At 46.0% G+C, this 144179-nt stretch overlaps 1 protein-coding gene across 2 annotated transcripts; it reads right to left on the bottom strand.

Annotated features, from left to right (window-relative positions):
- Positions 1-63032: 63032 nt before the first annotated feature.
- On the bottom strand, positions 63033-142865 carry PTPN11 (protein tyrosine phosphatase non-receptor type 11). 2 transcript variants are annotated; one of them, XM_047088022.1, is made up of 16 exons: positions 142678-142865; positions 122657-122779; positions 117917-118111; positions 115478-115670; positions 111543-111659; positions 110750-110863; positions 94165-94261; positions 91050-91129; positions 90768-90926; positions 86158-86289; positions 81690-81856; positions 80240-80307; positions 79598-79749; positions 69903-70015; positions 67981-68082; positions 63033-67082 (listed from the first exon to the last, which is right to left on the bottom strand). In XM_047088022.1, exons 1-15 carry the CDS (start codon positions 142689-142691, stop codon positions 68013-68015), a joined length of 1794 nt encoding a protein of 597 aa, XP_046943978.1. In that variant the 5' UTR covers positions 142692-142865; the 3' UTR covers positions 63033-67082; positions 67981-68012. The 2 variants fall into 2 exon arrangements, with proteins under 2 accessions (XP_046943978.1, XP_046943979.1); XM_047088023.1 differs by having other exon boundaries at positions 81690-81844; positions 142678-142864.
- Between the last annotated feature and the right edge of the window lie 1314 nt (positions 142866-144179).

Genomic DNA, 144179 nt, shown 5'->3' with positions numbered 1-144179 from the left:
CAGGAGGAAGCCAGGTAAAGGGTAAATTAAAACACTGGTGGAGAGGGGTGCCTGGGAGGCTCAGTCGGTTAAGCCTCGACTTCAGCTCAGGTCATGATCTAACGGGTTCGTGAGTTCGAGCCGTGTGTCGAGCCCTGTGCTGACAGCTCTGAGCCTGGAGCCCGCTTCAGATTCTGTGTCTCCCTCTCTCTCTCTCTCTGCCCCTCCCTCATTCACACTCTGTCTCTCTCTCTCTCTCAAAAATAAATAATAAACATTATAAAAAATTAAAAAAAAAAAACACTGCTGGAGAAAGTTGAGCTCCTCTAACATGCAAACTGAGACCCTGGCTGCCTGGAAACCCTGTTTGGAGCCAGGTGGACTGGGGCTTTGTTAGCGAGGCACCCCGAAGAAATGGAGGTGGTTACAGAGAAAGTGCGGGTTCAGGAAGGTTAAAGAACCTGGTTTAGGACAGGAGGTCTCAAGAATACAGAGGGAGCCCCCCGAACCCTCTCCCCATGGCTGGGGTGCAATTTTTTAAATTATTATCACCTACTTGAGGCATATTTTGAAAGGCATAAAGAATAATAAATGCCCTTAGCAGCAGATTAAGAAATAAACATCCCCAGTATATCAGAAGACTCTCAGGTGCCCCTCAGCAACCATACCCGCCACTGCCTCCAGAGAGAAACCCTGCTCTGAACTTGGTGTTTGCCATCCCAGGCACATCTGTGTATTTCTGCTACCTATCTGTGTAATGTGTATCCCTAACCTCATAGAATTGCTTTGCATATTTTTAAACTTTATGCAAATAATATTCCATGTGCATTTTGTGCTTTTGTTTTTTAATTAAAAAAATTTTAATGTTTATTATTTATTATTGAAAGAGAGAGAGAGAGACAGAGACAGAGACAGAGACAGAGAGACAGAGCACAAGCAGCAGAGAGTTACACAGAGAGGGAGAGAAAGAACCCGAAGCAGGCTCCAGGCTCTGAGCTGTCAGCACAGAGCCCGATGCAGGGCTTGAGCTCACGGACCACGAGATCATGACCTGAGTCAAAGTTGGATGCTTAATCGACTGAGCCACCCAGGTGCCCGTGTGCAACTTTCTTCTGTTGCTCTTGACATCATGTTTTTTGGAGGACTCACCCCTGTTGATTCACAGAGTCCTACCCAGCTCATTCTTTTTCAGTGGCATGAATCTAGTGTATATATCCACATTCCTGTTGATAAGGGGCTAGTTTATATCCCCACCCCAAATACACTGTGAAACATATTATAAAGGGAAATGGAATGAAATATTGAAGGTGCCTGTTTTTAGAGCTTTGCCATATGATATGAGCCATATATTTTTCATATCTACCTCAAAGGGTCGCCATAAGGATTAAGGAATATGATGATAATAAACCTAATGTTTATCAAGTGCTTATGGCCTGCCCGGCTTCAGGCTTAGACTTCACATTTATTGTGCACTGAATCTTCAACACAAACCTGTTGAGCAAGCAACTAATCTTGTCCCGCTCCCAGAGAAAAGGGAAGGGACTTGCCTGAAGACACATTGCTTGAAGGAGGCAAGAGTGAGAGACTCAGAGTCCCTGAGAACACCTAACTCTAGATCCTAAGCTAGAAAAGGACTCGGGGCAGAGTCAGGCACAGAAGGCGCACTCAGTAAACGGTAGTCGTTGCCATCAGTCGTTCGCTATCGAGAACCATTCTGAAGCCAGGCAGCATTGTCCAGAGCTGGCATTAAGTGTTCCGCTCGCCTGGGGAGTGAGTCGCACTAGAGTCCGTATTTAAATTAAGAGGAAAAATATAGACGACTGAGCGAATCAACCTTTCCCCAAATCTGACTCTAATTCTAACCCCAGGGAGTGCCTTCAATGCACAAACACTGCAAAATTTGCACTACCGTGATTCAGAATATCCGTTATACAATCTTGTTTCACCAGACTGAGGGTTCGGGGTTAGGAAATAGTGCACTTATCTGAGTATATGTGCCATACCAGTGTTGGGGAGAAAGAATTTTCTCTGCCCTTCAAGGTCCTTCTAGCTAAAGTAAGAATCAAATTGACGTGAGACAGATTAGCAGAAGAAAACCAAAGTTAACAGTGTGCATGTGAAGAATCCACACAGACATGGAAACTCCAAAGTAGGTGAGGCATCGTGAGGCTTCTATGAGCTCAGGAGAGGGGCAGGAATCTGAGGATTCAAAGGGGAGAAGGATCATTGTAAGGAAGGTGAAAGCAGCTATTTGGAAAACAAAGGCTGCCCTGTGATGCAAGCAAGTTTCTTAGGTAAAGAGGAATCTCGGTCAGTAGCTCTCTTCTCGGTTAATCGAAGGCAGTTGAGCAAAGGTAAAGAGATTTCCCCGAATCTGGTGGGTTTTGATTGCTTTTAACTCAAAATAACGTTCATACCAAAGGAGCTCATCTTGGGGCCTCAGACCCTACACCAGGCATGATATATAGTGCTGAATCCTCTATGCATAGTAACTCACTCAGTCCTCACAGCAAAGAAGCAGGGACACACCAGATGCTGATGCTGAGGGGGTTCAAGCTACTTATCTAAAATCACTGGGCTAGTTGGTGACTGTGACATAATAAGAAATAGTTCCTGACGACGAGCTCCTAAAACTCTCGTGATTTCCTGAGTGATGGGATGCTAGGAGCATCTTTTGTAATATTTGGTCTCAGTCCCCTGTTCCAGGAGCTTCTAAGACCCTTTAAATCCTTACAGTGATGAGTGTCTTTTCGTATGCTAATGAGATTGAGGTGAGGGGGGTGACTACCTAGCTTCAGGATGGAGGCTGCTCACCAGAAAGACCACCAACACATGATCAGAAGTTTGGAACTTCCAGTCCCGACCTCATTCCAACCTCCAGGGAGGAGGAGTGCTAAAAACTGAGCTAACTGCAATGGCCAACGATTCCATCAATCATACCTACGTAATGGAATCTCCATAAAACCCCTAAACAGCAAGGTTCAGAGAGCTTATGGGTTGGTGACATACCCATTTGCCAGGAAGGTAGTACCCCCCAACTCCACACGGACAGAAGCTCTGCACTTAGATATCGCACCACAGGTACCTCTTGATGTGGCTCTTCACCCATATCCTTTATAATATCCTTCATAATAAACCAGTAAACATAAGTAAAGCGTTTCCCTGAGTTCTGTGAACCATTGTAGCAAACTATCAAACCCAAAGAGGTTATTTTTTTAATTTACTTTTTTAACGTTTATTTATTTTTGAGAGACAGAGAGAGAGCACGAGCAGGGTAAGGGCAGAGAAAAGGAGACAGAATCCGAAGTAGGCTCCAGGCTCTTGAGCTGTCAGCACAGAGCCCGACACAGGGCTCAAACCCAGGAACCGCGAGATCATGACCTGAGCCGAAGTCAGACACTTAACCGCCTGAGCCACCCAGGTGCCCCTAACCCAAAGAGGTTATTGTGGGAAACCCCAATTTATAGTCAGTTGATCAGAAGTACCGGTCACGACCTGGAATTTGCAATTGGTATCTGGATCGAAGGAAGGGGCAGTCTTGTGGGACTGAGCCCTTAACCTGTGGGGTCTGTCCTAATTAGTGTCAGAACTGAATTGCTGACACCTAGTTGGTGTCCACAGAGTTGGAGAATTGTCTGATGTAAAGGGAAAATCCACACATTTGGTGTCAGAAGTGTGAGTAGAGGGAACAAGTTTTCCCTTTTAGAGGCAGACACAGTATGTCTGACTGGTGATCACTCGGCAGGGGACAAGAGCAAGGCAAGTAAATGCCAAATCTCCCCAACCCCTAGGAAAGTTTGGAAACACTGCATTTAAATTTTTAAAACGTATCAGGAGGGGGAAGGGTGATGGGACACCACTAATAATTTTTCTTTATGCCTGATTGTATTTGTTACGGTATTCCAACAAAAATAAATTCACTTTTGCAATTAAAACATGAAATTCTAAAGAACATCCAAAATATCAGATGAGCAAGTTGCAAAAGGCCATAATATCCCAAACTCTAAATAACCCATTCATTTGTAAATTGAATTCCTACAAATCAAATTCTGATCAGCAAGCTTGAAACCCTGCACAGCTTGACAACAGACACCCTCATCTCAAATATAAAAATGTTTTTAATGTTTATTTATTTTTGAGAGAGACAGAGTGCGAGCAAGGGAAGGGCAGAGAGAGTGGGAGACACAGAATCCAAAGCAGGATCCAGGCTCCCAGCTGTCAGCACAGAGCCCGACGTGGGGCTCGAACCCACGAACCACAAGATCAGAACCGCAAGATTATGACCTGAGCCGAAGTTGGACACTTAACCGACTGAGCCACCCAGGCACCCCTCAAATATAAAAATATTAAAACATAACTATGTAAAATATGTAGAGAACCATAAGTTGAGTTGCATTGACTAATCGACATACATTATGCATACAGTGCTTCGTGAAATGAGACACGTATCAGTCTCAATTGTATGAAATCAAACTCAGAACCAGAGAGTAGAAAGGTGATTGTCAGGGACTCAGGGATGGGGGAAATGAGGAGATATGGGTCAAAGGATATAAATTGTCAGGAAAATCAATTGCTTCTGAAGATGTAATGAACAGCATGGTGGTTATAGTTAATAATACTGTATTGTCTGCTTGAAATCTGCTAAGAGAGTAGATCTTAACTGTTCTCACCACACACACACACACACACACACGAATGGTAACCATATGAGGTCATAGATGTGCTAATTAACTTGATTGTGGTAATCATGTCAAATGTATACACATGTTAAATCATCACATTGTACACATTAAGAAAAATCATGTTGTACAACCTAAATATATACAATTTTCACTTGTCAATCATACCTCAGTAAATCTGGAAAAAAATAAATAAAATTGCAAAATTTTTTAATTGAGGGCACCCAGGTGGCTCATTAAGTGAAGTATCTGACCTCGGCTCAGGTCATAATCTCGCGGTTCACAGGTTCAAGCCCCACGTTGGGCTCTATACCAACAGCTCAGAGACTGGAACCTCCTTCAGATTCTGTGTCTCCCTCTCTCTCTCTCTCTCTCTCTCTCTCTCTCTCTCTCTCTGACCCTACCCTGATCACACTCTGTCTCTCTTTCTCTCAAAAATAAATTAAAAAAATTTTTTTAAATCTTTTTTTAATAAAAATAATAAAAAATAAATTTTTTTATTGTATGGTTTTCTTTTCATATTTCAGAGGCCACACTTCTTTTTAGGGTACACACATTCCCATAGGCCCTTGTGAGACTCGTATGTGCCCAGCACTGGACCTCATGGTCCACTGGACCACTGGATAAAGCAGCTCTCATCCGGGCCACATAAACAGAAAGTTCTCTACGTCTTGCTGAATGGACCCTATGACTCACTTTTGTATTTCTCCACATCAGCCCTGCTAATGTGTCAAAGCCAATACGGCAGGCGACATGGCAAGAGCTGACAGCGGAAGGCCAAGAAGACAAACAACGAATGGCTGCCCCCTGGAACAAAGAGGTTAATTACTGGCACCTAACTTATCTGAGGGAAGATGTCACACACCCAGATTACCAATTAACCTCACCTCTACGAAACCGCCATGGCCGCAATTAATAGAAAGTGACTGTCATCCTAATTACAAGGTCTATACAAGAGGCCAGTGTTAGGCATGGAGACTTCTTTTATAACCTCCTCCTGATGAGTTTCCTAAATTTTCTGGCATCTTTCCCCTAAGTTACACTCAGTTCCGCTTTCTCCTTAAAACCGTCCCTTGAAATAGTTGCTGCTGACTGCTGTCCTGTACGTTACTTTTATTGAGCATTTACTACATGCGAGGCACCATGTAAGCACTTCCTAAGCATGATCCCCCTCCCCCTGCCCACTTCACGCACTCATGGTCCCTGCCTGCTGCAACTTTTCACTTGTCAGCTTCCGAACTTGGTCTTAAGAAATTCAATGTTGCCACGTACCTGCAAAAAGGAGCCGTCTCTCTTGACTCCTACCGGCGGCCTAGCTCACAAGAGAGCAACGCGTAAATCAGACTGCCAATTGATTGACTATTGTTGAGAAGCAGAAGTGCTCGGGGGACACAAACTCATCTCTGCTACCAAGCACGTTTCTTCTGTTACAAACCTGTACAGGAAGCCATTGTGTCCACCGTTAAGTGTCCCCTTCACCGTCCCTTGCTCACCGAGGTGGTAACTTCTATAAACACCTGTGATTCTTTGCCAAGACTTTCTCCGGTTCCCAAAACAGGTCAATCCATCGTGGAGGCTGAAGTGTCACCGAGACAATGCCCCAGGAGAAGCTTCAACTGATGACTGGTGTGAGTTGAGGAATAAGTGTTTCCTCATGCACACAACTTTGTGCACCATGAGCAGCTTGGAAGCATGTGCGTCAGTCTCCCAGGGCCCTGAGCGAGAGGGAGCCCAGCTGGCCCTCAGCGAAACCCCACAGCTGACCGCCCTTCTCTGGCTCACTTCTCTCCCCAGCTAGCACTTTAGAACCATGTGCCAAACGGAATCCTTGTACTCAAACCCGTGTCTCTGGTCTGCAGCTGGGGGGGACCCAGCTGAACAAAGACGTTATAGGCTGTCGTGCAATCACAGAGTCAGTTGGGCGGTCATAATACTGAGCCCCTCCATCCTAGGAATTGATCTGATGCACAGGCAGGTTCTCTCGCTTGTAGGTCTAGCAACTCTCTTTTCTGAACAGGTCTAGACACACACACTGACCAGTCTGGCCTCCTTGGACCCGCTTCTACAGATGCTCAGTCGACTCCGTCTCTGTGCAGAGGACAACCCAGTTGATCAGACTTGTGTGCTTTTAATCACAATTTCCATCCAGGTGCCTTCCTGACATGGGTGGGAGGGAGTCCCCGGGCTCCTCCAATTCATCAATCACACAGGCTCCCAACCAGGCTTGGGCAAGGGGACCGTTTGTTTTTTCTTTTCTTTCAATAGATTTCTAGTTACGCAAGTAACACATTAAAAAATTCTGTTTTATATAAGAATTGAAACATGACAGATAAGGCTAATGTCCCTGTTGAACACCACCTTTCCCTAAGAATCCAAGTCCCTGTCTCCTCCTCGCCCCACAGAAGTTACCTCTGTGGTACAGTTCCGGGCTTTTTCCTACGAATTTACACACAGACTAAGTCACAGAAAAGGTTTGGGTAGGGGGAGGTTAACATAAATGGCATCCTATTGTACACATGCTACATCAGCAACGAAGAATAGAAAAAGGAAATTTAAAATGCAATATCATCCTCACGGTTTGTGGGTTCCAGCCCCACAGCCGGCTCTGTGCTCACAGCTCAGAGCCTGGAACCTGCTTCGGATTCTGTGTCTCCCTGTCTCTCTGCTCACGTTCTGTCTGTCTCTCTCTCTCTCAAAAATAAATAAACATTTAAAAAAATTTTAATGCAATAACATTGGGGCACCTGGCTGACTCAGGCAGTGGAGCACATGACTCTTGATCTCAGGGTCGTGAGTTCAAGCCCCATGTTGCGTGCAGGGCTTACTTACATAAATAAATAATAAAGTGCAATATCATTTACCATAGAATCAAAAAATATTTTAAACCTGGTAACAAATTTAACAAAAGATGAGGAAGATTTCTACATTGAGAACTAGAGATACTGCAGACAGAAATTAAAGAATATTCACATAAATAGAGAAATGTCCCATGTCAATAGACCCTTAAGATTTTAGTTCTCCCCAAAATGATCTATGGATTCAGCGGAATCCCAATCAAAATCTACTAGGCCTTTTAAATTGAAATTTACTAGCTGATTCTAAAATGTATATGGAAATGCAAAGAACCTAGTAAAAATCAAGCAATATAGAAGAAAGACAAGGAGGAAGGAAAAGCTCACACCACCAGATTTCAAGTCTTATTTAAAGCTTTAATTATTAAGGTTTTGCGGTGTTGGCACATGATGGACAAATAGACCCATGCACAAAATAAAGTTCTGAAGCAGAACCACACGTAAACAGTCATCTGAGTTACAATAAAGGCACTGTTATTGTCCAAAAGGATCATTTGAATAGATGGCCCTAGACCAATTGCATATCCATATGGGGGGAAAAAAAAAAAAAACCTTGATTCCCTACCTCACACCATACACAAAACTTAATCTAAAAAGAACACAGACATACTTAACATATTCTTCATCTTGCTTTTCTCACTCAGCGATACGTTCAGAGAATCTACCATTTTCTGTACATCATCACCCTGCTTAATTTTTTTTAATGGCTACAAGTAGCCCATGCCAGGATGTACCATGGTTTATCGAGCTATTCCTCTCACACAGGTGTATGTACATTCTCCAGTAGTGTCCGAGAAGTGGGATTTCTAGGTCGTTTCCTTCAGATCAGTTAGTATCTCCATTATATGTGGTTTCTCCAAGTTCACCCTCAGTTAACATTAGTGTTTTGTGGTTGCCCCATGAAGGTAGAATCAATACCCTACCCAGAGCTGGTTTGGAGTCAAGATTGATGAGGCCACACATGCACCGAGAGAGTACATAAAGATTTGTTACTCATATCATGAAATTTTTCTGGGGAGACTAAGGCAGGCACTCAAGCTGGTCTGGAACATCTTGACCAAAGAGAGGAATGAGGCTCTCATATTATTGTGGTTAGGGAATAGAGCTGGGTGAAGGTTCCCACATATGTGGCGCCACAGGAGACAGCACGTGGGATTCCTTACTGGCTTGCCCAGGTATGAAGCAAAGGGAAAAGGGAAAGGGAGACAGTTTGAGAGCTGTTGGTAGTCAAACATCAAAATGAAATCACACCTTATTATAATTGGTTTATGTCAGCTTGGGTCAGTCAGTACCTTGCTACATGAACCATATACCCTCTAGATCAATGAATAGTCGCTAATCAATTTATCACAGACTCTGGGTTTAGCTGAGCATGTCAAGTTTGGCTAGGTTATGCTCCTGACTCAGTTTCCCTCCCCATCTGAAAAATTATTAAAGAAAACCACCAAGTGCATATATATCTAAGCTGCTCACTAGTCCTTAATTGAACACTTACTATATGCTATGTACTATTCTAAGAGCTTCTGCATTGATTAGCCCTTTGCCATATAACAATCTATGAAGTGACAATTGTTATCCCTATTTCATAGGTGAGGAAATTGAAGCACAGAGAGGTGAAGTGATTTGACAAGATTGCACAGCCGACAGGTGGCAGAAATGGGACTCAAGGCCAGGCTGTCCAGATCCAGAACCCAAGCTCTTAATCATTATGCTAGGCTGTGGACTCCTTTAAGACAGTGACAAATGCACGGTCCCACTATCCTGTACAACTCCAGGATCAAACAGAACACAATGTGAGTGACGCCTTCTAGAGCTATGGAACAAGATGGGTCTTATGTGTACCTAACGCAGTGCCTGGCATATAGTAAGTGCTCAATAAACATTGGTGAGTTAACTAATGTACTTACATATAATAACAATACAGCATTATATTATCCATGAGGATACAAAAATCAATACAATAAAATCAACTGAAGAGCTCCAGCTCACACACTGGGCATTATTTCAATGTCCCATATTAATAGCAGCACAGGAGAAACCTCTCTATACCCATGAGATTGAGACTCCAGGAGGGTAGGAACTGAGTCAGTTTGCTCCTGTTGGACCCCAGTAGCCCGGCACAGGAACTGGAATAGAGTATTCACTCCAAAAGCACTTGTCAAAAAATATATGGGTATTTGGACAGAAGATTACCTGATGAATAAATGGATACATGCATGTGTGCATGGAGGAAAGGATATTTGGGTGGATGTTTGGATAGATAGTAAGATACATGGATGGATGAGTGACCATATGAGTGGATAGATGAATAATGATCAAACAGAAGGACAGGTGGGGGAATCGATGGGTAGAATAAGTAGTTAAAATCATGCACTTTTTTGGGTTTTTTTTAAGATTTTATTTTTAAGTAATCTCTACACCCAACATGGGACTTGAACTCACAACCCTGAGATCAAGAGTCGCACGCTCTACTGACTGAGCCAGCCAAGTGCCCCCGTCATGGTCTGTTTATAGTTAGACTGCCTGGGTTCAAATCCCAGCTCTCTCATTTATTCCAGGAATAGAAATGGAATTAAAAGGATGACAAAGTAACCTAAAACAAGACCCTGAGGAGGCACAAGAGGGTAATTTGTGAATGAAATATTTATGGAACACCAGAGTCAAACACCTTCCTTGTACAAATGGGAGCACTGGAATTCACAGAGGCAAAATCACTCGTCGAAGGTGACACAATTGATTAGTGGTAGTACCAGGAAAAAAAAGTCCAGGTTTTCTGACCCTCTTTTATTCATTCAACAAACATCTATTTAGCACTTCCAATTTTCCAGGCAGTATACTAGGTGCTAGAAATCCAGCACTGGGCAAGACAGACACAGGACCTACCCTCAGAACACCGAAAATCTAATTAGAAATGATATTGTTATATGGGGAAGCTCCAGGAGTTAGGAGAACATATAACAGTGAAAAGTAATCTAGCCTGGTGATCAGGGAAGGCATTAAAGTTAAAACCTAAAGACAACTGAAAAGATGGATTGGAGACATTTAAGCAAAACGATGTATGAAACAGCTCTATGACCCTCAGCAAACTGCCTAATCGGCCTGGGCCTCTTTTTCCTCTTCTTTAAATGTAGATAATAACTGCCAAAATAGATGGTGCTCAATAAATGTGTGTTCTCCTTTTCTGCCCCAGGAGGGTGTCCTTCTAATCTAACTGCCATCCCAGGAGGGAAAAAGAGTTGGGTGTTATGTATAGTCTAAAAACACCACGTGTGTTCGTTTATCCATTCTATAACATTTATTCAACCCTGGCTATCTGCCAAAAGCTTTTGTAGACATGAATGTATAATCGCTACTCATCAATTCTAAGAGGATGTATCAGTCAGCTTAAGCTAGGGTATGCTGCAGTTACAAGCACTTCAAAATCCCAGTGTCTTAACACAACAAAAGTTTACTCTTCTGTCACAGTCTGCCGCGGGTCCAGGTAATTCAGGAATCCAGGCTGAAATGATACTCTGATCTCACATTTTGATCATGAGGCCCTCACATTCCACACGGCAGTAGAGAGACCCAGTGAGAACTCACAGCCTTTCCTATGCTTAGACCAGGAAGTGACCACACCCCTGTGCTCAGAGCTCATTGGCCAGCACTGATCACATGGCTCCAGTTCTCCACAAGGGGGCTAGGAAGGCGGCAGAGCATATGGAATGTCTGATGAGCATTACTATCTCTGCCACAGCGGAGACACATACGAATAAGCTCACAAATAAGGATATAGTTACAATTGCAGCATGTTCCAGGAAGGGTCTGGTTGCAGATGGCCTGGCCAAGGCTCCTAAATTAAGACTTCAGATGGGGCGCCTGGGTGACTCAGTCGGTTAAGCGTCCGACTTCAGCTCAGGTCATGATCTCGCGGTCGGTGAGTTCGAGCCCCGTGTCGGGCTCTGTGCTGACCGTTCAGAGCCTGAAGCCTGTTTCGGATTCTGTGTCTCCCTCTCTCTCTGACCCTCCCCCATTCATGCTCTGTCTCTCTCTGTCTCAAAAATAAATAAAAGTTAAAAAAAAATTTTTTTTTAAAGACTTCAAAATGCAGCCGGCCACACACATAAAACCACAGGTAAAAAGAAATAAATGATGGTCTATCATAGTCCTGAATTCTCAAGACGAGGTTAGGAGTCTTGCCGAGTTGTCCATCCCTGCATTCTGGCAATGATTTCATTTCTAAGCACAAGCCACCAAAAACAATGCAGAGCACAGAAATTCAGCCCCACAATCCCCACAGCACCTGTAAAAACAGCCTGAGTGGCACAGTGCCCAGAATGTATTTACTGGATCCCGTTCGGAGGCTGAAAAGTTCAGCACATCACAGCCTGTGCCTAACTGGTACCAGGCTTCAGCTCATACACAATAAACTCGCCCAGAGGTCTCTAACTCAAATGCCCACAGGGACCACTAAATGAGAGGAGGTGGTCTCAGGGGACAAACAAGGAGACGGTGCCCAGTGAAAGGGACAATTGCCCCTCGACACCACCTGCGTATGGCTACTGGGGCTTATTTTTACATTTCTAAGAGACATTGGAAATCTGGATTTTTGTGTGTGTGATCTTAGTTTGTTTTTGTTTTTTTTTAATGTGGGAATTAAATAAAATTAATTTTTTGATGTTTTATTTCTGTGTTTTTGAGAGAGAGCATGCAAGTGGGGGAGGGACAGAGAGAGAGAGAGAGAGAGAGAGAGAGAGAGAATCAAAGCAGGCTCCAGGCTCCAAGCTGTCAGCGCAGAGCCCAGGGCGGGGCTCGAACTCACGAACTGTGAAATCATGACCTGAGCTGATGCTTAACCGACAGAACCACCCAGGCACCCCTAAATTTAATTAATTATTAAAAACCCTCTTTAGTTTGAACGAAATGTATCTGCCATCCAGATTCGTGCTGGACCCCAGTTGTCTGTTAAAGCTCCAAACAGTGCAGAGGGGCCTTAGACAAATCTGAGTCTCCCCAGCTGACGTAGCCAGAAAAAGAGAAAAGCCGATGTCAACAGGGAATGGTTATGTACATACAGGTGCTGGATGAAATATTATGTACCCATTAAAAATATTCATAAGACAGAAGGACTGGGAGACATGCCCAAGGAGAAAATTCTAACTGAAAAGAAGAGAACACCCAAGAGTTACGCACAATATAAACAACCCACATATTGAAATTACGTATCAAAAAAAAACCTGAAAGGGAATGCATCAAAATGTTCACAGTGCTCCTTGGGTGATAGGAATATAGATAGTTTCCATTTGTTTGTTTTAATTGTTTAATGAATATGTCCTCTTCATAACAAGGGCAAAACTGCAAATTAAAAAAATTAAATATTGGGGAGCCTGGATGGCTCAGTCAGTTAAGCATCTGACTCGATTTGGGCTCAGGTCATGATCTCACGGTTTGTGGGTTTGAGCTCCACATCGGGCTCTGTGCTGACAGTGTGGAGCCTGCTTGGGATTCTCTCTCTTTCCTTCTCTCTCTGCCCCTCCCCTGCTTGCACTCCCTCTCAAAATAAATAAGCAAACATTAAAAAAAATTTTTTTTCAGTAAACATTTGTTGGGGTGTGCTTCAAGGAATTTTAGACCTGAAAAAAATACTAGTGGTCATCTCCCCCAGAAGCTTCTTGCTCAGCACAAGAGGACACTGAAGCCCAGGGAAGCTGAGTAACTTTCCCAAGGTCACACAGCTGGTAAGCAACAAGGCTAGGGTCGAAGCCAGGTGTCTTGAATGTCAGTTCAGTTTCAAGCACCATAGGCTACCGACCCAGGCATCATATAGATGGGAGGAATACTACACAGAAAGGAAAAGAAAAAGGAAAGAAAGGGAGAAGAAACGGAGGAAGAGAAGGAGGGAGGGAGGAAAAATCTTAAAACTCGTCCCAAGCTTTGTATAGGTGGGTTTTTTCTCCCCCAACCATTTTATCTGTGGATCTGCTCATTTCCATAAAAGCTGATAATCTTAATTTTGTCAAGACTCTGCAGAGCATTTCCTCTTGTTCATGCTCTCCGAGGTAAGAAAACTTGCAGGAAGGAACCGAAGAACAATTTTTACACTTCTAATTTAATTACTACTGTTCTCCTCTATTAGGGTGCTCATCAAGAACTTGGATTTGAATGTTCCTCCTCAAAACCAGTGTGTAATGCGGTGGACACAGAATTAAGAAAAAATTAATTTTAAATGTCAGAATTCCTGTGGGAGAACACGCTTCTATAACTTATCTTCCGAATCCATTAGTGCTTTGGCAGTGTAGGAATTTAATATTTTAGTCACATCTTACATCTGGTGGACCAATCCACACGCATTTGCTAATAAAAAGGTTGTCTTGGCTAAACTATATCAAAATCCACAGCAGCTAACTTCCCCCACTGCCCTCAATACAAAATACAAAAATGATGTTGGCCAAGTCCTTGGTTACAAGTGGTCTTGTTGAGGGGGCTGGACTATTTTCATAAAATCATAGAATGTTAGAGCAGGGCTTGAGGGGGCGCCCGGGGGGGCTCAGTCGGTTGAGCGTCCAATTTTGGCTCAGGTCATGATCTCGCGGTTCGTGGGTTCAAGCCCCGTGTCGGGCTCTGTGATGACAGCTCGGAGCCTGGAGCCTGCTTCGGATTCCGTGTCTCCCCCTCTCTCTGCCCCTCCCCCACTCGCGTTCTGTCTCCCTGTCTCTCTCTCAAATATAAAGAATTTTAAAAAATAAAAAAAATTTTAAAAAAGAAGGGCTTGGGAGATGGAAGAGATGCGTGGGGCGGGCAGGGGAGACAGAAAGAGACCAAGAGATAAAGAGAGAGAACTTAATGTTAAGCCTGGAGAAAAATGGAGAGATGAGCAGAGAGAAACACAGACAAAAGACTGAGACCCGGACGGCAAAGAGACAGATAGAAAGACAAAGAGATAACGATAATAATAATGGTAATAATGACGATGATGATGATGGAGACTGAGAGGAAGACAGAGGCAGAGACAGATAGGAAGACAAACTAGCAGAGATAGAGTAAGGGACAGAGAGGGAGAGAGGGACAGAGAGGGAGAGAGGCACAGAGGTAGGGAGAAAGAGAGAGGGAGTGATGGACAAATGCTAGTCTTTCTGCAGCTTTAATGCCCACATCATCATCGTTGTAACAAACCACAGACAACCCGTGACCTGGGTTCAGGGTGCCCACCTGGGTTCAGGGTGCCCACCCACCAGGGTGCCCAATTATCAAGGTCAGGGGCAAGGTCAAAATAAAGTGGGTTTTTGGAATCCCAGACAAGACAGAAAGAGAATGACCGGCACAACTGTCTGGCCAAAAGGCTGGACTCTCAGATTCTGAGCCTTGGACGTGGCACCAGAGTCTTGTGATGCACTCTAGGCATGTCTGACCCCAAAGCATCCATTTTCTGCCTCCTGCCCAGACAGTCCTAACAGGGAGTGAGAGATTCCACACAGCTCTGAAGCACTTCCTATAATCAGGGCTAATGGCTGCAGACCAGGAAAACACCAAGCTCAGGGTGACTTTCAAAATCCATGCACTCTCTCTCTCTCTCTCTTTCTGCCGCGATCTGAAAACATCAGACGTGGTCACCAGCTCAAACCGAAGCTTTGTTTGCCCTCCAGACTCTGCTAGCCCTCAACCTCAGGATTCAGCCTAGATTTGCCCCATCTGCTGACATTTAGAGAACAAAAATGATGTAGTGATAATATCAATGAGTATTTTTTGACCACTTCTCGTATGACAGGCACTGAGCAGAACTTTCCAAGAATTGTATCATTTCATGCTCATCACAGAACCCTCTCCCTTTTAGAAACAGCATTTTAGGTAAGAAAACTGAGACTCAGAATTTAGGTGTCTTGTCTGAGAGCAAACAGCTAATGCGTTGGGGAGACAAGATTTGAAACTGTGACCCACGTCTTAACCACAATGCCTCTCTTCCAAGTGTCCCCTATGAAGGTTCATTTAGTTAGAGACTGCAGTCCCAGGTGGGCAGGAAAATGGTTTCTGATATCCACCATACCCCTTCTCTCCACGGATTTTGCACGCGCTGTTCCCTCTACCTGAAATGCTTTTCCTTTCCCCTCTTCCCTCTCTCCCAGGGCTTTTACAACTGCTCACTTTTTAGATCTCAATTCAGTCAACTTTCTTCAGGGAAGCCTTCACTGATTCCCTTGACCAGACCAAATTCCCCTTTATGATCTCTCATGGTGCAACATACCTTTCCTGGGTTTATTTACAACACTTGCCATCTTACACATAATCGTGTGATTCTTTGATTAATCACAGATCAGCCTCTGGTTTTGCTCATCCCTCTATCCATCACGGTGTGGGCCCCTAGCCCATTGTAGGTGCTTTCTGTATATATGTTTAATTAATTAACTGACTGATTAATGATTAAGTGAATGAAATAACTAGAAATATATGCCAAACTCAAGAACAGAAATATGAACATGGGTAAATTCCCTAAGAAATAGCTAAGGCAGTTGAAAATAGTTGTGTCTAGGAATGGACCAGGACAGAAACAGGAAACTAATATTTTAATATAAATGTTATAATCTTTTTAAATGCGTACTTTCATTACTTTGATAGACTAATTTTTTAACTGAGACTGTGAAAAACTGAAATTAACTACTTTACCAGATTTTTTTTAATATAAAAAGATGAAAGGGCGGAAGGAGGGGGTTTTCCAAACGGAAAGAGAATGGGGGGATGGAGGTGTGTCAGCGAGGAGGCATCCTGGAGAACAAGTCATGAAGTGCAAAGGATCTGGGTGCCCATGTCTGCGTCTGAGAAAAGTAACCCGTGAGATACTTTGTTCTGAACAGCCAGCCCTGCAGCCACTGGCCACACCTGATTGGACGCAGAATCAGTGCCCAAGCTAATGGCAACCAATCACAACATGAGAAGGAGACCATGAATGAAATTCTATCCAATAGAAGTGCTGCACATCTGGGGCGCGTGCAGTGACTCAGTGGATTGAGCATCAGACTTTTTTTTTTTTTACAAGTTCTTTTTTTTTTTTAGACTGCTTTGTTGGAACTTTTTTTTTTTTACATTTATTTATTTTGAGAGACAGAGAGAGACAGAGCACAAGTGGGGGAGGGGCAGAGAGAGAAGGAGACACAGAATCAGAAGCAGGTTCCAGGCTCTGAGCTGTCAGCACAGAGCCTGATGGGGGGCTCAAGCTCACAAGCCGTGAGATCATGACCTGAGCTGAAGTCGGACATTCAACCTGAACCACCCAGGCACCCCAAGCATCAGACTCTTGATTTTGGCTTGGGGCATGATGCCAGGGTTGTTGGACCTAGCCCCACATGGAGCCTGTTTAGGATTCTCTCTCTCTCCCCTCTTCTCCCCCTATTGTACTCTCCATCTCTCTCTGATAGATAGATAGATAGATAGATAGATAAAAACAAGTACTGCACGGTTCATGATGGCAAATCCACCAATCAGATCCTCTCTTGGAAAGTATAAATGGCAGAGGAGGCGTTGGTTCTGACGTACAGACACATAGTGGAATTGAAGGAGGCCCTCTATGAAATTGTGTACAAAACAAATTTCCCGGGCTCTATAGCTTTGATCAGATTATCAAGGGAAACTGTGATGAGCAAAGGTTAAGGACTAGTAGATAAAGCAGGTAATTTTTTCTCTTAATTTTTGGAAGATTTCATGTAAAAATTATTTAGATTTCCATCTTCTGTTCCAAAAAATATGGTAACACTGAGCCTGTAATTTCTCATGGTAATGATTGCCCAGAGCTGAGTTGCAGCCGCTCCCTGTGGACAGGGCACGTGTTCTCCAACTCATCCTATCCCCACCATTCTTGTATTTTCCTGGTTCACTGGTTGACATGTGATGCCTGGACCATGTAAACCGTTGAGTTTACAACTCTTAGCTATCAACAAGTGAGTAGTTCAGACAGACATGTGAGTGGCTGATACATTTGCCTTTTGTTTTTGTTTTTGTTTTTTTACCTAAGAGTTTAACCCATTAAGATCTCTAATGATGGAGAAAACAAAAGGATCTCTAATGATGGAATTCATAGGACAAATAATTTTGAATCCCTCTCAGGTCATGTTTACACTCCCTACTATCTCTCCCATTCAGGATGGACCAAAAGAACAGAAATCCAATTCCAGGCATTGTACCTCTAAAAGACTTCTAATCTTCTGTAGACCTTCCTAGAGTTCTCTGCATTCTATTTGTTTGATTGGTTGGTTGGTTTGGTTGGTTTTTGTTTGATTTGGGGTTGTATTGTTTTGCTTTTGTTTTTGGATATGGGAAAGTTGTTTCTGGTTGGGTTTTTTTGTTGTTTTGAGGGGGGTTGGTGATTTGAGGGGCTTTTTTGTTATGTTTTGTTTTCTTACAGTTTTGCCTCTTAAAAGAATCTTGGCCCCTAACAAAATAGGGAATCAGCACCTCCCTCTGATTGACACATACTATTGAAAGCTTCTGTTTTCCTTCCTGACTCTGAGGTAACAATCATAGACAGGCACTATCGCTGGGGTCACGCTGAGAAAAACCCTGTTACCTTTGCATAACAAAATGCTGCGCAGTATGAAATGGACTCATGCTGGGCCGATTTTCCTAGACAAACTGACTTTGAATTGAGCGGTGGCGGTGAGAGAAACAAAGGCATCCGATGTCAGAGTCTGTGATGTTCTTTATACCACAAGCTTGAGAACAGTGACTTGCTCTGTAACTCAGAGGGGGAGAGAGATTACTTGCCTGAGGCTGGTGTCTCAGAGACTCAATCTACTTGAGTCAATTACATTTGATTCAGTACTTCCTGAGCATCATTATGTGAAATGCACCACATCTGACATGTGGGGATGCAAAGAGGAGGAAGACAGAGCCACGGCTCTCAAGGAACTTGAAATCTACTCGGGGAGATCAGACAAAACCACAAAGAATGATAACAAATATGGTTTCTGACTAAGTAAGGACATCTGATCCTTCCACGCCAACAATTTATTTCCCACTTTTTTTTTTTTTCTTTTTGGAAGCCACCATGCTCCCAATGTCAACCTTTTTGGTCCAGGTGGGCCAGCCCCCATTGTCCAAGTTCCAAGTATCTGAACCTCTGGATCCAGCCGTACCTGTAATCCTCCCTTAGTCTTTTCCAAGTCTTGAAACTATAAAGTCATTTACTTATTTATTTATTTATTTATTTAGTCTAAGCTGGTTTAGGTTATCTCTTTTCACTGAAAGAGTCCTGACTAATAAAAATATATACAAATGCTCTTACTTATATTACCTCCTTTCATCTTCAAAACAATCCTATAAGATTTATAAGAGAGAAGGAGCTCTGGCAGGGCCCTGAAGAAGGTAAGACGAGTGTGAACACCATGAGTTTTACTATGGAATATAACCAGGCTTTCCTAAACAATATTCTCCCCTCCACCGAACTGTCTGGAGATCTGAGCCTCAGGTTATTAAGAACTCCGACTACAATCAATTAAAAGAAGAAAAAAAAAAAAAAGTGTGACCCTGGAGGCAGGAAGACCGATGAGGGAGGAGGATGATAAAATTTGTCCAGGCAAAAAGGCCTAGCGCAGTGCCTCTCAAACCTTAACATGTATACAGATCAACTGGGGATCTCATCGAAATCCAGAGTCTAATTCAGTAGGTCTGGAGTGGGGGTTGAGATTCAGCGTTTCTAACCGTCTCCCAAGCGGTGCTGACGCTGCTGGGGTCCAGGGCCAGATGGCCATTGAACATGTTTTATTTGACTCATACAGTATTTTAAAAATGAAAATTGTTTTACTATACTAGTTTCCCTGTTTTTCTGTATGTTCCAAACTTTTCATTATAAAAAGTGTTTTTAAGTTTAAGTTTAATTGCCAAAACCTATAGGTGATTTTACATAAATGTCTCGCTTTCTGGCTTCCCGAGAATTTGGCGGTTCTGGCCACACCGCGCGCACAATCCTGCCTACAGCAACCTTGAGTCTCCCCGGTGGGGCTCCAGTCGGCCCCGCGGGCCATCCGCTCGGCTCAGCACCGCACAGCGATCGGCAACCCCTGGGACCGCGGGTTAGGCGCACATCCAACACCCTGGGGCTACCCTGGCGAGGTGTTAACCCGCTGCCAGGCTGGGGAAGAGGGAAAGAGGGACACTGCCGCGGTCGGTGCCAGGCCGCTGCGCCCCGAGGGACCGCTCGCACCCGGCGACCACCTGTTTTCCGCGCGCGGATGCAGCCACTCGCAGGGACCCGCCCCCCAAAACCCAGGGGATCCGCGGGTCCGGTGCCTTCGCCTCGCCGTCCAATTCCGTCGTCGCCCCACCCCCACTTCTAGCGCATCCTCCAGCTCCAGCAGTCCCATTCCCGCGGACGGCGTCCTGCGTCCCCTCCCCGCCCCAGGTGGCTCCCCCACGACCCCCTACCCGGCGCAGGCTGCCGCTCCGAGAGGCCAGACCCGCGGCGGCCGGCCCCCTTCCCTTCCCCGCAGCTCCGGCCCTGCCCACCTTACCCGCCCGCAGCGATGGTGGGCCGGCTGTCCGTCCTCCTCTGCCTCCAGCGGTGTCGCCTCTGCGACCGCCGCCACCGCAGCGGCAAAGCCACCTGCGCGTGACCCTCGATCACCAAGTCCCCCCCACACACACACACACACCACGCACACATACACACACATGCGCGCGCGCGCGCGCTCTGCCCTTAGATGTGGGAGCAGTGGCCCCGGGGGGAGTCATAAAGGGTTCACGAGCCAAGCCTAAGGCTCAGGAAGACCACCACCCCCTCGGCCTCCTCCGCCCAGAAAAGTTAGTTGTCTCTGCAGGTGGGTGGCTCAGCGGGCAGAACCCATTCGCACGTTCCTCCAACCCCATTCAGACAGTCATTCACTCCCTTTGCTGCTCCCCAACAGACAGGGACGTGTGCTTGCACACAGGAACCCTCTGCCCTCTCCTAAGGGTCCTCAAAGGAAAATCGAAGGGCGTGGGGTCGGGCCCGCGGAGCCCGCCTTCATCTCTAGTCTCTGAAGGAACATCCGTGACTTAAACGGGGCTGAAAATGGACTTTCCACCAGGTTTTTTAACCCCTTTGTGACCCAAATGAAGTAAGAGTCGTAACTGGAAGCATCACAGGAAATGTTTCAGGTAAAGTCCTTAGAGAGAGTCTGGCACGTAGTAGGCACTCAACAGCGTTAGTGGTTATTCCTGTCGGCTGGAGTTGGGCAGGACGGCCTGTCACCAAAGCCGAAAGGGAACAACACATCTTTCCAGCATGGAAACCATCTCATTCTCTTCCTCTTTAAGGCAAGTGATGCAAAAACCAGAGGACTGGGGCCAAGTCTGCCCTGCAGAATCTGTTCTGTGTGGTTTAGCTGGTGTTTTAGAAACATGTGAATCGATTGCCAAAACTTAAAAACCGGAAGATCACATAAACAAGGGGATTTTCAGTCGTTCTTTGAAAAGATAGAAAGTTTCGGCCAAACCGAGCCTACTTTTCCGGAAGCAGGAGCTCACAAGCAGGGGGCTCTTTAAAGAGGGGTTGCCTCTGATTAGTCCGCTAGGCTCCCTCGCTCCTTTAAAAGATCTTCTTGGCCCCTGCAGACCTTTTGAGGTTGGCCTAAGGCCTAATGCTGAATTTTGTCCAGTTTCCCCAAGAAGTAGCTTTCATTATCCCCATTTTACAGAAAAGGAAACGGAGGCTCAGAAAGGTCGAGTAAATTGCCCAAGGTCACACAGTTAATATACAGCAAAAGTGAAGTTGGAACCCAGTCTTTATGCCCTGAGCGCCTTAGCATGGCAAGGGGTTTACACCAAGCCATCCTTTTGAAAGGAGCATTTTTATTAATAGCACACTTTGAATGCCAATTTGTTGGGATTGGTGAGCAAGAACTTAAATTTTTAGCTTCATCTAAATTGGCAGTGCTCTCTCCCACACTGTCTCCACCTCCTTATTTTTCTCATTTAAGCGCTCTGAAAAATTCTAAAGGTTTAACTAAAATCGAAAATGTTTCTTATTTCATCCATCTCCAGTTACTGGCAAACGTAGGTGTTCTTTCCTTTCCATTTCTTTCTTTTTTTTTTTTTTGTAGCTTCCTTATTTATATTTTACTCTTTGTAGTTTGTAAATTCCCTCTTACCAGCTGCTTGCAAAATCAAAATGTCTTTACTGTTAAGTTTCTGATTAGGGTTGTACCGTCTTGTAACCCAATAAACACACATATGAGGAAAAAATGTGTGCACATACACACCTACATCCACACACACCCAGGGCGCCTGGGTGGCTCAGTCGGTGAAGCATCCGACTTCGGCTCAGGTCATGATCTCGTGGTTCGTGAGTTTGAGACCCACATCGGGCTCTGTGCCGACAGCTCGGAGCCTGGAGCCTGCTTCTGTGTCTCCCTCTCCTTCTCACTCTCTGTCTCTCTAAAATAAATAAACATTAAAAAAAAAAAAAAAAAAAACCTGGGGCGCCTGGGTGGCTCAGTCAGTTAAGCGTCCGACTTCGGCTCAGGTCATGATCTCACGGTCCGTGAGTTCGAGCCCTGCGTCGGGCTCTGTGCTGACCGCTCAGAGCCTGGAGCCTGTTTCAGATTCTGTGTCTCCCTCTCTCTCTGACCCTCCCCCGTTCATGCTCGCGCTCTCTCTCTCTGTCTCAAAAATAAATAAACGTTAAAAAAAAATTAAAAAAAAAAAAAACCTTATACACACCCCCACTTGGAATAGATTCTTGGTGTCTCTCCAGGTCTCAGTGTCCCAAAATGTTTCCATAGATCTTCAACCCAAATGCCAGAATCACTGATGGCATCCTTGTTGTGAAGTTTTAGAACACCTTGGTTGCAACCATTAGCCATAAATAGGATCCTACATTACTGTCGATTTATAAATGTTGACAACTCATTCGAAAGAATTTTGAACACGGTGGCAACAACTCCCCACCACCACCACCACAAAAGAGAGAGAGAGAGAGAGAGAGAGAGAGAGAGAGAGAGACAAATCCAGGAGGCCAGGTGCAACAAGTTCATGACTTCTGTTCTCAACTTTCAGGGTGACTGCTGTGTCTACCCCTTTGAAGTCAGTGGGCAAAGAGCTCTGCCTTGGTGCTCTTCCCTCTCCTCCTTGGTCCCTGGGGCCCCTGGATCCCTTTGAGCCTCTCCATGTTGACAGTGTGGGTTCTCAGCCATTCTATCCCGTAGATAACCACTCTGCAAGCAGGGTGGGTGGGCAGAGGAAGGGAGGGGCTTCAGAGAATACACACTGGAGGAGAAGAAGAGGGAGTAAGAGCTCTTCACTGTGGTCTCACTTAGCCTCAGTCATCTCTCAGGTGCTACTCAACGTGTGGTCCCTAAGCCAGCAGCAACGGCGGCAACTGGGAACTTGTTAGAAACGCGGATTCTCGGGCCCCACCCCAGACCTACCTGTCAGACCTTCTGGGGCAGGACTCCAAGGGAAACTATGCTTTAGTCCTCCAAGTGACCTTCATGGGTACTAAAGTTTGGGGTTAACCTCCCCCTCAGTGCCTTTACAATAATCTCTGTCCCTCCACCTTCAGTTCGATTACCAAAGCCCCACACCCCCTCTGTTATCCTGGCCAGACCCGAGAGAGAGAGAGAGAGAGAGAGAGAGAGAGAGAGAGAGAGAAAGGCTAGGAGCCTCTCCTACCACACTGAGAATTTTGAATAACTTCATTCCTTGCCTTTGGAACATCATCTTACAATTCAACAATCAGCAAATAACCCAATAATATGCGGGCCAAATATCGGAACAGACAGTTCACAAAAGAAGGCACAGAAGTGGCCAATAAGCACCGAAAAGGTGTTCAACAGCATTAATCATCGGGAAAGTGCAAATTAAAACCTCGATGAGACACCACTATGCACCTACCAGAATGGCTGATACTAATAAGACCGACAGTATCAAGGGTTTGTGAAGGGGGTGCAGCAGCTGGAACTCTCATTCGTTCCTGGTGGGAATGCAAAACTGTACAACTTTGGACATGCATTTGGCAATTTCTTATAAAGCTAGATATACCCTGATCACCGCAATTCCATTCCTAGGCATTTACCCAAGAGAAATGAAAACCTATGCCCACACAAAGACTTGCACATAGCGGCTTTATTCACTAAAGCCCAAAACTGGAAGTGACCCAAATGTCCATCGATGTGTGCACAGAGAAATGAATTGTGCATATCCATGGAATGGAATACTAGTTAGCATCAGACGCAGGCAATACCATGGATGAATATCAAAAACACGCGGGGCAAAAGAAGCCAGACAGAAAATATTACACATTGTATCGTTCCATTTATATGGAACTGTAGGGATCTACAATGATAGGAAGCCAATCAGTCAGTGACTGTCCGGGGTTGAGGGGATGGTGATTAATGGCAAAGAGATATGAGGAAAGTTTCTGGGGTAATGGAAATATTCTGTATCTTTACTGGAGTGGCGGTTACACGGGTGTATAAATCTGTCAAAACTCATCCAACTGTCCATTTAAAATGGGTGCATGGCTGCACGTAAATCGTACCGCCATTGAGAGGATTGTTCTTAGCCTTACTGCCCGTAAACGACACTTCAAGAGATGTGATTATTTTTAAGTGCCTGTCCTGGCCTAGCTGTGCCCAGGAGGGAACCACGGACACCAGAAGCGACAGGCGTCTCTGGCATTCGGTCTACCTTGGTGCCGAGCCTGGGCTCTCTGATTCCTGCTGCAGCTTACATGCAGGTGAGCAGTGTAGAGGTTTTTCCCACATCAAATAACTTCAAAAGTCCAGTAATTGGCAAGCGAGCGTCTCCAGCTCAGTGCAATTACCAAACACTCCTCACTCTGCCCCTGGAACCAGCAGACAACTCTGGGATGGAGATCCTGCAGGGAACACAGGGGCCCCTCTCGGGGCCGTCTGGGGACTCTCACCAGCCACCTGCAGGCACCTGCGTCCCAACCTCCAACACTGCTTTCCTGATTGGAGTCTGGACCATCAAGGCCACGTTCCCTGGTTCCTGAGCCTTTCTGAAAAGAGAAGAAAGCCACGGACATTCCAGCAAGGCGGATCCGCGCCTGACGGCGAAAGCAGAGCTGCACGTCCCTCGCCTCTAGGGGGCGCCTCTCGTGGAGAATGAACACTACCGGGATGGAGACCTGGGACCTGAGCAGCGCGGCAGCCCCACGCGAGGCCCAGAACGGCGAGGGTCTCTGGCATTAGCTTGACTAATCCCCACTAGGAACCAATTCTGTTTAGAGGCACTTTTCTTATTGTGGTGAAATTCACAGAGCATAAAATTAACCATTTTAGAGTGTTCGACTCGGGGACGTTAAGCGCGTTCGCAACGTTGTGCAACCGTCACCGCTATCTAGTTCCGGCGCACTTCCACCGCCCCAGAAAAGAGACCTTGTACCCATTAAGCGGTCACTCCCCTTCCTCCCTCCCCTGGGCTCCTGGCAACCACCAATCTCCTCTCTGTCTCTACGGATTTGCCTGTTCTGGATGTTTCATATAAGTGGGTTTATACAATATGTGGTCTTTTGTGACCGGCCTGTTTCACTGAGTGTGGTGTTTTCCCATGGGATCCACACTCTCCTGTAGGGATATATGTCACTTTTCTTTCCTTTTCTTTTTTTGGTAATGTTTGTTTATTTTTGAGAGAGAGAGAGAGAGAGAGAGCATGTGAAGGAGGGGCACAGAGGGAGACACAGAATCCGAAGCAGGCTCCAGGCTCTGAGCTGTCAGCACAGACCCCCATGTGGGGCTTGAACCCAGAACTGCCAGATCGGGACCTGAGCCGAAGTCGGGCTCTCAACTGACTGAGCCACCCAGGCGCCCCTGTATGTCACTTTTCTTGATCAACTCGTAAGGTGATGGGCAATTGTGTGTTTACAGTTCCTCCGACAGCCTCTTATCTCAGTCCTAGGAAGGCAGCAGGCCTGGGAGTTCCTTGGAGGACGGGTCCATGGCTTCCGAACTGTCCACAGATCCCTGATGCTCTAACAGAATACCGTAGCCTAAGCAGCCTCAACAACAAACGTTATTGGTCACAGTTCTGGGGGCTGGAAGTCTGAGATGGGGTGCCCGCGTGGTAGGGTTCCTGATGGGGGCCCTCCTGCTGGTTATGTCTTCACAGGGCCTTTCCCTGCTGCGTGCACACAGAGAGGCCCGGTGTCTCTTCCCCTTTTTACAAGGACCAGGAGGGCCCCCCCTCTCATAAGCTAATCACCTCCAAAAGGCTCCACCTCCAAAGACCATCACATTAGGGTCAGGCTTTCATCACTGGAATTTTAGGAGGACACAACATCCAATCCTTAAATAGCACCTCCTCTGGCCCTCTCTGACACCCACTCATGCTTCCAGCCAGTTTCTCGTGGGGATGTAAAATGGTACAGGAGCTTTGGAAAACAGTTTGCAGGCCCTCATAAAGTTAAAGATACACTTACCATATGACTCAGCAATTCCCCTCTGAGACACGTGCTGAAGAGGAAGTGCTGGGTTTGAATGCAGACCTGTTTCACTTTCCAGATGTGGGCTCTTGAGCCAATGATGCGGCCACCCTGAGAGTCGACTTATCTGTGAAATGGAGGTAACAGTAATACTTTATCCATTCAGTCAGTCAATATTTATCGAGCGCCTCTGTAACCGGGCGGTGGGCATGCAGTGGTGAATGAGACAGATACGGCTGTCCTCAAATACGGTCACAGTTTGGGAAGGAACGTAGACATTAAACAAATAAGCAAATACATGTATCATTACAAATGGCGATACATGCTAGGAAGGAAAAGAGCAGGGAGCTACCAGAGGGGACAACATGGGGTGCTGAATTCACTTACTGTCTTTTATTTTATTTTTATTTTTTATTATTTTATTTTTATTTTTAAGTAATCTCTGTACCCAAGGTGGGACCCAAACCCACAACCCTGAGATCAAGAGTCACCCGCTCCACTGACCGGGCCAGCCAGGCGCCCCAGGGGCATTGAATTTAAACTGAGGAGTGAGTGAAGGCTCTTTTGGGGAAATGACCCATAAATGAAACCAGAAGGGCAGACGAGCCCGTGAAAAGGCCCTGGGGCCACAGAGCCTCAGTGCGCCTGCGGAAAAGACGGAAGGAGGCAGTGGCCTGGCACCAGGTCATAACTCCACTGTAGACCAGATGCGACATTTGGATATTACCTTACAAGCTAGGGGGAGTGTCTGAGTTCCGCTTTCCCCAGAAGCAAATGTTGGTTCCTAACCTGCCCCCGCCTCTGCGCACAGGGGGGCAGGCAGAGACCGAAGAGGCAGACCTTCCAGAGCGCGCGGCGCTGTTCATAAGCAGGGGACTTACCAAGCTTGTCTTGGCAGCCACAGGGGCAGGAGGTCTCCGCACTGCGGCCAGAACCTTAAAGGTTCACCCTGAGCTCTTAACGGGGGTTCAGTCACCCTGGTCTCAAGCGCACCTGACTCCCTCGAGGAGAGCTCCTTGAAAATGGCTCCCACTGCGGGAACGGTGGGCGGAGCTCACATTTCCAGGGCAGGGGAGGGGTGAGGAGCCTCAGATCACGTGGTGGCTCAAGGATCAAGCTGGGGTCGCGTCCCCTCTGTGACCTCCAGCCACACTCCACCCCTCATGACCCCGACCGGCTCTGACCGTCTCCCCCGCCACCCCTTCTGCAGTGAGCAGCGTGTCCGGAGCCGTCAGCATGCACGTGGCTCGTTCCGTGGCTCTCTGGTGGCACTGGAGGCGGAAACCACCGCGACCGATATCCACACGTGGAAGACACAGATCATGATCATGCTTTCCAAAATGAGAAACAATATTTTTTCCATCAAGAGCCCCACGATCTGAACCACTTATGTATTTCCCCGCCCCGAGGCTGGGGGTCAGATCACTCCGGGAATCTACAAGTGTCTTCATGTGAGTTAATAAGGATGATGAGGTCTGAACTCAAAACATTCTGTTTGGATAATAACACACATGCCTCTTTGCAAGGCAGAGCCTATTTCGGGACAGCCTTTTCTTTTTTTCTTTTAAGTTTATTTATTTATTTTGAGAGAGAGACAGAGAGCGAGCACGAGGGAGGGGCAGAGAGAGAGGGAGAGAGAGAATCCCAAGCAGGCTCCACACTGTCAGCTCAGAGTCCGATGCGGGCTCGAACTCACAAACCTTGAGATCATGACTTGAGCTGAAATCAAGAGTCGGATGCTTAACCGACTGAGCCACCCAGGTGCCTTTTTTTTTTTTTTAAGACTGTTTGTAAGTTATCTCTATACCCAACATGGGGCTTGAACTTAATACCCTGAGATCAATTGTTGCATGCCCTATCCAAGCCAGCTGGGTGCCCCAAGACAGCTTTTCTCATTAGAGGCATTTTGGCATTCAGGGGGACAGGATTTGTAGGCTGTGATTTAAGTCTCGTAGGGTGATCTTAGGCACGATGTCCTCCAGGCCAATGGAAGGAACAAAGATAGGCTCAGTCACACAGTGTCCAGACGATCTCAACACCACCTCGCTGTCTCAGGGCTGCGTCCATGAAAATGGATCCCACTGTGATAACAGTGAGCAGAAGGCACGTTCCAAGGACAGCGGAGGTTGGGAGAAGCCTCCAGTTGCCCAGATCCAGCCGGAGGGTCAGCCAGCAGTCACGTCTTGATGACCTCCTCCAACAGGGGACCCCGGGACAGAGATGTGAGTGCAAATAATGTACTTGGGGGAACTGGCCTCAGGAAACACTGATAGAGGAGAGGGCAAGGCAGAGGAAGGAGGCAAATACAGAGCAGAACACTAAGCAGATTACCCCTGGGGCAACAGGGCCCAAATCCCCACTCAACGTAATCCCCAGCCGCGGGGTAAAGGATCTGCAATATTTATCCACCGGCTATCACCTGTCATCATTGAGGCAGGTGGAGGAGGAAGGAAGGAGAGGTGCTCACTCCTGGCACCTGTAGCCTGCCCCATAAACAGGTGCTACTGTTGGAGGCCATCCGCTCTGCATGCCCAGAAATGGGGTTTGCCAGGGGGCTGTAAGCAGGGTGCTCACAACATCTGCTACAGGGAGTCAGAGAAGGGTTTGAAGCCGAGAGATTTTCAAACTCACTCTGGTCTTTGGGTGGAGAACAGGCCGTGGGCAACGGGAGTGGTAGCCCCATGTCCGACTTGGAGCCTGCTGGCAGGGGTTCAGGAGGGGACAGTCATAGTTTGGACCTGGATGGTGGCAGTGGGGGCGGACAGAAGTGGGAAGGTTTGAGATAGGTCTGGAAGTAGGAACTGCAGGGCTTGGCCGTGGAGCGGACATGGGATGGGGGCAAGAGGGCCGGCAAGGGTAGCCGCTGGCTCTGTGAGTGAAGCTGCTGTTGCCTGAGAAGGGGGGTCTGGAGAGGAGGGTGCTGGTAGTATTGAGGAATTCAAGGGAATTAAATGAGTTCTTGTAGGCAACTACCCGAATCCAGGCACGCCGTGTAGTTCTGTTTTTCCTTCCATCCCCATGGTTCTGGAAGACAAGATTAAAGCCTCTGACGAAGCACCTGGGTGGCTCAGTCAGTTAAGCATCTGACTTTGGCTCAGGTCATGATCTCACAGTTTGTGAGTTTGGGCCCCACATTGGGGTCCGTGCTGACACCTCAGAGCCTGGAGTCTGTTCAGATTCTGTGTTTCCCTCTCTCTCTGCCTCTCCAACCGCCCCCCCCACCCCCACCTCACTCATGGGCTCTCTGTCTCGAAAATAAACATTAAAAAGAATTTTTTTAAGCCTCTAGGGCACATGATAAATGAGTTTGCAACATTTAATCTCTGGGAAATAACACACAGTAGTAGAAACAAGCCTTGCCTACCCACCCTGACGGGTTACTGCAACTCGGTGTGGCATCCGAACCCAATGCTAGAGGCAAATCCAGAAATTACCTTTGGTCCTGCTACACCAGGGGCAAAATCTTTTCCTGGCTGGTGGCGACTGTGGCATAAACTGAGCATTAGAGTAGTCCTTTTCAGCTGGTGACATGCTTTTAATTCAGGAAGTTTCAATGGCTCCGAGTCGTTCCCTTAACACATGCTCCCTCCCCCCCCCCACAAAAAAAAAAAACGGGACAGCAAATGCTCAGGATTTGTTCCAGAGCATCTGAATTAGTCACTCACGTATTCAACAAACATTAGCATCTAATGTTTCGAGGTAACTGGTGGAAGAGGGGAGCTTTCTCCTTTTTTTTTAAGTTTATTCATTTATTTTGAGAGACAGACGTGCGTGAAAGTGGGGGAGGGGCAGGGAGAGGGAGAATCCCAAGCAGGCCCCCACTGTCAGCGCTGAGCTGGGTGTGGGGCCACTGTGGGGCTCGAACCCACAAACTGCGAAATCGTGACCTGAGCCGAAGTCAGTCACGTAACCGAATGAGACACCCAGACTCCCTAGAAAGGGAACTTCCTTAAGGAGGTAAATCGCACAGGCAGAGGTGAACGGTTCACTAAGAAAGAAACTGCACTGAGGTATGAGAATGGGATGATTATGTCCACAAGTGGCTTTACAGAGAATACAGGGCCTGGAATGACATAGTAGGTTGGAAGACAGAGATGTGCAAAATCATCTGAACAGCAGTACAAATTGATATTACCGCCTTAGAAAACTGTCTAGCAATGTCTTCTAGAACTAATCATGCATAGACACTATAACCCGGCAATTCTGGACATATCCCAAAGAGAAACGCATTCATCTGTTCACTAAAAGACATGCGCCAGAACGTTCCAGGTGGTCTTATTCATAAGAGCCAAAAAGTCAAAACAAAACAAAGAAACCGAAAATAACCCGAATGCCTACCAACAGTAGAATGGATGGATACATTGTGGTATATTCACATTAGCTATAGATACAGTGTGGTAGATTCACAATATGCCCTGTACAGCAAGGTGAATAAATGGTTTATAACATGGATGATTTCCTGCACAAAATCGCAAGTCTGATAATCATACTTTGCCTTTGGACATGCTGTTAACTAATTCTTTCAGGAAATAACGGAGCGGTTACCACTAGAACAAACACTGTTCTAGATGCCGGAGATGCAGACAGTAAGCAAGACCATTAAAACTCCTTGCCCTGGGGCACCTGGGTGGCTCAGTCGGTTAAGTGTCTGCCTTCGGCTCAGGTCATGATCTCACGGTTCGTGAGTTTAAGCCCCGCATCAGTCTCTAAGCTGACAGCTCAGAGCCTGGAGCCTGCTTCGGATTCTGTGTCTCCATTTCTTTCTGCCCCTCCCTCGCTCGTGTGTGTGTGTGTGTGTGTGTGTGTGTGTGTGTGCACGCCCTCTCACTCTCTCTCTGTCAAAAATAAATATTAAAAAAAAATTTTTTAAGCCCCTGCCCTCACAGAGCTCACATTCTAGTAGGGGAAAAAAAACCAGCAAACAAATAGTACATCCAAAATCCCTGAACATGTTTTAGTTTGGGTTTGGCTTTTTTGAATGGAAGTAGACAACTTAATGACAAAGATTGAAGTAAATGCCTTAAACCCAGAGTCAGTGGGCCTCTGTGGGGGGCCTCGTCCTTGAATGGACATCGAGGGACCAACGAATCTTCTAGAATTACGTGAAAAAGCGTGTATGTCTGGGGATTTTTCTGGGGACGTGGTCCAAGGCACTCTTGGATTCTTAAAAACGTCATTGACCAAAAAAGAGTTCACAGTCTCCCGATTCCCTCTAGTCTCGCTTAAGTTACGTGCAAACCTTTTCAGAGCACATACCTATAAGCACTGGGATCAACTGTATTTTGCTTGATTTGCTTCACATTATTTCTCTGAAGTAGCAAATGCACAGCCATGTCCTCCTTGTCGTTTGTAAACGCTACAGAAGACTGCACCGTGTCACATTCTGTTCACTTCACCCAACCACTGTCTTCACGTCAGCCCCACGGTAGTTTCTCGTTCCTCGCCATTCCATAAAGGTTGCTGTGAAGACCTTTGCACAGATTTGTTCGTTGCTTCTAAAGGGTTTTCCCGGAGTGTGTTTGAAAACTGCAAGAAAGTGGGTCAAATGGCACCCACGTTTTAATACTCTGTGATCGGTGCTCACCACATTCTGAATGCAGCAAGAACAACTATTAAAAATCACCTACAGGATGCGACAAAAGGGATCGTTTTTTGCTCTAATTTGTCATTGATCTTCCTCTCTCTCCCCTGTAATAATAGTCATCTATCCTTGATACAATAGGAGAGTGAAACATAGTACTTATTACAATAATGGAAAAATACCTATTTTCTGGCAAGACATTTCATGCTTCTATGCCCTTGGAAGTTCCCCTCAAATCTTTTCCCATCATTCACCATAACCAATGTGTCAGTTTCAGGGTAAACAGGCAAGATGGGGGCCGGGGAGGGGGGGTGCTGAGGTGGGGGGGGTGGCGAAGGGTAGAATGTTGCCATGGGAACAAAGGATTTCAGTGATGAGTATCCATGGTGATTGTTGCTAAATTTTGAGAGGTTTTAAACGCTTTATTTAAAATACATAACAACTGTGCAGCTGCTGAAGATGTTCTGAGGGGAAGAGAGGAATGAGTTGTTTGCACTTTTATGGATACGCTTGGCGTGGTTTGGCAGGAAGGAGATAAGGCAGCTTAAGGACAGACATGGTCTACGTGTGATACTATTTAGCAGTTATCAAGGACCGCTATCCCTCTCATACTGAACCCTTTCACACCTCCAGGTCCCATTTGTACCTGGATTGCCTACTCAACAGGGTAATACCTGAGATACACTCAGGCAGAAACCAGCCCCTACCCTGCTCCCTCCCTGGGCACCCTGCTCCCACCACTGCCTGGGAATAGAAACACACAGAGCTCTGAGCAGAACTGAGAGTTCCCAAGGGGCGAACCTCACTGCAAGCTTAAAATAGGTGCTGGGGAGTGCCAAGCAAGGACTATTTCTTTCTTCACCCTCAGACTCACATGGATGTGAGTATGAATTGGAGAAATGGGACTAGAACTCGGATCTTCTAATTCCTAATCCAGAGTTCGCTTATTCTCCTTTTGTATTAGAACAAAATTTGACTGTGAACAGCAGAGACCCAATGTAATAGAAACTGTAACGAGATGATGTTTATTTCTCTTTCACAAAAAAAAAAAAATCCAGAGGTTCAGGGAACCAGGCTTCTTCTATCTTGTTGCTCCACGGTATGCAGACCCCATTCTTATGGTCACCTCATTATCCAGCATGGCTGCCTGATTCCAGCCATCGCATCCAAATTCCAATCAACAGGAAAAAGGAAAAGATGAAGAAATAAAAGCAAAGGGCCCAAACAGCTGCCTTTTAAAGAATATTTCTGAAAGCTACCATTTGACACCCCCCCTTATATATTATCTAGTATAAGGCCTCCCTTGGCTGCAAAGGAGGGAGGGGAAAAAAAGAAAGAGAGAAGTTCTCACTGTCCAGATTCATCTAAAGTGAGGACCTGAAGTGGTTCTTGAGAAATAATTTTAGATCATGCATAATCGTCTTGGGAGAAAATGATCCCCTTTCCATTCCCTTCCAATCCTGAAAACGACAAGCACACAGTCTCAGGTCGGTCCTACAGGTACTGAGCACCTGCTATTGCCTCCCTTTAATAAAAGGAGAGCAAGTCTCAGCCCTAAGCTCTAAGTCGTCCTAAATCCCTCTCAATATTAAACCCGATGTGCAAAGCAGACGCTAAATTTTGTTTCACATGAGTTGCTGTCTTCACCAATCACTTTGTTGTAGAGGCCTTGCTAGAACCTACTATCATTGTTCTGTTTGCCTTGTATTAATGTTCATTTACTTTCTATTTCGGTGAGTCATAGGATTTTCCATTTATATCTGTGATTTTTTTTTTCCTCTTAAATAAACATCTTCACGCTTTTTAAGTGAATTGATTTCGAGGAGGAAACCTTTAAGTAAACAAAAGTACAGTGGCACCCGGATATGTTAAAAGCGTGACTGAAATTAGGGACACACAGTTTGGGTGGAAAACACGATGGCTGAGTCTGGAGCAGGCTTATGTTCTAATCCCGGTCCTGCCGCTGACTTGCTGTGTGACCTTAGACAAGTCCTTCACCTCTCTGGGCCTCTGTTTTCAGACCTGTAAAATGAAGAAAACTAGACTCAATAGCGGCCAAGATCTCTGCTCCAAAGGAATGCTGGGGTCTGCAAACGTCTCCAAATAGAACTCCCAAGAACCCCAGACATCACTTCTCCAGAGGCACCAGCTTTGCGTCGGTGACCATTTGAGTATTCGGAAACCACAAACACTTGGCTTAGCAATGGAGATTAATCTGTATTCAGAGCATTGAAAATAAATAAAGGTTTTTTAAGCCAGCGGAGAGCCGTCTCCCAAACATGCAAAATTAGACTTAATTATTTTTAAAACAATACGTCTCTTAATTTGCAAATGAGCAGAACAGAATGCTAAGCAGGGCCTTATTTTGGATGCTAACTACTGTTGCTGTTTCAATTGAAGATTTTCATACTCTCTCTTCACACTTCCCCTTAACTGCTTATTAATAACTCTGCCTTTTCCTTGGCTTTGAATTATCCCTAAATATTAAACCCGGTGTGCAGAGCAGATGCTAACTTTGTTTTACATGAGTTGCTCGTCTTATTATAACCCGAAACAAAAGACCCATTTCCCATTTTCTCAAGCAATGCCAAGGGATGGTCTTCTCGGGAGCTCTGGAGAGGGAGACCACCGTTCTTCAGACGTGACCACACCTGGGTGCCCATGCATATCAAGACACATTTGAAAATCACCATGAGGTACTCTCTTATACCCGCATATTGGAGAAATGGAAATGTCTAACTTTAGCAAGTGTTGGCAAGGATGTGGACTTCTTACAGGCAAGAAGCCAATCCAGCAAGATCGTATCTGTGGTGGACAGAACAATAGCTTTGAAGTCATCCACTCGGCAAATATTTATCGAGCACATACTACGTGCCAGGTACTGTTCTTGATGCTCAAGCCATAGAGCATGGTGGACAAAACACCCTGCTTTCGCGGAGCCGACGTTCTAGTGGAGAAGGGTGGCAAACAAAGGAAGGAAGTAATACGAGATGTTATATAATGAGAAGTGCTCGGGAGAAAATTCTCAAAAAGAGGAGGCGATTAGAGGTAGCAGGAAAGAATTGCGATTAAAAAAAAAAAACTGTCAGAGATGGATCAATGAGGGGACATCTGAGCAAAGACTTGAAACAGGTCTATGTGGATATTGAGGAAGAGTACCCCAGGCAGAGGGAAGAGCCAGCGCAAAGGCCCTGAGGTAGAAGCATGCCTGGTACGATTAAGGAGTAGCAAGGAGGCCCGTGTGACTGAAGTGAAGAGGGCAAAGGGACAAATGACAGGAGATGAGGGAACATAAGGGGCTTGTATGCCAGGCTGAGGATTTGGGCGTTTACAGGGGGTATGATGGGAGCCACGGAAGAGCTTTGAGCAGAGGAAGCACTTAGCATCCCTGGGACTGCTGGGCTGAGAACGGACCGTAGGGTGGAGGGTGGTGGCGAGGACATAATCAGGGAGGCCAGGGAAGAGGCTACTGCAATGGTCCAGGTGAGATGTAACAGGGGCTGGACACAGTGACAGCAGTGGGACTGGGGGAAAAGTGCGAAGGTTTAAATGTATTTTGAAAGCAGAAACTCGTTAGATTAAATCCGGGTGGGGCTGAGTTCAATCCCAGCTCATCCACTTTCTTAAGCGTATCACTTACCCTCTCTGAGCCTCGGATTCCTCATCTGTAAAATGGGGATAATCATTCTACTTAGGGCTGTGCATAGCAAATCAAGGCTATTATTATCATCATCTGCACCAGCCAGTGTCCCTCTTCTTGTGGCTCGGCTGACCACCCAGAGAGCCTCACGGAAGCTCCTGGGGTCACAGAGCCATGTCTCCGATATGGAAAAAGGAAATGGGTCTGACCAGAGTGGAGCCTAGATGCTCAGGTCACCAGCAGCACAGAAGCATGATGGGTCACAGGCACAAGAGGGGACTGACCGGCACATGAGCTGTCCTCAGCCAGAGGCCAGAAGAACTCTCTCCTTCCCTCTCTGTCTGCCTCTGCCCATCCCCTCTCCTCCCTCCATTAACTGCAGCCTCTTGTTCTCGACGGAGAAGGTTCGGGCTGCCTCTGATGGCCTTTCTGCACACAGAAGATGTGGGAAAAACAAAATAATTACGCCCTGCCTTTCCTGGTATCTTTCAGCTGGGGACCCAAAGTGCTTTTCCAACATTAATGAGACCGCTGAGGCTTCCAGCAGCTGAACATTGCAGGAGGTCACAAACAGAGCGGGGGACAGGGCTGGCAGGGTCTCTGTTCCTGCACCCTCGGAGGCCCCCAGGAGGAATATGAGCTAATTCAGAAGAATGTCCATCCTGTTCTAAAACGATGGATGAATCTGCCTGTGGGGTCACTTCTTTTAAAAATGGTAAAATTCAACGCGAAGGAAGTCAGAAAACCTTCAAATGTTTGTGGATGAAATCTTATGTAATTCATACTGATTACCGACAATCAGCTTATCCATGCCTGCCACAATCAAGCTGGGAATCAGTGTAACATCATGAAGTCAATCAACAAACATTCCCTGTCATTTCACATGTCACTCAGACCTGCTTTTCCTGACCTCTCTATCCTAGAATAGCATCCCACTAACCCGCTACCCTCCACCTCCATCACCGTTTGGTCCTTTGTCTATTGCTGTAGAAAATTATGATTATTAATCTATTTTCATATTTACTATTTCCTCCCCAACCTGGAAAGAAACCTCATGTCTTCCCTATTTGTTGTTTTGTCCCAGCGCCTCGTTCAGTGTCTGGCACACAGTAGGCCCTCAATAAATATTGAATGAGTGAATGAATGGATGGATGGATGAGGGAACAGCCCTTTGAGGTAGGCAGCACTGGTGTATCTTTGCCATTTGACAGATGAGTAAACTGAGGCTCGCCCACAGCGAAGCAAATAACTCAAAGAAGGGAAAGAAAGGGACTCATAGGGGTGCCTACGGCATGGCACGGACTGGGCCAGATGTATTGCCTACTAAGCTCTCACCTGAACCCTTTAGCAACCGTGAAGAAGGGACAATTATCCCCATTTTACAGACGGACAGCAAAGTTCAGAAACCGCATCGAGGCAGGCAGAAAAATGCCACCACCACTCTCCCCCCCCCATACAATGTCCTTGTCCTAATCCCTGGCGCCTGTGAATAAACTAGCTTACATGACAGGAGGTTTTTAACGTGGCAGGTGGAATTGAGAGGGCTAAGCAGCCGACCTTAAAATGAAGAGATTGTCCTGGGTCATCGGGCTGGGCCCGGTGTAATCACAGGCCCCTTTACACGTGGAAGAAGAAGGCAGGTCAGTGTCACAGATGCAACATGAGGAAGGGCTCAGCCGGTCGTTGCTGGTTTGGAAAACGGAGGAAGGACCCACGAGCCGAGGAGTGCGGTTGTCCTCCAGGAAGCTGGAAAACGCAAGGAAACGGGTTCTCCCCTTGAGAGCTCCAGAAAGGAATGCGTCCCTACTGGAAACTTCGTTTGGGTCCATTTTGGACTGCAGACCCCCAGCACCGTGAGATAATGAATTTGTGTTTTAAGCCACTAAGAATGTGGTCGTTTGTTACAGCCGCGGTGGGAAACTAAGAGGTGCCTCACGACCAGCCCCCAGGAAGTGCTTGCGATAGGGTCACTGCTGCCCCCCAAGGAGACGAGCACAGCTCGCAGACAGGCCATCCTGTCCCTAGCTCAGTGGGCAGCAGGGGCGTGGCCTCAGTCCCAGCCTGACCCGATTGGACCAGGGAGGGACAACCGAACCCAAATAGGTCAAACAGGGGCTCCCCGCCTGGAGTGTGGAGTGGACACAAAAGCCTCAAACCGGTTTCTTGGTTTTTGTTTTTATTTTATTTTATTATTTTATTTTTTTTTTAACATTTATTTATTTTTGAGACAGAGAGAGACAGAGCATGAACGGGGGAGGGTCAGAGAGAGAGGGAGACACAGAATCTGAAACGGGTTCCAGGCTCCGAGCGGTCAGCACAGAGCCCGACGCGGGGCTCGAACTCACGGACCGCGAGATCGTGACCTGAGCCGAAGTCGGACGCTTAACCGACTGAGCCACCCAGGCGCCCCTTGGTTTTTGTTTTTAATGAATTTTTTTAATGTTTATTTCTGAGAGAGAGAAAGAGAGAACGCGGGGGACGGGCAGAGAGAGGGTGACAGAGGATGGGAAGCAGGCTCTGTGGTGACGGCACGGAGCCTGATGAGGGGAGCTTGATCTCGTGAACCGTGAGATCGTGACCTGAGCCGGAGTCAGACGCTTAGCCAGCTGAGCCACCCAGGCGCCCCTAGTTTGAGAGCAGCCTCAGTACCAAATCTACTTTGTGAATGGGGCTTATTAGACCTGCATTGTGCTCAAGAATCGTTTTGTTTTTTTAATTAGCTGCCCATGTGTTTAAATCTTGAAATTTCGTATTTGCAAAATCTGGGTGACCCACTGCCCTTCAAAACCCAGAGCACCTGGCAACAGCAGCCCGCACCCCTGCACAGCAGGAACTGGCCAGAGCAAGGTTCAGCTTCCGTCTTTAGAAGGAATCTCATGCCCCTCTTTGTCCTACGTTATACTTCTCCCCATTCGCCGCCCAACACTACAAACAGGCACCCACCAGCATCTCCCGTCATGCCTGGGTTGTTGTTTGCCTCACAAGTAGGGAGATGTTCCCCCAGGCCCCATGAGTCTGTTTGTCCCTATTCCCCATCCGGGCCAAACCAGAGTGACCCTGTGGACAGCACCAACGGGTTCCAAGGCTCTCTGGATCTCAGTTGGGTTAGGCCACTGGGAGCTGCCCGTGGGAGATCAGAGGGAAGAGAGTGCTGCTGGATTATTTACGTCACTGGCTCCCTCCCTAGGAGGTCGCTAAGAGCTGACCACAGCCCTCCACTAAACGCCACAACTCCTGCCTGTAACTCTGAGGCACCCGAGATTCTAAACTCCAACCTGGGTTTCCTGGTCCTTCTTCAGGTGTTTGTGCCAAAGCAGGAGGGCAGATCATGTTTGGTTGAAGTTTATTTGCATGACTCATAATTTTCAAATATATAAACAAATGGTATATGGGCCTCCCTTTGCAGTCTTGCCTTGGGGGCCGCAAATGTTAGGAGTGGGTCTGCAAGGTAGCCCCACTCCCCCCGCAAGCTAAAAAGTAGGCATGACCCAAGCTGGGCTGATTGGATGCCCCTTCCCCGCAGGCTGAGACTTCTGGGGATGCCTTTGACTTAAGGGAGCCTGAGCTGGTTTCTGTTGCTTACAACCAAAGAATCCTGACAGATACACAGGTCTGCTCAGCCCCCAGTCCATTGTTTCTCCCGTTAGACAAGGAGGAAAGTACACACCAGACCTGCAACCACAAAGAGAGAGGACTTGGAGAGGAAGGAAGGGCAGGGCAGGAGGGCCTCCTCAGGTACATCTCACAGGAGGAATCCAGACCCAGTTGGACCCACTGCTTCTTGATGTCCTCCTTTGTCCCTCCCTTTGGACCTCACTCTTAGCTCACATCCCCCATCCCCCATCCCCCATCCCCCATCCCCCATCCCCTCTTCCTCCCACCCCAACTCACTCAGGGACATTGTGCATTAAAATCCACTGAGTTGCATAAAAAGGTTGTGCCTTCAGCTCCCGCCTCTACCCTCAAATGTATCAAACGAAACCACAACAAAAAAAATTTGTTTTATTTTCACTAGAAAACCTTCAAAGCCTCCACACTTGACTCTCCATCTTTTGTAAATATTTCTATCTCATCCCCTAAAAGTGATCTCGCTGAATGGATGAATACTAATCCGGAGAGAGGACGGAGGAAATTTACATCATTTAAATGAGAGCCTCTATTATGCCAAATTATTATTCAAATTATGCAAACTTCATCCTCTCAACTGGCTGAACTTGCTCCAGGCTCAGCTTGGGGCAGAGCACTCTTTGTGGGAAGGCAGGAGGTGGGCAGAGAGAGAAGCTGGACACTAAGCTGAGTGGCCAGAGGGTCACTCGAACCTGGGGACGGTCCACTGTGGGAAGGGTCCTCATACACTGCTCGTCTGTGCATCCCTCTCTCACTTAGGGTGTGCAAATGGCTGCGTCATGCCCCTTGAAAATCACAGGAAATGAACCCCCCGGATGTTGTGGCTGTATATCAAGATGACTTGAACGGCAGCCGCAAATATTCCCAAAGCCTGGGAAGGCTGGAATCCCTCTCCCAGCAGGGCGTCACGTAAAGATGAGACAACCTGAAAAACAAGTTAGCTTTCAAGGGAAACAGAGAAAGACTAGAACGTTCGCTACAACAGAGACCAACATCCATTATTACTACTGTGGATGCTGATACCACTGAGAACTCCAGTCCTTTGCCAGTTTTGTTTCTGTTTTTGTTTTTTAAGAAAGTCGGATCGCAATAGGGGCGCCTGGGTGGCGCAGTCGGTTAAGCGTCCGACTTCAGCCAGGTCACGATCTCGAGGTCCGTGAGTTCGAGCCCCGCATTGGGCTCTGGGCTGATGGCTCGGAGCCTGGAGCCTGTTTCCGATTCTGTGTCTCCCTCTCTCTCTGCCCCTCCCCCGTTCATGCTCTGTCTCTCTCTGTCCCAAAATAAATAAAAAACGTTGAAAAAAAATTTTTTTAAAAAGAAAGTCGGATCGCAATGTTTACCTGCTTAAAGACTTTGAGTGGCTTTCGCACACACATCATTCTGAGGCCTATATCCCAGTCATGACTGAACTCCTTTCTCTCCCCCAGGGTCTTCCTAGGCTCCTGGTCTCCTCCCTCCCCTCCGGCAGCCACACTTTTAACTCCTCCGATACACACAACCCCTTCCTACCCCAGGACCTTTGTCTGTGCTGCTTCCTCTGCCAGCGATGCTCTTCACCCGGCTCTCTGACTGGCTGCTTCTTTGTCTTGCTCCAGGCTTTGTCCTAAAGGTACCCCCTTAGAGAGGGCCCCTTCCTGACCTCCACCCAAGGCCCCTTAAACATTCTCTAAACGTTCACTGGTGGACACACCCACCTCCTCTTCCCAGCCTCCACCATTTTGTCTTTCACAAAATACACTTTTATACTTATGTGTCTTTGCTTATTTTTTTGTCTGCCCTACCACCAAGTTAAAAACTCCTACAAGGCAGGGACAGGGCCTTTCTTGCTCACAGCCAAATTTCCAGCACTTTGCACAATACCTGGTGCATAGTAAGCAGGTAATAAACAATGCATTGGCTTGTTTATTAATAATCAATTCGTTGGTAGGGTTTTCTGTGGTTTCCAAATAACTTTTGCCGTTCTCCTGACCCCTGAAACAAAGCTATGAGACCAGCCAGGCAGATATTAATTCCTCCCATTTTGCAGATACATATCTGAGGCCCAGACTCGCCCACACGAACATGAGCAGAGGGGAAAACACAGGTCTTCTGATCGATTCAGAGGCCAGGGTCCCTTCTGCAGGCCACACCCCCGGGTCCCTGACTCCCACTTCATGAGTTCAAGTTCCACTGAGAAAGGTAAACCTTTCCTTCAGCCAGAGGGCAGATTCGTATTTGTAAATAAGATTGGAAATGTTTTAGAGAACGAAGTGTTTTCAAAGGCCCTCAGTACTTAAGAAGCATTCATTCATTCATGCATTCTTTAGTCGAGATCTGATAGATTCTCTGTTCCGTGCTGGCATTGTTCCCTAGGTGGTCCTGAAGTGTAGCCAACTGTGGGAACCACTGATCCAATCCCACCCCTTCGTTTGACAGATTGGGAAACTGAGGCCCAAATAGTTCCAAATAGGAACAGTCACTCGCCCAAGGAGGAGAAGGAGGTTCTGTGTCCCAGGCCCTTCACACACATGATCGCACGTGACCCTCATAGCCACGGTGAGAAGTAGGCATTATTGACCCCAGTTCACACACAGGACAAAGAGAAGAGGCCAAGGTCCCAGGGCCAGTTAGGTGGGAGGAGGTGTGACGACCATGCACTGTCCTAAGTTGGAATCCCCGGAAAACCTACTCGGAGACAGAGTTTAGCATGTCGGCTACTTATTAAAGAGAACCCTTGGGATCAAGCCCTGTGGAAGATCGGGGAAAGCAGCAGGAGTGGGCAGAGGGGAAGCAGAGTATGAGACAGCCCCGGCCACACCCTCAAACCTACCCCACAGGGAGTCGTGATACTAATTCGGTGATGCTCCCGGCGGGCCCAGATGGCCGGGCCTTCGTGCTCCTCCTTGAGGAGTCTTGAGCGGCGGGCTGGCCCGGAAGGGGAAACGAGCCAGGTGACTCTGCAGCTGAGGGATCACTGAAGGGGTGAACAGTGAGCCTGACACACCCCCAGCAGCTGGGGCGCCCTCTGGTGAGGGGAGATCAGGCCCTGAGGCTTGAGGCCAGGAAGCTTGTCCCACGTCTCATAGATGGAAAGGAGCAGAGTCCGGATCTGAACCCAGCTCTGTCTGGTGCCAACATACCCCACCCCCTGCACTTTTGCTTTTAACCACTAGTCTACCCTGCTTGGTAAAAAGCCAAATGCAAGGGAGTCCATAACTACTGGACAGAGGGCATAAAAGAGAGGAGATTCAGAGACGCATCAACCCAAGGTTTGACAGCCTGGGAGCCTGAGTATGTGACGTCATCCCTGACAAATGAGAAAGTTGGGACGCGGAGCCACAGGAGGGAGGAGGGATGGCAGGTTCAGATCTGACCAAGCTGCCTGTGGCAGGGGTGGCTGGAAAGAAAATTTGCATGCAGGGGAAGATGACGAAGCCATCATGTTGTGAGTTCTCGGAGATGGCAGAGGGCCAGGAAGATAACCCAGCATTTGTTTGGAGCATTGCATGACGGGAAGTGCCATTAACACTTGGAAAAGATGAGATGCAGCCGGGGAGATTAAAGAACAACACTGCACTTTCTTCCAGGGACTGTGAGGACTCGGCTTGTCCCCAGAGAGAGGGAGCGATTGAAGACAGTTTCACAGATGATGACAAAAGGGAACAAGTGCACACAGTGAGGAAGCAGGAGGCCTGGGTTCCAGCCCCAGCTCTGCATTGACAAACATGCTGTGTGTCCTTGAGCAAACCAGCTGCCCTCTCTGGGCCTCGGTGAGAGTAAGGAGAGTTACAGTAAGTACAGTGAGTTCTGCCTTACTGAAGCCAAACCTAATATACAGCAAAGTCAGTTTGCTGATTTACAGGAAAACGGGTTTGCGTCCGAACGATGTGTTAGATCGTACTCTCTTGTCCCAGCCACACTAAACCTCTAGAAAGACCATTATTTCCACAAAGAAAAATGTTTATTCTTCATCTGCCTCGGAGACAAAGCCCTCTCGGGTTTGGTTCTTCCTCTTCCGAAGGGGCATTAGGGAAAATACACATTTCGCTTTCCTCTTTGCTGTGACGGCAGGTACGTGCTGATGCAGGGCAGCTGGGGCCATTTGATCGCCATGTTTCAGGGGCGCCTGGGTGGCGCAGTCGGTTAAGCGTCCGACTTCAGCTCAGGTCACGATCTCGCGGTCCGTGAGTTCGAGCCCCGCGTCGGGCTCTGGGCGGATGGCTCAGAGCCTGGAGCCTGTTTCCGAGTCTGGGTCTCCCTCTCTCTCTGCCCCTCCCCCGTTCATGCTCTGTCTCTCTCTGTCCCAAAAATAAATAAACGTTGAAAAAAAAATTTTTTTAAAAAATAAAAAAATAAAAAAAATAAACATTAAAAAGAAAATCAAGATAGTGGTTACCTTTATAGGAGTAGGAAGGCTATGTAAGGAGCTTAAGATACATCATTAATTCGGGGCGCCTGGGTGGCGCAGTCGGTTAAGAGTCCGACTTCAGCCAGGTCACGATCTCGCGGTCCGTGAGTTCGAGCCCCGCGTCGGGCTCTGGGCGGATGGCTCGGAGCCTGGAGCCTGTTTCCGAGTCTGGGTCTCCCTCTCTCTCTGCCCCTCCCCCGTTCATGCTCTGTCTCTCTCTGTCCCAAAAATAAATAAACGTTGATCGCCATGTTTCAGAGGCAATAAGGAGCCATCTAGGAAGAGCCGGGAAGGCAGGAGAGGAAGAGGCCCCTCCCTGCTCTGACAACCACCACATACCTCCTGACCTTATCAGGAGCTCCCAACGGTGGCCCCTCTGCCCCAGGGCCACCCCCCCCCGCCACTCCCCACCTCCATTAGCCCCCGTGGTCCAAACTGGTCCCAGTGGTCCCCAACTCCCCTCCCTTCACCCCAGTGGTGGGAACGGCTCCTTGCTGTTCTACCCCCTCCCTGCCTCGACATACCCCTCAGGTCTCTTCACTGCACCCACATCATTAAAAGCAGCCTTCGTGCTAAACTCTCCCAACTGCCCAGTTAAAGTGTGCCTTCTCTTTCCTGCTGGAACCCTCGCTGACATGATAGATGCTCAATAAATACAGGTGAAAACAGGTAATGAATGAGTGGATGGAAAGGGTAACGTGAGGTGACAGGTATGTTAATCACTGGCTGTGGCCATCATTTCACAGTATGTACGTATGTCGAAGGACCACAATGCACACCTTCAATATGGGCAATTTTTATTTGTCAGGTGTGTGTCAATAAAGCGGAGGAGGGGGGATGAGCAGATGGGCGGGGGGGATTGAGGGGAGAAATAGGGGATTGGGCTGAGGATGAGCGTCAGCGTTAGGTTAGGAGTTGCGGGTAAGGTGAGCTTGGGGCGGGGGGTCAGGGTTAAGGTAGGAGTCCGGGGACGGATCCGAGGCAGGGTTCGTTTGCCAAGCAGAGGGAGGTGGGATGACGTGGGAGGGGAGGGGAGCTGCCCACAGCTGTCTCCGCTGCCGCGTGAAGACTCCCCCGTGTCGTCTGCGCCGCCCAAGGGGACGGGAGGTGACCGTACTGTGCAAAAGGCCCATTAATTACTTTGGCCGAAGGTCGGCCGCCCGCCCCACGCTCCCTCCACAGACGGGGGGTCAGAACCACCTTCAGGAGGCAGCCGGCACCCGGACGAGAGGACAGCCGACCTCAGCCTCGATCAAGGTCGGATCCAAGGAGTTCGGCGTGCCAGGCAGCCTGAAGGGGAGTCACCGGCTCCGTGGCCGTGAGAGGAAGACGTTTCTCGTCCCACATGAGCAGCTCTGTAAGCCACCAGCGCTGCCGCTCAGAATATACTCAGGAGCTCCCATCTGGCTTCCTCCTGTGCCTAAGGCAGGCATGTCCCTCACTACAGAATTCCAGATTTCTTTAATTAATTTTTTTTAACGTTATTTATTTTTGAGACAGAGAGAGACAGAGCATGAACGGGGGAGGGTCAGAGAGAGAGAGGGAGACACAGAATCCGAAACAGGCTCCAGGCTCTGAGCGGTCAGCACAGAGCCCAACGCGGGGCTCGAACTCACGGACCGTAAAATCATGACCTAAGCCGAAGTCGGCCGCTTAACCGACCGAGCCACCCAGGCGCCCCCAGAATTCCAGATTTCTACAGAGTGTTTCCCATGGGGCGGTTGCTCAAAACCATGGTCACGATTTCACCATATCCCCGTCATGCGTGCTTTATTGTTTATTTAATGTTTTCCTTCAACTCGACGCTCACCCAGCACCCCCCCCTTTTTCTTGAATCCTTTTTTTTTTTTAAGTTTATTTTTGAGAGAGAGCGAGGGCAAGTGGGGGAGGGGCGCAGAGAGAGAGAATCCCAAGCGGGCTCTGCGCTGTCCGCACAAAGCTGGATGCAGGGCTAGAACCCACAAACCTTGAGATCATGACCTGAGCCAAAATCAAGAGTCAAATGTTTAACCCACTGAGCCACCCGGGAGTGTCTTGAATACATTTTAATTTTTTTTTAATGTTTATTTTTGAGAGAGACAGAGAGACAGATCATGAGCGGGGGAGGGGCAGAGAGAGAGACACAGAATCTGAAGCAGGTTCCCGGCTCTGAGCTGTCAGCACAGAGCCTGACGTGGGGCTCGAACCCGTGAACGATGAGATCATGACCTGAGCCGAAGTCGGCTGCTCAACCAACTGAGCCCCCCAGGCGCCCCCGAATACATTTTAAAAGGAAACATTATTTCATGCCTCAGTAAAGTAGAATGGTTAAGCCACAGACTCTGGAAGCAGACTTTCTGGGTTCAAATCCTGCCTCTGGCACTTGGTAGCTGTGTGACCTTGGGCACGTGCTTTTGCCTCTCCATGATTTGTTTTTTTTTTTTTTTTCATCTAAAAAGTGGAAATAATCTCTTAAGACATTGATGCAGGGGCACCTGGGTGGCTCCAGTCGATTGAACGTCCGACTTGATTTCGGCTCAGGGCATGATCCCAGTGTTGTGGGATCAAGCAGCCTGCTTGGGATTCTCTTTATTCCTCTGCCCTCTCCCCTGCTCTCTCTCTCTCTCTCTCTCTCTCTCTCTCTCTCTGGTTCTCCAAACCTCTCCTCCCTTTGCCCACCCCCTCACCTCACTTTGTGGCCCCTGGCATGCCTTGTGTGCTCAGGGCTTGTAAGCAATAAACTCTTTTTTCCTTTAAAATTTCCTAATGCTTACTGCTGAAGGGCATCTTACGATCGATCGTAGTAAGACTCATCAGGATGGGTCCAGTCACAACCTTGGTTTGGAAAGGGGAAACGTCTGTGGGAAGCTCCCCGGGGCGCAGATGAGTGCCCCTGGACGTTCCTAGCAATGACACCTCTGTGGATAGGCTGAGACCAGCCCAAAACAAATCCAGATGTCATTCTCAGCACCGCTGGAGATGCCAGGACGGAGGGTTTCCTGGAATCTTATCTTCAGCGTGAATCACCGGGAACCTCAGTCCAGCTCTGTTAAATGGGTTCCTATGTTTAGGCGGCTCTCATAAAAAGCCCTGCCGTGTGAAGGAAGGCTTACATAAAGATTCCATGAAAACTTGAGAAGCAGTCAGTGGCCATTACACAAAATTATTTGCAGGAGCCTCGAATATTTTCATCCTCCCCAAACTGCCTTTTTGAAAAAGAGCCATGAAAGGGAAGACGTCAGCAACGTCCCAGGGGCCACGAACACTGGTCCATCGCAATCAGTGTCGCTCTTAGCTTCAGGAAACTCGCTTTTCTTTGCCTCTAAAAATGCCTGCGATATTCTCCTTTGGTTTTCCAAATTAATTCAAATGCGCCTTCCTCCAGACAAAGAAAAAGTAACAAATGACATAAAATAAATTGAAGCCCCAGGCTGGGGCCCGTGAAGCCAGGAGATAGGGGTTGTCACTGCGAGAGGGTGGGCGGATGACTCTCCCTCTTTCAGGGTCCGGGTTCCTCACGGGAAACAACGGGGACCTGGAGCTGACGGTCTCAGCGCACCTGCCACCTGCATCTCCTACACACACGTGCACACACACACACACACACACACACATGCATTCACGTGTGTGCACGCACACACGCCGCGCACATACAGGCACTCACACGCGTGTGCGCGCACGTGCGCACACGCACAGTGCATTTACGCACGTGTGCACGCGCGCGCGCACGCACACACGAGGTCTAGCGAGACAAACTACCTGCTCCTCCCTCCCACTCGGCCCTCCGCCGCCTAATCGTAGCCCAGGGTAGGCCATCCCCGCAACCCAGACTTGAGACCCCCCAGGCTTCTCATCTCCTTCGTCACACACATCCAAGTATCACGCCAAATCTTGCTGACTCGCATTCTGTTATTTCCTCTTGCTTTTTTTTTTTAATTTTTTTTTAAAGTTTATTCATCTTTGAGAGACAGAGAGAGACAGAGCATGAGCAGGGGAGGGGCAGAGAGAGAGGGAGACACAGAATCGGAAACAGGCTCCGAGCAGTCAGCCCAGAGCCCGACGCCGGCCTCGAACTCACCAACTGTGAGATCATGACCTGAGCCGAAGTCGGACGCTTAACCGACTGAGCCATCCAGGCGCCCCTCCTCTTGCTTTTATTTATACAACGTTTATTATTGTCCAGGGGGGAAAATGGGTTAAGAGTCCTGCAAGCATTATCTCCGTAAATCCTTACAACCTCAGTAATTGGATTTTTTTTTTTTTTTTTTTTTTTTTTGCTGCCCAGCACCCACTCCTCTTCTTATGATAACAGCACCCTGTTTCCTTTGGGGAACCACCCCCCACAACTCTCAGACTCCGAGACTTGGGAAAAGCCAAGGCACACCCCCTCCCAAGGAGCAGTCACATGACCCAGGCCTGCCCAATGAGCCTATTCCGGTCTCCTGGCCAATGAGGATGGGCTCGGCAATGGGCTTGTGACCGACGGTGATCTAATGGAAGCCAATCCCGTAATTTTTATAAGTACTCTCTTTTCATGGAAGTTGCCGGGGGCGGGTAGGAGTTCGGCCTGGAGATACTGGCAGCCATCTTGCTACCATGAATAAAGAAAGAGCCTAAATAAAGACCCCACTGACTCCAGAGAAAAATCCCTTTTTTTGGAGCTTCTGGATGTAGCCGTACCTGAAATTAGCACCGTCTTTAGTGAGCATATTACACAAGTAGTTACCTTAGTAGGAGAATGAAGGAAGAACGTTTCAGGTACAAGAATAGTGGAGCGGCACCTGGGTGGCTCTGTCGCTCCCACGTCCAGCTTCAACTCAGATCATGATCTCACGGTTAGTGAGTTCAAGCCCCACACCGGGCTCTCTGTTGTCAGCACAGAGCCTGCTTTGGATCCTCTGTCCCCCCTCTCTCTGCCCCTACCCGCCTTGTGCTCTCTCTCAAAAATAAACATTAAAAATAAAAGCAAGTGGAGTATATGCAAAGGCCCTGGGGCAGAAGCATTTTTGTCAAACAAAAAGAGCGCCATTGTGGCTGGGATTCAGAGACTTATGACCGGCAAGAGTGGAAGAAAATGAGCTCTAAGACAAGGATAAGGGCCAGACCATCCTCGGTACATATTATTCTAAGGATTTTTTTATCCTAAAAACAATAGGTAAAGTTTCAAGAAGGAGAGGGTTAGTAATCTGATTTGACTTTCTAAAGTGCACTGGGGCTGCTTGAAGGAGAATGGACTGGGGTAAGAAAGCGAGCAGGACAGATGTTGCAGGGACCATTAAGGGACTATTGTAATCGTCCGGTGACAGAAATGGCGTCCGCATTGCTGCCCTTTGAAAGACCATGTGGAGGAGGGGAGGCTGGCCACGTCCTGGCTTTGTAGCTACACGATTTGAAAACTAATGCAACCCCCAAGGAAGCTTTGCCGCCCCCAGCCGCCCGCCTGAACCACCGAATCGTGGAGAGTTAACACAATCAATAAATCTACAGTTGCTGAGTGAGAGCACTGCTCTGCATACATATTGCCACAAAGCAAGGAGCCATGAGCCATTTCACCGCTTGAATTCAGTCACCCTGAAGCTCGGAAGAACCCGGAGGCAGGCAAACTGCATCTGTCAGACAGGCCCCGGGTACCTGTCTGTCTTTTCCTGCTTACACCCTCCGATGGTTTCTTCTCCTGAATGGCATTTCCTCTGAGTTAAAAAATGGCAGATGTTAATGGTGAAGGGAAAAGATTCCTTTACAGGGGAGAGATCAGATACAGCACCTTAACCACATGAACCAGGTGAACATCATCACGAATGGGACAAATGAGGGGCGCCTGGGTGGCTCAGTCAGTTAAGCATCCAACTCTTGATCTCAGCTCAGGTCAACATCTCACGATTCGTGAGATCGAGCCCCATGTTGGGGTTCCTGCTCACAGTGCAGAGCCCTCTTGGGATTCTCTCCCTCCCTCTCTCTGCCCTTCCCCTGCCCTCTCTCTCACTCTCTCTCTCTCAAAAAAAGTAATTAAAAAAAATGGGACGGGGGCGCCTGGGTGGCGCAGTCGGTTAAGCATCCGACTTCAGCCAGGTCACGATCTCGCGGTCCGTGAGTTCGAGCCCCGCGTCAGGCTCTGGGCTGATGGCTCAGAGCCTGGAGCCTGTTTCTGATTCTGTGTCTCCCTCTCTCTCTGCCCCTCCCCCGTTCATGCTCTGTCTCTCTCTGTCCCAAAAAAAATAAATAAACGTTGAAAAAAAAAAAAAAATTAAAAAAAAAAAAAATGGGACAAATGGCACATTGCGCTGCCTGTTGGGACCCACAGGGGACACAGCATCACCGACATGGCATTTTTGCCAAAAATGTTTAACCTGAAACTAATCATAAGAAGCAATCAAACAAATCTGAATTGACGGACTTTGTGCAAATCAAATGGCCTGTGGTTTTCAAATACCAACGCCATGAAAGATAAAAAGAGGCGAAGGAAATGTTCTGAATTCCAAGAGACTGAATAAAAAGGACGACTAAATACCAAGCATGATCTTTGATTGGATCCTGGCTCAAAAAAACACTGTAAATTGGGGACAATTGGGGAAATTAAAATATTGACTGTTTGTTAAACAGTAGTGCCGCATCGATGTTCTATTTCCTGAACGTGAACATTGTATTGTGGACATGAAAAGGGAACGCTCATGCCCTTAGGATTTGCACACGGCAGTATCGAAAGTGAAGTGTCGTGCTGTCTGCTCCTGGTTCTTAGAAAAACAACGATAGGTGATAGGTAGATGATGATGATGATTGATAGATAATAGATAAGAAGAGAGATACACAGTATAATCCTGGCTCCATCAGGGTGAGAAGTATATGGTTATTGTACTAATCTATTATTCTTGCAAGGCTTTTGCAGGTTTCGAATTATTTCAAATCCAAAATTGTGGGTAGGGGCGCCTGGGTGGCTCAGTCAGTGAGGCGTCCGACTCTTGATTTCGGCTCAGGTCATGATCTCGTGGTTCATGAGTTCAAGCCCCACATCGGGCTCCGCGCTGACAGTGCAGAGCCTGCTTGGGATTCTCTCTCCCCCTCTCTCTCTGCCCCTCCCAACTCACACACGCACGCTCTCTCTCTCCTCAAAATAAGTAAATAAACTTTAAAAAAAAACTTGTAGGGAAAAGTCAGTAACTGTTTAATATCCACGCACTCATGTGTGCAAATACAGACAGAGGCCAATAATCTGCTGTCACCATGAAGAAGACTCGTGTCTCCAGTGGGGAACGTTGGGATAACCAGGCATCCTGGGCTGCCTGGACAGACATTGTTAATAGTGTCCCCTAAAAAAGTGCTCACCCGACTTCTGTCAAGGGCGGTTGCCAAAGGTGGAGAGAGAAACGTCATCATCCTCTGACTTCTGCTGTTATGGGCTACTCTTCCTTCATTCATCAGACATGCACTGAGTCGCTAATGGCGTGCCAGCAGCTGAGTGTACGAGGCTGAGTTAAGTCAAGAAGGTTCCTGCCCTCGTGGAACTGACCACCTAAAGTCATGCTTTGCCAACTATAATCCACAGGCCAGATCCAGCCTGTTTTTTCATAACCTGTGAACTAAAAAAAATATATATATATTGTTATCATTATTATGATATTTTTAAATGGTTGGGAACAATCAAAAGGAAAATGTAGTCTTGTGACATGGGAAAAGTAAATGAAATTCAAGCCTCAGTGTCCACCAATAAAGTTTTATTGGCACACCGTGCTATTCGTTCATGCCTCGTCTCTGGCTGCCGTCTTGTTCCAACAGCACAATTGAACAGTTATCTGAGACGTCACATGGTCCACAAAGCACAAGATATTTACTCTCGGGCCCTCTCCAGAAAAAGTTTGCCAACCCTTGGTGGAAAGCTGTGTTTTTGGTGTAGCGCCCGGGGTTCCTGGAGGGTGAAGTAAGATAACGCAAGTGTGGGGCCCGGCACTTAGCAAGTGCTCGGTTGATGTGTGTTGGCCGTCCGCCTCAATTCACTCTTCTGTAAAATGAAAATAATAACGGCACCCCCCTGGTTGTGTGGATGTAACAAGAAAATGCGTGTCGGGGCGCCTGGGTGGGTCAGTCGGTTGAGCGTCCAACTCTTGATTTCGGCTCAGGTCGTGATCCCGGGGTCATGGGATCGAGCCCCGTGTCGGGCTCCACGCCGAACATGGAGGCTGCTTAAGACTCGTTTGCCCCTCTCCCCTGCTCACGTGCTCACCCTCTCTCTCTAAAATAAAATTTAGGCGCACCTGGGTGGCTCAGTTAGTTAAGAGTCCAACTTCGGCTCAGGTCATGATCTCACGGCTCGTGGGTCCGAGCCCCGCGTCGGGCTCTGGGCTGACGGCTCGGAGCCCGGAGCCTGCTTCGGATTCTGTGTCTCCCACTCTCTCTGCCCCTCTCCCGCTCATGCTCTGTCTCGCTCTCAAAAATAAAAACATAAAAAATTTACACATTAAAATGAAATTTAAAAAATTAAAAAAAAAAAAGAAAATGTATGTTGAGCACTTAGCACAGTACCTTGCATATAGTAATCACTCAATAAATGGTAAGGACTGGCTGTTATGCAGCTGACTTCAACAGCACACTTTCTGTGGACAGGGTGATTGTCACATTTATGGTCTCAGTTAATCTGCTTAATGTTTCATATTGACGTATTTCAAACATTCAACAGAATACATGGAACATATAATCTTGTAAACATGTTATCTTCTGCGATAAGTTAAAAAAGTTAATAGCACAGAAACATTTAGCGGAAACGGGCATTCCTGATGCCACTGGCACCCCACTTGGCCCCTCTCTGATCCCAGTATCTTCCTCCCTTGCTCGGGCCAAAGCAACAACTACCCAGAAAATGGGGCTGTCATTCCCACACTTCCTTTACAGTTTTACTACAAATGATTTTTCCCTCCACACCTTGCATTACTGCTTTGCGTGTCGCTGCATATGCAAAATAAATGGTCTCATTCTGTTCATTTTCTTCCAGGACGTGCTTGCTTCTTGCTTCGTAGGGGTTCACCCACCCTGAACCCATTCGTCCTCAGAGGGGGGATTTGGGGCATCTTTCACGGCCTTACTCCTACAAACAAATGGCTGCTCGCTCGCTGATTCCGCACAGTTGCACAGGCAGTACACTGTGACGGTCGGCCCCTTTCTCAGTGAGGCTCTGAAAACTGAAGTCTCTTGCCGAAGTCGCACAGGCCAGACTCGTGACTGGGTCTGTAATCTCAGCCTTCCCCCAATCTCTCTTCTTTCAAGTCACCCCCTTCTCAGACTGAAGCAATTTCCCACTTTTCCAAAGCAGAGGAAATGATCAACCCGTTTCTGTTCCCAAGAGTAGAAGCCATTAGGAAAAAACAAGAGCATGTTGGCACCTCCAAGGTGTGTCTGAATCCAGTTTTGCATTCCATGCCAGGGAAGAAGGCTCGTTGAGGATTTGCAAAACTAACTGACTGTGATAAGAGTTCAAGATTTTTGCTCAGCAATTACCTCTTCGACGGGCTGTGGAAACCCTAATGCAAAGCGTGAATTTTGTTCACATCTTCCCTGCTATGTGCCACCAACTGGTAAATTTGTATAACACAGGAGCAGGTTATGTCGAGGGCCTGCCCTACGGGAAGAACATATAGATGCTTATTGGGCACGCGCTATGCCCTGGAGTGTTTACCCTCGTTAAATTTCTCAATAGTCTACAAAAGGTACCATTATTTCTATTTTCCTAAAGAGGAATCCGGATCAAAGCCTCAACTGACTTGTCCAACATTTACGGCTAGAAAGCCCTGTTTTCCAAGGAGATCAACACACCTAGGACAGAATGTTCCACCTCTGCCTGGACCCTAAAATTCAAATGTATTTAATATCTTTTTTTAAATTTTTTTTTTCAACGTTTATTTATTTTTGGGACAGAGAGAGACAGAGCATGAACGGGGGAGGGGCAGAGAGAGAGGGAGACACAGAATCGGAAACAGGCTCCAGGCTCCGAGCCATCAGCCCAGAGCCCGACGCGGGGCTCGAACTCACGGAACGCGAGATCGTGACCTGGCTGAAGTCGGACACTTAACCGACTGCGCCACCCAGGCGCCCCAAATGTATTTAATATCTTAAACCGAAACATTCATTCTGACTTCCCCTGAGGGTTTATCCTAAAAAATAAAGATAAGAATTATATGGTCCCTGGCAAAGATTCTTGTCTGTTTTCAAAGGCGGAAAAGCTATTAAACACGACAAATCAATTCACAATAGGGCACGGTTAGAGGATCATTTGTGTGGCTGAAGTTCAGGGGTTGCTTCTGTGTCCATAACCGAAACCTTTGTTGGACATTTTCTAAAGACTTCATACAAAGTGACACTTGGAGGAAGCAACCCTTTAGAAAGAAGGAAATTGATTGTAACGTGAGGGGGAAAGATGGTAATATGAAAAGCAACAATCAAACATGTATGAATGAAGACGGGGGAAAAGATTGCTTTTACAAGTCTAGAAATCTATCAGGACCCAGACATCTGTCACCTCCTGAACAGACTTTCATTTTAGAGTTCGCTTCCTTTAAAATGTTTTCCCCTTCTCTCCCCATAGCTAGATGGGTTTCACATATGCTTGGGATTTCACAAACTCAGTCCTGGTAGGTGTGATGTCTAAGAATATCTGAAGCCGTTTTCAAGTCACTGCGGGATGACGCTTGTCTTGTTCTTTGAAATCCAGTCTCTGGATTTTTCTTAGTCTTCGTGGCTACTCTTGTGACGTCAGGGGATTCTCAGATCCATGTCTGCGGACGCGAACTGACCCACGCCGGGGTATCATTTCCGGTGCGGGCTTTATCTCCTTATAGAAATCTTACAGTGCATCACGTTTCAAATCACACATGTGCCTCGACATGCCCTGGTGATCTTGTAAAAAAATGCGGATTCTGACTCAGTAGGGCTGAAGTGGGGCCTGAGGGTCTCCATTGGCCAGCCCCCGGTGATGCTGATGGTTGGTGCTGCCGGCAGACTGCACCTTGGGTGGCAAAGCTCCAGGGGGCTTGTTATTCTCCACTTACCCCCTAACCGCACCCTAGATCCATCCCCTGCCCCGTGGACGACACCCGGACACCTTGGCCCTCCGGCTTGCAGATCGGGGTTGGGCCAATGGGAGGCTGGGTCCACGGTTGGGCCAATGGGGAACAACAGCAGGAGATCAGAGTGCAGGAGGAGAGAATGGTCAGGGGATTTCTTCCTCCCCGGCTGAGCCCTTCTTTGCCTGCAGCAACCTGCCGGGGACTTCTCCACGGCTCCGGTCCCCACCAGGGCCCAGGAACACTGTCCTGCCTCCCTGTGTCCTTGAGACCTAGGGTGTGGTGGACGGCAGAATAAGGGGCCCCCCAGAATGTCTCCCTCCTAATCCCTTCAACCTGTGAATATAGTCCCTCACATGGCAAAGAGGACTTTGTGGGCATGATTAAATCAAGGATCCTGAGATGGGGAGATTATCCTGGATTATCTTGGTGGGCCTGATATAATCAGGGTCCTTATAAGTGAAATTAGAATGCTGTCAGAGGAATGTCACGTCAGACATGACCAGCCGTTCCTGGCTTTGAAGATGGAGGAAGGGGCCAGGAGGCAAACAAAGGGGGAAGCCTCTAGAAGGTAAAAAGGCAAGGGACTGAATTCTCCCCTAAGGTCTCCAGAAGGAATGCGTTCCTCCTAACACCTCGACTATACTCCAGTGAAATCCATTTCGGATTTCTGACCTCCAGAATCATAAGATGTGGGGTTTTTTTTAAGATTTTTTTAATTTTTATTTTTTAATGTTTATTTATTTCTGAGACAGAGACAGCATGAGCGGGGGAGGGGCAGAGAGAGAGGGAGACACAGAATCGGAAACAGGCTCCAGGCTCCGAGCCATCAGCCCAGAGCCCGACGCGGGGCTCGAACTCACGGACCGCGAGATCGTGACCTGGCTGAAGTCAGACGCTCAACCGACTGAGCCACCCAGGCGCCCCTAAGATTTTATTTTTAAATAATCTCTACACCCAACATGGGGCTTGAACTCACAACCCCAAGATCAAGAGTTGCACACTCTACTGACTGAGCCAGCCAGACCCTCCCCCCAACTTTGTGTCGTTTTAAGCCACTATGTTTTTATTAACTTGTAAACGCAACAACAGGGGATTCAGTGAATAACATGACAAAGTCCCTGTTCCCTCGGAGAGGAAAATTCCAGTGGAGAAGACAATCAACCAACAAACAGAGCAGGTATTTTGAAGTATGGCATGTGCTGTGACGAACACAGGATAGGGTGACATAATAGAGAGTGCCTTGGGAGGTCTCCATTTTGCTTAGGGTGGTTCAGAAGGGTATCTTTGGGAAGATGATACTTGAATTGAAATATAAATGACAAGAAGAAGTCAGCCATGTGAGGATCTGGAGGGAGAGCATGTCAGCAAAGAAGATCGGCATGTGCAAACGTCCTGTTGCTGAATCCACTTGGCATATTTGAGGACTGGAAAGGGGTGGGGGAAGGGTGGTGAGGGAGGAAAGCGGTGCCTGGGAAAACGTTTGGCACATGTTGTGAATGAGTGACTGTAGGGGAGGTCCCGGCATGGACAGAGGCCAGAGAATCATGCAGAGCTTCTCAGCCAGGGGAGGTACTAACCCCTTCTAGGGGAATTTGGTAAGGAGTGGGGTGCTTGTGCTTGTCATAGTGACTATGGGCACCATTGACATTTACCAGGTAGGGATCGGAGACACAAAGTACTCTAAAACATGGAGGAGAGGGGCAGCCAGGAGCATCCGACTCTCGATTTCAGCTCAGGTCACAATCTCACGGTTAGTGAGATCGAGCCTGGCATCGGGCTCTGTGCTGACAACACAGAGCCTGCTTGAGATTCTCTCTCTCTCTCTCTCTCTCTCTCTCTCTCTCTCTCTGTCTCTCTGTCTCTCTCCGCCCCTCCCCTCCCCTGCTAGTGCTCATTATTTCTCTCTCTCTCTCTCTCAAAATAAATAAGCATTAAAAAAAATACATTTAAAAAAATAAAATAAGGAGGAGAGTCCCACGCGGCGAGGTTCTGTCCACTCCAGGAGCCCAGTAAGGAATATGGGCTTGACCTTCACAAATAACTGTGGCCAGACTAGGGCGGCGGTAGGAGAGACAGGGAGGAGTGACGGGATATTATATCTTGGAAGGACAGAACTGGCCGACGGGTGGGACAGGCCGAGGGTGGGAGAGAGGCACGGAGAGGAGTGGAGAACGAGCCCCATGTTCCTGGCCTCAGCGGCAGCTGGGTGGGGGTGGTGCCATTTCCTGCAACGGTGAGTGGGGGCCGAGTGCCCGCCCGATGTTGAGGACCCCCGGCACTGGGAGGGACGGCTCACGGCTCACAGCCGCCCAGGGGGTCAGGTTGAAGCTGCCTCCGTCCGACACCATGAACGTCCATCTGTCTGTCCGACCCACGGCACTTAGCTTTCTCCCTGCCCCTTCCTGCTTCTTCCGAGGCCCTTCCTTCTGCGAATCACTTGCACGGGGGTCCCCATCGCAGGCTCCCCTTCCAGAGAACCCGTCCGCCCTGTCATCTTCTGGGCAAAGTCTCTTTATAATCGCAGTATTTAATGAAGCATTTTTACCTAAAAAAATTACAGGTATGTCTATATATATATGTGGTTTCTTTGGGGGCCGATGAGAATGTTCTAAAGTTGACAGTTGAGGATAGTTGTATATGCCTGGGAATATACTGAAAACCACCGCACAATAAATCGGTGAATTGTATGGAACATGAATTACATCTCAATAAAGTTGTTTTTTTTTTAAAAAAGAGTCGTCCAGCTTCCGTCCCAAACGAAAAACGAAAAAGGCCATCCTCCTTGGTCATGGCCCCGCCTCGCTTTTCCAGCCCCGTTTCCTTCCTGCCTTCTGGTTCCCTTTGCACCGGGCACAGCGAACTCCCCCCAGCCCGATCCCCCCAAACCGTCCGCCTTTGTGCCCTCCGGGGACACTCTCCTGGGTCTCCCGCTGGTCCTCACACCCCTGTCCCCAGCCCAGTGTGAGGTCCGCACTGGGGGCTCCTGTCTCTCTCCCAGGGTTCCGCAGGGTTCGGTGCGGTGGAGAGAGGGATGCGGCCCTTGGAGGGAGAGCTACCTGCGCTCACGTCCCAGCTCCTCCATTTGGCAGGTGAGTGGGACCTTCGATAAGTCACTTAGTGTCCCTGAACCTCAGTGTAGTCACCTGTCACATGGAGATCGGCTGCTCATCCTACAAGCCCCGAGCATCAGCCGCGCAGGCAACGTGCACTGGATGCACGGCGGTGAGCAAAAGGCACGGGGCGGGGGCGGGGGGGGGGGTAGCTTCCTTACAGGTAAAAGTCTGCCCAAACCTTCCAGTAGGGTCTGATCTGACGCATCACCGTCACTTGGTGCATGAGGGGTATTGCTGTCATTCCCTTCTACCCCAAGCCTTAGTCTTCCTCCAGGCCTCACCCCCAGCGGTTTCATTTCTCATCTTTTTATTCAGCCTGTGTGTCCCCTTTCCCTACACGGGCCATAGAGCCCTTTAAGGCATGGATTAAGACAGACACCTGTCTTGGGGCGCCTGGGTGGCTCAGTCGGTTAAGCCTCCGACTTCAGCTCAGGTCACGATCTTACGGTCCGTGAGTTCGAGCCCCGCGTCGGGCTCTGGGCTGATGGCCCGGAGCCTGGAGCCTGTTTCCGATTCTGTGTCTCCCTCTCTCTCTGCCCCTCCCCCGTTCATGCTCTGTCTCTCTCTGTCTCAAAAATAAATAAACGTTAAAAAAAAAAAAAAAAAGACAGACACCTGTCTTGTGTTCCCCACAGCGCGTAGCCCGATGCCTGACTCAGCGTATTCATTAATAAGCGACTGGATGGGGGCGCCTGGGTGGCGCAGTCGGTGAAGCGTCCGACTTCAGCCAGGTCACGATCTCGCGGTCCGTGAGTTCGAGCCCCGCGTCGGGCTCTGGGCTGATGGCTCAGAGCCTGGAGCCTGCTTCCGATTCTGTGTCTCCGTCTCTCTCTGCCCCTCCCCTGCTCGTGCTCTGTCTCTTTCAAAAATATTAAAAAAAAAGAGAGAGGGGCGCCTGGGTGGTGCAGTCGGTTAAGCGTCCGACTTCAGCTCAGGTCACGATCTCGCGGTCCGTGAGTTCGAGCCCCGCGTCGGGCTCTGGGCTGATGGCTCAGAGCCTGGAGCCTGTTTCCGATTCTGTGTCTCCCTCTCTCTCTGCCCCTCCCCCGTTCATGCTCTGTCTCTCTCTGTCCCAAAAATAAATAAACGTTGAAAAAAAAAATTTTTTAAAAAAATAAGCGACTGGATGGACGCGTGTGTGCACGCGTACTGTTTGGCACTTTTGAATCCGAAAGAAAATCTGAGGTCATTGTCAACCCAGTTGCCGGGAGCATGAAGACCGGTCTCACGTGGCGGCTGGTGTGGAGCTGCTGGCCCCGAGGACGCATTTCCCAGGCTGCTCTTGCTCCCACCGAGAGTTGTCATCACAGCAAGGCCAGAACCACAACACGGCCCTACATGGTTGTCCATCTTCCGTCCCAACCCTACAGGCACCCACAGACGAATATTTCACAGACACCGATCCTGGGCACTGCGTCATTCCGGTCCCATCAGCCAGTCGCAGGGGATCACATATCTTTCTGCCTAAACCCAAGACGAGACAGATCCAGAGCTCGGCAGAGAAAACAAAACGCGCAACAGTCGAGCGACTTGACGAGTTCACAGAAAGGCACACAAAAGCACTTAAAAACTGCCCAGCCCCACTTTTTAGAGAAAGGCAAACTTAGTCACATCGCATTATCATTTTTCACCTAACGACGGACAAGGGGGCAGGTTTGACTACATGCTGATGTGACGAAAGTGCGGGGAGACAGGCTGCTGGGGACACCGCGGGGTCAGCGGGGTCAGCCTCACCGGGGGGACAGGTCAGCACGACTCATCCTAGGAAGAACTGGAAAACCCTCGGAGCCGGCCCTTGTATGGCGTGACACATGTTCAAAGTTGCTCGTGGTCCTCGGGGTATGATGGGAAACTGTCCGTGGGAGGAAAGGCGTGGAGAGAGTTTTCCCTGGGTGCTCTTCTGAACCTTTTGCATTTTGTTCTGAGTATTTTCAGAAAAAGACACAAAATTCCAAAATTCAGAAGAACTTTAAGCCTAAGGGGGGAGAAGCCTTTCAAAGCAAAGCCACGTTGGTGAATGGGCACCAAGTGTCGGTGGTGATGAAGATGTGGTTCTGGAGATGGACGGTGGTGACGGCCACACAACAACGTCAGCGCACTCAATGCTGCTGTGCCGTCTGCTGGGGGGCTCAGTCGGTGAAGCGTCGACTTCGACTCAGGTCACGATCTCGCAGCTTGTGGGTTCAAGCCCCGCGCCGGGCTCTGTGCTGACAGCTGGGAGCCTGGAGCCTGCTTCGGATTCTGTGTCTCCCTCTCTCTCTGCCCCTCCCCTGCTCATGCTCTGTCTCTCTCTGTCTCAAAAATAAGTGAAAATAAAAAAATAAAAAATAAATTTAAAAAAATAAAATGTGTGGGGCGCCTGGGTGGCTCAGTCGGTTGAGCGTCCGACTTCAGCTCAGGTCATGATCTCGCGGTTCGTGAGTTCGAGCCCCACGTCGGGCTCTGGGCTGACAGCTCAGAGCCTGGAGCCCGCTTCGGATTCTGTGTCTCCCTCTCTCTCTGCCCCTCCCCTGCGCGTGCTGTCTCTCTCAAAAATAAATAAACGTTAAAATAAATTTTTTAAAGTGGTAACAATGGTCGATGTTATGTTTTGTGTGTTTAACTACAATGGAAATAGTTTGAAAACGAAACAAGCACACGAGACTGAATCGCAAGGCCACATTCGAACGCCGTCGTTCAGAAGACTGCCACGCTGCACAAACTCAGGGGCTGAGACCACCTGAATTCTCTCTGGATAGTCCTGATTGTGTATAATGTTATCGTTCTTAATAAATGAACTTTATTCATTGTAAAAGTAAATTGCAATTTAACTTTATGTTGTGAATTTCTACGAAAACACGATGCAGGGAAAAAAAATCCTTTGCCCTGCTACGTGAAATTGATTTTTGCCTTAAAAAAAAAATGTGATCTTGGCGGGGTGCCTCCGTGGCTCAGACCGTAAAGTGTCCAACTCGATTTCCGCTCAGGTCATAAAATCACAGTTTGCAGGACGGAGCCCCGCGTCAGGCTCTGTGCTAACAGCACGGAGCCTGCTTGGGATCCTCTGTCTCCCTCCCTCTCTGTCCCTCCCCTACTCTCTCCTTCTCTCTCTCAATCTCTCTCAAAAACCAACGAACCAACCAACAAACAAACATTTTTAAAAATGTGATCTTGGGGCACCTGGGTGGCTCCGTTGGTTAAGCGTCCGACGCTTGGTTTCAGTTCAGGTCCTGATCTTGTGGCTCAGGAGTTCGAGCCCCACACTGGACTCTGTGCTGACGGTTCAAAGCCTGCTTGGGATTCTCTCTCCCTTTCTCCGCCCCTCCCCCACTCGCTCTGTCTCTCTCGAAACAAATAAACTTTGGGGCGCCTGGGTGGCTCAGTCGGTTAGGCGGCCGACTTCGGCTCAGGTCATGATCTTGCGGTCCGTGAGTTCTAGCCCCGCGTTGGGCTCTGTGCTGACGGCTCAGAGCCTGGAGCCTGCTTCATATTCTGTGCCTCCCTCTCTCTGACCCTCCCCTGTTCATGCTCTGTCTCTCCCTGTCTCAAAAATAAATAAACGTTAAAAAAAATTTTTTTTTAAACAAACAAAAAAAAAACAAATAAACTTTAAAGAATTAAATTAAACATGTGACCTTGGTGAAGATTGCATTCAGAATGAAATGGCTCATCCCAAGGCATAATGTACACTCTAAATTATACTAGGAAGTCCTAAGAAAACTGGCCTAGACTACCCCAAACAGTGAATTTAGTCAATATATTTCAGCAAGAACTCAACAGTCAAAAATGCAATAGATGAATACGCAAAGTGGAAATACTAAAATACACATTCTATTTTGTTGCAAAGGGCATCCAAAAAGTGCTATTAAGGCCATCCAGTATAGATCATGATAAAGAGAATTATTCTCCTATGTTCAGTGATGGAGATGAATTAGTTGAACAGAGAAACAGGTATTTGCCTTACACGTTCATTTTTAGAAACAGATCCAGATACACACACACACACACACACACACACACGTTCCCAACCGGTCAAGAAATAATGAGCTCAAGCGACCCCCACCGCTGAATTCTAACTCCCCTCTGTGTAACTATCACTTTAGACTGAAGACTGTCTACTCCAGTCAGATTGTAACTATCTGCCTCCACGACTACACCACGCTCCTCAAAAGCAAGAACAGTTTTTTGGTTCACCCATTCCTCAGCGCCTAGCCCCTGAAGGAGGATTTCATCTTTGCTGAATGGAAGTGAATTTGAACCCCCAATTCTTTCCAGTCCAGTATAACTACGGTCCCGTCAGCTACCTCACTTCAAATCCGAGTAGAACGAGCAAGCCCTCTGTCCCTGAGCGGCCAACAGGTTCTGCAGGGCAGTGTCACTTTGTTGCAACCCTTATTTTAGTAGCAATATGTTACATCATGATGTCACTTTGGGATTTAGATCGTCTGACCTCAAATGACATGAATATCAGCTCGTTGGTAACGGCTGCTATTGATAAAACGGCGAATCTCTACTTCTGGCTCATTATCATTTGGCCAATTCAGTATTTGGAAGCCTAACTAGTTCCTAAGGAGCAAAAAACAACACCTGCCATAAACCCATTCCCTTGAGCTCACGACCATCCCTTTTGACTGCTTCTCGCGGAGCTAAAGCAAGTGGCTGGATGCAAAGCATACGTGTAATGTGATCCAATAAGTAGGTCCTTTCCTCAGAAGCTTTCCACTGACAAGACGACAGAGTCAAATAAACCCTTAGTTCTCGGTCCACAGTTGATTTGTTGTGGGAACACCTGCTTCACCTTCAATCCACACATTTTCTTGGGGATTCTTCTTGTGAGTAGGAACTGTAGAACTAGAAGGTTCTTTCATGACATGTGAAGGACGAGATCCTGCCACCGCCTCTAATTAAGGTACAAACCAGGATCTCGGGAAGGATGATGGGGAATGGGGAATGTCTGCAGGCCGACAGAGCACTCGGCACCCCCTCCGAGACCCCAGAGGGTAAACACCACCGTAGCACGGAGGTCCTCGGTCCGTGGAAAGCTACCTTCCCGAGGGACAGACACCGGAGCCGCTCTTCAAAATCCTCATCACCCGGAACCGGCTGTCCAGCCTAATCGGGCTTTCCTGCCTCGTCTCGGCAGCCTGCTTGCACCCCAGGTAGAATTACTGCCTCCAGCCCCCTACAAGGCCTGGTTCCCATGAGAACGTCACCACCGGGAGGGTGGCTTCTATGTCCTCGTCTGGCACTGCGGAGGGGCTCCCTATGTTTTGAATGGCTGGCGGACTGGTCTCACTGAGGAAACCGGCCCAGTCGGAAGAGCGTGCGACTCCTGATCTCCCTGGGTCGTGAGTTCGAGCCCCGTGTTGGGTGTAGAGATAAATAAATACACTTAATTTAAAAAAATAAAAAATAAGTCAAGGGAAGAGCTGCTGTCCTGTGGCACATAATTTACTCCCATGAGCCTCCTTTGCCATCTGTACTCCGTAGGTCCACCCAGGATCATTTACATTCAGTTTGTACGTTTCCTAACCATTACCCGTGTATTTTACAGACATACTTTCTATTTGTTACTTGGAAGTTCTTGCAAACAGAATTCCCTGTCTCCCAAAGCCAGAGTGGGCACTCGATAAATGCTTGAGGAACAGACTCATGCACTCTGTTTCCCAAGTTACCCTCTAGGTAAGAGCTGGTAAATGTCGGCATACAGCCAGTGTAAGAGATTGGCCTATAATCTCAGTTTTTCCTGGACATTTCTGATGCAGTAAATGACAAATATACCATAATATAAGAAAATGGTTTTATTCCTAATTTTTAGTTTCCATACAGTTTACAAATACACGTTTACTCTGATAATACAGCTTTGCAACTAGCAACGCAGTTGAACTAACACCCATAAATACAGGTGGGGAGACCATTAACATCCACTAATGTTTCTCTACATAAACTATTCTTTTCATGTCATTTTTTTTTTAAACAATTGCAAATAGACTACATAATACGTGGGCAAAAAGGCAATTAAGTGAATCTCTTGAAACACTAAATGTATAATAAACAGTGCATATTATCAACATTTACATGATTCACATCAAAATGATGACATCCTAAAACGTATTCCTTTTAAAGGATAGATTTATCAATAAAATATTACATATCTTTTAATACTCTGGTACAATACTTCATATACTGCAGGAAAATTAAATGTAGGTCTAGTCATCAGCTTAAAAAAGGATCCTTTTCTATTAGCTTTTATTAATAAAAGAATCACAATTATGTCATAAATAAACAGGCAAATTATTAATTACATGATTTGAGGTTTAGGATGAAAACTTGTAGAAATTAGTTTGATATACAGTAAAGTTATACAACACACTAAAACCAACTGTTTAATATTTCTGCCTTGTGTGAACTGCCCATAGTGAAAAAAAACAAACTTTCTAATGATGGAAGATAGAATAAACTAGGTTTTGGAACTTATTTTTCAAGAGCAGGAGGGAGAAAGATTTCAACAGAATTACGGGCTAATACAGATCCTGATAAAGGCATCTTGAAATCAGGGAGGCCATGTGCTTGCTATATAAACCGTGAATCCCCCAACAACATACAGAAAACAGAAACTGTACCGGGAGCGCACTTAACGTCTACAGTCTAAGTTTCCCTTATGGATTAATAAGCTACAACAAAACACAATTGCATACCTTTCCACCTTCCCCTGAACTAGAAATAACCCAGGATGTTATATTAGTTCTTCAGATCCCCAGTAAAATAACCCCTAAAAAATAATCTTGATAATCTTCTTGGCTGTTGCAAAGCCACTAGGCTCCGTGAAGAACCTACAAACACCAAGAAAGTCATACATTGCTTTTCTCATCCCCATTTAGCCGCATCTGAAGAGGGTAAGAGGGAGAGAGGATCATCATTTTCAGGAGGGCCACACACTGGATATGAGGTGTCTTTTTATTTGCTTAAAAAAAAGCTATTAAGACTCTGAAATTTGGCTTTTTAAAAAAAACCCTAATGCCAAGTGTCAGATAATTTCTTCACCCCAAATATAAAACCCTATCCTATGCTGATAATTTTAAAATCCTCAACCAGCTATGGGATATTGTGCAAATTTAACGTCTACCGGCAACCCAGAAGCAGACTAAACACCTGTATCTATCACACCTACTTTCCGGGTAACCCGGTTCAACCAAGCATGGACTGCTCTGGCCCCGGGCCCTTCAACTTCCTCACACACCACCTCTCTGGAACTTTCACGTCCACTACTTTTTAACAGCTGTACCTCAAGCGCCCCACGTCTTCACAGCTCTCTCTTCCCGATTCCATCTCGTGGAGAGTGATCTCATCTGAGAACCTACCATCACCTCTCACCAAACACGTAACAGACCTCAGCAACCTAGGGACTATCGCAATCTTGTCTTGGCGTAAGTTTACATAACATGATGCTTTGCGGACTTCGTGGAGGGAAATCTAAGTGAAGTCAGTGTCCTGTAACAAACGAAGCCAGCCGAGACCAAGGGTTTCTGTTCCAAGTACAAAACAACTTAATCTTAAGCTACAGGCAGAGACGTTAATGCAGCAGGTATATGTGTACCATCGAACCTTTGTATGCTGGTGAAAGACTTTGCCCCCAAAGTCCAGAGTCTAAGCTACACCACAAAATCAAGGCAAAGGAGAACAATTCAATGTGGCGGTGCAATGGAGAGAACAGGATTCAAGATCCTTGTTGCAAACACTGACCTGGAATCTCTTTCTTTACAGGCTTGACAGGAAGACAGTCGTCACTGACATTCCCCTGATGAGGTAATGACCTCTGAGCCACACCTGTGTTCTAAAGCAATGCTAGGTTCGAGGGACAGGGGACCCCAGGGGGGTGGGGTCGATGCGCGTTCTGTCTGTGAAAGTGGCAGCGGAGGCTCTTCCCAAACTTCCTCAGGGTTTCACGGGAGGTGAAGACCTCAGGGAGGAGGTACTACTGGGGCCAGGCCTAGTCCTTCCTTTCGGGAGCCAGAGCAAGAAAAATCTGAGTTAAGGAGACGGTCACCTAATGGCAAAGCTGCCGTGTCACTTCATCATCTTTACGAGGTCAACCGAAGACACTTTAATTGAAATACACTCACTGGATAATGATTCAACACGAGGCAAAGAGGACGTCTTTGGAGAAGGCACTTCAGGTAGAACGGGAGCAAATCTCACTGCTTGGTTAAAACGAAAATGAGCGACTGCCGATGCGATCTGATCAGCGGCCTCGTTAGGAGGCCCCCGCTTTGCCGCAGCCCGGCCGAAACCACCGGCGTGGAGAGGGCACCACAGTCGCCTCCCTCTGTGGGCGCCACGGTGACAGGGTGGTTCTGACCCCTAAACACACCCATCCTCACGAGACCGGTCTCCCCAAGTGATGGTTCAGAAAATATGCTCAGAGCCAGCAGAAATGGTTCAGGAAGCTTCTAGAAGGCCCTCTGTCCTTCTCTTTGACTTCCAGCTTACACGGGCTATTATACGCAGCTTCCATTTGCCAACGTCACCAGCAGCTTCTACTTTCGCTAACTGCTGCCGTCTTCCCGTGGCAATGACTCTGACATTCGGTTACTCTGGGCCACCCCCCCCCCCCCCCCCCCCGTGAATCACACCTCAGCTTCATGCTCTCGTGCCATCCCCTCCTCCTGACTCTGGGCTGGGCCCGTGACTTGCTCTAATCAACAGGGGGCAGTAGAAGTTCTGGGTTGAAGTCTTAAGAAGGTCTGGCAACTACTGCCTTCTAGCCTGGGGAGCTCTGAGCTGCCACGTAAGCGGTCCAGCTACCCTGCTGGCCAGGCCACTTGGGGCGGCCACATGGAGGAGAGGCCAGAGGACCTGCAGAGAGAGGCCCCGCCACCCCAATGTCTCGGCCAACCTGCTGACCGCACGGGCAACACCAGCGAGAGCACAGGAACAGCTCGACTGAGCCCGGCCCAGGCTAAAGAACAATGAGGAAGGGGGAAAAAAAAGAGAATTGTTTCAAGCCATTTCGTTTCGGGAGGGTTTGTCACCGACAATCCATAAGCACAACACTGCTTGGTTGTCCACAGATGCGGTTTGTTTTTTGTTTTTTTTTTTCCTGAACACAAGACAATCACTCAAATGAAAAGAAAACATGACAAACATTTCCCACCACCTCCTTCTCAGTCAACAGGCTGAATGGTAATTGGTCATCTGCTACGAAGAAAACACACCTTCTATCCTAAGTCTCCATGATTCTTTTTTCCCATGATTTTTTTAATGGCAATGCAAAAGTAGACAGATTGTCGACTTCCGACAGTCTGGGGGCACTGGCTTTAATTATCATTTAGCCAAAAAAAGAGGCCATCAAATGAATTACCCACTGCTGGATAAGCAATGATACCTGAACCTGTTCTCACTCCCACGGGATGCTGTTACCTTTCCCAAAACGTTTTTCCTCTTACAAGCGCTCCGTCATCCCCCACAAAGAGAAAAACGATTGAGTTTTTAAAATTATAAAAAGGGGGAAAAAATGCCAAGAAGTAGAATTTGAATCACCATCATCTGCCAAATACAGAGCACAATTTAACTGCTTCCTCAATTTAAAATAAAATTCTATAAAACAGAACACTGTCTACATTGTAGAGATGATTTCTTCGGATGTGAGGAAATGGGTAACTGGTAATCAGGTTTTGTTGAGTTAGAATACAGTGGTCTTTAAATGGTTTTGAATTTTGTCTGTCCAAAGGTAGTCGGCCACGACACAAGCCTTCCAAGTTCAAATTCATTCTTTACAGAAACTTTCTTGCATCTGTTCTTGATGTTTTTAGGGAGAGGGTGAAAGTCCACATCTGGGGAAGAAATAAGTGAGAATTTTTAAGGAGCATGCATCTAAAAGTCTCTCAAGGCATTAAACCATTTTAAAGTAGATTTAAAGCTTTTAAGTGTACTACCCATTGAAATGGAAATTTCAACATGCAATATGGAAACTGAGCTGCCAACACACATCACACACCTGGGTCGCCATCTACAAAGGTGACCGACAGGGAAGAGACAGACAAGGGAGAGCAGTTCCCAGTGGCAGAGCTGGAAGGGATGTGGAGGTGAGCGGGGCGGGGGCCCGGGGAGGCCAGCGCCCTGTGTCGCACAGCCAATTGGGGGCCAAGGGGGGATGAGAACCCGGGCGTCCTGACTCCAACCATCCGGAGCTGTGTCCCCCCCACTTCCTGGGCCCCCACAGATCATCTCCGGACACAGCTCGGGTAAACCAACTCTAATACAAGTGCAAACAATGGGACACCTGATCACCAACAGCAACCATCCCTGAGTACTGAGTGCCAGCTCTGCTCCTCACAGAATTAACTCTGCATTTGGCTTCAATCCTTAATGAACTCTAAAATAAATCCAGCTGAGAGAAGAGAAGTTTAGGAAGAGAAAAAAGAGGCTGGTTTGTAAAACTCAACGATGGTACATTTTGCTAGAACACTCACAAATTAGCCGCCTGCTTAAAAATGCCACAAGGATAGAAACAACTGGGGAGCACTTCCATTTAAATACCTATTTCTGGGGTGCCTGGGTGGCTCAGTCAGTTAGGTATCCGACTTCAGGTTAGGTCATGATCTTGCAGTTGGTGGGTTCGAGCCCTGCGTCGGATTCTGTGTCTCCCTCTCCCTCTGCCCCTCCCCCACTCATGTCTGTCTCTCTCTCTCTCTCTCAAAAATAAATAAACATTAAAAAAAAGTTAAATACCGATTTCTGTACTGAAGTCTTGGTGGGTCTTCTCATCTGAAACTTTTCTGCTGCTGCATCAGACCTACGTTTTCATAGACTCTGGCATTATCTTCTCTCATTCTGTAAAGAAAAAAAAAGCATCAATAAAAACGCAGACCATGCCCTCCAAGCTTACATGGCATTTACAAAGCACATACCACATTCTTTGGGGACCAGGTATGGTGCAGACACAGCCCCCAGGAGCTAACATTCTAAGACGGGCTGTAAGCCATAAACATACAGCAACATCAAGCTAGAAGTGAAATAAAAGCCTTGAGTCCCTGTGCTCTCTGGGGCTGGAGGAAAACAAGCCGTCTTCCCTGAGGGGAGAGCAAAGGAGGCTTGTATGATGATGAGGCCTTTAAGTAAGACCTTGAAGGACGGAGACATGTGCACATAGAAAGGACAGGTATTAAATTCAAGCAGAGGGATCTCTTGGGCAAGAGACCCAAGAAAGGCAGGAGCAGTGTGGTAGGGACTATCCTTCCATTCAGCCCGGATCCAGCTACGAGATGGGGAACAGTAAGGGTGAGGCTCAGTGGTGGTTTAGGGCCCTGGGATGAAGGGCCAGCACATCAGAGGCCAGACTCCATTCTGCTGAGCAGGGAATGGAAATCAGAGCAGTCCAAGGGGATGGGGGACCAGTCGCTGTGGGTGTCAGCCTGGGCAGGACAAGACGAAATGAGCAGAAGGGGCCCAGGACCCGGGGTATCCTGGGTCTGCGCCCTACAAGGAATACGATGGGAACAGAGAGGCAGAGGACCTGTTGCACAGGAAGGCCAGTGGTAAAGGGATCGTCACAGTTAACGTGTTCTGCCATTACTCAGGGAAAGCTTTCGGGCAAGGACTCAGAGCCCTGATGTGCCAGTGCTGCTGCAAATGACTGCAGGTAGCAATTTAAAATATCAGCCTTCCCCATCAGTCCACTGGGGAAGGAAAAAGCAGGCAGAAGGAAGGGGAGACTTGGTGGAGAGAATGCTTTCGCTGTATAATTTCATTTCGATGTTAACTACAAGCCAAATGTAAATACAAGCCTCATATTTGCTATCTAAAACGTTTATACAGAGTATTAAAGTCAGCAGGGGTTTAAAAATCCACATCAGAAGCAAACAGAGAGAAGACTCTTGGGGGAAAATAAAAAGTAAATGTTATACCAGAGACCGACTTCAGAATATACAGAAGAACAATAACTTACAACTGCCGTTCACATAATCGATTTAACAAACGTTTTCCTAACACGTTTTTAGCTTAAACAAGGGGTGGGCACAGTTTTTCTGTAAAGGATCTGAGGGTAAACAATTTCATTTCTGCAGGCCATACTCAGTCTTGGGCATATGATAGTCTTTGCAATGCTTTTTTGTTGTTGTTGTTTTAAAATAACCTTTTAAAAACCATTCATGAGCTGTGCAAACACAGGCCATGGGCAGAATTTGGCCTGGGGGTTGTAGTTTGCGGACTCCTGGTTTAAAAGCCCAAAGTACATTTCTGTTGTCTGCTGACTGTGGAAAATTAGCAGAACATGGCAGCACTGAAACATTAATAGTCAAGTTTATTCACTTTTACTTAGCAAAGAGTCTCAACGCATCAAAAGGGGCGTTACTTACCTTTGCTGTCGATCATTAACAACAGGTGTTATCTCCACCCCGTCAAAAGAAAGATTCAATGTTCTTAGAGAACACCACCTGCTACACTTACAGCTTCAAATAGTCATAGGCGGTGTACCAATCAGCTTGCAGTTTAGGTAAATTAAAATTTTGTTTAGAAAGCGGATACACTCGCGAATCGGTTGGGCAACAACAATGTGCACCCATGACAAGCGTGTGCTGCAGAGACCTGTTGTTTTTTAAGCTTTTCTGCAGGACTGTATTCAGGCAGAAAGGATTTCCTTCATTCCTACTTACTCTGCGCAGGATGGTGTTGGAGTACAAGGCGGGAGGGGACTCTGATCTCCACTTGTCTGGTCCGTGAGAGAATACTTAATATTTGTATATTCGTGCCCTTTCCTCTTGCTTTTCTGAAAGGTGAAGATTGCATAAATGAGGAACTGGAATGTTTTAAAGGAATAAAGAAGCAAAGGTGGCATTTCACCAGACAGATGGGCAGACAGGTGGAACCCTGCATACTGGTAGGCTGACCAAATGTTAGGGAATTCACCTCCCCGGTGTAAATGCACCATACAAGTGAAAAATACTTTTGAACCTTACAATTCAAAAGCACAGAGTCATGCATTAACACCTCACACTATCAAAACCAACTGTATCTATTTCTGAGCTAAGAGAGAATTCACACTTTCTTTGCCACATTAACATCTAATCATTTCATAGTTCGCTTGCAACATTTTTAATGATTCTCAGAGAAACAGTCGGCAAAAGAGCTCTAGAAATAAATTCACTACAGGTAAAAATGGCACACAGGTACAAAAGGCAGTAGCTCTCTTAATAGAAACAATCACACGCCTTATCGTACCTTTCCTGCCTCCCACCCCCACCCAGGGAAAGACCCTGGCGCTTTAAAACTTTATTTTGGGTTCCAATGATACTCTTGGAAAAAAAAAAAAAAAAAATTGGCAAAGAAAACCAGCAAAATATAATCTCATCTCAGATGCAGAGTGAACTATATTTGGTAGGAGTCCCAGTTAGATGATTTATCACTCTTCGTTCCTAAATTCACCTAGAAACAACCAATTCTGAAAATCTAACTCACCAAGTTGTCATCATTATATAATGTTGCCTTCGTTCGAGGATTATTCAAGAAAAACAGCAAATATCAGAAAGGGTACCCACATCAAATACTGACGTACAGCAGTGACTTTCATTTGCCGCCAGTGAGAGGGTAAACTGGGGCACAATTAGTCGGAACTGGAAGTACTAATCAGTATCTAGTAATAATAAGAATACATCCCTACAGGGCCGCCTGGGTGGCTCAGTCGGTTAAGTGTCCAACTCTTGATTTCAGGCCAAGTCATGATCTCACAGTTTCGTGAGTTCGAGCCCCACGTCAGGCTCTGCGCACTCACAGAGCCTGCTTGGGATTCTCCATCTCCCTCTCTCTCTCTCTGCCCCTCCCCTGTTCACACTCTCTCTGTCAATAAATAAACAAACAAACAAACTATATCCTACAATCTTGAACATCTGAAACCCATACACATAAGCCTAAAAGAGCTATACAAGAATGTCCAGTGACATGTTATTCTTAATAATGTCTACAACAAGAGAACGAATCAACGTGATATACTCATACCATGAAATAATATGCAACAGTGAAGAGGCACAACAGAAAGAAAGACTGTGTGTGTGTGTGTGTGTGTGTGTGTGTGTGTGTGTGTGTGAAAACAGGCTTCATAATCAATGGTAAGTGGAAAAACAAATTACAGAACAATGAAACAGTACGATCCTATGTGATTAAACATTCTAAATATATAAAACAGTGTTATCTATTGTGTATAGACTACTGGTATTTGTATCGTAAAATATAAAAAAAGACTACACGCCCAGCAATTGCCCTGGGGTTCCGAGGCGTGCACTTGGGGCTGACAGCTGTACCTGCCGCATTTGATTGCTGTTATAAAAGAAAAAACAAAACAAAACTTGGAAGAAATAGGATAAAGCAAAACGGATGATTATAGATATACTACTATTGTTTAAATTTTTTGAAGAAAACATAAAACAAGTTTAAATCCACTGGTGAAGTGTCTTCTTGCTCTCCTGACTCAGAACTTACCCCCAAACAACAGCTGATAAAAAGTAGAAAATCTTATTTGACATACAAGAATTGTTACAACTCCAACCTATAGAGTATAAAGCATCTCATCCCGTGTGAACTTGGGACCAACGTACAAAGGAAGCTGGACAGCCTGAAAGATTCACTGACTCTTCACAGAAAAGGCTTGACGTTGGCAGGAAGCTGGCTGCTTGGTGGTCACCACTTCCTCGTGCTGTCTGCAACCGTGTGCAAAAGGAAACGTCCTAAAGGGCGATAGGGTGACAGGATGCAAAGTGCCTGGGCCCTCGGATGACCTCGGATGACCTTGGACGAGCAGAGTTGCCCACTTCCTCCCCAGCTGCCTGCCAACTCGGATTTTCACATTAGAAGAGAAATCAGCTTCTATCTTATTTAAGCCACTATTACTCAGCCTGTTGAAGCAGCCCAACCGATTTATTAACTGATCAAGTAGACATTACACATCTTAGAATCTAGGGAAGACGCTGCAAAAAAGATATCCAAACAGAAAATTTCTCTACATAGTATTTTAATGCTTTGAACAAATGTTTTTAAAAATCTAAAGGCTGGGGCACCTGGGTGCCTCAGCCGGTTGAGAGTCCGACTTTGGCTCAGGTCATGATCTCATGGTTGGTGAGTTCAAGTCCCACATCGGGCTCACAAAAGTCAGCACAGAGCCCTGCATCAGCTCCTCTGTCCTCCTCTCTCTCTGCCCCTCCCCACCTAGCACTCTCTCTCTCTCAAAAATATACCTTTAAAAAAAAATCTAAAGGCCTTGAAAAGCAGTCACAGATTTTTAGCACTGCAATAATGACTTACACAAGAAACAATCTTTTAAAAGATATAATTTAAAATAAAATATTAAGTGGAAGACTTGACAGAGAACGGCTCTTATTTTAAAACTTATTCTGGGGACACCTGGGTGGCTCAGTCGGTTGAGTGTCTGACTCCTGGTTTCGGTTTAGGTCATGACCTCATTCGGCTCAGGTCATGAGTTCAAGTCCCACATTGGGCTCCACACTGACAGTGAGGGGCCTGCTTGGGATTCTCTCTCTCCCTCTCTCTCTGCTCCTCCCCAACTTGTGCTCTTTCAAAATAAACAAATAAAAAATTTAAATATACAATCAATAACCTGAAGCATAAGCTTGCTTTCTACTCAACACATTTTTTTCTAATTGTGGTAAACGAAAAAAAACGTATGATAAGATACATGCTCTTGGGCAAAATTTTGAGTGTACACAGTACTGTCGAGTATATGTTCTTTTTTTTTTTAATGTTTTTATTTATCTTTTTGAGACAGAGTCAGAGCATGAGCGGGGGAGGGGCAGAGAGCGAGGGAGACACAGAATCGAAGCAGGCTCCAGGCTCTGAGCTGTCAGCACAGAGCCCAACACCGGGCTTGAACTCATGAACCAATAAGATCATGACCTGAGCCGAAGTCGGACACTCAACTGACTGAGCCCCCCAGGCGCCCTGAGAATACGCTCTTGACGTGCAGCAGGTCTCTAGAACTTTTTCATCTTATACGACTGAAACTATCTACCCACTGAACAGCAACCCCCATTTCTGCCTCCCTTCTACTATCTTTTTTTCATGTTTTATTTATTTATTTTGAGAGAGAGAGAGAGAGAGAGAATGAGAATGAGAATGAGAATCCCAAGCAGGCTCTGTGCTGTCAGTGCAGAGCCCGACTCAGGGCTCAATCTCATGAACCGTGGGATCATGACCTGAACTGAAATCAAGAGTAGGGCGCTTTACCAACTGAGCCACCCAGGCGCCCCTCCCTACTACTTTCTTGGAAAAAAAAAAAAAAAAAATCAGTATTTCTACATAAAGTGATTACAAAAGAATTTTCTAACAGGGAATAATTAATAGAAATGGGACAGGAATTATTTCAATGAATTAAGTGGCTCAAGGAAAAGCATAAAAATGTTGGAGCTTCTCAGGCTTATTTAGAAAGAACAAGAAATAAAACTGATCCATAAATCAGTTGAGTTTATTTCTTAGTACTGTGACGGCCCAGGCTGTCCTTATAGAACAAGACAAATTCTCAAGGGATTGGGGTAGTTTTGGTTTTGGGGGGTTGGAGAGAGACTTGTTTCAGAGCCTTAAAAGACGATCTGAAATTGATCTATCCTTCACCTAAATTCAATGACACAGCATAGTTATACCAAACCTTCTGTAATATTTATAATAAATCTTACAGCCTTGCCAGCTGACACACAGTCAAGGTTGAGAGGAGGGTTCAACCACAAGTCTCTAAAATCATCTGGCATTAAATATCTTGCCATATGAAGTAAATCCAGTGAATTCTTTAACTTTAAGTTACAAAAAAGCCCCGGGCTCCTGGCTAGATCTTGGTATCAGGGTCGTGAGTTTGAGCCCCACAGTGGGCATAAAAAAAAAAACAAAGAAAAGAAAATTAAAGGGGCACCTGGGTGGCTCAGTCGGTTAAGCATCCGACGTCAGCTCAGGTCATAATCTCACAGTTGGTGAGTTTGGGCCCCACATCAGGCTCTGTGCTATCAGCTCGGAGCCCACTTTGGATCCTCCGTCTCCCTCTCTCTCTCTCTGCCCCTCCCCCACTTGCTCTCTCTCAAAAATAAACATTAAAAAATATTTTTTTAATTAAGAAAAAAAATTAAGACCATGAAATAAAGCATATATCAATTTACCCAAAAAAAGCCCAAAAGCCAGGAGTAGGAAGAAAGGGTTAAATGAAAATGCTCTTGTCTAAGTTACAGACCAACAAGATACTTGTGCAGAATGTTCTGAGCTCAAATGTCAGGATTACAAACACCTTGACTCCTGCCCACATCTCATCACACAATCTTACCGGTTCTGCTTCTCTTTGTGCTGACCATTAGCCCCCACTGTCCTGTCCAAACCGTCATCAGCTCTCACCTACACTGGTCCCCCCTGCAACTGCTTGAGCCCAGAGCCCACAGCCCACACCCACTCCTCACTCTCAAGCCAGGGCCCTATTTTCAAAACGAGGACCTTTTTATGTCACTCCCCTGCTTCAAAATCCTCGGTGACGTCCCATTCCCCTCGGGATAAAGTCTAAAATCTTTAATATGCCCTGCAAGCCCCAAGCTCTCAAAATCAGATCTCTGCTTACGTTCCCAATCCCACCCATGACACCCCTCCAGCCCCCACCCAACTCCCTCTACTCCAACCACACAGTTTTCTTTCCATTTCAGGAACATGACCACTCATAGCCCCAATGTCCAGCACAGAGCCTGGCACGCGGCACAGCCTATTTTAATGGATGGAGGAATGAATGAACGAAGGTGAGAAGGCCTCTTGATTGCACCAAGGAGCTTGAGGAAGATGTGTGAAAAGCACAAGTCCAGGGAAATGAATAAAAAAGACAGGACAAATGTAGACAAGGGCGTCATGGTAACTCAAACTTTCTATCTGGTGAAACTGGAGTTTTATTGAGGCAACAGCCACGTCTATCTTGTTCTGTTATATCCTCAGCATCTAATCAGTGTCTGGAACACAAAAGGCACCCAAATATTTCTTAAAGGAGTAATACCCAACGAAACATTTAATGAAAGAGAAGGCGCCGGATGCTAACTGCCAGCACCGGCCAGCTTCAGTTTTGCTGGCGACAACCGAAATCTAGCACTGCTGCATTTCTATCCTGGCCCATTGGTGATGGCAGAATTCTTTTTTTTTTTTTTTTTTTTTCAACGTTTATTTATTTTTGGGACAGAGAGAGACAGAGCATGAACGGGGGAGGGGCAGAGAGAGAGGGAGACACAGAATCGGAAACAGGCTCCAGGCTCTGAGCCATCAGCCCAGAGCCCGACGCGGGGCTCGAACTCACGGACCGTGAGATCGTGACCTGGCTGAAGTCGGACGCTTAACCGACTGCGCCACCCAGGCGCCCCTCTTTTTTTTTTTTTAATGCTTATTTATTTATTTTTTGAGAGAGAGAGAGCGCATGAGCAGGTGAGGGACAGAGACAGAAGGAGAGAGAGTCCCAAGCAGGATCCACGCTCCGCGCAGAGCCAGATGTGGGGCTCAATCTCATGACCGTGAGCTGAAATCAAGAGTCAGATGCTTAACCGACTAAACCGCCCAGGCGCCCCTGATTACAGAACTCTTAAAGGTATCTTCTGTCCTGTAGTACGATGCACTCAGAGAACGCCACCCAGAGTCTCTACACTGCAGTTAAAGGATGCTCGATGCGGGATGTGGAATTATTTCCTTCAAACAAGAGTTGCCCACATGGTAAATTTGATTCTCATGGGGGTACAGGCAAGCAGCTCTGAAACTATTTCGCATGTATACTAGGGGTGAGCAAATGAGCAAATAAATTGTAGATCATGGGAACCAGGTTTCCCCCAGTTAGAGAAGTTACAAATTAGCAAGGGGAAGGCTAGTCTGAGCCTTGGGGTACTGAATGAGAGCCGGAGACATCAACATGCACTGAGGTTTAGCTTATATATATATATATATACACATAGATACAGTGACAATTATTGGTATTTATGCATATGTGCATTAGTATACAGACGTTATTTCCTAGCACTGTCCACTGAGAGGGCCCAGAAGCAGTAATACCCAGTAGCAACAAGCATACCCAACACCCAAACCTTCATTTTATTTTTGTTTTTATTAAAAATTTTATTTTTAAATAAATTCTCTTTTTTTTTTAACGTTTATTCATTTTTGAGAGACAGAGTGTGAGCAGGGGAGGGGCAGAGAGAGAGGGAGACACAGAATCCAAAGCAGGCTCCAGGCTCTGAGCTGTCAGCACAGAGCCCGATGTGGGGCTCAAACCCACGAACTGTGAGATCATGACCTGGGCTGAAGTCGGATGCCCAACCGACTGAGCCCAACTGACTGAGCCAAAATTTTATTTTCAAATAAGCTCTAACTCACAACCCTTGAAATCGAGAGTTGCATGCTCTACCGACTAAGCCAGCCAGGTGCCCCCCCAAACCTTCAATTTTAAATACCTGTCTTTAATAAACAGAACTGGGGCTCCACAGAAAAATGGCCAATTCAAAGGTTAGGAGAGGGGAAACAGAAGATGAGCCCGGAGCATCTTGCATGCCAGAAAGTGAGCAAGTGCTCAAACACAAAAGGATAGGGACACGTGAAAGGGACACAGGAGCCGATCTGAAAACGTGCCTCACTCGCACCTTCCCCTGGACGACCACCTGTTTTTTGCTTCTCCTCCTCCTAATGCTGTCGCTACTTCCTGCTTCCTTCCCCAGCCCGCCGGTCCCTGACCTACTGTCTTTCTTCATTTACCCTTGTCAGCAAATTCCTTCATTCCCAAAGGTCCTTAACTCTTCAGAATTTTTAAAATGATGGCATTTAAAAGAATAATCAATGATCCCGAATGAGTTTCATCGTTCTGCTCAATTTAAAACTCAGATGGCTTTACTGTTTAAGTCTACCACTTAAGCTTTCTACTAGATGAAGGTACTTCTTACTTTACCATGAAATCAGGTAGTAAGTTCGAGCACAGAACCAAACAGTACAATGCAGAAAACCACATGTTATAGGATCTTATTTTTAGGGGCGCCTAGGTGGCTCAGTCGGCTAGGTGGCTGACTTCAGCTCGGGTCGAGATCTCGCAGTTCATGAGTTTGAACCTGCTTAGGATTCTGTGTCTCCTCACTCTCTGCCCCTTCCCCGCTCATGCTCTGTATCTGTCTCAAAAATGAACATAAAAAAAATTTTTTTTAATGAATCATCTGGGGGCACCCACATGGCTCAGTTGGTTAAGAGTTCAACTTTGGCTCCGGTCACGATCTCACAGTTCGTGAGTTCAAGCCCCATATCGGGCTCACTGCTCTCAGTGCAGAGCCTTCTTTGGATCCTCTGGCCCCCTCTCTATCTGTCCCTCCCCGACTCTCACTCTCTAAAAAATAAATTTTAAAAAATTTATCAGCCTGACAGCTCGGAGCCTGGAACCTGCTTCAGAGTCTGTCTCCCTCTTTCTCTGCCCCTCCCCACCTTGCGCGCTCGCTCTCTCTCTCTCTCTCTCTCTCTCTCTCTCTCAAAAAACAATAAATATTTTTTAAAAATTTTTTAAAAAGTCTCTAAAAATGAATACTCTAAGACACCTAAGTGGCTCAGTCAGTTAAGCGGCCGACTCTTGATTTCGGCTCAGGTCATGATCTCATTCGTGAGACTGAGCCCAGAGGCAGGCTCTGTGCTGACAGTGCGGAGCCTGGAGGCTGCTTAGGATTCTCTCTCTCCACTCTCCCTGCCCCTCCCCCACTTGCATGTGCACTGTCTCTCAAAATAAATACACATAAAAAATTAAAAGTAAGAAAATAAGTAATAATGAATGATCTAAGTCAACACATTTTTTAGACTCTGAAGCCTCTTAGACCAAATAGCAGTTAACGTGCTGAGGACAGTGCTGGCACCTGTCAGTCCCAAAAAATACAGGCTGAATGAATGCATGCATGCAAGCACTCTTGGGGTGGGATCATCAGGGACATTCGGTTTCTAGATTCTGTAATACTTCAATTATTACGGAACATTTTTGTCTACTGCCTCCTGACCCCCCCAAAAAAGGGCAGCAATAAAAGTATTTTTAAAGAGGCTCCTAAATCCAAATTGCAACTCGAGATTCAGGGTCAGAGAGACTGGATGTGGTAAGGAGAAGATCCGAAGTGCTATAGAGGCTGGGAGAGGAAGTAAGTGCCTGAAGTCTCCAGAACAAGGATAAATACCAAACCTTCTGAATGAAATAAAGAGAGCTCCTTCCCCAGCTTTTCCACACAAGATTACATTATATGCTTCAAGACATTCCTGACTATTCTCCAATTTGTACCAACTGTGCTACATTCTCTTTGTATTTAGTACGAGATTCTTCTCTGTGAGCAACTTTATGCTTTAACTATTCCTGGCCCAGATTAAGGATAACTGGAAGACAAGGAGAAAATAGCCTATAGTAACCATCTAAATTTTTCATAACACCAAGTCGGATTTAACACACTAAAGGTCGAAACCAGTTACCTGTTGATTATTTGACCTTACATTTCGATACCTACACTGTTTCTGAAGATGTTTTTTTGTACAATGAAACAATCTAGTGTCTTCACGTGAACTGAGAACGTCCTAGGCCAACTAAGAGGTATCTTACTTGGCTAACCAGGCTCTGATAACGCGGCTACAAGTCTTTCGATTCGCTGGCAGGTGCCATTTTGCGAAGCCGAGTTCTCTGGAAGGCAGTGAACAGGGTAAAGCAGGCCTGTCTGCAGCGGAGCAGCGGGGCTGGTGAGGGGAGGGGAGAAGCACAGATCCCCAAAAGAGCAGTCTCATTTCCCTCCTCTCAGCGGATTTCTAATTAACTCAGCTTTGTGTCTGTTATGAATAGCTTCACATGGAAAGGCTCCAGTTCCACATTCTTCTTCATTATGCATGGCTTATTAAAATTGAAATCTCACTGTTTCCAACTCAACCAAATTGATGGTTCAAACTGCTGTGTGCAATGAAGAGTGAAGCATTTCGTTTAAAAGATGGGATCAGGGTAAAGACGGCCCGGATCAAAACTGGAACAGGCTGGAGACTTCGAGGCCTTCGGTTCCAAACCCGCCATGTGAAAATCCTGGGATTTGCCTGGGAAAGTCCTAACCTTTCCACGTGGCCGCTGCCCCGTCAGCCAGGCCAGGACGATGGCAGGGCGCCCATCCCCACGGTACCCTGTCCTGAGAAGTCAGAGTTGTGAAGTAGGGAATGGTTTGAGAGAGGCCCTTCCTGGCTGGGAACAAGGTTCCCATTCCCAAACAGTGACAGTTGGCTCTCAGGGGCCCATCCCGCTCAAAAGGAGAGCGTAGGAGAGCTGCCCAGAGGAAGAAGACGGAAATCTGCCCGCCAGGCCCTCTGGGTCGCATACCTGCTCTTCTTCAATCCTGCGCTGTAGTGTTTCAATGTAATGCTGAACGGCCATGTAGATGAAGCGGTACTGAGCTTCTGTCTGGACCATCCCTGACCTCTGAGACCGCACCATCTGAATGGTCTTGGGAACATCGATGTCGCAGTCGACACCTGCAAAGCAAACACCATGAAGCACCGGGACAAACTGCAGGGCCCGGATGAAGACGCACAACTTTTGGCAGACGCAGAGATAAAGCAAATGTTCCAACTGGACGTGTTCCGAGGGCTACACTGGCCTTCTGGGCGATACAATGATCCCAGATTAGCTGAGAAGGTGTTGGAGGTCAGGAACCCCCCACTTTCCAAACGGCACCACCCCCACAACATCCGCCAGGACGAGGGGCGTGGGCAAAGACCACCGCTGCATATTCAGCAAAAGACCACAGCACTGGGACCCACAGCTCCAAGGCTCCGTTTTATGTCGAGAGTCAAACAGAATCACGTTTGTTCCCTCGCAAACACACTGGAAGTCAAAGTCCTCAGCCTAGATTTTGTGAAAATGTTTTAACATTCGGATTCCCCCCTAGGCTATTTTCACCAGCATTTTCCTTCCGTAAACTAAAAACAGGAACTATAGCTTCTTGCCCTCCAGACGACCTACCTTTCTCTCTGATGATGTCAATAAGGATATCAATCACAATGAACGTCCCTGTCCGGCCAATTCCAGCACTGTGGGTAGAAGGACAAAGCAATGACAATGGAGTCATTCATGGGGGTTTCAGACTCAAAACCAAGCTAGTAATACTAACAGAAACGATGTCTGCTCTTGGGAGTATTTATAAGATTGTCTATTTGTATTTGAGAATAGATTAGCTAAGAGGGCTTGGGAATTAGTCCAACCCATACTTGGAGCCCGGCTTCTCCTGTACAACGTGCCTGAGGCAAGTCCCATACACGCTGGACCCTCAGTTTCCTCATCTGTGAAATGGGGATGATAGTATATGCCTTACAGGCTTGTTATGTGCATCAAACATTAGTAATGTATGGAAAACACAAAGCACAGAGGCCGGCACACAGCAAGTGCTCAATAAACAGTAGCTTTTTGTGTTTTAATTTTTTACTGTTTCTTTGTTTTTGAGAGAGAGAGAGAGAGAGAGACAGAGCGTGAGCAGGGAAAGGGGCAAAAAGAGAGACAGAGACACAGAATCTGAAGCAGGCTCCAGGCTCTGAGCTGTCAACAGACAGCCCGACGCTTGGCTCGAACTCACAAACCATGAGATCATGACCTGAGCCGAAGCTGGACGCTTCACCGACTGAGCCGCCCAGGCGCCCCACCAGCTTTTTAAAAAGGGAATTAAGTTTCACATGCAGCTACTTGTCCAACACATGGATGAGATCTGGGAAACTAAACTTGCCCCAGCAAAACCAGGAAGCCCGGATGTGGGCGCTAGAGGCTGTAAACTGTGGCGAGAGGCCATGGGCGTGGCCTTCGGAGGCCTGTGTGGGGAGTGGTGCAAAACCTTGAAAGTAAACAGGCATATTCTCGGGAAAACATGCACCTTATTTCTGTGGCAGAAGAGAATACAGCCATAATTAAAGTGATGAACCCTAAGTCACTATATTAAAAAAGGAAACTGGGGGCACCTGGCTGGCTCAGTCGCTTGGGCATCCGATTCTTGATTTCGGCTCAGGTCATGATCTCATGGTTTGTGGGTTCGAGCCCCATGCCATGGCTGTCAGCACAGAGCCTGCTTGGGATTCTCTCTCTCTCTCTCTCTCTCTCAAAATAAACATTAAAAAATATTTTTAATAAATAGAAATAAATAAAATGGAAAAACAAGCCAACATTACGAGACTACATAAGGGCTCCCTGGGAATAAGGATGATGTTCCCCCCTCTGCCCTGCTACCACCAATACCTGGCAGTCCCACAGGACCTAGGAGAAATTCACTCTCGGGGCAAAGTGTCCCTCAGTGCAGTTTATGCGTGCCTCGAACAGAGATTAAATTTTTCTCACAGGTAAAGAGCTGGGGGTGGGTAGGTAAAAACGAGCCCCGGGCATTAAGAGACAGGCCGGGCTGCAGCCTGGAGAGGTGGCAGGGGCCAGTCACCTGCAGTGAACTACCACAGGTCCCGCGTCCATAATGCTCTCTTGCTTATGGTGGACCTCCTCCAGGAAGTCCAGCACGCCCCCGGGGTCACTGGGCACTCCGTGGTCCGGCCAGGTCCGAAAGTGGTATTGCCACACGGTTCTCTCTGTATTCCCCTGGAGTAGAGCCAAGAAAAACCAGAAAAGAATTAAATAAATCAAGGGGTTGAGGAATCCCCCCGTCCGGATCTTTCCCAGAGCCGATGTGAGCCAACTGCTCCATTTAAAGGTCATCTTTGCAAGTTTCCCAGATCATTCCTCCTTTTGGATCTGGCTGAGCAGCCCTGGAGGCAAGTCTCTGCTTCTGACATAAACAAAATGTCCAGTATAGCAACGCGTTCCTCAGGAAGCTACAACCTGCATCACCTCTGAATCCTCAGCGGCAGGCAATGCCTCCTTCCCTCCTCACCCACGCGTAGCTCAACTCCAGAGGCAACTGAGGCCCCTGGGTCCTGGGGCTCTCTTCCCAGCAGATGAGAAAACAGCTATCCCCTCAAGACACATTTGCCTATTTCTCTTTTTATACCCAGCCCTCCTTCCCTCCCCCAAAACGTCCACTTTTATTATAGTATCACGGTATTTTAAGTTTCTGTGTAGTGCAAAGTAGGTAAAAAGACAGGCTTTGCAATCAGAAGGCTGGGTTTTAGGCCCAAATCCCAGCATTCATTATCACTGTGGTCTCCAGACATGTCTAAACATCAGTTTCTTCACTTGCAAATGGGAATAATAAGCTCTCTCACAATAACTACCGTGAGGATTAAACAAGACCGATAAACACACAGCCACTACTTGGCAGCAGCAAAAGACTCAGCCACTGATGCTCGTCTAAGGAGAGGGGCCGTTAATAAAGGTCAAGACTACAGACGACCGGCTGCCTGGGGGGCTCAGTTGGTTAAGCGTCCGACTCTTGATTTCAGCTCAGGTCATGATCTCACCATTCGGGAACCCAAGCCCCGCATCGGGCTCTGCACCAGAGCCTGCTTGAGATTCTCGCTCTTCCTCTCCCCCTCTCTCAAAACAAATAAACATTTAAAAAAAAAAAAAAGAGTACAGAAGACCAAAAGTACCGTGTTCCGGATCTACCCAGATGAGGCCATTGTAGCAGCTCTGTTCACTGCTACATGCTCACTGCTACGTGTTCGCGCTACGGATCTGAAGGCAACCCAAGCTACTGACATTTTAAAGGAGATTTTGAAAAGAGAGAGTAACTAAGCCAGGGTCCACCACCAGTGACTTTCAAGACATCCAAGGAACAGGAACCAGAACTAAGAGCTTTTCTTGAAGTACGTGCATTTAATTTACCGATGCCACGATAAAAATTTTTCTTAATGTTACCAGTTGGCTAGGGCTCAGGGGCCACACGGGTCACAGAACAGTCAGGGAATGAGACCCAGCTGCCCTGCACATCCATGCTCCTCCTCCTTGGTAACCTCTGTCCCAAGAGATCTCCGCCAGGCAGTTAGGAGTTTAAATGAGATCGTGTCATAGCACTTTATTTTTTTATTTTTTAATTTTTTTTTCCAAGGTTTTTTATTTATTTTTGGGACAGAGAGAGACAGAGCATGAACGGGGGAGGGGCAGAGAGAGAGGGAGACACAGAATCGGAAACAGTCTCCAGGCTCTGAGCCATCAGCCCAGAGCCTGACGCGGGGCTCAAACTCACGGACCGCGAGATCGTGACCTGGCTGAAGTTGGACGCTTAACCGACTGCGCCACCCAGGCGCCCCGTGTCATAGCACTTTAAAGAAAAAATGTAACGTGTTATATAAAAAGCAGGTAACACGTGACCAGCAATTCTGGAGAAATAGTCTGTCCCGTGTCAGCACCTGAATCCACGGGTATAAAACACAAACCCAAATGCCAAACTTTCCTGTACCTGTTGTTCAAAAATCTCTGTTAACAAGAATATGGATGGTTTATTACTAAAACTGAAGAAAAATCCACCTGCTACTCAGAAACGCCTGATAACAGAAAGATGGGCGGTTAGCTCTAAAACTGAACACACCTACGTGGAATCTCTGGCTAGCGTCCCCTAAATCTCTTCCATTTCTGTTGCTTCTGCTGTGCTTTTCCAGCTTCTCTCTCCATCTCGGCAGCAGAGTAAACCTCCCCCCACCCCACCATCAGCAGAACCACACCCCCACTGACATCAGAAGTTCGAGCAACTGGCCGGGCTTCCAGTTCGCTTTGGTCCCCTGACCACCTCGTGGAACTCAGCAGACTGCCGGGCCCTCGTCTGCTCTCCACCCGCCTCCCCCTGCCCCCTCGTTGGGCTTGGGCGCCACATACTATGCTGACAATCCCCTCCACTGCATCCCTCCCCTCCCTCCACCCTCACTCCATCCACCCCATCCCCGGGAAAAGCCCCAAGCCTGGGCAAAACCAACCACCCACCTTCTCTGTTTTGTACCTAAGGAACAGGGATTGGTGTCACTAAGTGTTCACGTTCGCCACCTCAACAGGGCGCTCAGCACTGCCCGAAATCGTGCTGGATTCCCCTCATCTCTGCTATTCCTACATTACCAGTCAATACTTTTTCCACCTTCCCACATAGCTCGTCTCTGATTCCCAGTTGATGGCCTGGCCTCATAGAGAACAGAGAGAAAATCCATTTCAGCTCCTCTACCCGCATCTGTGGCCACCTTCTCCTCTTCCCGTTCTGCTGTCACAGAAGGACGAACCCTCCACCCACCACGATGCTCTGGGTCCCACCTCTCTCCTCGCCCAACCTCCGTTCCTGCCTCCCTGCCATCTTCGCTTTGACGTCTCAAAGGCATCTCACAATTTGCATGTCCAGAAGGCTGCTGACCCTCCCTCCCCCCTCAAATCCACGGCCACCAACCCCACGCTCTCGCTAGAAAACTGGCGGTCATCCTTAGCGCCGGCCTCGACCCTTGTCCACACTGTCGCCAAACCCCTTCTACTCAGTTACCTCCAGGAGGTCCCCTTCTGTCCACCGTGCCACCTTTCACCTGGACGATTCAAGCCCTGCCATCCTGCACACCTTCTGCCAGCGTTTCTGGCCTCGTCACAGCACCACCGCCCGCTGCGTTTGGTTCTTCCTCCTCCTCCTCCTCCTCCTCCTCCTCCTCCTCCAACTGCCCAACTGTGCCCCACGTCCCGCAGGCGCCACCTCAAGGCACCCGTCATGTCCGTCACTCCTCTTCCACGTTTGTCCTGGCATATTACATGCTATTCATTTCCAAAGGCGGGAATAAGAAGCAAAACAAGAAAGACCAACTGCCAGAGTCCCTGGGATCTGACCTAGAGGGGAGGTCGTCAGACCCGGACCACCGCAGCGGCCTCCTAACAGGCGTGCTGGCCACTCAGGCCACCCGGCCTGGCCTCCCCACCCGAGGCTGTCAGACACCTTCCTGGCACACGGCTCTGTGTGTGCGTTCGCTTGGCGCGATCACCGTCATGGGCTCCGGGCTAACCACCGCATGGGGTTCGCATTTCTTAACATGAGGGTTAAGACTTCCCAACTTGGTCCCGGCCTCTCTCCAGTCTATCCCCTCCATCCCTCACTTGCCTTCACTCCCCGTAAATCCCGTGCCCCTTCCATCTGCACTGCAGTGCCAGGGCTCACGGGGACACCTCCCTCTGGGAGCCCTCTCTCCACCGTCTTCTCCGGTGGAAACCTCACTCAGAAAAGCCCCGCCTCTTCTGAGACAGTCTCCCTGACGCCCCGGCTGGAAGGACGCTCAGCCTCTGCAATTCCATGCACTTCGGATTTGTTACAGCCCGCGTCCACTCTGCAGCGCGGCTATCTGTTCCTGTGGCTTCTCACGGCTACGCGATTTTAATTCCTTGAGGACAAAGGCTTCATTCGCCTCTGTGTCCCCAAAAGGCCTTGAGAAAGTAAGTCCCCTCTCATCATGAAATTAAAATGAATCCAAATCCAACACCGTTTTGTAAAGTTAGTCACTTCAGCAACAAACTTAAACCACGTGCGGTTAAGATCTGATGCCATGGAATCTGATCACTGAACAGGCCTCAGGGGCTTTACACCTGCTGCTCCCACACCTGGAACACTCCTCTCCAGACGCTCTAGGTGCCTGGCTCCCCCACCTTCAGCTCAAGTGACACAGCCTCAGAGAGGTTACTCTGATACAGCAATCTCCCTGGTTACTCCACCTCTGGTACCCAGTCACTTCTACCGAAACGTCCTGGAGCCCTTGTAGACTGAGCACAATCGGAAAGCTTAGTTGGTTGTTTATTTTTTAACCTTCCATCTCCTTAGGCCCTGAGGGCAGGAACTGCACCCGTCTTGTTGCCACTGTACCAGTATGCATCTGGTACACAGAAAGCACCCGACCAGTGAGCGAACGAGAGCATGGATACATGCAAACGTGGGTAACCCCATGACCCTGGATTGGTGCACACCATAACCAGCTACCAAAGTCTCTAAAATACGACAATATACTTACTTGTCCAACCTTCGAAAGTTTAAGTTCTCTTAACGTGTAGTCATGAGCGGCGCTTTCTTTGACGTTCCTAACACGCATGACCCCATATTCTTTTAGAGCACACTCGTCAGGCCAGTATTTGACACATTTACTCTGGAAGGGATCAGAAAAAAGAGTTAATCTCTGTGAACTCTGAAATGAAAAGCCCAAACCAGCGGAAAATAAATGTTCGAGTCCTGCTTAATAACCAAGCTAAAGAAAATGCCCTGTCTGGCATCTGTTAAAGTTTCAAGGAAAGGGAAAAACAAGTTCGAATAAGAAAAAGCAGGTGCTTGGAAAGCGGGGGAGAAAGGGGGAAGAGAAGTCAGCCTTTGCAGAGTCGTCTGGTCTAAGATGCATGTGAAAAGAGGGTCAAGGATTGTTTATTTACCTCTAAGGAACCAAAGAGGCAGAGTGAGGGCCTAGCCAGTTTGAGGGTTCTGCCTAGCCACCGCTAAATTCTGGATTCCAGGGATCTGCCTGTCACTCCACAGGGGAGCCAAGCAATCACTCTAGAAATGGATGGGCTGCCCAAAGAGCCACACTGTCTGATTCGCTTCCGTACCCGCGTAGGAGGACTCCGTGCCTTATCTAACCCAAGTGTGAACAGCTCCAGCACCGAAAGGCAGCGATGCAGTTTTGAACCAGCTGCTTTTTCTATATCCAGATCCATCTGATACCTACTACACACGTCACCTTCGCTTAACTGGGTGCCTGGGAACGCCAAGCCCGTAATAGCTGCTGGCTTCAGAGCAGACAAACCGAAAAATATGGCACCAAGTAAATCATTCTTGTTGCCAAAGAGGAAGATATGTAGCTCAATGAGAGATGAGTCTGTATGTATTTGGTGATGTGTCCTGGGCAGAGGATGTTTTTGCGTTTTGGTTTTTTCTGGGAGTGGACTTTCCACAACCACCAAGATACCTATTGAAAAACCAAGAGACATCAGCCAGAGAAATTTAGCTTTCATGCTAGGAAGACAAAGAAATTCGGTTATAAAACTATGAATAAGAGAGCAGCTGCAGGCATCCCCAAAGTCAATGATTAATTGAAAGGGGGGGGGGAACATGGCAGAAGGAAGTTGACCAGAAGTATTAACAGACGGTGCAACTTTTTTTGCCTGGCAATGGCTTACATGGTCTTTTATTATTATTCCGAATTCAGCTTTCTCTTCAGTATTCTGTAGATCCAATACCTCTTTGACAGATTTGATACAATTTTTATTATCCCCAAATAAGCACTTTTAATATTAATGGTACTCAGTGCTGTTGCTGGCCAATCAATTCTGTGACTGTTGGCTGCTCAAGAGACTCAACAGAGAACAAAAAATTAAATCATAACCCTGAAAACATTTCAGCTGACTTTGAATTATCAGCAGACTACTGCGGCCCTCCTCCTAGTCTTCCAAACTCTGACACAGACTTTGGCAGACAAATTCTACAATGTGAGAGCTAATGCTTCAGTTTTTAAACTAAAGCCCAGGAATCAAAAGGAATTCAGAGTCTGGGTTTTCTCCTGTGCAATGGTGGGAGGGTGGGAGGGACCTGAGAGAGCAGGTTGTGAGAACCACCTGTGGAGAGAATACGTCCATTATCCTCTCCATCTGGGACTAAAAAGCATATTCGGGAAGCAGGTGCAGACGTGGGGGCGGAGGTGAGGAGAGGGGCAGAGTGATTTAGCCCAGTGTCTGTCTATTCTAGGAGTTTCCGGCAGCTCTTCTTGAAAGGGACGTCAACTAATTCCTCTGAAGTGACACAAGAACCCTTTCTTCATGCCCCCTGGTCCCCTGAGAAGAGGTAGCCTCCTATGAAGCGGACTAAAGGCAGGACAGAGGGCTCAGTTTTCCATTCTATACGTAGGGCAGGTAACAGTCACCTGAAGCAGAAACTAGGAAGACGTTTTACCCTGTCCATTAATTCAAGAACATCTCATGTTACTGCACATAGCTGCTGGAGGAAGCCTTTGTTTCACAGGGACCAGATCTAGCCTCAAAGGTTTTCAGAAGTGCTGAAACTAGTTAGCACAATGATGAAAATCTTACAAAATCACACTGCCCTTCAAAACTGATAGGAAAATTACATTAGAGCACTAAGATCCAAATCACCCATCTGTCTTAGGTTTAACTTGCAGATGACTGCTATATTCCATGAAAATTTTATGCAAACCATTTAAAGTGTAACTACAAAAGAACTTTGACTAGAACACAAAAACACAGAACTTTTCCAACTTAAAAACCCACATGGATGGGCTCGCTTCGGGATAACGCACAGAGCTGTTACTCAGTGAGATCTGTCTGCTTCTCTGTAGGTGTGGGATGTTACAATTTTTAAAAACCGGAAAGGTCACAAAAAGTGTAGGGAGAGGATTACTTGGCATAGACAGCTGGGGAGGGGGGTGTACACGGGGACAAACACTCTGGGGGCAGTTTGGCAGAAGTTATTAGAATTTACAACATGCATACCCTATGACCTAACATTTCTTTTTCTTGACATCTACCCTAGAGAAACATCTGCCACATGCACACATACACAAGCAAGAATAAGATTATTCACTTCAGCACTGCTTGTTAAGAGCAAAAACTGAAACACTTAAATGCTCAACACATAATGGTGAAATAAATTACGGTATATCCTTACCATGGAAAATCATGCAATTACTAAAAAGAAAGAGGCCAATATGTACTAACAGTAGATATTCAACCATTCACTTCGGTGGGGCCCAAAATGCACAACAAAATTCATGTATGAAAATACTTTTACATACGGTATTTTTCAGAAATTAGTACTATAGACTTCATTAGGCACCTACAGGTACATAAATACACGCATATACGTAAATGTTGGTATGTTATGTCTATAGTAATGCCTCCCATACACGTATGTATGTAAATGCCAAGAAGACAGCATGGAAGAATACACATTGCACCGGTCACAGGGATTTCAAATGGGTGGCCAAGGGATGGTGACAAAGGCAACTTTAACCATAACGATAATGTGTTTGGATATTTACATAAATATATGCTTGAATAATTCTAAATAATTTACAAAATTTTTTAATGTTTATTTATTTTGAGAGAGAGAGAGACAGACAGAGTGCGAGTGGAGGAGGGACAGAGAGAGGAAGACACAGAATCCGAAGCAGGCTCTAGGCTCTGAGCTGTCAGCACAGAGACCAACGCAGGGCTCGAACTCACAAACCATGAGACCATGACCTGAGCTACAAAGTTGGACACTTAACCAAATGAGTCACCCAGGCACCCCTTCAAATAATTTTTAGATGTCTACAAGTCATGATAAGTATGATTTATATGACCAGTGAAATCACTACTTGTTAGTACTCCAATCCTTTGAAGGTACTAGATGGGGCTTTTCACATTCCCTTCCGGACTTCTGCTCCTGGATACAATAAAGTAACAGGGATTGGATTTACCCTTCCACCTCAGACAACTAAAAAACAGGAAAAATGAAAAGACATATATAATAGAATTAGTAAGAAGGACATTAAAACAGTTATTACAAATATACTCCATATGTCCAAAAGGTGTAAGTTAAAAAGAGAGATATAGACGGCATTAAAAACGAAAACAGGGGCACCTAGGTGGCTCAGTCAGTTAAGCGTCCGACTTTGGCTTAGGTCATGATCTCACAGCTCATCAGTTCAAGCCCCACGTCGGGCTCTGTGGGCCCATCCACAGAGCTGGACGGGCCACGTCCAGCTCAGAGCCTGGAACCTGCTTCAGATCCTGTGTCTCCCTCTCTCTCTCTGCCCCTTCCTTGCTCGCACTGTCTCTCTCTCTTTCTCAAAATAAACAAACATTAAATCAAAAACAATCTTGAAACGAAAACAAAAACAAATGGGTGGTGGGCACTAAGGAGAGTACTTGTTAGGACGAGAGCACTGGGTGTTATACGTAAGTGATGAATCACTAAATCCTACTCCTGACATCATTATTAAACTGTATGTTAACTAACTTGGATTCAAATGAAATTTAAAAATTAAAATAATAATAAGAGATTTTTACATATAAAAAAAACCCAAAACAATAAAACTTACAGAGATGATAAAGATAATATCTGATGAAAGATGAAAAGAGAACACAACGAATAGTCCTAACAGCAGATGATACACCACAGAAGGAAAAAAATCAACCTGAGGACATACAGCAAAACAAACCGTCCAAAATGAAACCGGGGGGGGGGGGGGGGGCAGGTTTCTTGAAACACCATCTGCCAGAAGTCATTCACCATGTTTTGCAGGGGGTAGACAGCTGAGCAAAATGAGCAAAGTCTCCATGAGCCGCAGGATAACGTCAAGCAACCTAATATACGTGTAACTGGTGTCCCATGTTTGAAGAAATAAGAAACATTTCCAAATTTGAAGAAAACTATAAAGCCCATAGATCCAAGAAGCTCCATGAACCCCAAGCAGAAGGAGCATAAAGAAAATTACACCAAAGCCTGTTGTAATCACATTTCTTCTACTCTCTTTCCTCCAGAGGGTCAGAGTAAGCCTAATTTGTTTATTCAATTGTTAACATGGTCAACCTGACATGTCTGATACTTCACAGTTCATCAGAAGAGCGTGGAGTGTACCTTTCCTCTCTCCACTTCTTTCGTCGTCATGACAATCACTCGCGAGTTTTCTTGAAACACCATCCGCCAGAAGTCATTCACCGTGTTTTGCAGGCAGCCTTGTGTGGCAATGTAACTCTTTTTGGGCTTTGAATTGTTGCATTTGGTTTCAAACTCAGGCTAGAAATTTAGGAAGAAATTCCTTTAATCACTGGAAAGTTGCTTTCAGGTCACAAGAAATACAAAACACAAAAGATGGCTAGCAATGCCTGGTCAGAAAACATGGCAGAAAGCAAAGATTACCATGATAATATTTGCATTGATGTAATCTGAAACAGGCTCATTGGGATCACCATCATGGAGGACAACTCTGGTATGATCGACTGGAAGAAAAAGAGACCACAGTCAAAAAGCACTCATTCCTCTTCAGGACATGTCATTTCAAAATAGTTAATCCTCAACCTCGTCCAAGTTTTACTCACTTAATGATAAAACCACATAAAAAATTAAATCCTAAATGAGCACAACAATGATCCAAACACCACATGATGCCTCATAATGCAGTCTTTAAGAAGAACAAAGTAGCAACAGCAATTCCTTGGTCTTGATTATGTGCTGTGGATATACAGGATATTACCACTGGGAGAAGCTAAAGGGTACGTGGGAGCCCTCCGTATATTTTTGTAACTTCTTGTGTCTAAAAATATTTCAAAACAAAAAGTTTTTTTTAAAACCAAAGGAAGAGTAAGTATAGATAAATGACATGATGTCTGAGATTTGCTTAACATAATATGGGGGGAGAGGAGGAGCGGAGCAGAGTATAAATAAAACAGGACGAGGTATGAGTTGACAACGCTGGGAGCTGGGCAGTGGGTATGTGTGGTTCTTTATACTGTTCTGTCTACTTCTGAATATGTTTGAAACTTTCCATAATAAAATTGGTGGCTTTTTTTTTTTTAATGAAGCACACTGAACTACAACATCTAGCAGATAAGATTTTGATAGTGTCAGCTGACCAAATTCTGTACAAAAGTACATTATTGGGGGGCACCTGGGTGGCTCGGTCGGTTAATCGTCTGACTTCGGCTCAGGTCATGATCTCACGGTTCGTGGGTTCGAGCCCCGCTTCAGGCTCTGTGCTGACAGCTCAGAGCCCGGAGCCTGCTTGGGATTCTGTGTCTCCCTCTCTCTCTGCCCCTCCCCTGCTTGTACTCTGTCTCTCTCTCAAAAATAAAATAAAAAAATAAATAAAAATAAAAAAGTACCTTAGTGGTATAGAAATCTGAGCACTCTACCTAAGCAACTTATCTTATAATGGGAATTAGTGATATAGTTGTATGTCTTACACTCCCCATCTCTAAAGAAATAAGACGTTAATCAAGAGGAAGCATCTGACTGGGACCTTTAAGAGAGGAAAAGGCAACGATACTCTCTTCACATAACTGCAGATGATTGTTCCTGTTGCCTTTTCCTACATCCCTGCATCTCACTAATGAGTTCCATTAGGCCTCCCGAGCAGAAAGGAAAACTTAGACATAAACAGGATGAGGCTGCCCCAAGGTCATCAGGACCATACTGTGGCTCAGACTGATTCTCTGCAAATTCCTATTGCCTTTTCTCACTATTATGAATGGCTGCATTTTCTCCCATCCTCATCTACACACATTTCAAATAACCGTTTGGATGTGATGGACATATGTATCATGTATGCGTCCATATGTACGCAGAGAGAGCAAGACTGTCTCTGTCTCTCTCTCTCTCTCTCTCTCTCACACACACACACACACACACACACACACACACGACAGATTTACGATACCTGACATAATGGCTTGGACCCAATGAGACATGAGAGCAATGTTCACCAAATTGGCTCATGCATCCCAATAAACTTTGTGAAGTTTCTGAACACCGAAATATATACACATATATATACAAACATGCCCTATTTTTAAGTTTGGTAAATACATTATGCATGCACTGCCATCAATCTGTATGTCAGATTTAAATTTTTCTTTCTTTCTTTTTTTAGACACAGGATATAAATCAAGAGAAGTTCTAAATGTTCCTTCCCTTCACCCCAGCGGGCCGCCTTGCACAGCCCGCTCTGGCGATCCCTCCAAGAGCGTGGCGCTCAGAGCAGAGACTGTGAGGGCTCCTGTGCCAGTTCTCCCGTTGGGATCTTGCTAAAATGGTCTAGAAAACCGGGAGAATAAGAACACCCGCTTTGTGCACATGTGGTGTAATTAAGTGACACAGGTGCAGAGTCCGGTACAGAGCAGCCCTCAGGACACGCGAGCTACAACAGCCGTTTAGTGCCATCTCTAGGGTCCTCGCCACAGGCCTCCATCCTTCCTCTCATTCCCTGTGGCTCAACTTTGGCTCTACCAGGCAGCATCTGGGTAATTAAGTGCTTTACGAATCCCTTAGGGTCCTCTTCGGAGCAAAGTAGAATGTACCTGTATCTCCGGTAACTCGAGCTCAGAGGATCAGGGAGCAGAGCAGTTCGGGCCCTTGGGAGGAGGCTGCCTGTTCCCCAGAAGAGGGAACGGAGGCCCAGACAGAGGCGTGTCTTCCCAAGATGCACGGGCTGAGCAGCGCAGTGCAAGGACACAAGTCTGGGACCTCTGAGGGTCATGGTGTGGCCTGCCCCTGGGGGATGGCAAGCCCTGAGATACTCACTTTTATTTTTTTTAATTAAACATTTAAAAAAAAATTTTTTTAATGTTTATTCATTTTTGAGAGATGGAGAGAGACAGACCGTGAGTGGTGGAGGGGCAGAGAGAGAGGGAGACACAGGATCCGAAGCAGGCTCCAGGCTCTGAGCTGTCAGCACGGAGCCCGACGTGGGGCTCGAACCCATGAACCCTGAGATCATGACCTGAGCTGAAGTCAGATGCTTAACTGAGCCACCCAAGCACTCCAATTTAATTTTTTTAAATGTTAATTTTTAAGAGAGAGACAGACCACAAGTGGCGGAGGGCAGACAGAGAGGGAGACACAGAATCCCAAGCAGGCTCCGGGGTCTGAATTGTCAGCACAGAGCCCAATGCAGGGCTTGAACTCACAATCCATGAGATCACGACCTGAGCCGAAGTCGGACAACTTAACCGACTGAGCCACCCAGGCTCCCCTGAGATTCTCATTCTTAGGCAGACAAAATTAATTAACAAAAGGAAATGACACATTCAAGACCGCCTGGTGGCCATTTTACCCAGCACGAGCATCACAGGAACTCAGTGAATGACATCATCCTTTCCCACCGCATTTGATGATTTTGGAAACTGCTCACAATCGAAAAAGACTAAGGCCTCGGCTCTGCTAAGAAGACACGGAGCCCCTGGGAAAAGTTACAGGGACGCCAAGGAATCCAACTCTCCAAGAGTGACTATTACTGGACAGAATATTAAATACTTACAGGGTAGGATGTTTTTATATCTATTTTTGTTCTTATTTTCTTGTCTCTGACCCTCTTTTCTGCTGTAGAGAAGTTTGCACTCCTGTTGCTGTAGTGTCTGGAGAGGAAAAAAAGTAAATATTATTACATGTCGAAAGCTTTAAAAAAAAAAAAAAATCCTGGCTCAGCATTTCTGCTTTAGGAACGTTATCCTTGGAAATGTTCAGAGTTGCATACAACAGCTACAGAAATGCTCATCTTAACGCCATGTCAACAATGTCAAGAACAATTTCCAAGAAGAAAGGACGGCCTGGACAGCACTACCATTAATTCACACAAACGGGTGTTCTGCGACCATTAAAAAAAAACGTTCTTGGGGCGCCTGGGTGGCTCAGTCGGTTAAGAGTCCGACTTCAGCTCAGGTCATGATCTCACGGTTCATGGGTTCGAGCCCCGTGTCGGCCTCTGTGGTTCGAGCCCCATGTTGGCCTCTGTGCTGACAGCTCAGAGCCTGGAGCCTGCTTCAGATTCTGTGTCTCCCTCTCTCTCTGCCCCTCCCCTGCTCGTGCTCGGTCTCTTTCAGTCTCTCAAAAATAAATAAATGTTAAAAAAAAATTTTTTTTTAAATGTTCTTGGAGAATTTTTAATGCCTTGAAAAGATGATCAGAGTAAACATTAAGTGAAAAGAAGGTCAAACTTCCAAAACAGTGTATTACATAAGCCATATGTCTGCATTAGCCTATGTGTATGAGAAATGGCAAAAGAATATATACCAAAAAAGTAATGGGAGTGGTTTTTTTTCAGGGTACTAGAATTATGAAGCCTTTTCTTCATTTTTTTAAACTTTGGTTTTGTTTTGTTTTTTTTTTTTGCCTTAAGTTTTTAGTGGATAAATATTTATTAGGACAGAAACCTTTTAAATTTTTAACTTTTTAAAAAATGCTTATTTATTTTTGAGAGAGAGAGAGAGAGACTGAGCACAAGTGGTGGAGGAGCAGAGCGAGAGGGAGACACAGAATCCAAAGCAAGCTCTAGGCTCTGAGCTGTTAGCATAGAGCCCAATGCAGGGTTCGAACTCACAAGCTGTGAGATCATAACTTAACCCAAAGTCAGATGCTCAACCGAATGAGCCACTCAGGCATGCCAGGAAAGAAACCTTTTATTATTTTTTTTAATGTTTATTTATTTTTGAGAGACAGAGAGAGAGGACATAGGTCGGGGAGAGGCAGAAAGAGAGGGAGACAAAATGTGAAGCAGGCTCCAGGCTCTGAGCTGTCAGTACAGAGCCCGACACAGGGCTTGAACTCATGAGCTGTGAGATCATGACCCAAGCCTAGGTCAGACACTTAACCGACTGAGTCACCCAGGCACCCCTAAGAAACCTTTTAAAATAACAATTATTAGGAACGAAAGTTGGGGCGCCTGGCTGGCTCAATCACAAGAACGTGTGACTCTTGATCTTGGGTTGTGGGTTCGAGCTTCACATTCGATGTAGAGATTACTGAAAAACATAAATAAACTTAAACAAAAAAGACTGAGAGACAATGAGCATTGGTGTAGAGCATATAAATAATGGCTGTGATCATGCTCTTCTTGACTTTATGATCTGCTGCCTACTTTTACCATCGTTTAATTCAGAGCAAGCCACATACTACCTCTCAAATTCGGATACAGTAGGAGTGGTACTGGGTACCACTGGATCACGGGCATGCAAGCTTTGCTCCTCCTATCCCAGAAACCCTATGCCCCAGGCAGGCAGCGTGAGTCTGCTTGTGTCTACACAAACACCCACTCCCTACGTTTTCCCCAGCCAGGGAGTAAGGAAGGGAATGTCAGGCTCTTAGAGCAAGTGGTCAGGAGGGACTCCCCTTCAGGGAAAGGAGGTGGGGAACGCGATCTGAGAGAGCCACAGAGGGGCTAGCCCCAGCAGAAGAGGGCTTGTGGGGAAGCGAGAAGGACCAGCTGCAGAAACAGACATGAAGGTGCACAAGCCAGGCAGAAGCATGTTCAAGGGGTTAAGGTTTTATTTTCAAAATTACAAGAAGTACCTCTTTGAAGGACCATTAGTTTCTAAAAAGTCTAATTTGTAAGCAGAATTCACAAATGGGCAAATCAAGGGGCACCTGGTGGGCTGAGCATCTGACTTTGGCTCAGGTCACGATCTTGCGGTTCATGAGTTTGAGCCCCACGTCGGTCTCTGTGCTGACAGCTCAGAGCCCGGAGCCTGCTTCAGATTCCGTGTCTCCCTCTGTCTCCCTGCCCCTCTCCCCCTCGTGCTCTCTCTCTCTCCCTCTCTCAAAAATAAATAAACATTTAAAAAAATGGCAAATCAAGAAAGTGGAAGGGACACTGAATAAAGAGAAGAAAACACATGTGTGCTATACATGTATATATAAATTCCAAAATGGTTAGCCCATCGAGGTTTCTATAAGGAGCAACAGTCAATATTGCATAGCACAGTGGCCCGCTAGATTTCCATTTCATTTATCTGAATTTCACAGACAGGTATCAAAGTCGAGATTTTAAATTGCTATTTGGCTCTCAGTTTGAAAATGCAGTAATTGGCCTTGACACACAGCTCATAACAAAAGTCGGTCCCCGGCTGAAACCCAGGCAGGACTAAACTACAATGTACACAGACCTCGGATGATGAGACAGTCATTCCAATTCTTAAAAGGAGCTCGGATTAAGTAATTAAGGCCATTTGCCTTCTGCGAGCTGGCATTTCCTCTGAACTGTGAGCCAGTCTTACTGAGCAACACTGCTGTGTTAGGAGAAGAAGGTTCAGTCTTGATTTTCAGACATTAAGGTGAGGTTCAAAAAGAAGCCCAAACTCTACAAGCTGACTCAAGCACTTAAAAGCCAAACAAGTGAAGAGAAACAACATCAACAAAAGCTACAAGGTGGGGGTGGCTAGGAAATAATAAGCTGCTTGATTCAAAACAAACCTGACAGTGACGCGTTCAAGTGCTCACTTACGAAACACACCTCGCGTGATGCTTTGCTGGCGGAGGCACAGGCCTGAGCTGTCTCTATAAAAGGCAAATTTCACCCAGACCCTCCCTTGCTCAAGCTCCAGCGTCTACCCCGGCCTGCAACCAAGTTCCAGCTTTTCAGAACTCACGCTCCTCCTCTTCTCTGCCTCTGACCTCAGCCAGTCTGTCTATGCCTCAGCTTCCTCGAGTGTAAGGTGGGGAAAATCCTAACTACCTACCCCACAGGGTCAGTGTAAGAGTTAAGGGAGATTACTACAAAAGGTGCAAAAACACGGCACATTGGTTGGACCATCTATTCAGGTCAGCCAGGGGCTCCCCCAACCCTGTATCAAGTTACCAATCGCCTCTTTCATGCGGATTTGGGGTCTGAACAGCACGCAGGCTGAGACAGGCCTCTGGGCCCCAGGGTCTTCCAGAACGGACAAGCCCCAGAGCGCCTGCGTCCCCGGCACAGTCGGTGCTAACTGGCAGCGGCTGGCAGTTGTCACAAATTAGTAATGACCAACTGTGTGTCTCTCCCCCCAGCTCCCTCCTTAGTGCCCATTAGCCCATTCTCATCTGCGCCTGGGGCCCAAGTTGTCTGAACACATTTCGTTTTCCACAGTGGAAGGCTGCCCTCCACCCAGAGTGAGGCTGAAAATAAAAAGAAGGGCGACTTTCCCTGCTCTGCCTGCAGAGGCTCCCCAACTGCACCCGAGACAATCAGCTGCCACCTGCTATGGGGTGCTTCCTCCCCAGCGCCAGGCTGATGGCCGGAAGAAGCAGAAGACGATCCAGCGAGCCGGCCCCTGCACGTCACAACCCTTCCATGGTTTATCTTCCACAACCTCCTCCCCAGCAGTCCCGGTGGCACACGAAAAAAGCTGCGAACGACCTGTCAGGCTAAATGTCACAGTGTCTCCAGCCCCATTCTCCGCTGGGCAGTGGCAGGGATGCTAATGATAATGACAGGCAGAAGAAGGGACAACGTAAAGCTGGGATGCAGGCTGCAAGATCCCATTTTCCCAAGTAACACCACAAAGAATTTGTATCAAATGACGAACCCTCAAAATGGGCCAGAGGTTAGTTACCATCGCCTGATTGCATGAGTCAAAACAGATCTAGAGCCAAAGGGATTGTATCAGATTTTAAGTCTTAAAAAGCACCAAGAGAAGCCAATTCCCTGATCCACACTGCATATTTACAAGTGCCCAGGGCTGGTGCACCTGGCTGGCTCAGACAGTGGAACATGCAACTCTTGATCTCAGGGTTGTGAGTTCGAGCTCCACATGGAGTGTAGAGATGACTTAAAAATAAAATCTTAAAAAAAAACAACAACAACAAGGAAGAAGAAGTGCCCAGGAGCATGACCAACTGTGGATGGGACAAGTGCTCACGTGCAGAACCATCCCCTGACATTTATGACCAGGGAACACTCCTGCTTCCCACCCCCGGGGCCCCTCCCAGCCTAAATGCCAGGGGCAGCATCCCCAGTCACTATAATGACCGAATGGGACCCCCACAAGGCTTCAAAAGCCCTGATTGAAAGCCACTGGACCTGGCTCTTGACCAGAATGTCAGGAATCCAAAAAGAGGAGCAGGTTCAAGGAGAGACAGACAGGCAGGAAACACACTGGCAGAACCACGCATCCCCAGGTACCACGACAATGACAAGGGCCCAGTGACCATTCTGCCTGCACTGTTCCGGGCAATGGGGACAAATCACAAAAGTAACACCAGCAACCATCAAGGCCAGAGCAAACCACAATTACCTTGCCTTTAAAAACAGAACTACAAGGGCGTATATAATGCATGGGGTAAGGGAAGGGTGGAGATAGAGAAACAAGACTGGCAAAACGTTTGCAAGTGTCAAGGGTGCGGGTAGGGGAAGAGAAGGTCCATCATACTATCTTCTCTACTTTGGGGTATTCAAAAGCTTCGATAACAGAAGGTTTTTCATGAACAAAATAAAAGCTAGAAGTGTAAAAGCTCCTACTGGCTCTGCCCCCACCCCACTCTTGGCTGCAGCCTCCCGAAGGACAGAGAGGGAGCGGAGCAAGACTGCCAGGCAGGTGGGCTCCTGGCCCTGATGCCGTGAATGATTATTAGGACAGCGGTAACCACCTGGGCAGGATCCGAAACCAGGCCTGCTACCCGGTCTGAATGACCCTCTGTGTTCCTCTGGCATCCGTCCTGTGTGCAGAGGACGCTGCAATTTCTCATCCCGTCCCCCCCGCTGCAAGCTCTGCAGTGTCGCCAGGCGCCACGGGCGGGTGAAAGTCCCCCGCATCCTGATACCACACCGCACAGCCTGTCGCCGTTTCTCTGCTGTGGGATTTGGGCAGCCTGTCCTGAACGAGTCCTCAGCACCACCCAGGCACGAAGGGGCAGCTGCAGACTCTCAGCGCCAGAGAAGGTCCCAACTGACGGATAAGCACTTACGAAGGTGACGGACAAAATCAACCCAAGACCTGGTTCCCCTCCCGGTGCCTGCTGTAAGCCCAGACGCCCCTGTCCTCCCAGAAGGTGGAGAGCAAGTAGGAAAATGAATTAAAAGGCATGGTGCCTCGGGGGAGAACAGGTTCTGACACACAAAACTGCAGCAAGCAGTACAAGACAAATCTATAATTAAGTGTGGAATTAATTATGTGGTGTGCAGTCTAGGGAGTGAGATCCATGAAAACTAACCAAAGCAGGTTTCTGGGAGGAGCTAAGGCCTGAAGCAGGTGAAGGATTTAGACAGGTCCAAGGAGGAAAGGAAGCCATCCCAACAAGTTAGGGAAGGCAAGCAACGGGGCTAAGAGGCGAGAGTTCTTCAGGGTGAAGGAGACCGGTCGATGAGTCTAGAAGCTGTGTGCCAAGAAGTGGAGGCAAATGGGGTTAGATGTGGAGAGTCAGAAAAATGATGGCGGGCCTTGAAAACCAGGCAGAAGAACCTTCAACAGCTGAGTGACAAGGTTCTGACACACGAAGTTCACACCACAGCCAACCATCTGCCTCCTGGGGACAAGTTTCTCACTTCTTTTTGGGCTTTAGTTTCTTGGTCAAAATGAAAATGCTGTGTCTCACCTAGGAAACAGGGAGCCACTGATGGTTTCTGAGCAGAAGAGAGACAGGAGAAATGCTGAGTGCAGATTCACCTGAAGGGTAAACGGAGGGTGAGAGGCAGAGGGAAAAAGAACAGTTCGTGTCTCTTGGGGTAACGAGAGCCTGTACCTCTTGGTGTCAGACGAAACTCCTGTCTCCACGAATGCCTCCCTGGGCGGCCCTGAGCAGGTGCCCCGACTTCTCAGCATGCCCACGGGTTACTCCACCTACCCCACAGGCCTGGGGATGCAATGAGATGACTTCCCTAGCCCCAAATGTGGCACCAAGTAGACAACAGACGCGTTTCCCTCCGCCCTCTAAGAGCAGAAAGACATTAGGAAAGAAGAATCAACAGCACTTGGTGAATGGCAGGGTATGGCAGAAATGGGACAAAGAGGAATTGAGAGAGGCTCTGAGGATTCCAGCCCACGGCGCCCAAGGATAAATAGCATGAGTGCCAGACACGGGGCAGTAAAGGGGGCGGGAGGGGGTATTTGGTTTAAAGGGGAAAATAATAGGCTCCTGTCTTGAATGCTCAAATTTGAAGAGACAGAACTGTGAAGAAATACGGAAGGCATCATTTAAAAGGCAAAACCAGAGCTCAGAAGCAAGATAAACTTAGGGGGAACCAGGATAGGATAAGAACGGATGTGCTCCCCAACGAAGAGCGAACCTCAAGCAAGACGAGCGGAGGGCCCCGACCACGTTGTGGAGAACCGCTGGAGTTAGCCAGTCAGAAGAGGAAAAGAGGAAAAGAGAAGAGAAAAGGCAGCGGCCAGCAAGAGGCACAGGAAGAGGAAGAAGGAATAAACCAGGCGTGTGCTGCTGCAGGCCAGAGAAACCAAGGAAAGAACACTGTGGGAATGAGGAGCTGGACGGTGGTCTCAAAAGCAGCACACGGAAGAAAGAGGCTAGAGCAAAGACTACTCGTGTCACAGTAAGAAAGCCACTGGGGCCTTCCGCCTGTTGGCTCAGTGATGGTGGAAGCAGTCACGGTCGGAGGTTAAAGGAGGCAGGAGCTCAGAAGAAATGGCCACAGTGCAGGCCCACCTGGTGAAGAAGACAGGAGACGACGGCAGACGCAGGGAGAAGCAAGGGTGGTTGGGGGCCAAAGGGAAAGGTGACACAGAGACGCGAAAGTGCCCGAAAGCACCTTCGGCTCTTACTCTCTGTAAAGACGTCAAGCGGCTCTGGCAAACTGAAATGACTCTAAGAAGGAAAACCTGACACTGGAGGGGCAAAGAACAGAACAGAGAGAGATGCTGGAAGAGAAGCAGTCCAAAGGAAACAAAGGAACTTCTCCAGGACGGAACGTTTCGCTTGCCGAATGAAACCTCCAACCGCTGCAAAGCTCTGCCCACGGGAAGGCAGCAGCTCTTCTATTCAAGCAACTGGGAGCTTTGGGACCTACGTGGAAAATCCCGGCTGCGGCGCGGGCCTGCGGCCTGGAGCACTTGCAGCCCAAGGCTGGAGCCCTACTAGGGGGCTGTGGTGAAGCGTGGTGGGGCTTGGCCACCAAGGGGAAGAGTTCTGCTAGAGATCGCCAGCAAGAATTATTATTCTAGACACAGCTTTGGGGTGCTGTTAAAGTCTTGTTTCCATAAAAGCCTAACCGTCTCGAAGCAGAATTTACAGCTCCCCTGAGCAGGATGTAATCACTTGAAAGAAATCGAACCGGCCTGTGGGTTTGAAGGCAGGCATTAGCTCCTCCTGGAGACACGTCAGATGGCCCAGTGGCCGAGGGTCCAGGACATCTGTGTAGCTGTCAAGGAAGTGACCGCGCTGCCCATGCGAATGGAAAACAGCTTCAGACCACGACAGAGAGAGGCTTGCGTAATAGGAGGAGGATGGGCTTTAAAAACAAAAATCAAATTGCTAAGGCAAACAGGCTTTAAAGTGCTGGGAAAAAATAACCCCAGTGAATATGATGTTGCGTGGGGTTTGTATGGGTGTGTGTTGTGGGGTGTGTGTGTGTGTGTGTGTGTGTGTAAGTCAGAAACAGGAGATTCAAAGCTAAAATTTTTCTGAAATTCATCACTGCCACCCTGAATTAGACCCTATTGCGCAAGTGTGTATAGATGGGTCTCGAAGACCGAAATGTGCATTCACAACCCTCAAGCAGGGCCTCCACCTGAAAACTGCAGGGTAGTAAAGAGGAACATCTCCAAGCAAAGCCAGGAACATTCCTCCATACTTTTTAAGCATCAGAAAGCCATTCCCTATTGAATATATGCAAAGCATCTAAACCTAATACCACTTTCTCTCCCTCTCCTTCTTCCCCTCTCTTTCTCACTCTTCCCCCCACCCCGCCCTCGTGTCTCTTCCTTTCTCCCTCCCCCCCTTCCCCCTTCCCTCTGTCTCCCTCTCTCCCTCTCTCTCCTGAAAACAACTTGTATTCAATACTCAGCCCAAATACATCCTTTCTGTCTATGGTGTGCCAGGCTCCCCTGGAGTCTCTACCAGGACTACAGGAAACCAGGCAGGACTACCTGTCTTTGTGGGGCCCACGGACTGCTTTGGGTTCTTCTCTTAGATAATATGCACACAGCACACCTAAAATAGCAGGATCAAAGTGTATCTCTTTATTTGATCACCTTTAGTTGCATCTGAGCAAAACCTCTCTTTATTCTGACAGACCTAGTAACGCCATCTGCTTCTGCGAATTCACAGAACAAGAGACAAACGTGAAAACAACGGCCACACGGAGTGCCCATGAACTCCAAGGAGAGCAGGTAGTATGAAGGAAAGGGCTGCTGCTAGTGCACCTGTAACAAGAACCCATCCAGGCACGGGCACGGGGATCCAGGAAGGTTTCCCTGAGAAAATGATCCTGAGGCTGGGAACTGAGGAGTGTTAGTAAGGTGAAATGAAAAAGGAACGTTCTAGGACAATCCCACCCATAACACCATGTGAATAATCGCACCGCCATCAGATGTCTACCAGTTCAAATTTTAACAAGTCCAGAATGAAAGTTGATCACCTGCCCTCAAACCCATTCCTCCCAGCCTCCCCGTCTAGGTAAACCATGACTCTATCCTGCCAACTGCTCGAGCCAAAAACCTTCACCACATCCTTTCCTCAGCTCTGCCTTAACCACACGATGCGTTGACTCTACTTTCTTTTTTTTTTATTTTTTTTATTTTTTTTTATTTTTTTATTTTTTTTTTTAAATTTTTTTTTTCAACGTTTTTATTTATTTTTGGGACAGAGAGAGACAGAGCATGAACGGGGGAGGGGCAGAGAGAGAGGGAGACACAGAATCGGAAACAGGCTCCGAGCCATCAGCCCAGAGCCGACGCGGGGCTCGAACTCACGGACCGCGAGATCGTGACCTGGCTGAAGTCGGACGCTTAACCGACTGCGCCACCCAGGCGCCCCGACTCTACTTTCAAAATATCTCGAGAACCCAACCACCTCCACGGCTGCTACCCTGAACCAAGATGCTCTGGCTCCTGTGACGTGCCTCTCTGCGGGTCTCCCTGCCTCTATGTCCCCCTTGCAGAAAGCCTCCCATGCGGCAGCCAGCAAGATCACATCCCTCCTGTGCTTAGAACCCTTCTCAGACTCTGTCACCAAGTAAAAGCCAATGCTGCTACACGGACCCGTGGGCCCACGGACCCCGTGTCATCTCGCTCCTCTGTGTCACTCCACCCACATTCCCCTTCGGCCTGCTCCTCTCCGACAGTACTGTTTGCTGATGGTGCAACGTGCACGCACACTCCACGTTCCCACTTCAGGGCCTCTGCGCCGTTGTCCTCTCTGCCTGGAATGCTCTTCCTGAGGTTATCTGTATGGCCCGCTCCCTTATGTCCTTCAACTCTCTGCTCGAGTACCACTGCATCAGAGAGACCTGAGTAAAATGGTAACGACCCCATCAGCACGCCCTTCCTTTCTGGCCCTACTTTATTTTCTCTATAGCACGTATCACCCTCTCCCGCAACAAACATTCACTCGTTTCTTTGTTTTACTGTGTCTCCCCGTTGGCCATAAAGCTCCATAAGGATAATGACTTTTATTTGTTTCCTGCTGCATCCCCAGACCCTAGAACAGAACCCGGCCTGGAGTCTGTGCTTAACAACTACTTGGCGAATGAAGAAAATGAATACATCATGCCACCACCAGCGTCTCCTGTTTGGGGGAAATATTTTCAGGACGTCTGCCCGACTCCCGACAACACTCATCTCTCACAACTGCTTTCCCCTCCAGACACAGTTGTTCCAAGTGATCATGTCCTTGGTACTCTCCTCAGACCAAGATGGATGGCATCTGAGCCCATGAGAATCCTAGACTTTGTACGAAGTTGCTGGTTTCAATGTCTGCAAGGGGCCAGAAGGAAGGTTTGTAAGTCAGGAAGCAGAGGAATCTGCTCAAGGAAAAGAAGGATGGAAGCAGGTGTGTGGAGAGCAGGTAGACTGGACACAGAGAGGCAGCAAGACGGAGGAGGGAGAAAGGAGAGAGTGGAGGCCAAAGGACTGCCAACAGCAAGATTTCCATCCACCACTTGGGTCCCGCAGTCAGATGCAGCGTCAAGGTGCAGCCCAGTGTCCCCTGGGCAGCCCGGGCCTAGCGGACTCCAAAGACAAGAACAGGCTGAGAGAGCGTGCAAATACTCTATCAATGCGGCCGTGCGATACGTACCTCGCCGAGATGTTCAGGGCTGAGCTCAGGTTTCGGGTAACGCACAGCGCAGGCACAAAATCATAAGATCATAACCTGCCTTTTCATTTACGTAGCGAGTGTCTCACTTCAGAACCTTACTTCATCCCAGCAAAGCTAGAACTATCCTCCTCCTCACATTCATAAGGAGAGACACACAAGAGACGTAAGATGTTTGCACAGATCAAGAATGGGAAGCCTCTAGGAAAAAGTCAGACTTGGGGTCACAGTGTCTTCATCCTACAACACACCCTAGAAGAAGACCAACAACCCGAATTCATTTCAGAGGCCAAGGAGAGAAGAATCGAGCAGCTTCCCAAGAGACTTTGTATTTAAGATGCGTCAAACGCGGAAGTAACTCGTAAGTGTCTTCTGGGGGAACGTACCCGAAAGGACACACGGAACTTTACGGGCCGCAACAAGACACAGCTGTCATTCAGAGCTCTGGTTCACCGTAGAGACCATCAGAGTCCTTGGTAAGAAGGAACTGATCCCAAATTATCACCTCCCGGGAAACAACTGAAGTACAAGTGCCAAGAGAATAATGCCTTGCTGTCGGGATCCAACTTCAGTTTCAGAGGGTTTAGATTGTAATGAGTCTCTGCTTCCACGTATCTAGTTGGTTTCTATAATGGTTTGGTTCTGTTCTGAGCTGTATTCCCCAGGCCCCAACCTTAAAGGGCAATTGGGGTGGGGGGGGCCTGGGTAGCTCAGTTGGTTAAACATCTGACTCTTGGTTGCGGCGCAGGTCATGATCTCACGGGTGGTGAGATCAAGCCCTGTGTCGGGCTCTGTGCTGAGAGTTCGAAGCCTGCTTGGGACTCTTTCGCTCCCTCTCTCTGCTTCTCCCCTGCTCATGCTCTCTCTCAAAATAAATGAACTTAAAAAACAACAAAGGGTGTTTTTTAAAATTAACTGGATTTGAGAAGCAGATACCTAAGAGACCCAGAAAGCAGGTCACCAGCTGTTTAGGTCTGGTTTCAGCTGTCATCAGATGAAACGTTAGTCCTGTGCTCTGATTTAGCGAATGACAATTTATGAGATCAGCCTGACCTCTATGGAGAACAGACATGGTATTGTTTTTTTCCATTTTTCCCAAAAGCCGGTTCACCGGCTTTGTTGTTAATAATGTATAAAAGATTACCTGAATCTGAGATGTCACAGCGAAACTATCAGGTCAGCATTTAGAAGCAACCTTCTTTTTCCAAGGCCAGGAAAGTCACGCTAGGAGCTATTCTAAGGTCACATCTTGACCCCACCGACAGGATCGTGAGCAACACCCCTGATGCCACAAGCTTCCCGGGAAGGTCTGACTTTGTTTCCCTAAGCACTGCCTAAGTGACATTAGTGTTCAAGAACTCACCAGGCAATAGACACCCACCTCACTGCTGTCACTTTTTTTAAAGTTCATAGCCACTGTGAAGGAAAAGTGGTGTGGACGAATGATCGCCTCAGCTACCATTTTAAGAGATTGTGTAACGGAGTGCCTGGGTGGCTCGGTCGGTTGAACGTCTGACTCTTGATTTTGGCTCAGGTCATGATCCCAGGATCGCGAGACAAGCCCCATGTCGGGCTCTGCATTGAGTGTGGAGCCTGCATGAGATTCTCTCTCTCCCCCTTTACCCCTCTCCCCAGCTTGCTCTCTGAATGAATGAACGAATGAGTGAATGAATAAAATGTAAAATGAACAAGGATATAGATTAAAAAAACAGCTCACGACCGGGGTGCCTGGCGGCTCAGTCAGTTAAGCGTCCGACTTTGGTTTCAGCTCAAGTCATGATCTCATGGTTTGTGGGTTAGAGCCCCACACTGGCCTCGGCGCTGAGCACAGAGCCTGCTTAAGATTCTCTCTCTCTCTCTCTCTCTCTCTCTCTCTCTCTCTCTCTCCCCCTCCCTCTGCTCCCTTCTCTGCTTGCACACGCGCTCATTCTCTTTCAAATTAAAAAATTAAAAAAAAAAACAAAACCTTAAACCATTTTTAAAGGATCTAAGATTTAAAAAAAAAAAAAAAAGAATTCCATAGAACTACTCTACAATCCAGCAATTGCACGATGAGGTATTTACCCAAAGGACACAAAAATACAGATTCAAAGGGGTACATGCACCCTAATGTTTATAGCAGCATTATCAACAATAGCTAAACTATGGAGACAGCCCCAAATGTCCATCGACTGATGAATGGATAAAGAAGATGTGGGGGGTGTGTGTGTGTAGATATATGTGTACACACAAACACACACACACACACACACACACACACTGGAATATTACTCAGCCATCGAAAAGAATGAAATCTTGCCATCTGCAACAACGTGGATGGAACTAGAGTGTATTATGCTAAGTGAAATAAGTCAGAGAAAGATAGATATCATATGGTTTCACTCATATGCGGAACTTAGGAAACAAAACAGATGAACGTATGGGGGAGGGGAGAGGGAAAAAAACCACAAGAGACTTAACGATAGAGAACAAACTGAGGGTTGATGGAGGGAGGTGGGCAGGAAATGGGCTAGATGGGTGATGGGTACCAAGGAGGGCACTTGTGATGAGTAGTGGGTGTGTTGTATTTAAGTGAAGAATCACTGAATTCTACTGCTGAAACCAATATTGTGCTGTATATTAACTAAAATATAAATTTTAAAAAATTCCATAGATACCAAAGTATTTACAAATAAAATAACACGGTATCAAGGGGCGCCTGGGTGGCTCAGTTGGTTAAGCATCCGACTTCGGCTCAGGTCATGATCTCGTGGTTTGTGAGTTCAAGCCCCGCATAGGGCTCTGTGCTGACAGCTCAGAGCCTGGAGCCTGTTTCAGATTCTGTGTCTCCCTCTCTCTCTCTGACCCTCCCCCGTTCATGCTCTGTCTCTCTCTGTCTCAAAAATAAATAAACGTTTAAAAAATAAAAAAAAATAAAAAAATAACACGGTATCAGGGATAACTGGCAACGTTGATAATGATGCACGGGGGTTCCTTATACACATCTATTTTATATAGTACATTCAAAAAAATATTTTTAAGTTTTATTTATTTAAGTAATCTCTACACCCAATGTGGGTTTCGAACTCACAACCCCGAGATGAAGCGTCACATGCTCTTCGGACTGAGCCAGCCGGGCGCCCCTCAACATTTTTTCTTAATCAAGTAGGAAAAAGCACTTCTCAGTTCAAACAAACTGCATGTGTGTGCACATGTGTACGCATGACGATCAGGAAAACGTGAGCAGTGACTGATATCCACAATGTCAAGGCGTTACTGTTAATAATTTTAAGCGTGAGCATGGTACTCTAGTTATGATCTTTCGAAATGAAATAGTTACAGATGAAAAAACACCTGGGATTTGCTTCAAGATAAGCCAAGGCAGGGGGAGGCAGTGGGGAGGAGTTAAAAAAAAGACCAGGGGCGCCTGGGTGGCGCAGTCGGTTGAGCGTCCGACTTCAGCCAGGTCACGATCTCGCGGTCCGTGAGTTCGAGCCCCGCGTCGGGCTCTGGGCTGATGGCTCGGAGCCTGGAGCCTGTTTCCGATTCTGTGTCTCCCTCTCTCTCTGCCCCTCCCCCGTTCATGCTCTGTCTCTCTCTGTCCCAAAAAAAAAAAAAAAAAAAAAAAAAAAAAAACGTTGAAAAAAAGACTGGCCACAGGGCACCCGGGCAGCTCAGTTGGTTAAGTGTCTGACTCCTGATCTCAGCTCAGGTCTTGGTCTCGGGGTCGTGAATTCAAGCCCCATTGTTGGGCTCCACACCGGGCATGGAGTCTACTTTAAAAAAAAAAAGACTGGCCACATATCAACAACTGTCAATGCTGGGTGACAGACATATTGCTGTGATTACACTCTGCCCTCTGCTCTTGGACAGATCTGAAATTTTGCATAATAAAAACTTTGGAAAAATAGGTTTGCCATTCCAATTTCTGTACTCATCCCGCCTATCTCATGAGGCTTTATAAAGACTACATGAAATGAATGAAAACAAGTGAATGAATGGAATTAAATGACCAGAAATGCTGCTCTTTATTTTCGCCGCTGGTGGGACACAGGGAAGAAAGCAGTGGGCTTGAGATTTAAAAATTCTGACTGATTGGGGCACCTGGGTGGCTCAGTCAGTTAAGTGTCCGACTTGAGCTCAAGTCACAATCTCACAGTTCGTGAGTTCAAGCCCCATGTCGGGCTCTGTGCCGACAGCTTGGAGCCTGAAGCCCGCTTCGGATTCTCTGTCTCCCCCCCTCTCTCTCTCTCTGCTCTGTCCACACTTGTGCTCCCTCTCTCAAAAATAAATAACGAACATTAAAAAAGAATTCTGGGGGCATCTGGGTGGCTCAGTCGGTTAAGCGTCGGACTTTGCCTCAGATCACGACCTCATAGTTCATGATTACAAGCCAAGCGTCAGGCTCTACGCTGACAGCCCAGAGCCTGGAGCCTGTTTCAAATTCTGTGTCTCCCTCTCTCTCTTCCCCTCTCCTGCTTGCTCTCTTTCTCTCAAAAATAAACAAACATTAAAAAACACTGTTTTTTAATCTGACTCATTATGCTGATCATGAGTTTCTCAGTGATGCCCTTCATCACTGTCTCCCCTCTGTTAACTAGAAGCTCCCTTTTCCTTTTTTAACGTTTTTATGTATCTCGGAGAGAACGCTAGTGGGGGAGGGGCAGAGAGAGAGGGAGACAGAGGATCTGAAGCAGGCTCTGTGCCAAGAGCAGCCCGAGGTGAGGCTCGAACTCAAGAGCCACGAGATCATGACCTGAGCCGAAGTCGGATGCTCAACTGACTGAGCCATCCAGGTGCCCCTCAACTAGAAGCTCCTTAAAGACAGAAACCCTGTCCATCTTGTTCGACATAGTGTCCTGGGCAATAAGTCCAATGCCTGGTATGAAAAAAATAAAGCTGAGTTCAAGTTCCTGTTCAGCAATGTGGAGGGGGGAATGTGACTGTTCTATTCTGCACCCAACCTCAGCGCTGCGGTGCAATCGGTATTTGTGGTATGGTGCTGGATGGTTTACTTAACCTCCCCAAGCCTCAGGCTCCTCCTCTGTAAAATGGAAATAAAGTCTATCTCAATAAGCTGATCTGACCTGTAGCCACTTCATGTGGCCATTCATTTGTTCCACATTTATTGATTCTAAAAGTCCTACAGAAAGTAAGTAATAGTCCATCATTCCCATAAACAGAATAGTAATAATAAAGTGACATAAACATTAGATAAATGTAAATACCCATTCAACAATTATTTATGGAGTTTCTACTGTGTTCTAGGCACTGTGCCACATGCTAGGGGTAACTATGAAAGTAAGTATGGTATGATCCTTGTTTTTGAGGAAGTTTTCAATCAAATGGGTGAGAGGAGAGAGAACACGATCACAATGTGAATTGGTAAGTGACATACCAGAGTAAAACAGGAACATAGCACATTCCCTCTGGGGACATTCTCCTACCCAAGTTGGTTTCAGGAAAGAAATCAGTTCACTTCCCAAAGTTATAAACGTCAACTCCCAAATTAAAACCACCATGAGGTATTTCACTTTCACTTATTCACTGCAATAAGGCTATAGATTCTCTCTAAAGAAGCCAGCCAATGCTGGAAATCTTCCAAAGGAATTAGATCCTTTTGTTTTTCTGGGTTTTTGCCAGCAGTCCAAACCAAAAGAGCCAAATGGAGCTATTGGCTCATCCATTTAATATTAACTGCCAACTCCCTTCTCCCAGAACACAATGCCCTTCTATTTCAGAGAAGCCCCCTCAGCAACTTGTTCCCTGTCAATCAATGGCTGAATGAAGAAAGAGCACAGATTCAAGTCTTTCAGATCCAATTCCAAATACAGGGCCAACTTCTCTCTCATTAAAAATAGGATTTAATAACTCATGCAAAAAAAAAAAATTTTTTTTTAATAACTTACCTCAAATTCTTCCCAAAAGCCTTGTTTGACTTTATCTGTGGTCTCAGCTAATTTGCTTAGTTCTCGAACCCGGCTTTCTATTTCAGCAGCATTGATGCGTGTTGTGTTGAGGGGCTAATCAAATTCAGCAGTTGGTGTGAAATGAATAAAGTATTATTAAAAAAAAAAAAGTGTTAATACAAAAAAAAAAAAAAGAGTTCCATCTTGATATTTGTAAGGCAAGGACAGGAAATTCAAAGGATACAGTAATTCACAACAGAAGTTTTCAAATACAGTTTCACTTTTCTGTTTTGTCAGAAAATGTATCTTTCTTCAATCCCCACACACACTTTACTCTGCTGATATAAATTCAAACCTATTTTTCTTCATAAATCGATCCCAACATTATTTGGGGAGATGATATAATTTGCCACTAGGTGCTAAGAGGGAACTCTGAAGTAGCAGTAACTCCAAAGGGAGTAAGTGTAATCACCGTAAGTAAACCAAAGGGAGGCCTAGAACGAACACTTGGTAAAAGCTTGCCTTAGAAACTCCATAAAGCCTTTTAGAGATACACATGGAGATATCATGGAAATGACATAATACCTGGAATTCGTTTCCAAATACCCCCGGGGAAGAGCAGTGGAGTGTGGTAACAATGAAACAAGATTTTTAAGTTGATCACAATTGAAGCTGGGTGATGGGTGTATGGAGGTCATTGATATTATTCTACTTCTGTATATTTAGAATATTCTGTATCAGGATTTTCTAAACTCCGTAAGGAGATGAAGCTTTAGCTTTCTAATATTCTCACCTGCTTGAGTTGTAGCACTGTGCCCAATGTTTCCACCATGGGGTTCTTCTTGTAATGCTCCACGAGATCTGTCAAAGAGTCAAACCGTTCTCCTCCACCAACATCATATTTCAGTTCCTTTCAAGACCAAAAAAAAGAAAAAAATCCTATTACCTTTATGTTAAATTATTATTTTTCCCAGCTGAAGTACAGAGCTGACTCTCCCCCAAAGAAAAAATGGCTGTCGTAGTACAAAGGAGAGAAAGCAAGGATGATGGAACAGGAAAGGCCGACTCAATGGGAAAGGGCTCACCGTGGGGTGTGAGTGAGAGCTAAGTAAGTATCCCTCAGCACCAGGGGCACAAAAGTCTCCCCTTCATACGTTAACTAAGTAGGTTAAAGAAAGCAGCATTATTTACTATTTACTTACACTCTAGGCTAAGCAACCATACGGCAGGCTGCTGAAGAGAGGTAAATAACAATTTCTCTCTGAAATGCAACAAACTCCAAGGCTGGCTAGGCAGCACTGAAGCCCCAACACCCATGTCTCTATTTTCCTCTTCTAATGAAACTTTAAAAGGGAAATTATAAACAGAGACCAGGAAATTTTCTCTGACAAAAAGATCAGAATAGGCGACTTCAGGGAAACAACAGGAAAACAGTTAAACTCAGAAAATGCAAAACCCTAAAAATTAAATATGAAGATGTTTGGGTATGATCTTTTATTTAAAAATAAAACTGCGGTGGGGAGGAGGAGAAGCACTTTCAGAATGACAAAGGACAGACCTCTGAAAATCCATTCTTCCGTAAAAGCAACAAAAATACTGGTAAAAACTGTCACCGACTTCTTCAGAACTCTGAAAATTAACCAAGGACTTGCACCAGTCCAAGGAACATTTATTTGAGAAAAATGATTGAATCTTGGTAAGGAGCAAACCGTGGCATTCTAACTTGCCCTCTCTTCCCATGCACCTCTCTCTTTCAGTCGCCTTGAAAACCAACAGCCTCATAACCACAGTAGTTGCGAGAGCCAGCAACACAGCATAGCCAGAGGGGACAGAATGGATTTGGAACCCTCTCAAGGGACCTATCCCCGGAGAATATTCCCTACAGGCAAACCTTGCTTTATTGCACTTCACTTCATTGTGCTTTGTGCTTTGCGGATATGTTATTTTTTACAAATTAAAGGTTTGTGGCAACGCTGCATCCAGAAAGTCTATCGGCACCATTTTTCCAACAGTATCTGCTCACTTTGTGTCTCTGTGTCGCGTTTTGGTAATTCTTCCGATGTTTCCACTTTTTCATTATTACTATATGTGTCACGGAGTTTCTGTGATCGGTGATTATGACTTCCTGAAAGCTCAGATGATGCTTAGTGTTTTTAGCAACAAAGCATTTTTTAATTAAGGTTTGTTGTCCGTTGTTTTCTAGACATACTGCAACTGTACACTTAATAAGATACAGTATAGAATAAACAGAACTTTTATATGCACTGGGAAACCCAAAAAACTCATTTGACTTGCTTTGTTGCAATACTCACTTTACTGCAGTGGTCTGGAACTGAACCCATAATATCTCTGAGATATACCTGTATTGGGCCTGCTTAGCAGCTGCCTGGAAAAGCCCTGTTTTCAGAGCTTATGTTTACTTGACCTGACTTAGAGTTCACTCAGCCCTGTCTTCAGGGGATCTGCCAAAAACAATCAGCAGCAACTGTTTAATATCAGAGCAGCCTGAGGCAGCAATACCAACCAGTTAAAGCAAATAAGAGACTGACCAAAACGGAAAAAGGAAAATCTAGGTGATGTCCACATAGGGCTTGGAAAACCTCTAACATAGAGAGGCAAACCAAGCAACAAACTCTTAACTGTAGAGAACAAACTGATGGTTACCTGAAGGGAGGTGGGTGGGGAGAAAGGTTAAATAGGTGATGGGGATCAAGGAGTGCACTTGTTGTGATGAGCACCAGGTGTTACACGGAGGTGTCGAATCCCTATACTGTACACCTGAAACTAATTATTACGCTGTATGTTAATTCACTCGAATTTAAATCAAAAGTTAAAAACAACAACAACAACACCTCTAACATATTCTTGAGAATCCAGAGGGCTATGTGACTGTGCAGGGCTGTGTGAAGTGTAGGGAAGATCCAAGAAATCCCTTATCTTTACCTCTAGTTGACCTTGAGGTTATGCACAAACAGAAGGTGAAGGCTAAGGCAGAGTTGGAATCGGCCAGAGCGCTGAAAGTATGCCCCAACACACACCCACACACACAGAGCCCTCCCCGCTCTCCCCCCTGCCCCCGGTAAAGGCTAGGAGACTAACCACGCAAAGACTTCAGTGGCTACACACAGCAAAGAATACAGGAAAATCATGGAACACAGAAAGAGTAACAACTACAGCAACAATAAAAAAATAGCGACAGCAAACAGCAAACCCTGGAAAAGCCGGCGTCTGATTTCCAGAGTCCTCACACTGTATCACTTAAAATGTCTAGTTGCAAACAAAAAAAAAATATGAAACATGCAAAGAAACAGGAAAGTATGGACCAAACATGGGGGAGGGGAGAACACTTAATAATAGAAACTGTCCTTGAAAAAGCCCACATAAAGACTTGAAATCAGCGAGTATAAATATGTCCAAAGAACTAAAGAAAACTTACTTTATAAATTAAAAGAAAATAGGAGGATGTTGTCTCATCAAATAGAGAATATCACAAAAACCTGTACACAAATGTTTACAGCAGCATTATTCACAATAGCTAAAATGCCCATCCATTTTTAATGGATAAACAAAATCTACTCTAGCCACACAATGGAATATTTGACAATAGAGTTTATTGACACACAGGACAATATGGATAAACCTTGAAGACATTATGCAAAGTATAAGAAGCCAGACACAAAAGCCATGTTATATAATTCCACCTATACGAAACATCTAAAATAGGCAAATCCATGAAAATGAAAAGTAGATTAGTGGTTGCCAGGAGCTGGAGAGAGGGGAAATGATGGGGAGTGACTGGGAATGGACACAAGGTTTCTTTTCGGGGTGATGAAAATGTTCTGGAATTAGTGTTGGTGATTGCATCATATGTAACATACCAAAAACCACTAACTGCTTTAAAAGGGCGAAATTACATGGTATGTGAGTTGTACCTCAATAAAGCTGTTTTTTAAAATATTTATGTAATTAAACAAATTTTTTTTGAACGTTTATTTTTTGAAATAGAGAGAGACAGAATATGAGCAGGGTAGGGGCAGATAGAGAGGGAGGCATAGAATCCAAATCAGGCTCCAGGCTCTGAGCTATCAGCACAGAGCCCGACACGGGGCTCGAACCCACGAACCGTGAGATCACAACCCGAGCTGAAGTTGGACGCTCAACCAAATGAGCCACCCAGGCGCCCCTGTATTTATGTAATTTTAAAACTGAAGCAGTAAGTGAACAGTTTCTATTTAAGAAACTATGTCAAAACAAAGTTTGACATAGTTGACCAAGAATCAACCTCCTTAGTCCCATCACCACATTAAAAACAAGAAATAGTGAGTTCAATTCTCCGAGCCTGAATGCAGGAACTCTGTAACATGAAGGCAAATGCAGTCACAGGCCAGACTGTGATAGTCCTAAGGAGGAACCGAGGTCACCACTTTAGAAACATGGAAGAGTGAGGCTGACCGACTCCAGCCACAATCAAGCAGAAACAAATTCGATAGTACAGGGCAGAGGTGATTCACTGAAGCGGGATTTAATCTGCCAGAGATAGACTGGAAGTAAATAACAAAGTCCTGAAATGATGAAACAATTATAATAAATAATATACTAAAAGCATATCAGCCTGTAACTAAACGAGCAAAGAAAATCTGACGTCGCAAGTGATGTCTGTCTTCTTCCGGCAGAAAAATCACCCAAAGACGACATTTTGCCGGACCCGTAGTTCAAGTGCGGCTTTACCTGACAGCGGATCATAACGTGGGTCACTTTAGACTTGCCATCGTTGCTTTCCCCCTTGTCATCACCAGTTCGGACAGAGAGAACAAAATCTCCAGGATGGCTCTGGCTCTCTCGTACCAGAAAGCTGCCGTGTTTTCCTTTCTCCGTTAATAATTTCTCTGCTTCTTTCCCAGAGAGGTGTCCATGAAACCACCTAAATTTTTTTAAATGAAAATCAATTGAGTTCTGTCATGAGTTCACAGCATTCTTTCACAAAACTGCCATACACAGCGAGCTCCTGAACAATTAAAAAACAGACACAGTCCTCTAAGAGATTGGTCAATCCCGCACAAGGCAGAATTTGCAGCCCAAGCAGGAAGGAAAAATGGCAAAGATGTTAAGAATAACCATTCAACTTTTTAAATGAGCCCACAGTCATTGGGAAACAAATGTCCTCAATCTTTCCTATTTTCGTTTCCATCTCCAGCTTTTAAAAATGCATTTTGTCATTTCTCCATGCCCTACCCTAAAAGGATCAACTATTTAAACACAACCATTTAAAGAAATTAAAAGAGAAAATCATGGTAGAAACAGAAAATCATTTGAATGTTTGCCCTTGCTTTGGTATGTGCAAATTACATAAGGAAGGATTTTCATTATAAATGAAGCATTCCAAATGTTTTAATATGTCCAACCAATACTTTCAACAGCCTCCAAGTTTTCTGTCAATACCTTTGGAGCATACACTGGGCTATCATTTCAAACCCTAATGCACATAACTTCTAGAGCAGGGGTGAGGGATTTTGTTAAAAATGTGAATTCCCATGCCTCACAACCAGAGGTAGTGATACATGAAGTCCGAAGGTGGCCCAGTAACCTGCATTTTCACCCAGCACTCCAGAGTCCTGATGTAGGCCATCAGAGGACAGACTCTGAGACAACAGTACTCTCAGATACTATAAAAAACATCTTGGGGCACCTGGGTGGCTCAGTCGGCTGAGCATCCAATTTCAGCTCAGGTCATGATGGTTTCTGAGTTCGAGCTCCGTGTCGGGCTCTGTCCTGACAGCTCAGAGCCTGAAGCTTGCTTCCGATTCTGTGTCTCCCTCCATCTCTCTCTCTGCCCCTCCTCCACTTGAGTTCTCTCTCAAAAATAAACAAACATTAAAAAAAAAATTTTGGGGGTGCCTGGGTGGCTCAGTCGGTTGGGTGTCCGACTTCGGCTCAGGTCACGATCTCGCGGTATAGGAGTTCGAGCCCCGCGTCGGGCTCTGTGCTGACTGCTCAGAGCCTGGAGCATGTTTCAGATTCTGTCTCCCTCTCTCTCTGACCCTCCCCCGTTCATGCTCTCTCTCTGTCTCAAAAATAAATAAACGTTAAAAAAAAAAATTAAAAAAAAAAAAATTTTTTTTTAAACATCTTAATGGGGTGCCTGGATGGCTCAGTTAGAAGAGCATGTGACTCTTGATCTCAGGGTTGTGAGTTCAAACCCCATGTTAGGGGTAGAAATTACTCAAATAAAAAAACAAACTTTAAAAAAATCTGAACCTAGTCATATTAATCATGTGGCTTTTTCCCTCAGAATCTTGGTAAGAAGGCAAGCACTATCATGGCAGAGAGTACTAATGGCTCACACTAGGGGAATATACTTTGAGTTATTTTTCATCCACCCTCAACTGAACAGAGTAAAATTTAGAGATAAACTGAGGTGGCTGACAGCCTTTTGCTTGAAGCTACAGTGGTAGCTGGAGAAACAAACTATCGGCATACAAAGAGGTGCAAACTGAAGAAACCTACCTGAAGATACAAAATATACAAACCTACTTAAGAGACCCTGAATTTGTACTGAGTCAGAGAGGAGACTGGGGCTGTAGAAAACCAATAAAAGCAATAAAAATAGGTCAAGCCCTGGCTTTCATCAGCTTAGTTCCAACACAAGGCAGCAGGGGTGGGGGAAGATCTCTGAAATGACGGAATTTCCTCTAAGCAAGGTCATTCTCCACATTTGTGGATACCAAATAAAAGAACTGATGAAAAATCTGACCCTCTGAGCTCTCTGCTTTTCGGCTTCTGAGCTTAAACTGACATCTGTTGGCGGCATTGCTGAATAGCTGGTCAGGAGCTACTACTGAGAACTGGTGCTGTTTTGGCATCTCCATTATCATTTTTCTCTCCTAACTCTCAAAGATTATCAGCTCAAGTCCAATAATCCTAAAATTACCGCATGTACCAAGAACATACAGGAATAATCTGAGATCCCTGTAAGGAACACTGATGGACACTTTTACAAGAAAAGGGGGATCTGAAAGTAATCTGATCCCATTTCTTCCTTCAGTAAAACTTTACTTGAAAAGGTTACAGCTTGAGCAACAGATCGAGCCAAACCCCCACAAAGCATTCAGAGAACACCTACAGCATGGGAGAGACGCACAGACTCTGGAGTCGCTAAAAGTCACTGACCTTTCAGAGGTAGGGTCTGCACAGTTCAAAGGATATTTGAGCTCAATAACATCTCCATTCTTCTCTTTTAATTGCCCGTGGTGTTCCATGTAATACTGGACCAGCTCAGCCAGAGTGGCAAACTTCTCCCCTCCGTACAGGTCATAGTAATCACCGGTGTTCTGAATCTTGATGTGGGTGACAGCTCCATTTCTTCTAAAATAGTCCATTAGGGGAGAAACGAAAACTAGAAAGAGCCACGCTAGTAAAAATGGATCTCATAATTCAATAGCAGATTTCACCTAAACGTGGAAACACACCCAAGAAACCGGTTTACATTTCTCCTGTAACAAATGCAGTGAGTCAAAGGACCACGTGGTCAACCGTTTCAACACAAAGGGCTCTGTTTATTGGTTCCTTTCCCTTGTACAACTTCCATGTTCAAAGTCTGACCTATCGGGGGCACCTGGCTGGCTCGGTCAGTCAGTGGAGTGTGTGGCTCTTGATCTCTCAGGGTTGGGAGTTCGGGCCCCCCATAGGATGTAGAGATTACTTAAAAATAAAATCTTTGAAAGTCTGGCCTGTCAAACTGCATATATTAAGTGACAGTAATTTTCCTCATCATTAATTAATCAAGACACATATATTAAAGTTAAACATCCATCTATCTTGTAATCTACTAAATCTACTCATTAAGTATTTTGCTCCCCACAAAATGAAACTGTATGGCTATCAAAGACTTGTACAAGAATATTCATTGTAGCCTTATTTGGAATAAAAAAATATTGGAAACTCAAATATTTAGCATCAAAATGGATAAATAGTTGTATACTCATACAATAAAACACAACACAGCAATTAAAAACAAAACAAAACAACACTGATACATACGACACGAACAAATCTCAAAAACATTACATTAAGAGAAGGAAGCCAGGGGATACCTGGCTGGCTCAGCTGGGAGAGCATACACTTGGTCTCAGGGTTGTGAGTTCGAGTCCCATGCTGGGTGTAGAGATTACTTAAAATCTTTGGGGCACCTGGCTGGCTCATTCAGTTAAGCGTCCGACTCTTGGTATAGGCTCAGGTCACGATCTCACAGTTCATGGGTTCATGGATTTGAGCCCCATTGTCAGTTCTGAGTCTGCCTGTGACTCTCTCTCTCTCTCTCTCTCTCCTCTGCCCCCTCCCCTGCTTGCACTCTCTTCTTCTCCCTCTCAAGATAAACATTTTTTTTTAAATCTTTAAAGAAAGAAAAAAAGACAGAAAGACAAAAAGAAAGACAGAAAGAAAGACAGAAAGAAAGAAACAACTATCTCACAGACCACCTATTAATCACAAAAAGAAAGGGGCGCCTGGGTGGCTCAGTCAGTTGAGCGTCCAACTTTAGTTCAGGTCAGGATCTCACAGGTCCTGAGTTCGAGCCCCACGTCGGGCTCTGTGCTGACAGCTCGGAGCCTGGAGCCTGCTTCGGATTCTGTGTCTCCCTCTCTCTCTGCTCCTAACCCACTCACATTCTGTCTCTGTCTCTCTCAAAAAAATAAACAAACATTAAAAAAAAAAATGTACTCATAATCACAAAAAGAAAAAGGTGCCTTTACAATGGGAAAATCTGGCAAACACCTCAATCAAGTGATTAAATTGAACACCCCCAAGGGGCTCCTGAGCAGCTCAGTTAGTGACACATCGTACTCTTGATTTCAGCGCTGGTCATGATATCTCATGGTTCGTGAGTCCAAGCCCTACATCTTGCTTGGGATTCTCTCTCTCTCCCTCTCTCTCTGCTCCTCCCCTGCTCTCTCGTACGTGCTCTCTCTCTCTCTCTGTTTCTCTCTCAAAAATAAATACGATACAATACAATACAATACAATACAATACAATACAATACAATACAATACAATAAAACAACACAACACAACACAACACTGAACAGCCTTGAAAAATGGGACAAGCAGGCCCCATGTGCTTCCCACTGTGAGATAATGGGGCGGGCCGAACACTGCCCCTGTGGTGCACTTGCCAAAGATGTGTCATCTGAATTTAAAAATGAGGAAATGATCAGCAAATTGAGATTGAAGGACAACCTACGAAATGACTGGCCTGACTGGCCAAAAAAGCCAGAAGAGAGAGAAAAAAAAGAAAAGGTCAGGAGAGACTAGAAACATAAAAATTGAACGCAATGAATGATCCTTGACTAGATCCTCCTGAATCTAGTGTGGGGTGGCGGCTGGGGCACGAGATGGGACACAGGGTGGGACTCAGACACTTGCAATCACTTCAAAAGCCATTACTGAAATAGCAAGGGAACTCTGAATATGAATATTAGATGGTATTATAGAAGCAAGGTTAAAATGTATTACCTATAATAATGATTTTTTTCAAGATATGGAGTTTCTTTCCTTAATGTTTATCTTTGAGAGCGAGAGAGAGAGAGAGAGAGAGAGCAGGTGAGCAGAGGAGCAGCAGAGAGAGAGGAGGGCAGAGGATCTGAAGGGCTGAGAGCAAGCACAGAGCCCGATGTGCTACTCCAACTCACGAACCGTGAGATCATGATGTGAGCCGAAGTCAGACACTTAACTGAGCCACCCACGCGCCCCTCATAACCGAGTCTGAAGTTACACAGGAGAATGTTCTTGTTTATCAGACATAGACACTGAAGTTTTTTTGTTTTGTTTTTCCCAAGGAGGACTCTTGCCCAGTGTGGAGCCCAAGACGGGCTCAAACCCATGACCCTGAGATCAAGACCTGAGGATCCGACTCTTGATTTTGGCTCAGATCGTGATCTCATGATTCATGGGTTCAAGCCCTACATCAGGCTCTGCACTAACAGTGCAGTAATAGTGCAGTGCCTGCTGGGAATCTCTCTCTCTCTCTCTCTCTCTCTCTCTCTCTCTGCCCCTCCCCCAATTACACCAACTCAAAATAAGTAAATTTAAAATAATAATAAAATAAAATAAAGGTAAAAATAGGGACACCTGTCTGACTCAGTCAGTGGAGCAAGCAACTCTTGATCTCAAGGTTGTGAGTTCGAGCCCCATGTTGGGTATAGGGATTATTTAACATCACAATCTTTTTAAAAGTTTTAAAACAAAGTAAAAAATATATTGATTATCTGCACTTTGCTTTCAAAAGGTTCAGGGGAAAAAAAGTAGACACACAAACACACACTCAGAAGGGACAAACATGACAACATGCTGGCAGGTGAAGAGAAGGTGGGTGGTCACATATTCATCTTTCAACGTTTCTATAAGCCAGAAATTTTTCAAAATAAAAAGTTGAGGGGCAAGGAAAAAAAAAAAAATCCCACCAATTCTCTAGTCCCGGTCCTGCCACTGAGTAGCTGCGAGACTAGGTTACTAACTTAACCTCTGGGTCTCAGCTTAGTCACCTGTAAAATGAAGATAATTGTGGTACTTATTCATAGGTTGCTGGGAAAATTAAATAGAATGATATGTGTAGAGTGCTTGGCACAAGGGCCTGGTGCATATGTCAAGTCCTCAATCATGTCTGCTGTCACCATCATGATCATCATATACTCTCCAAACAAACTCTTACAGCTCAAATATCACACAACGTTTAAGTTAGAGGTCCGTGCTGATTCAAGCCCTGAGGCCTCACGAAGACCCATTCCTTGTATTAAAACACAAGAAAAAGTTAACTACGGGGGCTCCTCAAAAACTAATCCAAGCCAAAAAGAGGTTTCCCAAGTCCCAAAGGGATCCTAAATAAACCCACCACAGTTTATCCAACCCTCTATTGTGGGAGTGTTTTCAGTTTGTTTTACATTTTTTGAACAGTATGGCCAACATCCTGTTACAGGTCTCTTTGAGCAGGTGGGACGGTTTTTCTAGAAACTGACCTTCTCTTATATACTTATTTCCCTTACTCTTGATTATTCCAGGAGCTGTAACGCTACTGCCTTATGATTTTGCTTTTATTATTACTATTTTCAAATAAGGAAGTAAGATGTGTTGACCATACTGTTCAAAACATTTGAAACAAAAACAACTCAGTGTCCCACAACAGAGGACTGGATAAACTGTGGTAGGTTCACAACATTTGACTATAGCCATCAACATTAAAATTAATAATTAGATCTCTATGTACCAGCACAGACCTCAAAAAGTTTAAACAGGAAGTTGCAGAATAATAGATACATTCTAAGGCCTGTGTATGTGAATTCTAAAAACACACAAACCAACTTTATATTGTTCACAATAGCAGCAAGACAGTGCAAGTATAAAAACACATTCAGGAAGGATACATGCCAACCTCTCGATGGCGGTTTCCTCTGGGGAAAGAGGGAGGGGATGGGACTGGGCAGGGGAACAAACGGGACCACAACTTCCTCAGTGATGTTTTATTTCTTGAAAAAGAAAAGTGATCTGAAGAACCTCTTCAAAAGCATTTTTCCCATTAAGAAATCAACAGAAGGAAAAGGGAAAATGCAGGCAACCAGGTTCAGGATGTGCGGAACCCGGACCAAGCGGTGGTGATGACGGTCTGTTCACCTCACCCGCGGGGGTCTCTCAGGGGAGAAGTGCCCATCATGATGCCCCTTCTGCTGTATTCCCATGCGCCCACTCTCGGGAGGCCTCGCCTGAGGCCCGTGAGCAGGCTCGAGTCGCATCTGACACGTGGGCCAGGCCTTGCCATGGGCCAGCAGGCAGGCCTTCAGACTCCCAGGGAGGGTAGCAAGCGGTCCTGGTGTGATCTTAACGTTTCTCACCCTTTCAGGGTTCTCTTTTTCTTCCAACTTACCTGACAGAAAGGGTGAAGTCTCCAGGGTTACTTTTACTGGGCCTCGCCAAAAAACTGCCATCAACTCCTCTTGTCAACAGCAGGTTTTCTGCCTCCACGCCAGTGATGTTTGGGTGAAACCATCTTGAGCAAGAGAAAAATGGAGAGAGCCATGAAAACCAAGGGACTCTGTCACTTCCCACACCATCACACCGAAAATGCCTAGGGGTAGAGCAGCTAATAGAAATAAAAAACAAGGGGCGCCTGGGTGGCTCAGTCAGTTGAGCGTCCGACTCTTGATTTCAGCTCAGGTCATGATCTCATAGTTTGTGAGACTGAGCCCCACACTGGGCTCTGCGCAGACAGGGAGAGCCTGCTTGGGATTCTCTCCTCCCTCTTTCTCTGCCCTTCCCCACCCCCAAATAAATAAACTTAAAAAAAAAATCTTTACAAAAATACAAAACAAGACCTTCCCTTCCTCTTCCCCCTCCTCTCCTTGGTCACTCCCACCCCCCTTGACTTCCTCTTGGTAGGAGCCTAGCTAGCATCCTGCCAGCACGATGGGTGGGGCTGGGGCATGGTCAGTGGGACCGGGGCTGGGGGTTTGGATATTAAGCCAAGCCCAAAGCCCAAAAAGACAGTCCAGGAGATTGAATACATGGAGTGGAATTACACAAGTAAATAAACAAAGAAACTAATGAATAAACATACTGAGGATAATGAGAGCCAGATTTCTCACTGTTGGAGAGGCAATATACATATAGACAGGGAGAACGCCCAAATAAACTCTGGTGTTAGATTAGAATAGGAGGTAATGTAAACTCTAGCTTTTAACATACATATAGAGATAACTATAGAAATACAGATGTAGGTTTCCATGTAGGTATGTGCATATGTATGATGCATACATATTTTCCTAGCTCTTTCTTCTAAAAGGGCCTGGAAGCAATGACACCCCAGTAGCCATCAGCATAACCAGCCCCCTTATCATGGTTTCTAAATACTTTTCTCCAACAAAAGGAACCGGGTTTCTTGGAGAAAAAGCTGATTCCAGTTCTGGGCACTAAAAGTAAGATGAATTTGGAACACCTTCCTGTATCCAGCTCCAATGAGGACATGTCAAAAGAATACAAGAGCCAGCTTAAAGGGACTCATACCTGCCAAATTAGACAATTTGTACCTCAAAATTAAAAAACGATATTGGGGCATCTTGGTGGCTCAGTTAGTTAAGCATCCAACTTCAGCTCAGGTCACAATCTCACAGTTCGTGAGTTTGAGGGCTACGTCGGGCTCTGTGCTGACAGCTCAGAGCCTGGAGCCTATTTCAGATTCTGTGTCTCCCCCTCTCTCTGCCCTTCCCCTGCTCATGCTCTGTCTCTCTGTCTCAAAAATACACATTAACCATTTTTTTGAAATAAAAAATGATATTAATAGAAAACAGACCATTGAATAAAATAAGAAACCTAACAGTCCATATGGATCTCAGTTTTTTTTAACTAATTACGGTTCTTCCAAAAATTAAGTATGGACTAACCATATATACCGAAATTCCACTTCTGGGTATATACCCAAAAGAACTAAAAGCAGGAACTCAGATATTTGTATACACATGTTCATAGCAGCACTACTCCTAACAGCCAAATGGTGGATGCAACCCAAGTGCCTACCAACGAACGAATGGATCAACAAAATGTGATTATATACATCAACGGAATATAATTCAGCCTTGATAAGTTAGAAATTCTGCCACACGCTACAACACGGATGAAACTCGAAGACATTGTGTTGAGTGAAACACACCAGTCACAAAAGGGCATATACTGTAAGACCCTACCTCTCCATGATGCACCTAGGGTAGGTCAAACCCAAAGAGACAGAAAATAGGATGGTGGTTGTCAGGAACTGGAGGAGGACATGGGAGTGTTAGTGCTTAACAAGCACAGAGATTCAGTTGAGAAGATGAAAATGTTCTGGAGATGGATGGTGCGGGTGGCTGTCCACCAATGTCAATGTGCTTAATGCCACTTAAAAATCATTAAAATGATGCGGCGTCTGGGTAGTTCAGTCGGTTAAGCATCTGACTCTTGATTCAGCTCAGGTCATGATCCCACAGTTCATGAGATCGAACCCCGTGTTGTGCTCTGCACTGACAATGCAGAGCCTGCTCGGGATTCTGTCTCCCTCTCTCTGTCCCTCTCCCACTAGCACACACACACACACTCTGTCAATCAATCAATCAATCAATCAATCAGTATTTTTGAAAGTTTTAGGGGCACCTGGGTAGCTCAGTTGGTTGAGTATCTGACTTCAGCTCAGGTCATGATCTCATAGTCCGTGGGTTTGAGCCCCGCGTCGGGCTCTGTGCAGACAGCTCAGAGCCTGGAGCCTGCTTCGGATTCTGAGTCTCCCTCTCTCTCTGCCCCTCCCCTTCTCACGCTCTGTCTGTCTCTCTCTCTCTCTCAAAAATAAACATTAAAAAAGTTAAAATAAGTTTTAAAAAATGGTTAAAGTGACAAATTTTCTGTTATGTATATTTAACTGCAATCAAATACAGGGGGACAAAGGGAAAGCTCTTTGAAGTAGAAGTACAAAGAATGATATATAATAAATACAGGAGTAACAGAATTAGGAAATCACCTTTTGGTAACTGTCACATTAATAGGTCAGGCAAGAACTGTCACAAGGCACTAAAACTAGTGGGTGAACATTTCAGGAAGTACAGGGTGTTTATAGCAACTCAAAGTACCTCCCCATGAAATGTTTATTAATTACTTATTAATTACCAAATAAAAAATACTCAGGGGCGCCTGAATGGCTCAGTTAGTTAAGTGTCCAACTTCGGCTCGGGTCATGATTTCACAGGTTCTTGAGTTCGAGCCCCACATCAGGCTCCGCAGAGAGCTCAGAGCCTGGAGCCCGCTTCAGATTCTGTGTCTCCCTCTGTCTGCCCCTCTGCTGCTTGCACTCTATCTCTTGCTCTGTCTCAAAAATAAATAAACATTAAAAAAAAAAAAAAAAAGAACTGAGAATCCATACAACATAATATCATTCGGTCATTTAAAAGGAATGAAGCACTGATAAATGCTACAATTTGAATGAACCTTGAAAATATTCTGCTAAATGAAAGAAACCAGACACAAGAGGCCACATGTTGTATGATTCCACTGATGTGAAATGTCCAGAATAAGCAAATTCACAGAGACAGAAAGTAGATTTAGTGCTTGCTTTAAGAAGGGGGATAGCTAGGGGCACCTGGGTGGCTCAGTCGGTTAAGTGTCCAAATCTTAGTTTCAGCTCAGGTCATGATTTCACAATTTATGGGTTCAAGCTCCACACTGGGCTCTGAGCTGACAGTGCAGAGCCTGCCTGGGATTATCTCTCTCTCAAAATAAATAAACAAACTTTTAGAAAGTAGGGGGTGGGAGGGAGGCGGGGGGGGGGGACACCTGGGTGGCCCAGTCACATAAGCGTCTGACTCTTAATTTTGGCTCAGGTCATCATGATCTCAGTTCGTGAGTTTGAGCCCCACATGGAGCTCAGTGCTGACAGCATGGAGCCTGCTTGGGATTCTCTCTCTCCTTTTCTCCCTGCCCCTCCCCGTCTTGTTCTCATTCTCTCTCTAAATAAATAAATAAACATTAAAAAAAAAAGAAGGGGGACAGGTAATAAGTACAGGGTTTCTTTTTGAGTAATGAAAACGTCCTAAAATTGTAATGCAGCATGTGAATATACTAAAAACCAGTGAACAGTATACTTTAAATAGGTGAACTGTTGTGGTATGTGAATTATCCCTTTAAAGTTGAAGAAAGAAAGAAAGAAAGAAAGAAAGAAAGAAAGAAAGAAAGAAAGAAAGAAAGAAACCGGGATAATAAAAGAGAGGGCTTTAAATTCACTCATTCCACAAATACCGAATACACGGGCACTGAGGACACACCGGTTAACAGGGTAACATCCCTCTCCTCAACAGGGTTTCTTTCTTTTTTTTTTTTTTTTTAAATTTTTTTTTTCAACGTTTATTTATTTTTGGGACAGAGAGAGACAGAGCATGAATGGGGGAGGGGCAGAGAGAGAGGGAGACACAGAATTGGAAACAGGCTCCAGGCTCTGAGCCATCAGCCCAGAGCCCGACGCGGGGCTCGAACTCACGGACCGCGAGATCGTGACCTGGCTGAAGTTGGACGCTTAACCGACTGCGCCACCCAGGCGCCCCCAGGGTTTCTTTATAATGGAGAAGATAAAAACCAAAAACTAACAAAATAAAAGTAAATACATAAGATGTCAGACGGTAAAACTGCTACAAGAGGCAGCGAGAGGGGAATAGAGGATGAGGGAGATACTACTTTTTTTAATGTTTATTTTTGAGAGAGAGAAACAGAGAGAGAGAGAGAGAGAGAGAGAACGCATGCGCCCAACGCAGGCCTCAAACCCATGAACCGCAAGACCATGATCTGGCTTAAAATCGAGAGTCAGATACCCAACCAACTGAGCCACCCAGGTGCCCCAAGGGGGATGCTACTTATACAGGATACATGGGGATCCTCAGCGACAAGGTAACATTTAACAAGACCTAGAAGAAGCAAGGCAGCACATGCCCATATGTGGGAGAGGAGCACGCTAGGCAAGGGGAGGAGCCAGATCAAGGGCACAGGGGAGGACCGTATTTGACATGTGTGCAAGAGGCCAGTGTGGCTGCAGCAGAACAGGCAAGGGACAGACAAGTACATGAGGCCAGTGAGGTCACGAAAAGCCAGAAGATGCAGGGACTCGGAGACCCTGTAAAAACATCAGCCTTTATTTTCTGTAAGATGGGAAAGGACTGGAGGGTTTTAGGCAGAGGAGCAACATGATCTGACTTATATTTCTAAATCGCCTTTCAAACTACTGTGCAGGGATAGCACCCAAGTCAGTTAAGAAAGCTACTGTGATAGGGGCGCCTGGGTGGCGCAGTCGGTTGGGCGTCCGACTTCGGCCAGGTCACGATCTCGCGGTCCGGGAGTTCGAGCCCCGCGTCAGGCTCTGGGCTGATGGCTCAGAGCCTGGAGCCTGTTTCCGATTCTGTGTCTCCCTCTCTCTCTGACCCTCCCCCGTTCATGCTCTGTCTCTCTCTGTCCCAAAAATAAATAAACGTTGAAAAAAAAAAAAAATTAAAAAAAAAAAAAAAAAAAAAAAAAAAGAAAGCTACTGTGATAAATAATCCGGACAAGAAATGATAGGACCAAGGACCAAGGTGGCAGCAGTGGGAGGAGTGATAAATAGTCCAACTAGGAATATCTTAAGGGTAGCCAACAGGATTCCCTCAGGGATTACACACGGGACGGGAAAGAAGGAAGGAAGGAAGGAAGGAAGGAAGGAAGGAAGGAAGAAGAAAGGAAGGAAGGTAGGAAGAAGAATGACTCCTAGGTTTGGAGTCTAGTCAACTCGAGGGTTGGAGATACGGAAAGGGTGGGGAAAGGAAATTAAGTGTTAGAGATGGTACGTGTGGAATTTAAGATGCTTAGTTACCTGAGTGTGGGGCACACTAAGTACATAATGTTAGATATTACTGACAATCATAATAATAAATATAAGATTGTTCTGACACGAAATAATCAGAAGAGGCAAGAACGCACACATAGTCTATCAACATTCCTGCTGTTTACATGAATGGAAATTTGTTTTATTTTTAATTTTTCCTGTACCATCTCACTAGTCTTTTAGGGGAATCTAAACATCATTCTCATTGGCCTAGGAAAAAAAATCACAGGGCTCAGAACAAAAGGAAAAAATATTAGTTTGCTTTTCACTCTCTCTGAGAGCCTATCAGAAGATCAAGATAGAATTTCACCCAGGAAGAACTCAACCTTAATTTGTATACCTATCAGCTGGCATCCCATATTTTGCATTCAGTATGATTACCTAAACTACCCAATTTTTTAAAAATTTTTTAATGTTTGGGGCGCCTGGGTGGCGCAGTCGGTTAAGCGTCCGACTTCAGCCAGGTCACGATCTCGCGGTCCGGGAGTTCGAGCCCCACGTCGGGCTCTGGGCTGATGGCTCAGAGCCTGGAGCCTGTTTCCGATTCTGTGTCTCCCTCTCTCTCTGCCCCTCCCCCGTTCATGCTCTGTCTCTCTCTGTCCCAAAAATAAAAATAAACGTTGAAAAAAAAATTAAAAAAAAATTTTTAATGTTTATTTATCTTTGAGAGACAGAGAGAGACGGAGCATGAGTGGGAGAGGAGCAGAGAGAGAGGGAGACACAGAATCCAAAGCAGGCTCCAGGCTCTGAGCCATCAGCCCAGAGCCTGACACGGGGCCTGAACCCACGAACCGTGAGATCCTGACCTGAGCTGAAGCTGGACACCTAACCGCCCCGAATTTTTTTTTTAATCTTGCCCAGCTTCTTTGATCCTTGGTTCCCACCTGAGTCCCCACAGTCCTATCAAAAAGTACTATCTATCAGAGGGCTTCCAGATATTTGTAATTTTTCAAAACATATAATGGAAATCTTACATCACCCCTCAATTTGTCTACCTACATAAAGTAATTAAAATGTCAAATGCCTTTTGTTTGTGCAAAACAATTATGGTACTTGGTGTGGTAGTCTGAAGCAGAGTGGCATAATGCTGCCTTCTACCAGAAGGAAAGAAAAGAAAAGAAAAGAAAAGAAAAGAAAAGAAAAGAAAAGAAAAGAAAAGAAAAGAAAAGAAAGGAAAAGAAAGGAAAAGAAATAGAGAAAGAAAGAAAGAAAGAAAGAAAGAAAGAAAGAAAGAAAGAAAGAATTACTATATAATAAATACAGATTTGGAAACAATTTTTTTCAGAAGGCATAATGCTGCCTTCTTAAAAAAAAAGGAAGAAAAAAGGGAAAACCAATTATTATACAATAAATGCAGGTTTGGAAACAATTTTTTTCAGAATATTAGGTTTATGCTTAAAAAAAAAAAAAAAAAGAGGAACCCCTCCCCTGGGTTGAAAAGGCTGGGAATCACTGGCATGGGGTGGCAAAGCCTTATAGGTAGGAACACGGGCTGCAGCTAGATTGCCCTGGTTCACATCCCAGCTGCATGTGGCCGCGGGCTAGTTATTTCACCTCACTGTTAACTAATCTATAAAATGGGCATAGTAACATGCGCATGTGTGCAAACACACATACGCAAGGCATCCTCCTGATCTATACCCCAATTTTTTTCACCTACTACAACTTGAAGATCCTTCTATAGCAGTGCGTTCTTTTTAACAGCTACATGATATTCCATCGTATGAATATACCGCCCAGAATTTAATCGCCAGTATAGGATATTTACATCATGCCTAGGTTTCGTTATTACAAATAATGCAGCAGAACATATCCGTTACAATCACCATTATACACTTTTTCAAGTACATCTCCAAATCACATTTTTAGAAAACTGCTTTGGCAAGAGTTTGCCTTTCACTTTGACAAATCTCCCCAACTGCACTCAAAAGAAGGTACCAGTTTCGACTCCCATAAACTGAGTGTGAAAGGCCCTGTTTTCTCTCACTTTTGCCAATACTGCATATGTTACCAGATTTTTTCATCTTTGTTGCTCTGATTCATGGGGAAAAAATACCATTCTAGTTTGCATTTCTGGGTGAGACTAAGCACTTTTTCGTATTTTCAAAGTCTTTCTTCCTTTTGTATGAATTGTCAGTTGGTCACAGCTCGTTTTCTCTCGCATTTTTTTCCTCCGTTATAGGAAGGAGCTCGTGACACAACCAGAAAATGATCCTTTATTATATGTGTGGCAAATATTCATCTTAGCTTTTGCACTTTTCACCCTGTGGTATTCTTTTTCCACAGAAATTCATCGTGGCATGGTGAAATGTATCAGATTTTTCCTTTATGATTTCTGGGTTGCTCACTATACTTAGAACAACTTAATTCACAGCACTGTTGTGAGATAAAAATAAGACATAAAATGCTTAGCACAGAAGCAGCCCTTAGAGTTTCACCTTTGGAACTAGGAATTTACTTTTTAGTCAGAATAAAATTCTCACCATAAAGGAACAGAATTTCACAGGACCCTGCAAGGTGTGGCCCCAACCTCTCTTGCTCTGGTGACTTCATTTTCCCCATGAAGTGGGGGAGCCTGCATTTCTCCACGGTCAGATGCTCCCATCCTACCTCCTCACAGCACCTAAGTGATATCAACATGAAATCTATGCACACGTTCCTCCAACCACCAGGTTAAAGGCTGGACTGGCAGCTCACAAGAGGGAGAGAGACTGTCTGTTTCAGCAGTCTGAAACAGATGTGTAATGTGTACCTCTGGCTCCAAGCAAAGGGGCTCACACAGGATTCCTCAAATATCTGTGGCTGGAAGGGAAGGATGAGAGCAGCCATGCGATGGGGGGAGACTGTCACTGCTCTCCCACATCCACAGTTCCCCCACAGACACAGGTCATAGGTGGTGTCACAAGAGGTTGTCAGAAGAGACGCAAATGTCAGATGGCAAAGGCTCTTCTCAGACCTGCCCCACCAACTCTTTCACTTGAAGAAAAAGATGATTATTTCTAGCAATCAATTCTTAGCCAATTTGTAGTGCTAAGGAGTTTATCTTCCCCAATCTGTACGCTACGGCAATTTTAATAAGAATTTCCAAAGCAAACGTCCACAGCCCCAGCGCGTAAGACAAAAACTTATTAAAGCCCCCTCACGCATTTGAAAACACTACATTTTGATATTTTAACCAAGTTAACATCAGTGGGGAAAGAACACTCAGTCTACTTCTCTTCGTCTCTGTTACCTCTCTGGCACCTATACAGCACTTCACCCAGCTTTGTTCTCTGGGCCCCTCACCTGTAAACGTGCAGGTGTTCATAACCATGGTAATAGATACACATTAAAAAAAAAAACACACACACACAGCTGCTCAGGGTTCTTTCTACGGGACTACAAGCTAAAGCAGACCACATTGGGTAGCCCTATAAACAGATCCCATTTAAAGCAATGAAATTTTACATTTAACCGGGACATTAGAGGGAAAGAACCAAAGTCATAAACATCTCTACAAAGTTTGGCAACCATTCTACCAAGGCTGTGGTGGACAGAATATCAACTGTTTAGTTTTAAGCTTTGTTTAATTTAGTAGGAGTCAAAAGAAAATATAATTTTTTTATATTAAATGTATTTTTTTATTATTATTTTTTTCAACGTTTATTTATTTTTGGGACAGAGAGAGACAGAGCATGAACAGGGGAGGGGCAGAGAGAGAGGGAGACACAGAATCGGAAACAGGCTCCAGGCTCTGAGCCATCAGCCCAGAGCCTGACGCGGGGCTCGAACTCATGGACCGCGAGATCGTGACCTGGCTGAAGTTGGACGCTTAACCGACTGCGCCACCCAGGCGCCCCTAAATGTATTTTTTTTTAAATCACACCTACGTTCTGGATTTGTTTTTCCCTTCAATAAATCCACAAAAAATAAATAAAGAAATATCAAAAAAAAACCCTTGAAAGAAATGTATTTTTACTCACTAATATGAGTTGCATTTTTCTTTCCTTCTCCCCCCCCCCCCCCACTTTCGGAGAGAGAGACAGAGACAGAATACAAGCACGGGAGGGGCAGACAGAAAGGGAGACACAGAATCGGAAGCAGGCTCCAGGCTCTGAGCTGTCAGCACAGAGCCAGATGCAGGGCTCAAACTCAAGAGGGCTCAAACACAAGATCATGACCAGAGTCGAAGTCGGACGTTTAACCGACTGGGCCACCTAGGCGCCCATGAGTTGCATTTTTCTAAACATGAAATAAGCCCAGCCATCATAGCATGAAAAAAATGTAAAATACTAAATTTTCTTTCCCTTCCTAATTATTTGGATTGAAAAAGGTCAGGATAAGGCACAAGTTTATGTTTCCCCATCTTGCACTTTAATTTGGAAAGAAATATTTCAAAATGTGTAAAAAAACATTTGTTTTTAAAAAGCTACTGCTTGTAAAAAGTTAAAGCATAACTTTAAATGTTTCTGGTATGCAATTAGCAAGCATCACAGTAAAGATTGTATATGCAAACAATCATCAATGGATGCTAAATATAGGGAGAAACCCGAGGGGGGCAGGATACAGGCAGGCATGGTTTCACACTGTCTCCTCATCAATTGCTAATTAGTTACAGGAGAGAAAATATTTTATACAAGGAGAAAATGCACAAACTCTTAACCAGGTGATCACTGATGATGACCAACGTCATCAGTGGACATTGTGTACTTCCAGATATGATATCCCAAGAAGGACACAGTTATCACCTACATAGTACTCAGGCTAATATCTAATAATGATGAAATATCAGACAAATCCAAAATGAGAAATCTTCTATTTTAAAAGGGGAAGGGAGAGATGTATTTTTCCCAAAAATCACTAGCATTAAAGACAAAGGCTGTATGGGGCACCCAGGTGGCTCAGTTAGTTAAGCATCAATCAGACTCTTGATTTCGGGTCAGGTCATGATCTCACAGGTTGTGAGTTCAAGCCCTGAATCAGGCTCTGTGCTGGCAGTGCAGAACCTGCATGGGATTCTCTCTCTCTCTCCCTCCCTCTCTGTCTCTCCCTCCCTCATACCCTCTGTCTCTCTCTCTTAAAAATTAACAAATAAATAAACTTAAAAAAAAAAGACAAAAGGCTATAGAAGTATTCCAGATTTAAGAGATCTAACAGCTAAATACAACTGGATCCTATACTAGAAGAGGAAAAAAAAAATCTATAAAGGACATTATTGGGTCAACTGGCACAGCTACAATATAACAGGTTAGACAAAAGGATTATTATCAATGGTAAAATTACTACAGTTAAAAATTAAAAAGGGGTGCCTGGATGGCTCAGTTGGGTAAGTGCATAACGCTCGATTTTGGCTCAGGTCATGATCTCATCGTTCACGATGGAGCTTCATGTCGGGCTGTGCACTGACAGTGTGGAGCCTGCTTGGGATTCTCTCTCTCCCTCTCTCTCTCTCTGCCCCTCCCCCCCCCCCGCACATGTGTGCTCACGCTCTCTCTTTCCCTCTCTCAAAATAAATAAATACACTTAAAAAATTTTAAATGATAACTTTATTCTTAATGTTTATTTTGAGGGAGAGAGAGAGTATGAACAGGGGAGGGGGGGAGAGAGAGAGGGAGACACAGAATCCGAACGTGAGTTTCGTTACCTGAGCCGATGTCAGACACTTAACCGACTGAATCACCAAGGCGCCCCAAGGATAACTTTATTCTTTTTTTTTTTTAATTTTTTTTCAACGTTTATTTATTTTTGGGACAGAGAGAGAGACAGAGCATGAACGGGCAAGGGGCAGAGAGAGAGGGAGACACAGAATCAGAAACAGGCTCCAGGCTCTGAGCCATCAGCCCAGAGCCCGACGCGGGGCTCGAACTCACGGACCGCGAGATCGTGACCTGGCTGAAGTCGGACGCTTAACCGACTGCGCCACCCAGGCGCCCCAGGATAACTTTATTCTTAGAAAATATGCACTGAAGGGGCGCCTGGGTGGCTCAGTCAGTTAAACATCCCACTTCGCCTCAGGTCATGATCTCACAGTTGGTGGGTTCGAGCCCTGCGTCAGGCTCTGTGCTGGAGCTTGCTTCAGATTCTGTGTCTCCTCCTCTCTCTATCCCTCCCCTGCTCATGCTCTGTCTCTCTCTGTCTCTCAATAATATATAAACGTTAAAAAAAAAATTTTTTTTAAAGAAAATATGCACTGAAGTATTTAAGGGTAAAGGACTATGATATATGTAATTTACCCTCAAATGTTTGGGGCAAGATTATAAAATATTATATACATGTATTTACACACACAGAATATAAAGCAAATGGGATGAAAAGTTAACAGTGCTGAGTCTGGGTAAATGGTATGCCATCTATATGTGTATTCTTTGTACTATTCTTATTCTTGTAACTTTTCTCTAAGTTTGAAATGAATCCCAAGTAAATAAAAATTCTTTAAAATTTTTCTGAAATATCCATTTGCTACAGTCACCAGCATGACTTACATCACCAGTAAGTTATCCATCCCTACACCCCCGAAGCTGGCTGTACTAGGTCCCAAAAAAGGGGTGACAGAGAGAAGAAAATAAGTAAGACAGAGAGGAGAATTCACATGGAGGTAGAGTCTGGGGACAGAAAGAAGACAGATTTATCGTTTTACTACCAAAAATATTACATATTTAAATAAGAACTTACAAATTGTAAAATAAAGATCTCTCCACGTTTATCACACATACCTTTCTTCAGCAATTGTGAACTAGCCCTGATAGCAAGGACAAAGCAACACAGTATTTGCTTTCATCCGTCATGGCTGATTAAAATTACTGCTACATTTACTGAATGCCATGTGCCAATTCTGAAACTCCAGAAATCAAACTTTTAACCATTACCTTCGGCTACTTATTTCTAAAAATTTCTAACAGCAGGATCTAAACCCACACATTGTCCTATTGTAACCACATGTTCTCACCTTTGCATATTTTACAGGAATAATGCTTACAGAGTAACCTGCTGATGCTGAGGACGCAAAAGACATTACAAAAGTGACTTCCGCTGCTGAAGGTGAAGCCTGGTAAACGCCACCCGACCCATCAGGTAGACTGGCAACAGGAGATACGGCCGTTGGATGGTGGTCTCCTTACCCCTTTATTAAATAAACTATTATTTCATTTACAACTTACAAGTATGCCTATCATGTTATTAAGAGTCAACAGAGGAGGGTGATGTTTACAGAGGAAACTCGGTAACCAGCATTTAGCACAAAGGCCGGACACAGCAAGAGCTTAATACACATTGGCTATCACCTTTGTTATCATTATTATTACTGGTGGAACACAGCAGGAAAGATTCATCTCATGCATAATTATGTCAGTATCACAACAGGCCCTGTTGACGTATATATCATTTATGTTGCACTGCCTTTTAATAAACTTAACTTCAAGGTTCAAGGGCTGTCCCTACATTATTTCAAATAGCATATAATTAGAAATTAAAAGTGCTAGTCCATACCCTATCTACTTGAGCTTTGATATATTTTAAACTCTTTTTCCTGAGCTGTTTTTTCCGAAAAGCACTGGTAATCACTGAAAACTTTTTCCCACTTATATTTAATACTTGTGTCCAACCACTGACAATTCTGGGATGTGCAGCATGCTTATCACAAATAAGGAGAAGTCAGAGTTCACTCAATCCCTTAGTTCTTAATGAGAGTAAAGACAAACAGTAGAATTAATAAAACTAGTATTACAGGGCTGTCTTCAAGGATTATAAACACTTGAACTATTAGGTACTAAGGCCACACATCTCTATGCCTGGCCCCATCTTCCACCTGGTGTGGATGTAAATGGCAGAGTTTAGTCTACCAAAAAAAAAAAAGGTAATGCAAATGCATCTGTACCACAGGAGGCAAATTACTGTAACTCCATTTGAGTTAATCAACAAGGTGATTAATATCGTGGGTCCAGACAAGATGAGATGAAACAGATAAATGTCCAATCCTCCCTTGTATATAGTAGGCATTTGATGAATGGCTGTTGACCGAATTTGGGGGGGAGGATAAAATACATGGGGAAAAGGGGGATAGAGAAAAAGTCACATGGGAAGGAGAGAGGGAAGGAAGAGTGTCCCCCTTTTGCTCATTCTAACACCTGCACACCTGCCAGTCCCTGATGATCCCTTCTAACTGGCCATCTTCTGGCGTTATTATTTACTAAGGATCTCAGGTCATACGTGTTCTAGACAGGGACCACCCATCCCTTAGAAAGAGCTGAGAGCGTGTATGTGTGTGCACATATACACACACCACCACCACCACTTGTGAAAAAAGAGCCACAAACCAGTGTCTAAAAACAAAATGCCTAAAACACATGAGACTGAGTGAGCCTCAAGAAACAAAAGACAGAATCCCTGCCTGCAGGAGAGTTTACAAACCCACACGATTTTCTGGGAAATCACACCAGAAATCTAACCCCCCCCCACCGCCCATTAGTGAACACATATTCTACAAAGCCTTCGCTCTCTGAGGCTAGGAACTTATTTATGTCAAGTGAGTTTAAAAAAAAAAAAAAAAAGAAATGCTGACGAACCAAAAAGAAAATACAATGATGCTGAATTTTTTGTTTTATCTATACACCCTCTTCCCCCAGGGGTGTGGGGCAACAGTCAAGCAGGCCGATAATTTCAGGAACTTATTCTCAAGACTGCCATGCTAAGAAGAGTAAACTAGGGATCCAAAGTCTAATTTCAGTTTCTTGACTAAATATAAAGTGACACTGGGTATATCTTTTGTACCAGCTGCTCCAAAAAAAAAAAAAAAAATCATTATCTTTGTCCTTGGGGAGAAAGTTTATAGTTTGGTACTTCCTGCAGATTACAAGAATATTCCTCTTTTCTAATTAAATTTTAATATCCTGTAGGAAAAGGATAAGTCATGAAGAAAGGGCAGTCAATAGGGACCAGCATTCTAAGTAACAGAAGCTAGAAAAAAAGTTGTTAAGGCAGCTTTTTAATGGTAGTGGATCGTGGATAGCTCTGTCTTTATAATATCTTCTCATGGAATTTCACTGGTCAGCATCATGGCTCTGATGACAAGGCAATAAAAGCAAACTGCCTCCAAGCCTTTCTACAAATGGTTGCTACCCTAGTTCAAAGCCTCTCTCTCACTCGTCTGCTCTCCCTGAGTCCACTCGTGTCTCCTACAACCCTTCCTTCACGCTAGCCAGAAGGATATTTTTAAACCGACCAGCTCATGCCACTCCCCTGATCACATCCTTCTATGGCTTTGCACTGCTCTTAAAATACAATCCAAACTCCTCTCCATGGTCCACATGACATTTGAAGACTTTACAAGTTCCTATGTGGTCCAGTCCCCACCTACCTCCCCAGGCTCCCTTTTGCTCTTAAAGTGCTCCAAGAACTTCCCCACCTCAACACTTGCATACTTGCTGTTTCCCAATGCCCAAACACCCACCCAGGGCCTAGCACAGCGCCTGGCACATAGTCATCTCACAATAGTTCTTGAGTGAGTGGATCAACATTTCAAAAGAATGGTTCGATGGGATGATAAAGACTGGAATCTAGAATGCATTATCTTTACAATAAACATATTATATGTCTGTGTGTGTGTGTGTGTGTGTGTGTGTATTTGCATATATATATGTATGTATTTAGTATAGGCAGACCTACAGCATATATATGTATATATCAGCATACGAGAACATATGTATTCTAAACAGAATATTCTATACGAATACATTTCTATTTCAGTTTAATACTAGCTTTATCAAACCCATTTGACATCGGCACACAAGTCTGTCTACCTCTCTGAATTCAAAGCTCCTTGCAAACATGAATAGTACCATCCATGTTTCAGCGTTGTCAAGGACCGCAGCACACACGAGTTTACGAAACGCACACAACGCTCCAAAACTCAGTCGTGAACCGAGCTGCAATTTAGGGCGTTTGAATCCAGTTCAGGGTCTTAAAGCCTTGGCTGCAGTACACAACTCCTACAGAGCATCAGTATTTGCCTTTCCTTAAAGGTAAGGCAGTATTTGCCTTGCCTCAGAAACGTCAGCACTGGATGGCAAGTGCTGTCCGAGTCCCAAAGGGAAAGAGGAATAACCACAGTATCCTATTGTTCGGTGGCTGCCTAACAAAGTCCACTAAGGCCCGCTAGTAACAATCACAAGCATGAGCTGGCTCTGCTTTTTCAGGATCTTGTGCGACTCTCCAACAGGCTCCACACTGACCATGTACAAGAAGGGTAAGTAATCTTAGCGGTGGCCCCTGCATTTGAGCAGCTCTGGTCAAAACCCTGAGCTTACACAGGGACACAACACTAATAAAGACATCCCAGTCGCAATTGGAAAGGCACAGAACTGTCATTTTTCAGCAAGGCAAGTTTATTTACTCCCACGGGAGATAAACAAACATGGCCACCAGGGAGAGCCTGGGACAAAATGTACTTGACCTGCAACAGATAAACCAAAAGCCTGGAGTATGAGAAGGAGCTACATTTTCTGCTCCTATGTAGCTCCTCTCGGCTCAAGTCATTGTACACTATCTTTCAGAAAAACAAAAAAGCAAATGTAAAGGATGTGCCATATGCTGAAAGAGGGCTTGGAGAATACAGACAGTTTTGTCAGCGGAACAAGGCAGAAATCAGGCCCACAAGCAACCTCGAAAGCTAAATTCGGTACTACGACCACTAAATTATGGGGGGAGGAGGGAGTCATTTCATTATTCACTGCCTTCATTTCCCTACCTGTGATGTTGAGAAATATCAGTATACTGAATATACTTACATTTTAATTACTGAATGTATACAAAATCTAAATCCTAAACACACCGCAAAGAATTATTTTGATTTAAATTAAGCAAGCAAAACAAAATTGAGAATAGTATTGGTCATTCAGAAATCAACTCATACGATCATCGCCTCAGAAAGATCATTCCTAAACTCATCAAACTAACTACATTATCCCCCTTTGTTGTTTTTGATTCCTCCCGGCAGTTTTTACTACCCGAAATTGTGATATTCATTCATATGTTTCTTTTCTCTCTCTCGACCAAAAGAATAGCATCTTTGCCAGTCTTCCGGCTTTATCTGGCCTGGTTCAATAACTACTTGTTGACTGAATTAATACTGAGGTTAAAAATAATTTGAAAAAGAACAACAAAGCTGGAAGACTAACGCTGATTTCAAACCTTATAATAAAACCACAATAGTCAAGACTATGTGGTATTGGCATAAGGACAGACGACTAGATCAATAACATAGAATGGAGCCCAGAAACAGATCCACACACAAATGGACAACAGATTTTCAACAAAGGTGTGAATTCGAGAAAGACAGTCTTTTGAACAAATAGCCCTAGAACCACTGGACATCCATATGCAAAATGTACACACACACACACACACACACACACACACGTCTCCACACCTCACAATATACAAAAATTAACTCAAAGTGGATCATAGACCTAAAGCCTTTTAAAAAACATTTGAGGCCTTGGGTTAAGCAAAGCTTCCTCAGCATGATCCATTAAAAAAAACTGATAAACTGGACTTCATCAAAATTAAAAACCTCTGCTCTTCAAAAGAGACTGGTAAAAAATGAAAAGACAAGCCACAAACTAAAAGAAAATGTTTGCAATTCTGATAAAGAACTTGTATCCAGAATAAAGAATTCTTTTTTAAATTTTTTTAATGTTTATTTATTTTTGAGAGAGAGAGAGAGAGAGAGAGAGTGAGCAGGGGAGGGGCAGAGAGAGAGGGAGACACAGAATCTGAAACAGGCTCCAGGCTCTGAGCTGTCAGCACAGAGCCCGACGCGGGGCTCGAACTCATGGACTGTGAGATCATGACCTGAGCTGAAGTTGGACGCTCAACCGACTGAGCCACTCAGACACCCCAGAATAAAAAATTCTTGAATCTCAATTCAAAAAAACAACTAAATAAATATGGAGGAAAATAGTTGGGCCGATTAGACACGTCACCAAGGAAGACATACAGATGGCAAAAACAGCACATGTAAAGATGATCAACATTATTAGTCACCAAGAAAAATACTAATTAGAACTACAATGAGATACCAGGATACACCCACTAAAATGGTTAAAATTTAAAAACTGACCATACCAAGTGTTGACAGAGATGTGGGGTAACTGTAACTCTCATATGCTACTGGTGGGAATGTAAACAGTTTAGCAATTTCTGGAAAAAGTGAATTATACATCTACTGTATGATCCAGCCATTCCCCCCACCCCAACAGGTATTTTGTTAAATACCTCTTGTACATTCACAGCAGCTTTGTTTGTGAGAGCCAAACTCCAGAACGACCCAAATGGTCCATCAACAGGTGGATGGATAAGCAAACAGTAAGACACCCACACAATGGAGTGTTACCGAGCAATAAAGAGAAATGAACTTTTGATGCATGCTACAACATGAATCTCCACATAATTATGCTGAGCATAAGAAACCAGACATAAAGTTCCATTTATATAAAATTCTAGGAAGTACAAACTAATGTGTCCTGACAGAAAGAAGAACAGCGGTCACTTGACAAGGAAGGGATTAAAAAGGACACAAGGAAACATCACAAGGGATGATGGATACGTCCATTGCCCTCACTGTGGTGATGGTTTCAGGAGCGTATGCACATGTCAAAACATCAAATTGTACACTTAAATGTACGCAACTTATTGCGTGTCACTTATACCTTAATAAAGCTGGTTAAAAATAATAAAAGAGACCTACAGCCTGAAAAAATAATAAATAATTCCCAATCTGACTTTTTAGGTGGCACACGTTTCTTCTCGATAATAGATGGGGGCCAGAGAAAAGGAATGATCTCTCCACTTGCTGCTTTGGCTATAGCACTTCCCTGCTTCTACGCTAACAAGCTGGACAATGTAGGGTCTATTACCACCCGGCCCCTTCCCCACTCCCAACCCCCAGTCTTTTTGTCTCCTAAAGAAGCAGATCCTTACTTGTCTGGAAGAGCAGACACAAGGAACAAAAGGTTCAATGGCTATTTGACAGATTAAAGAATAGACAACTGTTTTATTTAAAAGCTCCCTAAAGAATTAGAACATTTGAGGCTATACACTGTTCTGTTGAAATGCAGTTACATATTACCCAGATCTGTAAGCACTTGCCAAGAGACCTGTCCAAGTCACTCACTTCCTAAGAGTTTATGGTTTTCTTTTCTCTCCCTCTTTTCCTTCCACGAATGAAAAATGTGCAGGTGTATTTCGAGAAGACATTCCTAATATTTTGAAAGTTCTCTCATTCAAATAACCCCAACAGCTTGACACAGTTTTCAAATGTCTAAGACAGTGATCATTACAAGACAATAAAGGAAAAGACCAAACAATGGGTCTTATGTGTGAATCGTAATAAAGAGTGGCAATACAAAATAAAAGGACCATTATCTGAAAACAGTAAGTCACACTACAGTTTACCAACAAAATAAGGCTCACAAATGATTAACAATAGTTACAAAATAATAATAGCAACATGGTGATTAATAGCAGAGATTCTGGCTCCACCACTTACTTATTGGTTGAGTGACCTCAGGCAAGTTGCCTAACTTCTGAAAATCAGTATACTCATCTTTAAAACCAGGATAATAGTAATGATAATAATAAGAGAAATAATTCCTCTTCTCATAGGGTTATAGTGAGGATCAAATGTATTTGGTTTACAGTAACAACTAAATAAATGTTAGCTATTAGTCGTATTATTACTCTGAACTTTCAAAGGATCTCATTAATTCACTAATCCTCCTGACTCTTAGGTGCAAATCCTGTCATTTACTAGCATGTAACTTCTAAGCCTCAGTTTCCACACCCGTAAAACGGGAGGGATTAACGTTACCTGACTTTTAAGGTTGTGGTTAAGGATTAACTACAGATACAGCTCCCTTCCCTCCCATCTCCCAAAGCGAAGACCGCGGAGGAAGGAAATACTTCTAATAGCAGCAGATACAGTCAGTTTTTCCATTTCTGGCACGTGAGGCGTGGGGGAGAAAGGAGGTGCAAAGAGCCACAAAAAGGGGTCAAGTTCCTGAGTGAAGCCCCCAAACGCGCGCGAGAGGCAGTGACCCAGAGCGGCTCGACAGTCGGGGGCCTGGCCCCGCGCAACTCCCTCCTCTCCCCTCCCGCGTCCCGGGCCGAGGAGCCTCCCCAAGTGAGCGGGGTTATTTCGGAATCACCATGAGGCAATTCTCATGAGGCAATGGGTCAGGAATGCGGCGCGGAGCCGGGCCGCTGGCGTCCGCGGTTCCCCGGGCGGCTCTACCTGCCCCCGTCCTGACGGGCATCCCCAGGGCTGCGGGAGCCGGAACTCGGGGAGGCAGGAAATGAATGGGGACCCGAGAGGTGGGGGCACGGTGGCGCCGGGCCCCCCGGCCCAGGGAGGACTAGAAGTTGGGAGAGAGCTTGCCCCCACGACCCCCCGGCGGGAGTCCGAACCCGGGCCGGGGCGCCCCCTCCCGGGCGGGGCTGATCGAAAGCGGCGGGGGCCGGGCCGAGGCCCGGGCCGGGCCCTCGGGGCTCCTCACCTCCGCGATGTCATGTTCCTCCCGCCCTCCGGCTCCGCGACGGACCCGCTCCTTACTCAGGTTCCGCTGGGCCCGGTCACATCGGGCTGGCCCGAGGGAGGCCCGCTCGGGACCGGACGGGGGGCAGAGCCAGCCGGCCGCGCGCAGACCCCCCTCCAGGCCTGGGGATCCCGGAGACTGTGCAGCCGCCCCCCAAACCCGGTTCGCTCCTCCTCCTCCTCCCCCGCCTATCGCCGCCGGCGCCGCCGTGACGTCACCCCGCGCGACGCCTGCCGCCACTTCCTGCTCCCAGGGCGCCCGGGACTGAGCAGCGGCTGGTAATAGCGGTTCATAGGCTCGATGGAGCCGCCGCGACTCACCTCCCGAAGCCCTTTCACCCTCCTTTGGACCTGGGCTGCAAGGTGCGCGTGGCGTCCTCACTGCGGGGCTCACTCCCACGAACCGGTTGCATCCGCTCCCACCGTGTCACTTCCCTGCACTGACTGCCAAACCGAGTTTCATTCATTTCGTTCCACAAATCGCCGCTCCACTTTTTAGCTGTGTAACCTTAGGAAAGTTGCTGAGCCTCAGTTGTTGAGTCTCTGAGCTTCACTTTTCTCCATTTCTTCATTTCTGTAAATTGAAGGTAGTACTATAATTGTATTCTCTTCGTAGGATTATCATGAAGATTAAATATGCAAAATGCTTAGGACTCACCCTGGCCTATTTAATAAGTGCTTTGTAATTGTTAGCTGGATTATCATTATAGTTAAACATTTGTTGAATATTTTCTGTCTGGGCGTCCATAGTTTTAAACTATGGGGATACAGTGGTGAACTGGAAAGACGATCTCTGCTAAAATACTCAAGACAATACTGTACTTCCATCTTCCTTTCCTCCATACCCCTTTATATTATCATTTTAAATAGGATAGTTAGGTAAGTCTTCACTGAGGATGACAACTTGAGCAAAGATCTGATCCTGGAGCAGTCAGTGGGAATAATTCAGGCGAATAGCATTTCAAGCATAGGGAGAGGCAGGTGCAAAATCCCTGAGGCAACAGGCTGCCTCCTATATTCCAAAAACTATGAAGAGGTCTCTGGCTGGGGCACAGAAGGAGGTGCGAGGGGTGAAGAGGGAGCAGTAGGAGATGAGGTGAGAACAAGATAGAAATGATCTCGGGTCCTACAGGCTATTAAATGAACAGTAAAATGGAGAGTCGTTGAAAGATTTTTCAATAGAGAAGGACTATAATCCCTGTTTTAAAAATGAAAGTAAATAGGGGTGCCTGGGTGGCTCAGCTGGTTAAGCGTCTGACTTTGGCTCAGGTCATGATCTCGTGGTTTGTGGTTTTAAGCCCCATGGCGGGCTCTGTGCTGACAGCTCCGAGCCTGGAGCCTGCTTCAGATTCTGTGTCTCCCTCTCTCTTTGCCACTCCCCCACTCATGCTCTGTCTCTATCTGTCTCTCAAAAATGAATAAACTTAAAAAAAAAAGTAAAAGTAATAAAGTAAGGGTACTCTG

The sequence above is a fragment of the Lynx rufus genome, unplaced genomic scaffold, assembly GCF_022079265.1.
Source record: "Lynx rufus isolate CCGP_SWC_20201006 ecotype Redwood Valley unplaced genomic scaffold, mLynRuf1.p SCAF_24, whole genome shotgun sequence".
NCBI classification, from domain to species: Eukaryota; Metazoa; Chordata; class Mammalia; order Carnivora; family Felidae; genus Lynx; species Lynx rufus.
Note: the sequence above shows the minus strand (reverse complement) of the source record. Positions and strands in the feature narration are given on the sequence as shown.

Coding starts and splice junctions, on each gene's coding strand:
- PTPN11 (XM_047088022.1), bottom strand. Junction 81,857..86,157: donor AACTTTCGAAGGTTGGACAA/GTAAGTATATTG, acceptor TGGTTTTTCTTG/GCTCTACTCCAGGGGAATAC. Junction 68,083..69,902: donor CCAACACCATCCTGCGCAGA/GTAAGTAGGAAT, acceptor TTTTCTTTACAG/AATGAGAGAAGATAATGCCA.